Source organism: Callithrix jacchus, chromosome 22 (assembly GCF_049354715.1).
Source record: "Callithrix jacchus isolate 240 chromosome 22, calJac240_pri, whole genome shotgun sequence".
NCBI lineage: Eukaryota > Metazoa > Chordata > Mammalia > Primates > Cebidae > Callithrix > Callithrix jacchus.
The window spans coordinates 6,514,728-6,657,109 of NC_133523.1; the positions used below are offsets into that span (position 1 = coordinate 6,514,728).

Genomic DNA, 142,382 nt, shown 5'->3' on the forward strand with positions numbered 1-142,382 from the left:
TGATAAATTAGTCTTCAATGCCTGGCTTCTCCAGAGTGCTCAATACAGAGGTGATAGTTCTGAGAGATATGGAAGCAAGAGATGGCACTGCTCCTACCCATGGCCATTGTCATAGGTCAATGGCATCAGTGGCCCCAGTAGTGGTCTCCATCTATCCACATCCCTTTCCTGTGACTTTGTAACTCTCTCCTTGTCTGACTCTGGGGCCGGACTTGAGAGTTGCTTGAGCCAATAGAATGTTAGGAAATGTGACTCGAATGTAAGTTTCAAAATTGTGTGTGTCAACCTTCTTGCCAGTTACATGATTAGACTTCCTCGCCTTGCTTCCGTACCCCCGCCATGAGAACATGCCCAAGCTTACCTGCTTGGGTAAGACACATGAGAAACACAGGATGAAGCTAAGTCACCGCAGTGACACCAGTGAAGGTTGTCCCCTGCAGGGTCCAGCCCCGCAGGGTCTAGTGGGTGTTCTTTTCTGTGTGGAGATGATAGATTGCAGGAAAGAAAGACACAAGACTCAGAGGTAAGAGAAGAATTTAGCTGGGCCTGGGGGACCACTACTACCAAGGTGCGGGAGTCCAGTAGCGGCCATGAATTCCTGGATGCGCGGATACTTATTGTATACAAGGCCGGGCGGGGGCGGGGAGCAGGGTAAGGAGAGTGACTCATCTGACATGATTGACAGGGTCAAGCAAATCACGTGCTTCCAGTACAGGGGGCCCCTCCCTTTCAGGTAGCCGCTGCAAGGAGGGGAGACACATCTGTCAGCATCTTTCTATGCACTTATCAGAAAGATCAAAGGCTTTTAGGATTCCTCTGTTTTTACTTCTCACAACTTCTAAGAACTTAAAAGAAGCTCCACCTGGGAAAGCAGCACATGAAAGTGGATAAGGATGGTGACCGTCGGGAGCACAGCACCACAGAGAGGCATTTAAGCCCCTGGATGTCTGCCAGCCGGCCCCGCTAATGTCAGGCCTTCCTCGAGAGCTGAGCAGAGCAGAGCAGAGTGTTCTCTGAACTCCCCCAGTGAAAGGGAAACCCCTTCACAGCCTGCTAAGTAACGGGTGCCTTCCCGGGCACTGGCGCTACTGCAAGGCTCTCTCTCACCTCCTGATCACTTCTCACAATGTCCCTTCAGTTCCTAACTGTACTTCACCCGATTATGTCTACACTGTAAGACTAAAGTGATTCTATGCTGTAATACTAAAGCAAAGATTAATAAAGAATAACGATTTAATAAGATTGATTATATAATTGATTATGTGATTGTTTCTAAATATACTTGGTATCATTGCTAAAACTAAATAATCAGTTATTTACTATACTGGGACAGATTGTGCCTTTAGTCTCTTGCCTTGGCACCCGGGCAACTTTCATCCTGCAGTCCCCAGTTGGCCACCATGCCAACTTGCTGCCTCTGTCACAGGAGAGAGCTCAGCCAACATCAGCAGACCTGGGCCATATAATAGTCACAATAAGCAGGAGTCCTATTAGAAGGAGGAGGAGAAAAATTACACCTAGACTACCTTTGGTTGTATAGAAGGAGTGGAAAGTGATTTTGTTGGGGTCTGATGAAACCCCTGAAGGGTGGTTAGATACTGTTTCCTGTGAGAATCAAAGGTGAGCAGTTGCTAGAGCTGTCATGATGAAGGGTAAGATGAAATGCATGGCCAAGAATCGTGTGACGGTGGCTTTGTCAACTGAGAATCCACCTCAGATTTATTCTACAAGGTCAGTTCCAATATATGGGATGGCTGATGGTAGATTTGTAATAACTGTAGCACCTCAGAATGATACTTGGCCTCATGAGAGTATGTGGCCTACGAATGCTGTTGCTATAGTCGTGAGTAGGAGGATAATGCCAATATTTCAGGTTTCTAGGAATATAAATGACCCCGTAGCACAAGCCTCGGCCAACGTGCAAGATAAGAGGCCGATGAAAAATAAAATAGCATAGTTTACATCTCGGCTGATAGAGGCGACTGAAGAGACTGCAGTTGAGGTTTCTGATGTGTAGCGTAGGCCAAAAGTAATCCTGTGATGATCAGGAGAATTAGGCAGCCACCAAGAAGTGAGCGGAAGTTTCATCGTAGAAATGTTAGATGGGACAACCCATAAACAGACTCAGGAGCAGCAAGAAAGTATCACTGTTTTCAGACACTGAGTTTCAGGAGGGGTTTGTTACGAAGCATTTATTTGTAGCCACTGCTGATGGACAAAACCACCAAAGTACCATCAACATCCTGCATTGAAGGCCGGGCGCGGTGGCTCACGCCTGTAATCCCAGCACTTTGGGAGGCCGAGGCGGGTGGATCACGAGGTCAAGAGATCGAGACCATCCTGGTCAACATGGTGAAACCCCGTCTCTACTAAAGATACAAAAAATTAGCTGGGCATGGTGGTGCGTGCCTGTAATCCCAGCTACTCAGGAGGCTGAGGCAGGAGAATTGCCTGAACCCAGGAGGCGGAGGTTGCGGTGAGCCGAGATCGCGCCATTGCACTCCAGCCTGGGTAACAACAGCGAAACTCTGTCTCAAAAACAAAACAAAACAAAAAAAACATCCTGCACTGGACTGCAACAATTTGGAATGCAAAAAGAAATTACTTTGGTTTCAATTTCTTCTGAGCTACCAGGATAATAAATTCTGTATCACTTGAATAAAGTTTTTTCCTGACAGAAGGCTTGCTCAACAAGGCTATGTCTGTACAACGGTGTTGCATGTCGGTCTGGAATAGTCGCCTTAAGAAGCTCTACATTTCTAAAGTAGGTGGATAAAGGTGTGACCTCCACACTTGGTTTTTTTTTTCTTGCTACCCAGAAGCTACACTTCGTACATTTTTCTTTTTACCCCTGTGGTCTCATACGTCTCCGCCAGAGGTAAAAAGGAGACGATAAAAATGTGGCCAGAGAAGGCGGTCCGTAACCTCGTGCAGGATCAAGCTCTCGCGCTCGAGTCTCGGCCTGGCGCGCAGGGCGGAAGCGGTGAGAAGGCGGATCCGGGAGGCGGGGCGACGTTACGCCGACGTGGGCGTGTCCCCTGGCGGAGAAGCTTTGGCGGGAATTCTGAAAGCCGCCGGGGGAGCGCGGGCAGCGGCCGGAGACCGTCTGACGTGAGCGCAGCGCCTGGCGAGGCGCGCAGCTGGCGGCTGAAACTCGCCTGGGTTGTGCGCAGAAGGCTGGGGCAGGCTAGTAGAGAAGTGGGGCGCAACCCAGGGGCGTTGGAGTCCGCGTGGGTCGCGCGCGCGTGCTAGTCCCACGGGCTGAAGTTGGAGCGCGCGGCCCGCGGGAGCCAGCAGCGCTGCAGCCGAGGTGAGTGTGTGTCCCCAGACTAGAATTATTAAAATTTTACTTTACTGGTTTTGATGGAAGTAAACTCATCAATAACAGTTTCAAATTGGACTGAAAGGAAGAATCATTAAAAAATAGGATTTGGTGTTACGAAAAGAGATTCCTGACATTTCCAACAACAAAAAGGAACCTAGAGGACATCATGCTAAATGAAATAAGCCAGGCGCAGAAGGACAAATACCGCATAATCTCATATATGAAATCTGAGAAAATCAAACACGCAGAAACGAAGAATAGAATAATGGAATACTAGGAATAAGGATGAGGTGAAGGAGAAACGGAGAGAAGTAGGTCAAAGGGCACATGGTTGCAGTTATGTAGGAAAAATAAGTTTAGAAATCTAATGTACAGCATACGAACTTTAGTTAATAATATTGTGTCGATTTCACTTATTTGGATATTTTCCCTATTTTCTTAGTCTAGCTAAAGGTTTGTCAATTTTATTTATCTTTTCAAAACACCAAGTCTTTATTGATCTTTTGAATTGCTTTTTAGTCTGTATTTTGTTTATTTATGCCCCGAGTCTTATCACTTCCTTCCTTTTACCAATTTCGGGTTAGCTGTGTGCTTCTAATTCCTTGGGGTGCATAGTTGGGTTGTTTGTTAGAAACCTTTTTTCTTTTTGAGGTAGGTGTTCATTGCTATGAGCTTTCCTTTTGCTGTGTATTACGGAAGTTTGTATGATGTATTTCCATTTTCATTTGTCTCAGGGTATTTTTAAGTTTCCCTTTTAATTTCTTCATTGAACCATTGGTTATTTAGGAGGATAAGGTCTAATTTCCACATAGCTATAAGTTTTCCAAGGTTTTTGTTGTCATTGATTTTTATTTTTATTCCATTGTGGTCATATCCATATTTATATGATCTCTATCTTCTTAAATATGTTAAGATTTGTTTCATGGCCTAACACGATCTAGCCTAGAAAACGTTCTATGTGTAGTGGAGAAGAAAGTCTATTCTTCAATGGTTGGTTGGAATGTTCTGTAAATGTGTGCTAGACCCTTTTGGTCTATGGAATAGTTTAAGTCAATGTTGATTTGTTCATTTCTCGTCTAGACGATCTGTCTATTTTTGAAATTGGAATGTTGAAGTCCCCTGTGAGAATTGAATTTTGGAGTCTATCTGTCCCTTAGAAATAATAACATTTGCTTTATATATTTGGATGCTTTGGCATTGGGTGTATATATGCTGATGATGGTTAAAGCCTCTTGTTGAACTGCCATATCATTATGTAATGGTCTTCTTTGATTCTTTTTGTTAGAGTTTTTGACTTGTCATCAATTTTATCTGGTATACATATGACTACCCCTGCTCACTTTTGGTTTCTCTTTGCATGATGTATCTTTATCCATTCCTTCACTTTCAGTCTGTTTAACAGTGAGGTGAGTCTCTTGTAGGTAGCATATAGTTTGGTCTTTTAAAAATTTCATCCTGCCACTTTACATCTTTCTTTTTCTTTCTTCTTCTTCTTCTTCTTCTTTTTTTTTTTTTTGAGACGAGTCTCACTCTGTCACCCAGGCTGGAGTGCAGTGGTGCAGTCTCTGCTCACCACAGCCTCTACTTCCTGGATTCAAGCAATTCTCCTACCTCAGCCTCCTGAGTAGTTGGGACTATAGGCATGCACCACCACACCCAGCTAATTTTTTTTATATTTTCAGTAGAGGCGGTGTTTCACTGTATTGGCCAGGCTGGTCTTGAACGCCTCATCTCAGGTGATCCACCCACCTCAGCCTCCCAAAGTGCTGGGATTACAGGCATGAACCACTGCACCTGGCCAATCATTAGTGACCGGTGTCACTCTTTCGCCCAGGTTGCAGTATAGTTGGCACAATCATAGCTCACTACAGCTTCAAACTCCTGCACTCAAGTGATCCTCCCACCTCAGCCTCCCAAGTAGCTAGAGCAACAAGTGCCCACTACTATGCTGGCTAATTATTATTATTTTTTAATTATAGAGCTGGGGTAGAGAACTAGTCTCACTATATTACCCTGGTTGGCCTTGAACTCCTGGGCTCAAGCAGTCCTCCTGCTTCAGCCTCTCAAAGTGTTAGAATTACAGGCATGAGCCACGACACCTAGCCCCAAATATTTAAAAACTTTTTTTCTGAAAGTCTGCATGATAATCTAGGGATTTATGTGTCATATTTAATCCAAGTTTGTATCATTTTGAAGTTTTCAGCGCTTTAAACAACACTCTAATGAACATTTTTGAGCTAAAATTTTAACACTCAACTATGTGCCTTTAAAATTAGATTACAAGTGGGAAGAAATTTATATGTTCCCCTTAATGTTTGATTAAAGACAAACATTTATCACTATACGAAGGCTGCCAAAACTTTCCCAAACTGTAAAAAATAAATCATTAGAGGCTGGGCATGGTGGTTCATGCCTGTAATCCTAGCACTTTGGGAGGCTGAGGTAGGTGAATGACTCAAGCCCGGGAGTCCAAGACTAGTCTGAGCAATGCAGCAAAACCCTATACCAAAAACACAAAAATTAGCCAGTCTCATAGCCCGGTTTTTAAATAAATAAATAGATAAAAATTTGAAATAATTTAAAAAGTAGCCATTAGAGATATAGTCATTTGAGGTTTCCTTAATTTTGCTCACAGAAAATCTTTCCACCATCAGTTCTAAGCCGTTTTCCACCATCATCAGTTCTAACCGGCAGAATATTGGGGTCACTGATTGGGTTAATAATATTTATTAAACAAATACATCCAGCAAAGAGAGTGCGTCTGTCTACTGCCCAGTAACAGAATACTATTCTGATATTCTGTCTCCTGAAGTGACCACTCTTGGTTTTATAAATAATGGCTTTTATAAATAATAGATTCTGATTTTCAGCATCTTCAAAACAGATCTCTTTTGTTTAAGTTTCCAGTAACAACAACTCTGTGCTCATTCTATTACTAATATTACAATTTATAAAATGACAATAAGTGATTGAGGTCAGATGTCCTAAAAGCAGAGCCTGAGACCAGGATTGCGGTGCCCATAATTTATTGAGGGACTGCTTGGAGCAGAAGAGTGAGGGAGTCAGGATGGGGTTGGGGAGTTGGAGGGCAAGGTCATGGTCTCAGCTGGAAGCGACTGCAGCCTGATCCCTGCGGAGCATTGGAGCATGAGTCCTACCTTAGAGTTGGTCTCACTTTGAGTCAGGGTCTCGCTCTGTCATCAAGGCTGGAGTGCGGTGGTGTGGTCTTGGCTCACAGTAACTTCTGCCTCCCAGGTTCAACCAATTCTCCTGCCTCAGCCTCTCAAGTAGCTGGGATTACATGCACCTGCTACCACACCCAGCTAATTTTTGAATTTTTGTAGAGGTGGGGTTTCACCATGTTGGCCAGGCAGGTCTCAAACTCCTGACCTCAAGTTATCTGCCCATCTCAACCTCCCAAAGTGCTTTGATTACAGGTGTGAGCCAGGAGCCACTGAGCCTGTTTTTTGTTTTTGTTTTTGTTTTTTTCAACAGAGTCTGGCTCTTTTGCCCAGGCTGGAGTGCAATGGTGCAATCATAGCTCACTGTAGCCTTGATTTCCTGGGCTCAAGCGATCCTCCCACCTCAGCCTCCCAAGTAGGTGAGTTTATAGTCTCCACATGCTGTCCAGGCTGATCTCAAACTCTTGGTCTCAAGTGATCCTCCCACTTTTACCTCCCAAAGTGCTGAGATTACAGGTGTGAGCCACCGAGCCCAGCCTGGTTTTATTATCTTAGTTTAGCCCATGCCTCATTTGGGCTTGAAAAAAAAATCCCACACCGTTCTTTAAATCTGGGTTTCCAGCGTCAGTATTAGTGACATTTTAGGCTGGATAATTCATTACTGAAAGGGACTGTCTTTCCCATTACAGGATGTCGAGTAGCATCTCTGACAATCTGCAGCAAATCCAGTAGGTGGCAGTAGCACCCAGGTCTCCCAATGCCAGACAACCAAAAATGCTCCAGACGTTGACCAACCTGGGAGGGGCAGGAGGTGGAAAGGTAGGGGGGTGGGGGGTGGGGGTGGGAGGTAGGAGGTGGGGTGGGGAAATGGGTGGGAGTGGGGGTGGGGAGGTAAAAATACCCCTCCTTGAGAACTCCTGCTTTAAGTTGCCTTTTTAATTGAAGGAAATTAAGCATTGTTATCTAGAAGCAAATCAGAATGATGACATTTTAAAGACACTTATTTCAACACACCTTTAAACATTCAGATCCATCTCCCTCAGGAGATAGACCACGCACCAGCCCTGAACCTGCTTCAATTGAATATGTTACACTACCACTTATCTAGAAGAAAAGAAAATAAAGGCTCATGCCTGTAATCCCAGTGCTTTGGGGTGGGCTGAGGTGGGTGGGTCACCTGAGGTCAGGAGTTCAAGACCAGCCTGACCAACAGGTGAAACCCTGTCTCTATTAGCCAGGCACGGCGGCATATTCCTGTAATCCCAGCTACTCGGGAGGCTGAGACAGGAGAATTGCTTGAACTCAGGAGGTGGAGGTTGCAGTGAGCTAAGATCACGCCATTGCACTCCAGCCTGGGCAACAAAGGCAAAACTGCATCTCAAAAAAGAAAAAAAGAAAAGAAAATGTTCCACACTCACCACCTACCAGAAAGGTTGTGCTCTTAGCCATAGCTTCCCCAACTTCTGATAACAGAGAGAGAGTTGTAGAGTATAATTTCCTACTTCTCAGCTGGGCTCAGTGGCTCATGCCTGTAATCCCAGATCCAAAGGCAAGTGGATCACTTGAGGTCAGGAGTTCGAAACCAGTCTGGCCAACATGATGAAACCCTGGCTCTACTAAAAATACAAAAATTAGCTGGGCATGGTGGCGGGCGCCTATAATTCCAGCTATTCTAGAGGCTGAGGCAGGAGAATTACTCGAACCTGGGAGGCAGAGGTTGCAGTGAGCTGAGATCGTGCCACTACACTCCAGCCTGGGTGACGGAGTGAGACTCCATATCAAAAAATATATATATAAAATAAAAAATAATTTCCTGTTTCTCAAAGACTCTCAAGGGTTTCAAGAGAGCCACTCTTTGTTGCTGTAATTTCCGTTGTTCAACCCAATGTCAAATTAAGGGCAGCGTCATGAATACAAAATTCTCAGCCTGGACAATATGGTGAAATCCCGTTTCTACAAAGAGTACACATTAGCCAGGCATAGTGGCACTTGACTGTATGAGTCCCAGCTACTTGGGAGACTAAGGTGGGAGGATTGCTTGAGACTAGGAGATGGAGGCTGCAGGGAGCTATGACTGCACCCATGTGCTCCAGCCATGGTGACAGAGTGAGACCCTATCTCAAAAAATATTTATATTCTGCAGGACAGAATTCTCTGGTCATGCAATTGCACATGGTGACCATCAATAAAAAAGAGGCAACAGCCGGGCGCAGTGGCTCATGCCTGTAATCCCAGCGTTTTGGGAGGCCAGGGTGAGCAGATCACTTGAGGCCAGGAGTTCAAGGATAGCCTGGTCTGCATGGCAAAACCCTCTGTCTACTAAAAATACAAAAAACTCTTTGGGAAGCCAACATGGGTGCATCACGAGGTCAAGAGATCGAAACCATCCTGGGCAACATGGTGAAACCCTGTCTCTACTAAAAGTCCAAAATATTAGCCGGGCATGGTGGTGCGTACCTGTAGTCCCAGCTACTCAGGAGGCTGAGGCAGAAGAATTGCTTAAAACCTGAAAACAGAAGTTGCAGTGAGTTGGGATCGAACCACTCTGTCTCAAAAAAAAAAAAAAAAATAAGTAAATAAATAAAGTTAGCTGGGTGTGGTGGCACACGCCTGTAGTCCCAGCTACTCAGGAGGCTGAGGCAGGAGAATCGCTTGAACCCAGGAGGTAGAGGTTGCAGTGAGTTGAGATCGCGCCATTGTACTCCAGCCTGGGTGACAGAGCAAGACTGTGTCTCAAAAACAAACAAACAAAAAACAGGTAATGAGATGGAACATTGCTGATCTTGAGGCATTCATAACCTGAGCCAGAAACCATAGGCAACACAGCATGTTTGACAAAATGTTTAAAAATATATTAATAAAATCAGAACCATAGACGTTAAATTTTAACACGTGCTGCCCCGTGGTAGGTAAATGACAGGATGGGCTAATAATATAGTAAAACAGGAAAATTTCAGTTCCAGACTGTTAAGTCTTGATCTGCTAAGTGAAGTTGCTTTTCTTCCCCTTTTCACCATCTTTGCATCATTCAGAAATGATATTGAAATGGGTTTTCTAACCCTAGACCTAACCTTGCCTGTCGCAAGCTGACGTGCGAATATTGGACTTTTGCATCTCTAAGGGCTTGCTTTTTCCTAGAACTGCAAGCAACGTGTTGCCAGGCTGATCTCACCCCCAGCAGAGATGCCCAGCCCTCCACCTCTGTCTCTCACAGGTGAATGCACAGCTTTCCTGATATGGCACACTGACCTAATGTCATACTTTGGCATAGAGATGAACTATCTCATCTATTTCCTAAGTGTTAAATTTGAGGTTGGCACCAACGTTAGGGAAACGCTATGGTCTTTCCAAAGAAATGATCGGATTTGAGAAATTTCAGACATGATGGCATGAGGAGGAGACTGGAGGAAGGGGCTAAGTAACTTCTCCTAGGTCTAGTAGAAGTCCTGACTTACTTGAGTCCCTGGGACTCCTAAGTTCCAGAAGTAACCACAGTGCTTATAGAACCACATATCTATGGCTCCTTGGCTCTGTCCTCTTCTCTCTGAAAACTGACCAATCCTAGCCAATGAGCAGGGCACAGACACCCTGAATGAATCTCCCAGATCTACTCTCCAAGTCTCTTCGTTCCAAGGCTTAAGAGAAAATCTGGTTGGTTGTGGGGAAAGTTGATGGATGGACCCCTTTTGGGTTAGGTGTCCACACTGGAACAGTAGGCTATGGCCAGTGCCTATAGTCATGTGGCACCTTTTAGGTGGAAGACAAAGTTGTCATGGGAGTATCCTGACATACTAGTGATGCTGTCTCCTAACGGTAGACATAGGTGGCTTTCTGTCTTTTCTATAAGAAGTATATATTTTCGTATAAGGATAAACATGAAAATGATGGATATTAGAGACAGTGACCAAACCAGACAGCGGTCATGGAAAGTCTAAGAACTAAATCAGGAACAGGAAGGACTAATTAGTAAGTTTACCACATGCCATCATGTTTATTGAGCATCTGCTATTTGCTAGGCATTGTTCTAAGGACTGGGAATGCAGCAGTGAATAAAACAGACAAAAATCCCTGCCCTTGTGGAGTTCACATTACCAGGGAATAAAACAAAAAGTAAAGAAAATAATAAATAAAATACATGCTATGTCAGATAATGATAAATGCTGTGAATAATAATAAAGAAAAGGTGATAGGAAATGCTTGGAGTATTACATTTCAAACTTGAGATGGCAAGGTTTTTTCTCCCCTCCCTCTCTCCCTCCCTCCCTTCCTTCCTTCCTTCTTCTGTTGGAAAGAGTGAATTCCTTTTCGAAGGTTCCACTTGTCCTCTATTTTCAAAGCCTAACTTCCTTGTCTCCTTGTCCCTGGTTACTGTAGACAACCTTCCAGCCATTCCCAATCTGTAACCCACATCTGTTCCTTATTTGGCGCCCTTAGTTCTGAAACTGCTCTGTCCTCCCCTGTTGCTCCCACCCTTGCTCCATTTGAAGTAGCCAATCGGGATCAGCTTAGCTTGCGCGGTCCAACCCCAGCCAATGGGGGCTGGACACAGTAGCAGGGACTGGCTGCATTAGGGATAAAAACCCCTTCCCTCCTTTGTTCAGTATACTCTCACAGTGACCAGAAGAATGAGCAGCACCCTTCTGCAGAGGTAAATTTGCCTTGCTGAGAAATTCTTTATTTGAGGGCTCATTTTCTTTGTGACTCCAAGCTCTTATTTCCAACACTTCTTTTCTTTCTTCCTTCCTGTGTGCCTGCCGTTTTTCTGTCAAATATTTTGTTGAATGCTGTCTGGGCTTTCTTTTTAATTTTGATAAAAGATCATATGATTAGATCACTTCCTCATCTTTTCTTTCTCCTTTTCTCAATTTTCACTACCTCCGTCTTCTCAGTTCTCTGCAGCAAAATCCACTGGTAGTTCCTTTTGTGGGCTTAGGCCATGACATGTTTTTTCCCTATTGGATACTCTTTGCTTACATTTTAGGATACCTGATCCCAGAGAAGTTCAAAGATAACACAAGGTAGAATTCAGTTATTCCCTAGTTTCTTGTAATTGAATAGAATAATTTTATCAACTTATGTTAATATTATACAATTTTAATCCCTGAATATTGGAACTGAGTCTGTCTCACTGACAGAAACATTTTACATTTTGTGCTATTCACAACAGCACATTTCAGTGCTATTGCTTTTCCCATTTTTCCTGTTCTAAATCACCTCAGAAATCTATATTTATTCCTGTGCCTTTGTAGTGACCATGAACAGTTAATCCCTAAACCAGTGGTTTTTGCCTGGGTTGTTCCCAGGTGGCAATGTCTGGAGGCATTTTTTTTTGAGGCAGGGTCTCTCTGTCACCCAGACTGGTCACCCAGGTGATCTTGGCTCACTGCAGCCTCCACCTCTGGGTCCAAATGATCCTCCTACCTCAGCCTCCTGAATAGCTGGGATTACAGGCATGAGCCATTGCAACCAACTAATTTTTCCTTTTTGAGATAGAGCCTTGCTTTGTAACCCAGGCTGGAGTGCAATGACGTGATCTCGGCTCACTGCAACCTCCGCCTACTGGGTTCAAGTGATTCTCCTGCCTCAGCCTCCTGAGTAGCTGGGACTACAGATATGTGCCACCATGCCTGGCTAATTTTTATATTTTTAGTAGAGACAGGGGTTCCCTATGTTGGCCAGGATGGTCTTGAACTCCTGACCTCATGATCCACCCACCTCAGCCTCCCAAAGTGCTGGGATTACAGGTGTGAGCCACCATGCCCAGGCTTTTTTGTGTTTTTAGTAGAGATGGGGTTTTGCCATGTTGGCCAGGCTGGCCTGGAACTCCTGGCCTCAAGTGATCCACCCACCTCAGCCTCCCAAAGTGCCAGGATTACAGGTGTGAGGCACCGCGCCCACCCTCTAGAGGCATTTTTGATTGTCATGACTGGTGGGGAAGTGTCACTGGCACCTGCTGAATACAGGCCAAGCTGCTTCTAAACACCCTGCAATGCAAAGAACGACCCCTTACAAATAAGAAATTATCCAGCCCGAATATATCAATAGTGTGGAGTTTCAGATGTAATGGTTAGATGGAGGCCAGGAATATTTAACGTATCATCTCTGTCGTTTTTGCCTTCACGAATTTCATAATTCAGGGAGGCATGATTTACAAACACACATGACATCGTTTGTGAAACAGCACACCACGTGGAGGGGTAAGTCATGTTGTACACACCTGAATAAATTGAATTTAAAAGGGTGGATTTATTTGAAAGCCTGAATAAGAAATTGGTTTTGAAGGAAGTAGAAGCCAGACTGGCTCCTAAGAAGAATGCAAAAAAGACTGGGCGTGGTGGCTCACGCCTGTAATCCCAGCACTTTGGGAGACTGAGGGGGACGTATCACAGGGTCAGGAGTTCGAGACTTGCCTGCAATATAGTGAAACACCATCTCTCCTAAAAGTACGAAAATTAGCAGGGTGTGATGGAAAGCAAAGTCCTCTTTCTTTCCCTTCCTTCCTTCCCTCTCTCCCTCTCCCCCTCCCTCCCTTCCTTTCCTTCTCTCCTCTCCCCTCCCTCCCTCTCCCCCTCTCTCCTCTCTTTCTCTCCTCTCCCCTCTCCCCTCTCTCACCTCTCCTCTCTCTGACCTCTCCCCGTCTCTCCTCTCCTTCTGTCCTCTCCCCCTCCCCTCTCCCCTCTCTCACCTCTCCTCTCTCTGACCTCTCCCCTCTCTCGCCTCTCCCCTCTCCCCTCTTTCCCCTCTCCCTTCTCTGGCCTCTCCCCTCTCTCTCCTCTCCTCTCTCTCCTCTTTTTCCTCTCCTCTCTCCTGTAGTCCCAGTTAGGAGGCCACTCCCTCCCTCCCTCCCTCTCCCCCTTTCTGCCTCCTTCTCCTTTTCTCCCCCTCCCTCCCTCCCTCCCTCCCTCCCTCCCTCTCCCTCCTTCTCTCCTCCTCCCTCCCTCCTTCTCCTTCTCTCCTCTCCCCTCTCCCCCTCCCCCTCCCCTTTCCCCCTCCCCCTCCCCTCTCTCTCTCTCTTCCCTCCCTCCCTCTCCTCTCTCCCCTCTCCTGTCTCCCCCTCCCCCCTCTCCCCTCACCCCTCTCTCTCCTTTCTCCTCTCTCCTGTAGCCCCAGTTAGGAGGCCGAGGTGGAAGAATCGCTTGAACCTGGGAGGCAGAGGTTGCAGTGAGCTGAGATCACGCCACTGCACTCCAGCCTGGGTGACAGAGTGAGACTCTGTCTCAAAAAAAAAAAAAAAAAATGCCAAAGAATGGAAGAGGCAGGAAAGAAAAAAAGCAGCCTTCAAGTTGGAAGGGAGGAAAAAGGGTCAGTAGCAGAGCCAGAATTCAAACCTGCAGCACCTAGATTACGTGGCTTATTTATTCTGTCTTTCTGCAACCATCATTGACCAGAGAGCAACAGCAATGTGAGTAGGAATTCGGCACAAGGATTTGTCCGCTGCCCAGGAAGACTGCTTTTATTGCAGCTTTTATTCACATACATTTGAAATTATGCAAAATACAAAGTTGTGTGGCATACACACATTTTGTAACCATGTGAATATCCCTACATTTTCCCTTTTCCAAAAGAATCACAAACTTCAAAGCCAGCAGATGCAGTGGATGTGCACTACTCTGTTTACATTATATGGAGGAGACTTTTGCGCTGACTAAGCAGAAAAGTCCTCTCTTTCCCTTCCTTCCCTCCCTCCCTCCCTCCCTCCCTCCCTCTCCCCCTCCCTCCCTCCCTCTCCTCTCTCTTCTCTCCTCTCTGTCTTTCTGTCTTTCATTTTTTTGAGACAGAGTATCACTGCCTCCCAGGCTGGAGTGCAGTCATACAATCATAGCTCACTACAGCCTCGAATTCCTGGGCTCAAGCAAGCAATCCTTCTGCCTTTGCCTCCTGTGTAGAGGGGATTGCAGGAATGCACCACCATGCCTAGCTAATTGAGTAAATTTTTTTGTAGATATGGAGTCTCACTACATTGTCCAGGGTGTCTCAAACTCCTGGCTTCAAGCAATCCTCCTACCTCAGCCTCCCAAAGTTCTGAGATTACAGGCATGAGCCATGGCGCCTGGCTTGAAATTTTTTCTAATAAATGATGGTGACCCTTGCCTATTTAACACTGACAATTATTAGCATTTAAAACCTTTTTTGGGGCTATTGTCTCATAACAGTCATCCACACATTTATTAGTGTGATGAAAAATATACCTCAAAACCAGTAACTTTGTAAAAGTAATTAGAAATGGTAAAACGAAACAATGAGGCCAAATGACCAATGGTTTTGTTTCTGGACATTTGTACTGGGACACGTTCAAGAGGACGCTAAGAAAACAGAATGTTCTTTAACTCATGTGTACATGGAGGTTCGAAAAGTCTCAGGAAGGCTCGGTTCGGTGTCTCACATCTGTAATCCCAGCACTTTGGGAGGCCGAGGCAGGTGGATCACCTGAGGTCAGGAGTTCGAGACCAGCCTGGCCAACATGGTGAAACCCTGTCTATACTAAAAATACAAAGCATTAGCTGGGTGTGGTGGGGAGTGCCTGTAATCCCACCTACTTGGGAGGCTGAGGCAGGAGAATCCTTGAACCAGGAGGCGGAGGTTGCAGTGAGCTGAGATTGCACCACTGCACTCCAGCTTGGATAACAAGAGCAAAACTCTGTCTCAAGAAATAAAAAGTCTCAGGCAAAGAAAATCAGGGAAAATGTCAGTGTCTTGGACAAAAGAGCCTGTGCAGGGACGATGCACCCCTAAGCTGGGATGATAATGTGCTTTTGTATTGTGAAATGCAGCGCCCTCTTTAATATTGATCCATATGGAAGTTGTTGAATTATGTGAATGTGGAGTGATGATGTAAGGTCTTTGGGAGCATAAAATACAGCAGAGAGGCCATAAAGGGAACTATGAGCTGAATCCAGATGCCAGTTAGAGTTTCTGGCAAGGTGGTAATAGCTGCAGGAAGAAAATCCACCTCTCCCACCTGCCATCTTTAAAATGTATCCTTTGGGCAGGCGCGGTGGCTCATGCCTGTAATCCCAGCACTTTGGGAGGCCGAGGTGGGCAGATCACGAGGTCAGGAGTTGGAGACAAGCCTGGCCAACATCGTGAAATCCTGTCTCTACTAAAAATACAAAAAATTAGCCAGCATGGTTGTGGGCACCTGTAATCACAGCTACTTGGGAGGCTGAGGCAGGAGGATCATTTGGGAGGGAAGGAGGGAGGGAGGAAGGGAGGAGGCGGTAGAGAGGGAAGGGAGGAAAGAAGGATGAAAGGAGGGAGGGAGGGAAGGAAGGAAAAAAGGAAGGAGAGAAGGAAGGAGGGAAAGAAAGTGGAGGTTGCAGTAAGCCAAGATAGCACCACTGCACTCCAGCCCAGGCAACAGTGCAAGACTCCTTCTCGAGAAAAAAATAAAAATAAAAACAATAAAATACATCCTTCAGACACTTTATTGCACAGCCACACTATTGGATTCTGGATCTAAGAATTCTCCCGGATGTCCTGTTCAATGAAGATAAAAAGCCAATATAGGTGAATGAGCCTGGACTTTTCACAGGAAAGCTAGAAATAGTGGCATTTGTCCGGTCTGCATGCGACCCAGGGGTGCTGTGGATAAACAGGTCAGTTTGTTTTCAGCCAAGTAGCAGAGACGAGATGAACCTGTGTCTGCAGTTGCTTGGCTGAATCTGCAGCTGATGATGGAGTGTCTCCTTTACGAAAGAATTCTGAGGACTTCTCCACTTCTTCCTACTTAGGGGGAAGAGAATATGGAGAAAAGGTGAACGAGATTGTAATACCTCAGAAATTAACTAAAACGTCTAACTCGCCCAGAGATGACAAGCTAGGATTTCTGTAAGGTCTGAAGCTCAGTATCTGACTTTACAACTTCCCACTCTTCTCCAGAAAAACTCCACAATCCTCACGCCTGTAATCCCAGCACTTTGGGAGGCCAAGGTGGGCGGATCACAAGGTCAAGAGACTGAGACCAGCCTGGCCAACATGGTGAAACCCCATCTCTACTAAAAATACAAAAATTAGCTGGGCATGGTGGCATGTGCCTATAGTCCCATTTACTCGGGAGGCTAAGGCAAAAGAATTGCTTGAACCCGGGAGGCGGGGGTTGCAGTGAGCCGAGATTTGTGCTACTGCACTCCAGCCTGGCGAAAGAGTGAGACTCCGTCAAAACAAAAAAAAACCTCCACCATCTATAATGGTCATTTTATCTTTTCACAAACATTTACAGGGGCTTCCTGTGCTGCCAGGCAGCCTTTCAAGTGCTTAACTTATTTGACATCATTTACTCCTCACGATGAGAGGTGCTACCCTGGCTGAGAAGCTCTCTATCCCCAAATAAAGCTCATATCTATTGATACAGCTCTGTGGGCTCATCATTCAGGCTGCCGCAGGGACAAACCCAGTTTCACGAGTCACAGCACACAGGAATCTGCGGTTTCTGACCAAAGTACTTAGACTCCCTTCCTAGTCCTCCAAATCTAGACAATTTCACAAACCAGAGCGGTTCTTTTTGTTGTTTGTTTGAGACCTTACTCTCTCTCCCAGGTTGGCATGTAATAGCACCATTTCAGCTCACTAAAACCTCCGCCTCCTGGGTTCAAGCAATTTTCCTGCCTCAGCCTCCACAGTAGCTGGGACTATAGGTGCATGCCACCACACCAGGCTAATTTTTGTATTTTTAGTAGAGACTAGTAGAGATGAGGTTTTACCATGTTGGCCAGGCTGGTCTTGAACTCCTGACCTCGTGATCTGCCTGCCTCAGCCTCCCAAAGTGCTGGGATTACAGGCGTGAGCCGCTGCGCCTGGCCAAAGTCATTTTTATCATACATAGCCTTCAATTTTCATTCAAGTGCCAGCTTCTTGTAGTCACTTTATTTAAAACTGGAATTCTTCCACCCTTTCACTCCTGGCTGCTCTCCATTGCTCTATTTTTTCTTTCTAACATTTATGACTTTCTAACAAACAATAAAATTCACTTTTGGTTGTCATTCCCTGCACCCAACTAGAATGTTAGCTCTGTGAAGTCAAGGATGACTGTCAGTGTTTCCACTAATGGTTCTCTAGCAGCTGAACAGTGCCTGGCCCAGAGCAGACAATAAATATTTGTTAAATGAATGTTGTTAATAAATTTTAAAAATTATTTTTTGTTAAATATCCTTTGGATGTTTGTTGAAGGAAGAAATGAAAAGAGAGGAAGAGGAGAGAGGGATAGAAAGAATGAAACAGAGAAGGAGGAAGGGAGAGAAAAAGAGTGAAAAAGACAGTGAGAAAGAAAATGTAAGGCAGGAGGGGGAAACTAGGAATGAGGGAGAGAAAGATACTGAGAGAGACAAGAAGAAAGGGAGAAAAAGGAAGGAAGAAAAAAGGGAGGAAAAGAGGGAAGGGAAGGAGGGAGGGAGGGAGGGAGAGAGAGGGAAGGAAGGAAGGAAAGAAAGAAAGGTTCTGGTTTTAGTCTCAAAACCCAGAAACTTCAGCTGCGTAATACAGGAATCTAATGGAATTTCTCTCTCTCCTTTTTTTTATCCAGATCAAGGAACCAGGAAGCTTCAAGAGGCATGAGATGTTGGGTTCCAGTAAGGCACTCAGAAGGAGGTAATCTTACCATCTTGGTTTGGGTAGTAGAGCGAGACATCTCAGTGCTTTCAGTTTCTACCCCTTTCTGCATCCCACTAAACCATTTTTTGTATTCCATTCGCACCTGGAAATTTGAGTAGAGAGGTCCGTGTTACATCCAGAGCTTGGTTTAGGAGAAAGGATCCTAACATGCAAGGCTAAAGAAAGATACCAAGCCCTACCTTCTTTCTAGTTTTCCATATAATCTTGGCCATGCTCTTGTTGATTCATTTTATTTAAACGTTGTAAAAAGGTGTATATTAAATGTCAGAGACTAGGACTCAATAGATGATAATTGATGATGGTGATGACGGCGACTGTTGATGATACTGGTGGTGATAAGGAAGCTAAGATGATGGCGATGAGGAGGAAGATAATGGTAATGGTGATGATGGTGATGCTGAAGGTGATAATGCTGAAGGTGATGAAATTGATGGGGAAGGTGATAACGAAGCTATGGTAGTGACGATGATGATGTTGATAAAGATAATAAAACTAACAGTGGTGAAAGGGACGGTAATGATGATGATAAAGATGATCATGATGATGGTGATGTTGATGAAGGTGAAGGTGATGATGGGTCATGGTGATGGTGATGATAGTGATGATGAAAGTAATGTGAAGATAATGAAGGTGGTGATGATGGTGAAGGTGATGATGCTGAAGGTAGTGATGATAAAGGTTGTGATGACAGTGATAAGGGTGACAATGAAGGTGTTGGTAATGGTGATAAGGGGACTGTTGATGGTGGTGGTAATGAAGGTAATTAGGGTGATGATGCTGATGGTAATGGTGACGATGAAGGTGATAATGATGAAGGTGATGATAAAGGTAATGAAATTGATGGTAATGGTGATGATGATGATAACGAAGGTGATGGTAGTGATGATTATGTTGTAGGTGATGATGATGGAGGTGATGGTGATGATGGTGAAAGTGGTGATGATCATAATGAAGGTTATGGTAATGGTGATGATGGTGATGATGATGACGAAGGTGATTATTATAAAGATGATAATGGTGGTAATGATAAAAGTGATAGTGATGATGCTTAGATGATAATGCTGTGGTGTTGGTGATTGTATGATAGTGAAAGTCACCATTTATTGAACTCTAGCCATATTCAAGACCTTGTATATGCAAGACCATTTATGTAATTCTTACATAAATGGAGTGAGGAAGATATTTCTCCTACCCACAACTAAAGGTGAAGAAGTTGAGACACTTGCAGGTAAATTGACATGGCCAAGGTCACACAGCCAGCACTGGAAGCCTTGCCATTCTTACTCAGAGCCCTGACGCTAACCATTACACTCACCCATCCTTGCGATTCCAAGAATTGCCTGTGATTTCAAGAATTGCCTTACTCTAACTCCTTAATGTGCTAAAATGACATTTAAAGATTTAATGCCCAACATCGTTTTACAAAGACATTATATTTTACTTCTGTGAGTAAGAAGTACCAAGCATGAAGGCACTAAAAGATTGCAGAGAAATCAATGACATGTTAAGATAGCCTTTTTTTGCCACTAGCATCTTAACTGCTGGTAGTTTTATTCAACAGCAAAGAGAAAACACCGGGAAAACTGGTCCTAATTTTCTATGGAGAGTAAAATTGAAATAACAACCCTCACTGAGATCTTAATATGTGCCAAGGACTATGCTAGGAGATTGCACTGATTCATTTTAATCTTCAAGCCTCTACTGAAGGCATCACCACATTTGCAGATGAGAAAACTACAGATGATGCTCAGAAAGGATATGCAGTTTACCCAGAGTCACACAGCCACCTACTCAGCGGAAGAACTGGGATTAAACTTGAAGTCTCTTTGAGTTTGTGGGAAGATTATTCATCCCTGAAGTATGGTCATGTGACTTTCTTTGACCAATTAAATGAGCAGAACAGAGGTGCCTCACTACAAGGTAGAATCTTTAAGAGAGCTAAGCTGTGCTTTCCCACAGTCTCCCTTTCCCGTGCCATGAAACCTTCAGTGTTCTAAAGAGGGGGCCACACCTTCAGCCTGCATCCCAGAGGAAAGATGATGTAGGTTAAGTCACAGTTATGTAGCACAAGCAAGAAATAAACATTTATTGTTGTGAGTTGCTAAGATTGAGTGTGGGAGGCAAGGGGCTATTTGTTATTGCCGCATAATCCACCTTATCCTGACTGATCCATGCTCTTTAGAGATATGTTACAACACTAAACAGATTAAACCCACAGCATACCCCAGCAGCACATAAACCCTCATCCCCAAATCAAGGCAACCCCAAAATACAATTATAAAAGGTCAGGGAAGAGTGAGAATGTGAACAACCATTCAATTAGACTTTGGGACTAGGCTGATGACAGGCAAAATAATTACCCTTACCTGGCGATTCAGGAGACAGTGTACCACAAAGAGCAACACTCCTTGAAGGACGTTGGTGATGGTGAATGAGTATGCAATGATTGATCCAATCATCTTCCCTACTTCTTCAACCATAAAAAAGCCAAGGCCCCAAGAACAGCCCAGGATAAATAGCTGAGCAATGGCTTTAAATGTCATGACTCTGCAGGGAATCAAAGCAATAACAACTACAGATTACTAGGTATTCACTACAAGTGTAGTTAATATTAGCAGTAACTAAATGCTTTGTGTGCATTCCCTTATTTAAACCTCACAACAGCTTCATGCAGTTAAGCAACATATACGACAAGGTCACACAACGTGAGGATGAAGCGGAACCAATGGTTTCAATCATGGCAAATCCCTGAGAATAATGCTCCCCCAACCCCCCGCCCCGCCGTTGAAAATAATTTGATTTCTCTGCATGTCTTCTGCCTAGACTTCTTGGAAGATTTATGGGAAATGCCTTCTAGAAATTTGTATTAAAAAATTGAATAATGGTGAATTCCTGACTTTAGAACATAACATAATGTTTTGTTTCTTCACACAAGCATATATTGTGTTTCATATAATGGAGTGGGATTGTTGATGGCAGCTGGCTGGGAGTGCTAATGAGTGTGTGCGTGTGTGTGTGTGTGTGTGTGTGTGTGAGAGAGAGAGAGAGAGAGAGAGAGAGAGAGAGAGAGAGAGAGAGACTTTTTCTGTTACCCCCATGGAAATATAAACTCTGCAAGGGCATATTCATGACAGGCTTTGTCTGTTTTACTCACTGCTGTATTTCCAGTCTCTAGAACAATGCCTAACATATAGTGGATACTTAATAAATATATATTTTTTTGAGGTGGAGTTTCACTCCTGTTACCCAGGCTGGAGTGCAATGGCGCGATCTCGGCTCACCACAACCTCCGCCTCCTGGGTTCAAGCAATTCTGCCTCAGCCTCCCTAGTAGCTGGGACTACAGGCACGTGCCACCATGCCCAGCTAATTTTTGTATTTTTAGTAGAGACGGGGTTTCACCTTGTTGACCAGGATGGTCTTGATCTTTTGACCTTGTGATCTACCTGCCTCAGCCTCCCAAAGTCCTGGGATTATAGGCGTGAGCCACCGCGCCCAGCCAGTACTCAATAAATATTATGGTTTGTGATAAGCTTGCTAATTAGTCCTTCCTGTTCCTCATTTAGTTCCTAGGTTTTCCACAGCTGCTATCTAGCTTGGTAGTTTTTCTTATATCCAGCCCTTCTTTCATTTACACTTACAGAAAAGACAGACAACCTACCTTTGTCTACCTTTAGGAGATGGCATCACTGGCATATCAGGATTCTCCCATGACAGCTTTCTGTTTGGCCTAAATGGTGCCATATGGCTTCATCTCACTGACTATAGCCAGTTGCCCCAGTGAAGACCCCCGACCTATAAGGAGTCAGTCAACCAATTTTACTTCCCCAGCCAACCAGATTTTCTTTCTTAAGCATTTGAAGTAAGAGGCTTGGAGAATGGACCCGTGAGACCCCTTTGGGGTGGCTCTGCCCTGCCCATCAACTGTGGGAAGTCAGTCTGCAGGGAGAGAGGATGGAAGCAAGGTGCAGGAAAAGGGAGCCACAGATATGCAATTCTGTAGCACAGTGGTTTCTGAAGCTTAAAAGGCAAAAGAACTCAAGCGGATGGGGGCTTCTAACATCTGGAACAACTCTGGACTCCTCTTTCCCTACCTCGCTTTCCTGCCATGATGTCTGAAATTTCTAGAATCTAACTCCTTCCTATTGAAAGAGCACAATGTTTCCATGATGTCAGTGTTAATTTCAGATTTATTACTTAGAAAACAGACAAGATAGTTAACCTCTACCCCAAAGGATGACATTAACTTAGCTAGCACAACAGGAAAACAGTCTATTCACCAGCAAGAGGAAGAAGTTAGCAGCAGGGCATCGCTGCTGGAGATTAGATCAGACATAGGGCATGCTGTTTGCAGTTCTGAGGAAGAAGTGAGGCATTTGAGGGTAAGGAATTGAGAAATAAGGGGATGGAGAAATACTAAAAAGGGTGACACTTTGATCCACGCGGATTGAGGAAACCAAGGTTAAGAAATGCCAAATTGGTCTGATAAGTAGAGGAGACTAGACACAGGGTCTGAAATTAGACAGTCCTTTAATTTTCATGCACATGACTCACCAATGCAAGATCCTTACCCACTCTTGGGTAAGGTGAGCTGCTGGCTCATATTATCAATGAGGGTATTACCGGCATTCACCAAGAGTTGAAATTATTAGCATTCTGTGAAATAATATTGATAAATGCCCAGCATCTATCAAGATCCTATTTAATACTTGTTTTTGTTAATTATTTCTAATAGCTTAGATTGCTACCCATGAGAACTGAGTTTCTACAATGAAAGAAAGTGGAGTCCAAAGGTGTATGGACTCTTGGTGGAGTGGGAGGAGGATGTTGATACTCTTGGAATTAATTTCATATGAAGAGTACATAATACAAAGGAGGTACTTGATGAATGTTTTTTTGTTTTGTTTTGTTTTCGGGGTTTTTTTTTGAGACAGGATCTCACTCTATTGCCCAGGCTGGAGTACAGTGACATGATCCTAGTTCACTGCAGCCTCGACCTCCCAGGCTCAAGTGATTCACCCTCCACAGTTCCCCAAATAGCTGGGATTGCAGGTGCACACCACTATGCCCATTCAATTCTGTAAATTTGTTGTAGGGACAGGGATCTCAAATATGTTGCTCAGGATGGTCTTGAGCACCTAGACTCAAACAATCCTGTCTCCTCAGCCTCCCCAGGTGCTAGGATTATAAGTGTGAGCCACTGCACCCAGCATGAATATTTATTGAATAAGGAAATAAAGTTACCTGAAAATGAGAGTTCCTATTTATTCTATAAGTTGTCCTTCATATAGTCCTTATCATGTGCCAGAATAATTTATATCATATTCCTGCATAGGTTATTTCTTTCCCCAAAATGTGATCATGTAGGAATAACATATGGGTACCACTGCTTCTGATGCCTCCTTACCTGGTGTCCTGAATGGTGGAAACGTCTTTATTGAGGGAGGAAAGTTTGCTCCTCAAAATCCACAGAATTTGGAAGTAGAACACCAGGTTTATCTGTGGAAACCACATGAAAACAATGACCTGGAATTTTCATTTGGGGCCATTTTATATAATCTAATTTGAGGATGACCTAAGAGTCTTTTCCCAACAGGCACAGGTTTTATAAAGATGGTATGCACACATGTTCTGCTCTATTATGTGCAGCACACAGCAAATACCCTGTAGTTGCATTTGGTGCTTGATTAGGGTGACTATACAACTTATCATTCAAACTAGGCCACTTTGAAAGTGGAAGGGTGCCGTTAATGTCTCTACCAGGGAATAGGTGTCATCAGAAAGTCCTGGCAAACAGGAAACTATGTCGCCCTGTGTAGAGACACCAACAGTTAAATAAATGTTGAATGAATGAATACAGCATTTTGAAAAGAAGTCCCAGGAGAAGTGATATTATTACATCAAAGCAACAAGTGAGCCAGGAGGAATCCGAGGAAAGAAAAGTGAAGACAGTACTTTCAGGAAGAGGGGTTGATCACATTAGGCTGTATTTCCTTATCTTCTTATATCCCCTTTAACAGATAACAACCCCATTTTGTATGCTTGGTCAACCCAAGGTGGGCACACCCATAAATAAGTATTACCTACCAAAATAATGACTGCCACTGGCCCCATGAAGCTCCAGATGAATCCTTTATCAAGCTTGAGCCAGCAGCTGTTGAGAGAGAGAGATGCATTAGCTGCCTCTTCCTTGGGAGAAGGCAGAGAGCTTGAATGCCAGCTCCTGGTGCAAGATCTGAACAGGGCCAGGAGTTGCTTGACTCAGAATTCTGAATTTTAGATGGAGTCAGATGTGGGCCCTCATCTGACACAGATATATGCTCTGATGCTGAGTTTTCTCAAGGCTACAGTAGGAATGATCAAAGTACTGGAAAGATTAAATGATTACTGTAGCTGTATACAGAGGCTGGAAGCTCAGTAATGCCAGTTCTGTGGCTTCGTTGTTCTCTTAAATAGTGTTGGCCATTCTAGGTCTTTTGCCTCCTTTATCTAAACTTCAGAATCAGTTTGTCAATAGCCACAAAATAATTTTCTGGGATTTTGATTTGGAAGGTGTTGGATCTGTAGATCAAGTTGGGAAGAGCTGATATCTTGACAACATTGAGTTGTCTTATCCATGAACATAGACTATCTCTTTATTTGGATATCCTTTGATTTGTTTTTTCATCAGAGGATTTTGTCATTGCTTTCATATAGAATTTGTAGGAAAGATTAAATAAGATAATGTGCTTGAAGTTTTTGAATAGAGTTCCTAGCAATGAATTAACAATAATAAATGTAGTTAGCAGGTCAATAATGATTGCTATAATGAGCAAGAGAGTAAAAACAATAATTTAACTACAGCTACAAAAACCAACTCTAATTAAGCATATTCCATGCACCAAGTACTTTGTTGTCCAAATAATTTGTATTTTTTTTCGGCTTATGATAGCAAAGGTAGTATAACTTACTTTATTTATTTTATTTTTTTGAGCTGGAGTCTCACTCTGTCACCCAGGCTGCGGTGCAGTGGCATGGTCTCAGCTCACTGCAACCTCTGCCTCCTGTGTTCAAGCAAGTCTACTGCCTCACTCAGCCTCCTGAGTAGCTGGGATCACAGGTGTGTACCACCACACCCAGCTAATTTTTGTATTTTTAGTAAAAACAGGGTTTCACCATGTCGGTCAGGCTGATATCGGACTCCTGACCCTGTGATCTGCCCACCTCGGCCTCTGAAAGTGCTAAGATCACAGGTGTGAGCCACCATGCTGGGCCCAGATAACTTTTTTTTAAAGGGAACCTGAGAGCCTGACTCCAACTTTGGGTGGGCAGAAAAGCTTCCAAACTTAAGTTCTATTCCAAGGGTTGCCAACTATGGCCCATGGGTCAGATCCAGCCCACCACTTGCTTTCATAAGTTTTATTGAAAGACAATCATACTCATTCATTTATGAATCAACAATGCTGCTTTCACACTACATGGGCAACCTTGACTAGTCAACTCAGCGACCCCGTGGCCTGCAAAGCCAAACATATTTACTTATCTGGCCCTTTATCAAAAATGTTGGTGAACTCCTCTACTGTTTTATCTCCAGCATTCTGGCGGGATGTAGAGTTGAAGCTGGAAACAAAGCATCTCTTTGACTTTAAGAGGGATAACGTTGGGAGGCCAAGGCAGGAGGATCACCTGAGGTCAGGAGTTCAAGACCAGCCTGGCCAACATGGCAAAACCCTGTCTCTACTAAAAAATACAAAAATTAGCTGGGCATGATGGTGGGTGCTTGTAATTTCAGCTACTCTGGAGGCTGAGAGGCGAGAATCGCTTGAACCCAGGAGACATGGTTGCAGTGAGCCGAGATCATACCACTGCACTCCAGCCTGGGCGGCTGAGCCAGACTCCGTCTCAGGAAAAAAAAAAAAAAAAAAAAAAAAAAAAAGAGGGAAAACAGCATCAGACATTATGTTTTAGTGTAGGTACAACCTACTTCCAAACCCAAGCAACATTAACAAAATATTAATTTCTTCAAAATATCAATTTCTTCACACAACTAACTGTTGTGTGTTGAGTTCTGCAAGCTTCTTTAGTGAAGCAATAAAACATGGCTATTCAGAGTATGGCCTTGACAATTCTGACTTACTCGCCTTCCAGCTCTGACCTTGGGAAAGTTTATGAAATGCACTCAGACCCAGGTGTTCTATGCATAAGAAAATAAACTGCTGGCAGGGTGCAGTGGCTACCACCTGTAATCCCAGCACTTTGAGAGGCCAAGGCAGTCATATCACAAGGTTAGTAGATCAAGACCATCCTGGCTAACACGGTGAAACCCCCATCTCTACTAAAATTACAAAAAAATTAGGTGGGCACGGTGGCACATGCTTGTATTCCCAGCTACTCAGGAGGCTAAGGCAGGAAAATCACTTGAACTTGGGAGGCAAAGGGTACAGCGAGCCAAGATCACGCCATTGTACTCCAGCCTGGTGACAGAGCAAGACTCCGTCTCAAAAAAAGAAAAAGAAAAGAAACTGCTGACTTCATAGGGTCGTGGTGAGAATGGCATGAGCTACTTACTGCACAGAGGAAGCACTATTTCTCATGCCTCATAGGCCTTTGATACTTTTAATAATGGTGTTTTTCTTTACATCTTGGATACTCTCAGCCCATTACACCTACTCTTTCAGAATCCAGCAGAACACGTAGTCCATGAGTTCTTAATGTGGGGTTCTGGATTTTCTTTTCTTTATTTTTTTTTTTTTTTGAGATGGTGTTTCATTCTTGTTGCTCAGGCTGAAGTGCAATGGTGCGATCTTAGCTCGCCATAACCTCCACCTCCTGGGCTCAAGCGATTCTCCTGTGTCAGCCTCCCGAGTAGCTGGGAGTGCAAGCATGCAACACCATGCCCAGCTAATTATTTGTATTTTTAGTAGAGAAGGTGTTTCACCATGTTGGCCAGGCTGGTCTAGAACTCCTGACCTTGGGTGATCTGCTCACCTCGGCCTCTCAATGTTGTCCCTCTTAAAGAGATGCTTTGTTTCTGGCTTGAACCTCCACCTCCCAGGTGGAGGCACCACAACCTCTGCCTCCTGGGTTCAAGTGATTCTCCTGCCTCAGCCTTCCAAAGTGCTGGGTTTACAGGTGTGAGCCACCGCGCCTGGCCTGAATTTGCTTTTCCTGTCTCTGAATTAACTGCAGTTTTATTCAAAATTTCTTGTATATGTACATATGTCTGAGGAAAGGTGCTTTGACTTTCAACAAGATTCTCAAAGGGATCCAACCTCAAAAATGCTGAGAACCATAGTTCTAGGGATTTCAAGAGAAAATAGAATTCAGGCTTAAGGAAGGACTGGTTTGAAGTATAATTGGCAATTAAAAGATGGACTAAGGGCTGGGTGAGGTGGCTCATGCCTGTAACCTCAGCACTTTGGGAGGTTGAGGTGAGTGGATCACCTGAGGTCAGGAGTTCGAGACCAGCCTGACCAACATGATGAAACTCTGTCTCTACTAAAAATACAAAAATTAGCCGGTGTGGTGATAGGTGCCTGTAGTCCTGGCTACTTGGGAGGCTGAGGGAGGAGAACCGCTTGAACCCAGGAGGTGGAGGTTGTGGTGAGCTGAGACCTCATCATTGCACTCCAGCCTGGGCAACAAGAGCAAAACTCTGTTTAAAAAAAAAAAAACAGAAAAGACGGACTAAGAAAATATTTTGATTTTAAGTCACACAGGAGCTGTGGGCATCACTACCACCTTCATAAAGACACATCCTGTGCTTACTGAGTAAATGTTCCATAATTCTTGGGTCCGACTATTGCAGACACAGCAATAATCACAGCTGGGATCCCGTAGCCTACAGGGTACATGAACCTCTTCTTGAATCTGCCCGTGCTGGTGTAGTTGGCTACCCTGAGGTTCCTGACGGTGAGGAAGAGGTGCAGCCCTTCCAGGAGCATCCAGGTGAAGGAAGCCAGGTAGAGGAAGTGCAGCAGCCCTGCAATCATGGAGCACAGCACCTGGAAGAGACAGAAGAGTTAGGGGTGTGCAGCAGGTGTGGTCTGTACCTGATTATATGCTCAGCACTTAGCATGTCATGGATGCTGCCTGGAATTTCAATTTGAGCACCTGTGACATTTTGCCTGGGGGCATGATCTCAGCTCACTGCAACCTCTGCTTCCTGTGTTCAAGCGATTCTCCTGCCTCAGCCTCCTATGTAGCTGAAATCACAGGCGTGCATTAGCATGTCCAGCTAATTTTTGTATTTTTAGTAGAGACAAGGTTTCACTATGTTGGCCAGGCTGGTCTCAAACTCCTGACCTCAAGTGATCCACCTGCCTCAGCCTCCCAAAGTGTGGGATTAAAGATGTGAACCACCACACCCAGCTTCTGTGGCTGTTTTCATGCTACAAGGGCAGAGTGGAGCAGCTGTATCAGCCTGCTAAAAATACTTACTGTCTGGCCTTTTATGGAAGACATTTGTCAACCCAGAAAAATCTAATCTTAGCTTTTCATATTCTGACTCCAGCACCTATTCATCCATTCTCCAACATTCTCCCTTGCTTCCAGGAATGGATTTCATTTGAATTCCAATTCAAACTGGAGTGGTAGTAGCTTCCTGGAGCATCGTGTTGAGAAAGATTGTAAAACTTAGTGAGAAAGGGCCACAGTTGATTAGTGATGTCTGCACAGGCCTGAGAATGGAGTTAGGGCATTTTCACAATGTATTTACCATTCCTCCACAATGCCATGCTCATCCATGCTTCAGATCCTTCAGATTCACGATTCTCCTGCCTGGAATGAATGCCTTTCCTTCTGTTCTTTGACCAGTAAACTCTAATTTATCCTTTGAGAGCCATCACAAATCTCTCCCCTATAAAGTTCACCCCCAAATCCCCAGTTACTTGTATAAGTGCATGAAGCTTCATGAATATGATACCCGAGCTAGAAGGAAATTATTTAGGCAGATAGTGAGGGCAATGGAGTCCCCCACGGAATTTCCTTTTTAACACAAAGCAGCCCCCAAATCATCTCTTTTCTAACAAGGAACAGCCTGAAAAATCGAACTGCAGACATAGATAAGCAAGCTGGAAGCTTGCACGAGTGAATGCCAGCAGCTGTCCCTATGTAGAAAAGGGCTACCTGGAAGCTAGGCATGTTTAACATGGGGGCTCCATCTTTCTTTTTTTCTGTTACCACGTGTACAGTAAACAGGCATCAGGTGATCTGAATAATAAAAGACTAGAGTGGAGGTGACCACATTTGTGCAGGCTATACAAACAGCACACCCATTCCAACCAATCTTTCCTACCCTAGTCCATCAATCATCACTACCTCAAGCTTATCTATAAAACTTCCTGCACTTCACTGCAGAAGCAGCAACTGATTTTCTCCAGAACTCCTCTCTACACAGAAAGCTTGTCTCTCTCTCTCTCCTCTCTCTCTCTCTTTTTTTTTTTTTTTTTTTGAGACAGAGTTTCACTCTTCTTGCCCAGGCTGGAGTGCAGTGGTGCATTCTTGGCTCACTGCAACCTCCACCTCCTGGGTTCCAGGTGATTCTCCTGCCTCAGCCTCCCAAGTAGCTGGGATTACAGGCATGCAGCACCACGCCTGGCTAATTTTGTATTTTTAGTGGATGTGCAGTTTCTCCATGTTGGTCAGGCTGGTCTTGAACTCCCAACTTCAGGTGACCTGCTTGTCTTGGCCTCCCAAAGTGCTGGGATTACAGGCGTGAGCCACTGCAAAATTATCCTCTTGTTCTTTTCTGTTGGATGTTTTGATTGTTCAAGTCTAAGATTTGGCAGTGCCGACCCTTTGTTAACAAGAGTCAACAGGACATATAGGATCCCTTCCCTCCCCTGCCTGCCTCCGCTGAAGCCACCACCAGCACCTCCTTGGCTGGATGCTAGGAGTCCTCCCTGTGTAAAGACTCAGGATGACAGGGCAGCCTCCTTCTGTGGTTGATGGACTTGTGAATGTTGCAGTATCTTTTGGCTTTCTGCGTACATCTCTAAAATGTTGAAAACCAGTCTGTCTTCTTCAATGTTCAACAATATCTCAGCCAAAAAGCAACAGAAGTTGGTGAGGACATGAGGATGCAGAGAAATGGGAATAGTTACACTCTGTTGGGAATGTAAGTTAGTTCAGCCACTGTGGAAAGAAGTCTGGAGATTTCTCAAAGCACTAAAGACGGAATCACCCTTCAGTCCAGGCACTCACACCTGTAATCCCAGCACTTTGGGAGGCCGAGGCAGGCAGATCAAGAGGTCAGGGGTTCAAGACCAGCCTGGTCAACATGGTGAAACCCCATCTCTACTAAAAAAATACAAAAAATTTAGCTGGGCATGTGGCAGATGCCTGTAATCTCAGCTACTATGGAGGCTGAGGCAGGAGAATTGCTTAAACCCAGGAGGCAGGGGTTGCAGTGAGCCAAGACCATGCCATTGCACTCCAGCCTGGGTGACAGAGTGATATTCTGTCTCAAAAAATATAATTAAAAAGGGCACAGAAGAACACAAGTGGCATCGCTCCTTTACTGTAATTCTGCATATTAATGATCTTTTTCTGTAATTTATCACATGTTCTTAAGCTGTGAACTCTGTGGGGACAGTAACTGAGGTAGTTCACCTATTACTGTATTCTGAGCACAATGCCTGACACACAGTAGGCATTTTAAGAATATCCATCAAATGAATAAATAAGAGGTAGGAATTTAGAGCGTTATATAAGAGCATGTATTTACAAGATGACTAAGTCAGCTCCATCTTAACCACAGTAATTTTTAGTTTTTAAAAACATTATTTGAAAATGTTATTAGAGCAGTAATTAGTGCCTTCTTAACTAGGGTGAACACTGATCAAATTGCTTTGTAAGTATTAACTCATACTATTATCTCAATACTCTGAGACAAATTTTAAGGGTCAGATTTTAAGCTTTGCAGTCGAATCTCTATTGCAACTACACCATTCTGCCACTGTAGCATAAAAGCAGCCACAGACAATATGTAAAGGAATAGATGTGGCTGTGTTTTAATACAACTTTATTTACAAAACCAGAAGGCAGGCCAGACTTGGCCTGAGGACTGTCTTTCCAACCTCTGCCTGTTTTCAAATGAAGCACAAAGATGTTAAAATCTGGCCCCAAAATCACACAGCTAGTAAAAAATATAATTGAATTTGAACCTAAACTAGCTCCAGAAAATGTACTTACTCTTAACCATAAATCTATACTGTGTCTCTCAGGGAAAAACAAACAAACAAAACAACAAAGAGTACTTTTGTAACTTTCTAGCTGTGTGATCATAGTGTTTTAGGGTTAACAGGAGACTTACAGAACCATCTAGCTTTAAATCTTCCTGGGTAAAATGATGGCCATGATCATGATAAAGATAAAACTGAACATTGTTCTCTGAGTGATTAATCCAAAATCTTTTATATGTTTTATCTTGCTAAGTTCTAACTAAATTCTATGACTAGGCCCCTGTTTTGGAGAGGAAGTTTAGAAAGGGGAAGTCACAAGAGATCTATTATAAAAAAATGGTGATCATAGTTACATGATAACAGTGTATGTATTCTTAAAAACTACTAAAAGAGTATAGGTTGTTAGTGTTCTCACCACATACACAAAAATAATAAGACTGAGTATGTGAGATAATGCAAATGTTAATTAGATCAATTGAGCCAGTGTACAACATATACATATTTCAAAACATGCTATACAGAGAATATATATATATATAATTTGTATTTTTCAGCTTAAAAAATAAATTTAAATAAAACAGAATTCACTTCAACAAGGTCTTAGAGCAACTAAGGTGAAGAGTCGAGATTCAAGTGAAGATCAGTGCAGCAAACTCACTGCCTGTCAAAAATTCAAGCTTCTTGCACAACCTCAAATCCAGAGTATAGATTTGTCAGTAGGAAGTGGCGTCACTAGGAAGTGGCTTCCCAGCCAGAGACTACATTTCCCAACTGCCCTGGTACTTATGTATGATCATGTGACCGAGTCCTAGCCAATAGAGTGTCAGCGGAAGTGATATGCACCACTTCCTGGTGTGGCCCATATTAACCTCCCCTCCTGAGACTCAGCAATGCACCTTTCCCCCTCCCAGTTGGCTGAAATGTGGATACCAGGATGACCTTGGAAGCTGTGTATGGAAAATGAAAGAACTTCCTTCAGCCTGAGGGTACAGGATGACACTCTTGAGACCTGTTTGCTCACCCGCTACTGATACTTAAGGAAAAAAGTAACTCCTACTGTAGCAAGCCTGTGGCACTCTGGAGTTGATCCTAACAACCCTATTGTTACTATATATATATATATATATATTTTTTTTTTTTTTTTTTTGAGATGGAGTCTGGCTCTGTCGCCAGGCTAGAGTGCAGTGGTGCGATCTTGGCTCACTACAACCTCCGCCTCCTAGGTTCAAGCAATTCTCCTGCCTCAGCCTCCCAAGTAGCTGGGACTACAGGTATGCAACACCATGCCCACCTAATTTTTGTATTTTTTGTAGAGACAGGGTTTCACCATGTTGGCCAGGATGGTCTCGATCTCTTGACCTCGTGATCTGCATACCTCAGCCTCCCAAAGTGCTGGGATTATAGGCGTGAGCCACCACACCCGATCCATATTACCGTATTTAATACCATCAGCCTGATGCCCAATCACTTTGCTATATGCCCCCTCAGAATGTGAGGGTTTTATTCCAACTTATATAGGAGAACAAGTGAAATGGAGCTCATACTTTTTTCCTCTCTACATGGCTGGATTCATTATGACAATGAGGTAATTTGGGTAAATTCCCTACCTCAGGCTCAGTTCTGTTGATGCCTGTCAGGAACAGGAGGTGAGCCAGGAAGAGGCAGAGGGAGAGCTGTAGGTGGAGGGAGGTGCTGGTGTTCTGGATGGGCTGGCAGAGGAGGAAGGTGAGGATGGCCAGGAAGAGGCACAGCAGAGAGATGGCCAGCCCCACCTGGGTGATCACAGTCAGCACCGCATCCTCCTGCAAGACACCAAAGAAGGAATCCATTATAGTGTCCAATGGTGTTAGGTTCCCAAGATAGTGTCAGATGGGTTTCCTAGTTCAGTCCCTGAAACAATTGACTTTACCTCTCTGAGACTTAGTGTTCTCATCTTCAAAATGCGGGCAGTGATAACACTCACCACACAGGAATGTTAAAAACCAAAACAACTAGACCAGTGATGAACACAGCTTTCAACAAATGACTGTCGGGAGTTGGTGTATAAATACCCCAGCTCCCTTGCTGCTCAGCTAGAATGACCCAGAGGTGTGAGCTCTACACTGACCTGTAGTGTTAACTGGCTTGATAATGCTCTCTGCACTGAGATGCATCTGTCTTACTCCCATCTCATTGTCCCAGTCCCCTACTAGTGTTTCCTGCAATCCCCTCTCAAGTAAGCTACTACCACTTGACTCCTTGTCTTAGAATCTTTTTTTCTTTTTTAACATCGAGTCTCCAGCTGTCACCCAGGCTGGAGTACAGTGATGCAATCTTGGCTCACTGCCACCTCTGCCTTCTGGGCTCACCCAATTCTCCTCCCTCAGCCTCCTGAGTGGCTGGGATTACAGGTACATGCCACCATGCCTAGCTAATTTTTGTGTTTTTTTTAGTAGAGATGGGGTTTCATCATGTTGGCCAGGCTAGTCTCAAAATCCTGACCTTAAATGATCCCCCTGCCTCAAGCCCTCCAAAGTGCTGGGATGACAGGCATGAGGTACCATGCCCGGCCTTTAGAATCTGTTTGTAAGAAACGCACTCCCAGCTTCCTGGACATACACAGGTTCACAGGAATGAATCTTGGTACCTTGGGGGCAAGGGCCAGGAGAACAGCAAAGCTGGACAGGTGGAAGCACTTGCATTTGGTGTAAGAATCGTTGCTGTGCACATGAGAGCAGCCCTCTCTCGACCAGCTGCCTCCCTCCGATCCCTCCCAGTAGACGCAGATATGTTTTGTTCTCTCGTCACCAGGCTGGAAAGAGAATTGCATGAAAATAGGACTCTTGCTGTTTTGATTTTTAATTGTCTTTTATTTTGAGATGGAGTCTTGCTCTGTCTCCCAGGCTGGAGTGCGGTGGTGTGATCTCAACTCACTGCAACCTCCGGCTCCCAGGTTCAAGTGATTCTCGTGCCTCAGCCTCCCAAGTAGCTGGGATTACAGGCACCGACCACCACGCCCAGCTACTTTTTTTTTTTTTAGTTGGAGTTTTGCTCTTGTTGCCCAGGCTGGAGTACAATGGCACAATCTTGGCTCACCGCAACCTCCGCCTCCCAGGTTCAAGCGATTCTCCTGCCTCAGCCTCCCCGAGTAGCTGGGATTACAGTCATGCACCACCATGCCTGGATAATTTTTTGTATTTTTAGTAGAGATGGGGGTTTCTCCATGTTTATGAGGCTGGTCTCAAACTCTTTACCTCAGGTGATCCATCCGTCTCAGCCTCCCAAAGTGCTGGGATTACAGGTGTGAGCCACGGCACCTGGCCTCCTGGTTTTATTTTATTTTAAGACAGAGCCTTGCTCTGCCACCCAGGCTAGAGTTCAGTGGTGTGATCTCAGCTCACTGCAACCTCCACCTCCCAGGTTCAAGCAATTCTCCTGCCTCAGCCTCCCAAGTAGCTGGGACTACAGGCGTGTACCACCACGCCCGGCTAATTTTTGTATTTTTAGTAGAGATGGGGTATCACCATGTTGGCCAGGCTGGTCTTAAACTTCTGACCTCAGGTGACCCACCCACCTCAGCCTCCCAAAGTGCTGGGATTACAGGTGTAAGCCAATGTGCTCAGCCTATTATTTCAACTTTATAGGTTAATCACAATGCACAGTGTTGGAAACCGGATTGGAAATACACTTGTAGGGGAAGAGTTTCACATCACACCCGCAGTGGGTACATTCTGCATCTATTCTGCCCTTCTCTGGTCAGCTTTATGCCCTGGGATTGACCCTCTGAATGGCTTCAGCAGCTTCCTTGCTATTTATAGAACCAAAGAGAGACACTGGTGAGACTCATTGGGTGAGAGAAGAGAGAGAAATCAAGTGTTTCTTCCCTGTGCCCTTTCTGCTTGAAGCTGTCTCTGTCTCCTGCAGAGCCATCCCTCATTCCTGCCTCCAGCTTCCACTGAGCTCGATGAAGCGTTTCCTACATTGCCTTTTGGCTTTAACATGAGAATGGCATCTCACCCTGGCAATCTCTGGATGCTGCAACATTTCATTTCTTCCCAAGATTTATTGAAGTGTGACTGACAAAAAAAATTAAAAGTTTTGATAGATGTATAAATTATAAAACGGTTACCACAATTAAGCTAACATATTCAGCACCTCACATAGTTTGTGTGTGTGGTGAATTTACCTGAGATGCACTCTGTCAGCAGATCTCAAGTATACCATACATTATTATCAGGAAGTGTAGATACATTAAGTGTGGTATAATAGGCTGGGCGCTGTGGCCCACACCTGTAATCCTAGCACTTTAGGAGGCCGAGGCAGGGAGGTCAGGAGTTTGAGACCAGCCTGGCCAACATGGTATAGCCCCATCTCTACTAAAAATACAAAAATTATCCGGGGTTGATGGCAGGTGCTAGTAATCATAGCTACTTGTGAGGTGAGGCAGGAGAATTGCTTGAACCTAGGAGGTAGAGGTTGCAGTGAGCTGAGATCGTGCCATTGCACTTAAGCCTGGGCAACAAGTGTGAAACTTCATTTCAAATAATTTTTTTTAAGTGTGGGGCATTAGGTCACCAGAACTTATCCATCTTATAACTTAAACCTTATACCCTTTACCAAATATGTCCACATTCTCCCAGTGCCACAGTTCCTGGTAAACCGTTCTACTCTCTATTACTATGAGTTCAAGTTTGTATATTTCTTAGATTCCAGATATAAATAAGATGATGAAGGATTTCCTTTTCATGTCTGGCTAAGTTCAATTAGCAAAATAGTTCTCCAGGTTTACCCATGTTGTCAAAAGGGGCAGGATTTTCTTCTTTTTTGAGGCTGAACAATATTCCAGTATATATATAACATTTTCTTGGCCAGGTGCAGTGGGTCATGCCTGTAATCCCAGCACTTTGGGAGGCTGAGGCGAGCAGATCACCTGAGGTCAGGAGTTCAAGACCAGCCTGGCCAACATGGTGAAACCCTGCTCTGCAAAAATTAGCTGGGCATGATGGCAGGTGCCTATAATACCAGCTACTCAGGAGGCTGAGGTGGGAGGATCGCTTGAACCCAGGAGGCAGAAATTGCAGTGAGCTGAGACTGCACCGTTGCACTCCAGCCTGAGCAACACAGCAAGACTCTGTCTCTTAAAAAGAAAAAAAATTGGTCAGGTGTGGTGGCTCATGCCTGTAATCCCAGCACTTTGGGAGTTTGAGGCAGATGGATTACCTGAGGTCAGGAGTTCAAGACCAGCATGGCCAACATGGTGAAACCCTGTCTCTACTAAAAATACAAAAATTAGCCGGGTGTGGTGGCACACGCCTGTAATCCCAGCTGAGGCAGGAGAATCGCTTGAGCCCAGGAGACAGAGGTTGAAGTGAGCCGAGATTGTGCCACTGCATTCCAGCCTGACTGACAGAGCGAGACTCTGTCTCAAAAAAACCCAAAAAATCTTTATCTGTTGATTTAAGGGATTTAATCAACAGATACTTAGCTGTTTGCATATCTCAACGATTGTTACCAATGTCGCAATAAACAAGGGAATGGGAAGGCAGTTGTCTCTTTGAGGTCCTGATTTCAGTTATTTTGGCCATATACCCAGAAGTGAGATTTCTGGAGCATGTGATAATACCCAGAAGTGGGTAAAACACTGTGCCATGAGGGTAAAACCCAGCCTGCCACCTGCTTTTGTAAATAAAGTTTTATTGACACACAGCCACACTCCTTCACTGACACATCATCAATGGCTGCTTTCACACTCTGATGGCAGAGTTCAGTGGTTATGATGAAGATCATCAAGAGCAAAAAATCTAACATATTTACTCTCTGGACCTTGAGGAGAACAAGTTTGCCAATCTGTGGGAGCGAACAAGCCTGGGTGACTCCTTTAAAAAGGGTGTTCATAAGCGCTTCTCAAGGGAGTGTTCAAGGTAATCTGACGCCGTTGAGTGTCACGTTTTCAGACCGTCACATGAAACCGTTTTCATGTGCATGCATCAGATAATTCTGCTGGAACATATAACTCTTTTTTGAGAAGCCTCTGTACTGTTCCATAATGGCTGTGCCAGATTACATTTTCACCAGCAGATCTGTAAGGGTTTTTTTTACTGCCACATACTGATATTTTAAGTTTTCGAAAATAGCCATCCTCACCATGGTGAAGCAAAATCTCATTGAAGGCACCTCAACATTTCTCGTCTGCTCTCTTACTTCTGAATCCCGTTTCCTGTTTGGGAAACTGATCATACCTGCTCACGCTTTAGGGTACTGCATAGAGAACCAGCTTTGGGTTTTCTCACCTGATGATGCTGAAAAGTCAGGAACACAGGTTCAGACAGGTAAACTTTTTCCTTCAAACCGATGGTGCCACTCACAACATGAGAGTTCAGTTTTACTTCCTCCATCCCTTTTCTTTTGCTAAAAAAGGATGCATTCAGAATATTCCCAAGAGACTGATACGTGATAAGGGCAACTGCCATGCTCTCTGAGAAAATGGAAAAGAAATACTGTTAGTGGCCATCCGTAGTTTGGGGAGAAGGTACAGTAGCGTCTAATGTGAAGGTCATAAGGCAGGCAATGAATGGTTAAAACTGCCCTTGGAAATCCCTTAAATGCCATTCGATACACCATATATGGCTTGGGGTGCTGCATTTTCATCTACGTAATACGTATTATAATGCCCCACACATTATAAGAGGCATATGTGCAAAATATGCTCATCAGTGAGTCCTAAAAATACATACTAGCCCTTGAGTATTACAACCAGAGCCGTGAGGCAAGATGCTTGTCCTCAGAAGGGCAGGTAGAACTCAGGCAGGCTAAGAAATCCACACTCTCAGCCAGGCATGGTGGCTCACGCCTGTAATCCCAGCACTTTGGGAGGCCGAGGCGGGTGCATCACCTGAGGTCAGGAGTTCGAGACTAGCCTGGCCAGCATGGTGAAGCCCTGTCTCTACTAAAAATACAAAAATTAGCCAGGCATGGTGGTAGGCACCAAGTAATCTTAGCTACTTGGGAGGTTGAGGCTGGAAAATCACTTGAACCCAGGAGGCAGAGGTTGCAGCGAGCCAAGGTCACACCACTGCACTCCAGCCTTGGCAACAGAGTGAGACTCTGTCTCAACAGACAACAAAAAAAGAAAACCACACTCTCTCAGCCTCTGCCCTAGTGGAAAGGTATACAGAATGACCCACTCTATTTAATTAATTCACTCATTTTCTCTCTCTCTCTTTCATCTTATCACCCTTCCTCTCCCTTTCTTTTCCCTCTTCCCTTTTCATGAAGGCACAGTTTAATTTATAGAGGTTCAGGCCAGGCATGGTGGCTCATGCCTATAATCCCAGCACTTTGGGAGGCTGAAGCAGGTGGATTATCCAAGGTCAGGATTTTGAGACCAGCCTGGCCAACGTAGTAGAAACCCTGTCTTTACTAAAATTACAAAAATTAACTGGGGTGGTGGTGGACATTTGTAATCCCAGCTACTTGGGAGGCTGAGGCAGGAGAATTGCTGGAACCCAGGAGGTGGAGGTTGCAGTGAGTTGAGATGGCACTACTGCACTTCAGCCTGGGAGACAGAGTGAGAATCCGACTCAAAAAAAAAAAATTCATAGAGGCTCAGTGTACACAGGATGCCCTGTAGGGTCATGGGAGTGTTTCCCAAATTGCAGTTATCCACATGCTACCATCCCATTTTTGGCCAAAGCCACTTCTCATCTGTATTTCTATTTGCTCAATCTAAAAAATTAACTCATTTTTAGATCCCTTCCCTCCCTTTCCTTACTCTACAGCTCATAGTAAGGAGTGAGGATTAATGAATAGCCAGGAATTTTTTGAAAGAAATGCAGCAGATACTTCATTTTCAAAATAACCAGGTTTTTCTCTTTGAAATAGTTTATATGCATTCCTTCATTCATCATTCATAAATATTTATCCTCTACTGTGAGCCAGACATTCTAGGAATTATTATACAGCATTGAACAAAATAGACAAAACCCCTGCTGTCAGAGAGTTGACGTAGTGAGAGAGACAGGCAACCAGTAAATAAATACATTAGAAAAACTACGTAGAGCAGGAGATTTGCTGAGACTTCGGATGATGAGATAAAGCAGGAGTGAAACACTGTGCCATGAGGGTAAACCCAGCCTGCCACCTGCTTTTGTCAATAAAGTTTTATTGACACACAGCCACACTCCTTCACTGACACATCATCAATGGCTGCTTTCATACTCTGATGACAGAGTTCAGTAGTCATGACAAAGATCATCAGGAATAAAAAGCCTAACATATTTACTCTCTGGAGGTTGTAGAGAACAAGTCTGCCAGTCTGTGGGAAAGAACAAGACTGGGTGACTCCTTTAAAGAGGGTGTTCATAAACACCTCTCAAGGGAGTGTTCAAGGCAAGCTGACACCATTGCGCGTCACATGGAAACAGGGCATGCATCAGCCAGTCCCTTTCTTTTTGTTTTGTTTTGAAAGACAGTCTCACTCCGTCACCCAAGCTGGAGTGTAGTGGTGCAATCTCAACTTACTGCAACCCCCGCCTTCTGGGTTCAAGTACTTCTCCTGCTTCAGCCTCCCAAGTAGCTGGGATTACAGGCATGCACCCCCACCCAGCTAATTTTTGTATTTTTAGTAGAGACGGGGCTTCACCATGTCAGCCAGGCTGGTCTCAAACTCCTGACCTCGTGATCCACCTGCCTCACCCTCCCAAAGTACTGGGATTACAGGCATGAGCCACCATGCCTGGCACAGCCAGTCCCTTTTAAGGAGGCATTTCAAGGAATCCCTATGCAACCTCTGTGTATGCCACAAAGTACACACCCCATATGACAGCCTGACTTCTCCCTGCAAAATGCCTGGTTAGTGGCCAACGAAGAGCTTTTTATTCTATCATGTAGAATCTCCCTACCTTGAAAGCTTTGTGAATTCCCACTCCAGGGTTTAATCACTTAGAAATAAAACAATGATGCATAGAATTTGGAGTCAAGAGAGTTCATCAGAGGCACAGTACCTCTTAGGGTTCCTTTGAAAGCATCAGCACAGTTGATATCCATGGTGTTATTTCCAGCTTCCAGAAAAGTGTTCTCTCTTGTCTCGTTGCACCTCTTGATTTCATAGACTAGAAGCATTAAGAAAGTCAGTCTTGTTCTCAATTCTCATGCCTAAATAATTTGCTGAAGAACCCCCTTCTCTGAAAGACCCCCTATTGGTGATTCTATCTCCCCTCTGCAAGGTTGGCCACATGGCGCTTTTTTCCCATGTTTTGCTGGTAGAAACAAAGTGGCCAAAATGGCCCTAGCAACACACTGGCCACAACCCAAGAGAATAGAAGAGAACTTCCCAGAACTGGTACTCCAGATGGGCAAGCTAAGCAGTTTTCACAGGACACTTAATGGTACTGGAGTGTCTAGTTATGGGGGAATGCAGTCTTTATAAGCAAGAGTAGCTAAGCATTTAAAAGCTTTCAAAAAAAAAAAAAATAGCCACTAGGAACAGAACTTCTGTATTTGGGAAGAATCCCTTGAGTAAACTAAGTTCATCAAACCTGTAAACACAAGATCTGATCATTTTGTGAGGTCAACCTCAACATTTTGGGATATACTGAGTTTGTCTCTGGACAAATGAGAAAACTGTCTTGGGGCTGTGGCAGACTGCTTATTACCTGTGATCGCCGTTTACCTATTCTTTCTTTGGGTATAGAACTACCAAATTTAAGCTGAAGACAAGCCATTTTTCATTTTCCCTAGCAGCTAGGTGGAGCCATGCAACTCTTTTCAGGCCAGTGGATCAAAGAACAAAAAGGCATGTGCTAAAGGAAACAGGCATCCTTTCAACTTCTCTTTTCCCCTTTTCATTGGCTGGTAAAAGGATTTGATAGCAGAACAACTCTCTTGTAACACAAGGTGAAGGTGAATGTTGAAGACAGCAGAGCATAGAGCTGCCTTGGAACTGCTACATCAGCCCTGACTCACTTAGGCTCAAACTATTCAAGAAATAGTGGTTAAGCCACTGTTTGCCACGGTTATACCACCAGATTTGGTATGTTAATTCAGACACTAAGTTCACAGGGAACATTTGCCATAACAGACTATCAATCAAGTCTCAATGAATTAAAAGGATTGAAATCCTACGTAGTATGTGCTCAGTCAACTCATCAAAGAGAGTACGTATCACAACTATTTTTACCTGGTAAGCAAGTCTGGTTTAACACATGCAAATCAATCAGTGGGATTCATCACATTAACAGAATGAAAAATAAAAACCATCTCAATTGATGATAAAATGACCATCTCAATTGAGGTAGAAAAGCATTTGACAAAGTTCAGCATCCTTTCTTGATTAAAACTCACAATAAATTAAAGGAGGCCATTAGCACAGGAAACCTTAAAAAGCCACAAATATTTTGATAATTAAGTAGCACACTTCTAAATAATCCATGAGTTAAATGATAATTATGTAGAAAATGTTTTAATATTTTGATCTAAATGATAATGGAAGCCCAATATATAAAAACTTGCAGGATGTAGCTAAAGCAGTGCTTAGAGGGAAATACATAACTCTAATTTGTAGGTAAGTTTTAAGCTTTAAATGCATATGTTGGGAAAGGAGAATGGTTTAAAATTAGTAATCTATATTACCAAGTCAACAAGTTAGAAAATGCAAAGCAAGCTCGACCCAAAGAAAGCAAATGGAAAGAAGTAATAAAGAGCAAGAATCTGAGAAAAAGGAAATGGCATAATAATATAAATAATCAACAAAGCCAAATGTTGTTTGTTTTAGAATGCTTAACAGTTAAAAAGGTCAGGAAGAAATCACAGTTCCTGATACAGAGTTCCTAAAACCCTTACAGTTTCCCGAACAATAGGAACACTAGGAAAATCTCTTGTTCTGATATTCGGTCTTGGACTCAAATTGCTGTGACATATAGCCCTTGAGATGGTTGTAATTTCCTGAGTGACAAGAGCATGTGATTTAACTCTTATTTCCTTTGTACTTTCTTGGTTATAGAAACATCTTTTATTCTAATGTGGTAACTCTTAGCCAGCTCCTGGATAGCCTCAGGTTGGGGGTGGTTGACAAAGAAAGCAATGGTGAGGTTAAAGGGTTGAAACTTTCAGTTTCGCCCCATTCCAGATACAGGAAGAGGAGGGGGGCTGAATATTGAGTTGATATCAGTGGCCAATAATGTAACCAATCCTGCCTAATTAATAAAGCCTCCATGCACATCCAAAAGATTTGTTAAACTATCCAGGAGATTCTAGATAGCTTAACATGCATTGGTCCCCAGAGTGGCAACCCTAAAGAGAGCTTGGAAGCTCTGCACCTCTTCTCCCATACTTTGCCCTGTGCATCTCTGTCATCTGGCTGTTCATTTGTTTTTTATATATATATATATATATATATATATATATATATATATATATATATAATTTTTTTTGAAATGAAGTCTCACTCTGTTGCCCAGGCTGGAATGCAGTAATGCCATCTGGGCTCACTGCAACCTCTGCCTCCTGGGTTCAAGCAATTCTTCTGCCTCAGCCCCCTGGGTAGCTGGAGATACAGGCACTTGCCACCATGTCCAGCTAATTTTTGTATTTTTTTTAAGGAGAGATGAGGTTTCACCATGTTGGCCACGCTGGTCTTGAACTCCTGACCCCAGGTGGTCCACTTGCTTCAGCCTCCCAAAGTGCTGGGATTACAGGCGTGACCCACCATACCCAGCCCATTTATAACATATTTTTAATAAATGGATAAATGTAACTAAAGTACTTCCTGAGTTAAGTGAGTCACTCTAGCAAGTTACTCAAACCCAAGGAAGGGGTTGTGGGACTAATGTGTAGCCTATCAGTTGTAGCGGTTACAACCCGGAACTTGAGATTGGCATTTGAGGTGAAGAACACTTTTGTGGGACTAAGCTCGCAGCCTATGGGATCTGATACTATCTTTGGTAGATAATGTCATAATTGAATTATAGGATACCCAGCTGGCATCCACTAGAGAACTGTGTGGTCAGCACAGAGGAGAAAGCCACACGTTTTTAGTAACCAGAGATGAAGTATGCTGTGTTCTTGTTACTATATGAGAGCAGAGTAGAAAAATAACCATGGTTTTTTCTTTTCTTTTCTCATCCTTTTTTTTTTTTTCTAGATAAAGTCTCACTCTGTGGCCCAGGCTAGAGTGCAGTGAGTGGTGTGATCTCGGTTCACTGCAACCTCCGCCTCCTGGGTTCAAGTGATTCTGCTGCCTCTGCCTCCTGATTAGCTGGGATTATAGGCACCCATCACCACACCCAGCTCATTTTTGTATTTTTAGTAGAGACAGGGTTTCACCATGTTGCCCAAGCTGGTCTCAAACTCCTGACGTAAGGTGATCCACCTGCCTCAGACTCTCCCAAAGTCCTAGGATTACAGGCATGAGCCACCACGCCCAGCCAACTGAGAGTTTTTCTATCCTCTAGCTGTGGTGGCAAGGCAAATGCTCTTAAATACTTTTCATCATACCAAGGGAAGTTGAAAAGAAGAAGAGAGCTGGTTTATTCTCTTGTCCCCTGAATTTTTGACAAGAGTTCTTCTTATGTAGAATGTTGGCATATAGGGTCTGTGATTCTGGGAGTCCACAGATTTCATCATTCATAAACCGTAACAATGTCAAGACCCAGACCTCTTTATGGTCTCAATGGAGGTCATAAAGACTCTACTCAGCCTCTCTTACCTAGATCAAATTCAGAAATTTGATCCCTCTTTGGAGAAGCAAAAGTCGCATTCCAGATGCTCAGCTCTATATTCTGAATTAGTTGAGTAGCTTTTCTTGCAAATTCCTTTCTGCTTGCATTTCTTCTCAGATTTTCCTTCAAAAAAAAAAAAAAAAAAAACTAATTACACTGAATTGTCAGAAATCAGGAATATGCACACATGTTGGAGCAGGAAGCCCAGAAGGCAGCAGCCATATTTGTTAAGTTGCCACAAGGTGTGTGTGGCATTGAGAATCTAGGTGCTTGATGTAGATTTTTGAATGACAGCTGAGGCACTTTCCCCCTACTGCTGTATTTCTCTATCTCCTTTTTTTTTTTTTTTTTTGGACAGAGTCTCACTCTGTCACTTAGGCTGGAGTGCAGTGGTGTGATCTTGGCTCACTGTAGTCTCCGCCTCCCTGGTTCAAGCAATTCCCGTACCTCAGCCTCCCAAATAGCTGGGATTATAGGTGTGCACCACCATGCCTGGCTAATTTTTTTGTATTTTTAGTAGACCATGTTGGTCTGGCTGGTCTCAAACTCTTGACCTGTGATCCTCCCACCTTTGCCTCCCAAAGTGCTGGGATTACAGCTGTGAGCCATTTCTGCACCCAGCCTGTATTTCTTTATCTCTATGGACATGTGGCACCGGGTGCTTCTTGATTGTGGGAGGCTGCACTGGGCAATGTAGGATGTTGAGATGTATCCCTGGTCTCTATCAGATGCCAGTCACTTGTATCACCCTCAAGGCATGACAATCAAGAGTGTCCCCACACATTGACATGTCCTCTGTGGGACAGAGGACAGAATTAACTCTGGATAGAACTACCCTACCCTGAAAATCACAGGAAGCCACGGAGAATGACATAGTTATACATACCAGCTGTTTCTGAAATCCAGGCTTCTCCCCACTCACCCAAATATCCACATTTGACTGTGTTCCTTGACTGTTGTTGTTCTCTGTGAAAGAAAGGTGTCATTGAAAGGGATATGGGAGGAAACACACCTGCTTACATCCCTTTTTCCAGTCACCCTCAAATTGAGTCTTCCCCTGATACTTCCGCAGCCCATCCTAATTCCCCTCTAAGAGGCCTATAAAGTATTGCACAGTAGAATTATCAAAGAGAATTGGAATGGGGCTTCCAGTTTAATACTGAGTTGGTGCAAACGTAATGGCAATCTTTGCCATTGAAAGTAATGGCAAAAACCACCATTATATTTGTACCAACCTGTTACTTTAGTGAACACTATTGAACACCACTTAAAACCAGGCACAATGCTGAAATGTATGGATATGAGCTAGGAAAAGACACCAGGCCAGGCGTGGTGGCTCCTGCCTGTAATCTCAGCACTTTGGGAGGCAGAGGCAGGTGGACCATCTGACGTCAGGAGTTCGAGACCAGGCAGGCCAACATGGTGAAACCCCATATGTACTAAAAATACAAAAATTAGCCAGGCACGGTGGCGGGTACCTATAATTCCAGCTACTCAGGAGGCTGAGGTGGGAGGATCGCTTGAGCCTGGGAGGCAGAGATTACAGTGAGCCAAGATTGCACCACTGCACTCCAGCCTGGGAAACAGAGTGAGACCCCATCTCAATAATAATAATAATAATAATAAAATAATGAATAGGTAATGTATATTAATTTGCAAGGGTTGCCATAATATAGTGACACAAATTGGGTGGCTTAAAGCAACAGAAATGTATTGTCTTATAGTGCTGGAGACCAGAAGTCCCAATCAAGGTGCCGGCAAGATCATGCTCCCTAGGAAGGCTCCAGGGAAGTACCCTGCCCTGCCTCTTCCAGCTTCTGGTGGTTGCCATCAATCTCTGGCACTCCTTGCCCCTTGGGAACATAACTCCAATCCTCACCTCCGTCTTCACATGGCCATCTTCCCTCAGTTTGTATCTCAGTGTCCAGATATCCTTCATCTTATAAGTACACTACCACAGAGGAATCAGGGTCCACTCTGATCGAGTATGACTGCGTCTTGACTTATTACATCTACACATACCCTATTTCCAGATAAGATGACATTCACAGATTCCAGGTGGACATGAATTTGGGGAGAACACTATTCAGCCCAGTAAGCAGGATTCAGAAATGGCTGCCAATAATCCCTCCCTCTTGGTATTCACATCCTTGGGTAATCTTCCCTTGACTGTGGCCTGGACCCACTGACTCATTTCTAATGAACAGAATACAGTGATAGGATGTCATTTGTGAGAGTGGAACAAAAAAAGACTGTGACCCCTGTCTTATTTTTGCTCTCTTTCTGGCTATGCTAATGTGTTTGCTATAACAAAGCAACCTGTAGAGACCCGCAGATCTAGGAACTGAAGGCTGCCTCCCACCAACCACCAGAAATGAACTGAGGGCTTCAGTCTAATAGCTCTGAAGGAACTGAATTCTCCCAGAAACTTTGTGAGTAGCTTGGAAGCAGGATCTGCCCCAGTTGAGCCTCCAGATGAAACCACATCCTGGATAAACTCAACTGCAACTGTGATAGACCCAGAAGAAAAAGACCCAGCTAAGCCATACTTAGTTCCTTGACCCCAGGAAACTATGGAACAATACATATGTGTTGTTTTAGGCCACTAAATGTGGGGGTAACTTGTTATGCAGCAAAAGTAGATACTTTTTTTTTAGACAGAGTCTCTCTCATTGCTAGGTGGGAGTGCAATGGGGTGATCTCAGCTCACTGCAATCTCTGCCTCCTTGGTTCAAGCAATTCTCCTGCCTCAGCCTCCTAAGTAGCTGGGACTACAGATGCATGCTACCATGCCTGGCTAATTTTTTTTTGTATTTTTAGTAGAGATAGTGTTTCATCCTGCTGGCCAGGATGGTCTCAAACTCCTGACCTTGTGATCCACCTGCCTCAGCCTCCCAAAGTGCTGGGATTACAGGCATGAGCCACCACACCTGGTAATAGATACTATTAATATTACCATTCCCATTTAAAGAGGAAGTATATAGAAATTATGTCATTAACTGAAAGCCAGAGGGTAAGTGGAAGATTTAGCACTTAAATCCAATCTCTTTTACTCAAAACATGAAATAATACTGGAATTAAACAAATTAGCAATAGTGAGAGACAAGTTTCTCATTTTTAGAGAAGGAAGTTACAAATAAGAACAGAAGGAGGGTTCAGACAAGCCTTGGTGTTGAGCTGGAATGAGAGCTATTAGTGTAAATTCATCGGATTTAGTAGATAGGTAGATAGACAAAAATTGAATTTAATGCGAGTGAGATATGAATACATAGAGAAATTCAGAGGTAATTTAGAGGTGTCCTTTTGGAAGCTCAGGAAAGAGACCTGTATTATACACAAACATTTGGAAGCGTCTATACAGAGATGGTTATTGCCAAGGCTTGGATGACATCATCTTGGAAAATATCAAGGAAAAGAAAGGAATGAGGGATGAGGGTTAGGATGGAGTTTTGCTCTCTTACCCTGGCCTGAAATTAGAAAATCTCTGAGTCTCCCCCCAGTCCCCATCATTTTTCATACTGGAAATAGTATTTGGAGGTTCTTACCGTAACAGTCTGGATTATCATTAATTAAAATGCCAGCCGCCCAGTTGATCAAAATACTTGACCAACAGCTACAGATGTAACTTCCAATTTTATTTTTACAATATGCATGATACTTGCACTTTGCCAGTCCGGTGTTGCATTCATTAATATCTGTGAATCAAGACAAAGTGTTGCTTTCGTTTTTATAGAATTATATCATTTCTCATACCCATGAAGTCTCTATCACCCAACACTGTTCATCAGTGTTCTCCCTAAGTTAATTTATAAATTCAATGCATCCCCAATTTTAAAAACATCTACAGGTATTTTATGGGGTGAGATAAGTTGCTACTATCGTGCAGGTACAGCCAGAAAAAAAAACTACAAGGTGGGACCATATATTAAAACAAAAGCAATCCTATTACTGGGTATATATCCAAAGGAGTATAAAACATTTAGTTATAAAGTCACATGCACACATATGTTTATTGTGGTACTGTTCATAATAGCAAAGACTTGGAACCAACTCAAATGTCCCCAATTTTTTTATTTTTAGTAGAGAGGGGGTTTCACTATGTTGGCCAGGATGGTATCCATCTCTTGACCTCATGATCTGCCCGCCTCTGCCTCCGAAAGTGCTGGGATTACAGGCGTGAGCCACTGCACCCGGCCTATTTATTTATTTATTTATTTATGAGATGGAGTCTCTGTCGCCCAGGCTGGAATGCAGTGGCACAATCTCAGCTCACTGGAATTGATAAAAGAAGCTACTTATGAGAGGAGAGGCGTTGCTTACCGGCCATGTGGTGAACTAAGAAAATCAGTGATAGACTGGATAAAGAAAATGTGGCATATATACACCATGGAATACCGTGCAGCCTTAAAAAAGGATGAGTTCATGTCCTTTGCAAGGACATGGAAGAAGCTGGAAGCCATCATTCTCAGCAAACTGACACGAAAACAGAAAACCAAACACTGTATGTTCTCACTCATAAGTGGGTGTTGAACAATGAGAACACATGGACACAGGGAAGGGGACATCACAAAGGGGCTAGGGGAGGGATAGCAGGGGGTGGGGGATAGGGAAGGGATAGCATTAGGAGAAATACCTAATGTAGATAATGGGGGAATGGAGGAAGCAAACCACCATGGCATGTGTATACCTATGTAACAAAGCTGCATATTCTGCACATGTACCCCAGAACTTAAAGTATAATAAAAAAATTTTAATGAAAAAAAATATAAAGCTGCAACTAAGCAGAGCTGTACCGATGCATGCATAAATAAAAATAGACTAATGGAATAGAGCAGAAGTGCAGACGTAGACCAAGTGCCTGTGGAGCTTTAGAACGTGGTGAAGGTGACATGTCAGATCACTAGGATAAGGATGGAATATTGTTGTTTTTAATGGTGAGTCACACCATTTGGTAAATCAATTTAACACAACTAGTGCTTAGCAGGGGAATATATAATACAGTCTTAGAAAAGCTTGAGAGAAATGACGAAGAACCACATTACTAAAATCCTGGCTTGGCTGGGCACGCCTGTAATCCCAGCACTTTGGGAGGCCAAGGTGGGTGGATCACCTGAGGTCTGCAGTTCGAGACCAGCCTGGCCAACATGGTGAAATCCCACCTTTACTAAAAATGCAAAAATTTGCTGGGTGTGGTGGTGCACACCTGTCATCCCAGCTACTTGAGAGGCTGAGACAGGAGAATCGCTGGAACCCTGGAGGCAGAAGTTGCAGTGAGCCAAGGTCATGCCATTGCACTCCAGCCTGGGTGACAGAGCAAGTCTCTGACTCAAAAAAAAAAAAAAAAGCTGGCTTATGCAATGTTTATGTGTCTTGCCTCTCCCAACAACATCAGCCTTCCCTGCTGACGGACCAGAACTGAGGTTCAACCAAGGGACCCACAGACAGAAGGTGCTCTTGACCAAGGAATTACACTTGTGTGCTCCATCTGAAGAACTCAGGGACAAGTATCCCTGGCCAATGACTGTACTTTGTCACATAGTCTGCTAAAGAGATATGAGTTTTCTTTGGGCTATGGGTTTATATGTTTGAAGCAGAGGACACATGGACCAGAATAGTTATAACTAATGAGAGATTCAATGAAAACCCCATAAATAATTTTACCTTCACATTTCTCATTGTCCTCATGAAAGTACATCCTGCCAGACCTGGACTGAAGGCCATGTTCACAAGTGCAGTGGGTGCTGTTGTGGCAGTAGGCATGTTCAGGGCATGAAGGACAGGGAGCTGCAGAGAAACAAAATCCATTCATTCATCTAAGAAATATTCATCATGCATCTACCATGTACTGATGCTGTGGTCAGAAGAACATCCTCTTGGGAAGAGCTCTGTTGGCAGCCCACTGCTGAACACGGTGGCACCCAGTGCCTAACAAGGTCCCACTTCTGCCACCAACACCACCTTTGCCAGATAGGTGAACCTCCAAATGCCAGCACCTATGTTTCTTTCCTTGATGGCTCACTCTGGCTACCAGAATTCTCTTTTTTTTTTTTTGAGACAGAGTCTTGCTCTGTCACCAGGCTGGAGTGCAGTGGTGCGATCTCAGCTCACTGCAACCTCCGCCTCCCAGGTTCAAGCAATTCTCCTTCCTCAGCCTCCTGAGTAGCTGGGACTACAGGCACGAGCCACCACTCCCAGCTAATTTTTTAATTTTTAGTAGAGAGGGGGTTTCACCATGTTGGCCAGGATGGTCTCGATTTCTTGACCTCGTGATCTGCCTGCCTCCGCCTCCAAAAGTGCTGGGATTACAAACGTGAGCCACTGCACCCGGCCTTTTATTTATTTATTTATTTATTTTTTTGAGATGGAGTCTCTGTCATCCAGGCTGGAGTGCAGTGGCACAATCTCAACTCACTGGAATTGATAAAAGAAGCTACTATGAGAGGAGAGGCGTTGCTAACCGGTCATGTGGTGAACTAAGAAAATTCTGGGAGGCCAGGCATGGTGGCTCATGCCTGTAATCCCAGCACCTGGGTTTGAGCCATCAGGATTCAAGCGATTCTCCTGCCTCAGCCTCCTGAGTAGCTGGGATTAAGGCACCTGCCACTGCACCCAGCTAATTTTTGTAGTTTCAGTAGAGTCGGGGCTTCACCATCTTGGCCAGGCTGGTCTTGAACTCCTGACCTCATGATCACCCACCTCAGCCTCCCCAAGTGCTGGGATTACAGGCATGAGCCACAGCGCCCAGCCTCCCAGAATTCTCTGGTTCACCACATGGCAGTTTAGCAATACCTCTTCTCATAAGTACCTCCTTTTATCCGTGATTGACAGAAGATAGTACATATTTTTAAAACCCCAATTTCATTATTAAAAAAAAGAACAAAATAAACAAGTGTTGGTGAGAATGTAGAGAAAATGGAACCCTTGTGCACTGCTGGTAGAAATGCAAAATGATGCAGTCTCTATGGGGGACAGTATGGCAGTTCCTCAAAATATTAAAGGTTGGAATTATATGATTTTACCATCTGAACCAGCAAGCACACTTGTGGGAAGTACTCAAAGGAGTCAAAAGCAGGGCATAGAAGAGATACTTGCCCACTCATGTTCATGTCAGCATTATTCATCATAGCCAAACGTATGTAACCCAGGTGCCTATGAATGAATAGATGAATAAATGAACAAAATGTGGTCCATGCACACAATAGTAGATTACTCAGTCTTTAGAAAGAAGGAAATTTTGGCCAGACACGGTGGCTCATGCCTGTAATCCCAGCACTTTGGGAGGCCATGGTGGGCCAATCACCTGAGGTCAAGAGTTCGAGGCTAGCCTGGCCAGCATCGTGAAATCCCATCTTTTTAATGCCAAAAAGAAAAAAATTAGTCAGCATAGTGGTGCATGCCTGTAATCCCAGTGACTTGGGAGGCTGAGGCAGGAAAATCACTTGAACCTGGGAGGTGAAGGTTGCAGTGAGTGAGACTGCACAATTGCACTCCAGCCTGGGCAACAAGAGTGAAACTCAGTTTCAAACAAAAAAATAAAAGGAAGGAAATTCTGACACACGCTACCCCATAAATGAACCTTGAGGACATCAAGCCCAGTGAAATAAGCCAGGACACGACTGCAAATCATGCATGACTCCACTCCTATGAGATGCCCAGAGTCGTTAGATTCATAGAGACAGAAGGTAGAATGGTGGGTTACAGGGACTTGGGGAGGAGGCATGGGGGTTAGTGTGTAATAGAGACAGAGTTTCAGTTCTGTACCTAGAAAGATCTCTGTGGGTGGGTGGTGGTGATGGTTCCACAACAGTGTGAGTGTTTAGTGGCATTGACCTGCACCCTTGCCAATGGTTAAGAAGCTAAATTTTATACTGTGTACCTTTCACCATAATTTAGAACATAATCGTGATCAGTAGCTTCCTTACCCATTGAGGGGTTTAACTCAGGTGGCTGCTCCATGCCATGACCAACAGCTCCCCCCAGGGATTAAACGCCAGCTGCCCACCTATAACTTGCTTGATAAAGACCCTGTATGAGCTCCTCCACTTCCTCTGCCACAGCCCACTCCCAGCCAGTGCCTCCCAGGATTACTTCCCAGACCAATGAGTTGCTCTCGGTGTTTACTTCTGGGGGAACCCAGCCAATGACTTATGGTGACAACAAAGTATTTCCTGGAATGACTCAAGAAGACACAGGTTTTGGGAAAGAAAGAGGAAAGTCTGGTATCCACTAGCCATGTGACCCTGAGCCAGCCACTTCTCTAGAAGCAGCTCTTGGGAGCTCCCAGGAGCCAGAAGAAAGTGCCAGAGACTCTGTGCTCTGTCTCTTGAAAAGGGCTGCTTCCCTTCCCTGAAGGAAGCTTCCAGATCCCAATTTTCTTTCCCCTGGTCTTTGGCTATGAGTAGACTCACCTCTATAACTCTTGGCTTCTGATCTTGGCAGAGCCAGCAAGACAATGAGACCTGGAAAAGAGACAGGAGGGGATCATTCAGATGGGAGTCCCCTGGACTCTGCTTGGCTGAAGGCTAGGTGAGTGTGGGGTGACCAACCCTAACTCTTTGCCCAGTCTTATGTACAAGCTTCATAGAATCTTCTAGGCAGGCTATAAATAAAAGAGTCACAGGATTGGATGTCATATCCTTATGAAGTATGAGAGAAGTGCATCTGATTGCAGCTGTGTTTCCCAATTTCAGAAAACCCAGCAGTGAATTCAACATTTTCCCATGTCCTAGCGCCAAAAGACCAAGTTTGCAATCTCCTTTCTATATTCAACAGTTTATTTTAGTATCACTCCAGACCTCAAAACACACACCATCCAAGAGTCTCGCACTGTCGCCCACGGCTGGAGTGCAGTGGCGCGAACTCGGCTCACCGCAAGCTCTGCCTTCCGGGTTCAAGCAGTTCTGCCGCAGCCTCCCGAGTAGATGGGCTTACAGGTGCCTGCCACACCATCTCTGGCTACTTTTTTTTTTTTGTAGTTTTAGTAGAGATGGGGTTTTACCATGTTGGCTGGTTTTGAACTCCTGACCTTAAGTGATCCACCGCCTCAGCCTCCTAAAGTGCTAGGATTACAGGTGTGACCTACCACGCCCGGCCACAGATGACTTTCTGTTTCTCTCGGCAAGAGTGCATTTTTCTGCACCCAGTTGGGAAGTAGGCCAGAAATGTGTGGGAATTACGCTGTCTCTTGGAGGTCCCTAGCAGGACTGCACTCGGGCTAACTGCAGTGGTAATGCCCTCACCAACACACCCTTCAGCATTTCTTCATTCTTCCTTATGTGACCTCCCCACACCCTTCTTTCCTGGGATTCCCCTCCCAAATAAACTACTTACACGCGTCAATCTTTGTTTCAGTTCTGCTTTCGGGCAGCCCAGTCTAACTGACTCAAGATGAGAGTTTCTTTTATTTTTTTAATTGTACTTTAGGTTCTGGGGTACATGTGCAGATCAGGCAGGATTGTTGCATAGGTACATTCATGGCAATGTGGTTTGCTGCCTCCATTCCCTGTCACCTTTATCTGGCATTTCTCCCCATGTTATGCCTCCCTAACCTCCCCACCCCTGCTGCCCCTCCCTTAGCCTCCCCCAACAGACCCCAGTGTGTGATGCTCTCCTCCCTGTGTCCATGTGTTCTCATTATTCAACACCTGCCTATGAGCAAGAACATGCAGTATTTGGTTTTCTGTTCCTGTGTCAGTTTGCTGAGAATTATGGTCCCTACAAAGAACCTGAACTCATCCTTTTTTATGGCTGCCTAATAGGACAGAAAATGCCAAATTGGAGGGAACAAACCAAGCTAGGACACCAGGGGCAGGAGGAGAAGGGAGGGGAGTTCTCTGTTCCACTTACCTGAGAGCAGGAGCACAAGGAACCTGCTCCCCATGGCGCTGAGATGCTGGGAACAAGCTCTCTCAAGCAGGATTCGGTCAGAGTGCCTGGAATGAATAAGCTCCATGAAATCTAATTCCTGAGGGTCACAAGTTCAGAAGCCACGTGGCCAATGCTTATCAAAGTGGGAGACTGAGGCAGGAGAATTGTTTGAAACCAGGAGGTAGAGGTAGCAGTGAGCCGAGATCGTGCCACTGCACTCCAGCCTGGGCGGCAGAGCAAGATTCCATCTCAAAACACACAAACAAAAGAAAACCCTACCATCTCTGCCTCTCACTTGACCCAATAATTCTGCTTCTGGGTAACTAACTCTCTTAAGGAAAAGACCCCGCAAGGATGATCATAGCATATTTGGTTATAATGAACAGGTTTACCACCCAACAGATGCTAAAATAATCGATGCATCTGATGAAATGTCCTGCTGGAATTTACAATCCCGATCTATTGCAATCAGCAAGATCAAGACTGCGGAAAATGCCACAGGACAAACTACTCACTTTCTATTTCTTTTTGTTTACATTGCTGTCATTGATTTGTTTATTTTTAATTCATAATAATTATATATGTTTATGGGCTATAATGTGATGTTTTGACACATTGACATTGTGGAATGATTAAATCAAGACAATTAGCATATATATGCATCACCTCACATACCTATCGTTTCTTGGTCCGGGAACTTTCAAAATCTACTCTTTTCGCCATTTTGAAATATACAATTTAGGCCGGGCGCGGTGGCTCATGCCTGTAATCCCACTTTGGGAGAATGAGGCAAGTGGATCACCTGAGATCAGGAGTTCAAGACCAGCCTGGCCAACATGGTGAAACCCCATCTCTACTAAAAATACAAAAATTAGTTGGGCATGGTGGCAGATGCCTGTAATCCCAGCTTCTTGGGAGGCTTAGGCGGGAAAATCACTTGAACCTTGAAGGTAGAGGTTGCAGTGAGCTGAGACCGCACCACTGCACTCCAGCCTGGGTGACAGAGCAAGATTCCATCTCAAAAAATTAAAAGATAAAAATAAAATAAATATGTATACATATATTTATAATATATTTATGTATAAGGCTACTATCTCCTATGTTTTAGGAAAATGTTAGCATTCTGTATGCAATTATCTATAATGCATGTGTGTATGTCTGTGGCTCACGCCTGTAATCCCAGCACTTTAGGAAACCGAGGCAGGTGGATCACCAGGTCAAGAGATTGAGACCATCCTAGCCAACATGGTGAAACCTCGTCTCTACTAAAAATATAAAAATGCAAAAATTAGCTGGGTGTGGTGGTGGACACCTGTAATCCCAGATACTGAGGAGGCTGAGGCAGGAGAATCACTTGAACCTGGGAGTCAGAGTTTGCAGTGAGCAGAGATTGCACCACTGCACTCCAGCCTGGGTGGCAGAGCGACACTCCCATCTCAGAAAAAAAAAGGCATGTGAAGCCATGGCAGCAAACCACGATGGCACATGTTTACCCATGTAACAAACCTGCGCCGTATATCCTGGAACTTAAAATAAAATGTATTTATTCATTCATTTTTAGACAGAGTTTCACTCTTGTTGCCCAGGCTGGAATACAATGGCACGCACGATCTCAGCTCAGTGCAACCTGCACCTCCCGGGTTCAAGCAATTTTCCTGCTTCAGCCTGCTGAGTAGCTGGGATTACAGGCGCCCGCCACCAAGGCTGGCTAATTTTTGGTACTTTTAGTAGAGACAGGGTTTTTCCATGTTGGCCAGGATGGCCTGCCTCAGCCTCCCAAAATGCTGGATTGCAGGCGTGAGCCACTGCACCCAGCCAAAAATAAAAGAAAAAAGAAAAAGCAAGTGTCTGAGAAGCTGAGGCAAGGAGACTTTTCAGTTTATTCTCTTCTATGTTTTGAATTTTGAGACAAGTGAACATCTTTTCTATTCAAAACATGAATCCTTTCTAACAGAGAAAGTAGTGAAAGCACTAGACATCACTATCAATGAGACTTTTAAAGAAGACTTTAAGGAGCATTGATTGTAGTGTTTGCCTAAGGATGTCAATTTAAAATGCAGAAAGCACTCTCCTAAGGTAATGTCCGTGGCCAACTGGGGTTTAAGATAAAACCTCCAGCGCACATTAGCAAAGATAATGTACTCTGCCGATCTGTTAAGCCTTTCAAAGGTGCTGCCAATGTTGATGGAGGCGCTGATGGAGAAGATGAATTAACAGTTTGCAGAAACTTACACAAAATGTAAGCAGGTAGGAAAACAATTATGTGCAATGCAAAGAACCTGATATCATATGCAAAAATAATGTTGTAGGAGGCTATTAAAACAACATAGGGCCCGGCGGAGTGGCTCATACCGCTAATCTCAGCACTTTGGGAGGCCAAAGTGGGTGGATCACTTGTGGTTGGGAGTTCGAGACCAGCCTGACCAACATGGTGAAACCCCGTCTCTACTAAAAATACAAAAATTAGCCGGGTGTGGTGGCGGGTGACTGTAATCCCAGCTACTTGGGAGGCTGAGACAGGAAAATAACTTGAACCTGGGAGGCGGAGGTTGCAGTGAGCTGAGTTTGAGCCACTGCACTCCGGCCTGGGTGACTCCATCTCAAAAAAGAAAAAAGTAGAACGTGATGATGATGTAGCATTAGGAGCAAAAGCAGGTGATATGATTCTATCATTACACATTGTATGCATGTATCAAAATATACATACCTCATAAATATGTACCATTACTGTGTATCAATACAAAATGTAAGTTATAAAGAAAGTACATAAGATCATATGTGAGAAAATCTTAAATGTTAATAGAAGAATGACAGTATGAGTGATTTTAAATTTCTCTTTATTCAGCTATAATTCTAAATTGTGCCCATTGCTTTAGCAATAAAAATAATAATATAATGAAGTGTTTTAAGAAAAGAGGAAACAAAATTACCTTTTTTTTTTTTTTTTTGAGGCAGATTCTCACTCTGTCTCCCAGGCTGGAGTGCAGTGGCTCCATCTTGGCTCACCACAACCTGCCTCCAAGGTTCAAGCGATTCTCCTACCTTAGTCTGCTGAGTAGCTGGGATTACAGGCATCCACCACCACACCCAACTAATTTTTGTATTTTCAGTAGAGACGGGTTTCACCATATTGGCAAGACTGGTCTTGAACTCCTGACCTCAGGTGATCTGCCAGCCTCATTCTCCCACAGCGCTGGGATTACAGGCATGAGCCACCATGCAGAGCCACAAAATTACTTTGAAAATTGTTCTTAGAAGGTCTGTACTCCTGCTTTGATGTATTCATGCTGCTTTGATCTCTGAGTTTGGAATCTGTTGAGGCAGTTCTCTCAGTGCTTCATGCACAGTTACGTTCTGGCCATACACAGTTAGATGGCTTTACAATTTGGTGCACAGGTAAACCTGGGTTTGAATCCCAAATCTACAACTACTAGTTAAGTGGCCCTGAGGCTGTGACTCTACCTCCAAGCCTCAGTTTTCTTATCTGCAAAATGTAGCTAGGAAAGAGCACATATTTTACAGTTTCATGTTGATTTAGTGAGATGACCCTTCTTACTTGCCCAGTAGTACATGGTAGGTAATGAATAAGGCTCCCTGTGAAGAGAAGAAGGAGCGATGATGATGATGGTAGTGGTGATCATAGTGGATGTGATAGCAATGGTCATGATGGTAATGGTGGGGATGGCAGTGGATGTCATAATGATGGTGGAGGTAGTGATGAAGGCAGCCATGGTACTGATGGTACTGACAGCAGTTATGATGGTGGACATGATAGGAATGGTGATAGTGATGGTAAAAGTGGTGTTGGCGGTGATGGTGTTGATGGTGATGGTGGTAATGGGTGGTGGTGATGGTGTTGGTGGTAATGTGATGGTGGTGATGGTGATAGGCATGATGGGGATGGTGGTGGTGGTAATAATGGTGATGGTGGTGATGGGGGTGGTGGTGATGGTGATGGTGGTGGTGGTAATAATGGTGATGGTGGTGATGGGGGTGGTGGTGATGGTGGTGGTGGTAATAATGGTGATGGGGGTGATGGTGATGGTGGTGGTGGTAATGGTGGTGATGGTGGTGATAAGGGTGATGGGGATGGGGATGGTGGTGGTGGTAATAATGGTGATGTTGGTGATGGGGGTGGTAATAATGGTGATGGTGGTGATGGTAGAGATGATAGCGATGGTGGTGCTGATAGTGATGGTGATGATGGTGATAGTGATGGTGATGGCAGTGATGGTAATAGTGAAGTGGGACAGAATGGTTGTACTGATGGTGGCAAGGATGGTGGAAGCAACAGTAATGTGATGATGATGATGGTGATGACAGAGGTCATGGAGATCTCTGAGATCTCCTTCCCTGACCCCAGTTGTAATCACAACTTTGCATGCTAAGGACTGACCTTTTATCCAGTGGTAATGAGAATTCCTAAGAGTCCTGTGAAGTCCCCACAGGAACACAGTAGTGGGCTAAGAAGACCCATCCCATGGAACCCCTTATTCCTAAGCAGGCTAGCTGCACATTGTGCATTGGAATCCTACTTGCAAATTGAATTTTGCTGCAGGTGCTGCTCTCATCCCTTCCATTACTGTTTTTCACTTTTCTTTTCTTTTTTTTTTGAGTCCGAGTCTTGCCCTGTCACCTAGGCTGGCGTGCAATGGCGCAATCTTTGCTCACTGCAACTTCCACCTCCCAGGTTCAAGAGATTCTCCTACCTCAGCCTCTGCAGTAGCTGGGATTATAGGCGCCTGCCACCATGCCTGGCTAACTTTTGTATTTTTAGTAGAGACAGGGTTTCACCATGTTGGCCAGGAGTTGGTCTCAAACTCCTGACCTTGTGATCTACCTGCCTCGGCCTTCCAAAGTGCTGGGATTATAGGCGTGAGCCATCACACCCGGCCCATTACTGCTTTCTAAAATCAATTCTGTAACTTCCACTATGGGCCAAGTGCCTTAAGAACTTTGTGGCTATTTTCTTTTTTTTTGCAATGTTTAGAACATTTTATTAAAGTACAAAATTGTTGGAATTTAACTAATAGAAAAACATAGTAAATATTTACAAAAATGCTGATAATATCACTTAAGCCACGCACATGTAATAATGTAGACAGGTCTTTAACAAGTTTACAAATTGGAATCTAATAGCTCATTGCTGAGCATGGTGATCAATGTAACATTTAAGATCTTGGAGCGAATGTTGTCCCCTAGTCTTCTGCAATCCAGTGCCCTTTAGAAATTGGTTTATCTTTGGGAGATTCAGACTCAGAGGCAGAACTTTGTATTATCTTATTGAAAGCTACAACCATCTTATGATGTAGGTCTTGTTTTTTTTTTTGAGACAGAGTCCCACTTTGTCACCCAAGCTGGAGTGCAGTGGTGTGATCTCAGCTCACTGCAACCTCTACCTCCCAGTTCAAGCAATTCTCCTGCTTCACCTTCCTGAGTAGCTGGGACTACAGGCATCCGCCACCACACCCGGCTAATTTTCGCATTTTTAATAGAGACAGGGATTTGCCATGTTGGCCGGGCTGGTCTCAAACTCCTGACCTCAGGTGATCCACCCTCCTCAGCCACCCAAAGTGCTGGGATTACAGCATAGGATTACACCATGCCCAGCAATGACGTAGGTCTTATAATTGTCTCCTCAGTCTTCAGATGAAGAAATTGAGGTTCAAAACAATGATATCATTTGCTCAAGATCATGCTGCTAGGAAAATACAAAGCTAAGACTTGGACAGCATCAGCTTGGGTTCAACGCTCGTGTACAACCACCTCACCAAGGTCATAAACTCCAGTGTCTCCTGGGATCTAGACATGCAACATCAATACGTAAGGCCACTGGTGGGAAGTAATAAGGACTGCAGGAAACTGGAGACCAAAGACTATCTAGAGACATCCACACTCATTTCTTCCTTAAGCACAGAACCAGGAGGAGACCACCCACTTGCAATCTCTGCGGTAGACAATATTACTTCACTGAAATCAAATTCTGTAGTGGGAGTCTTGTGTCCCATTGGTGGTTATACTTGATTACTTTGTGTATACCTCTCCTCTTTCAATGTTTGTCTTCTTTTTAGGTTTGTGTTGCTCTATCCTTCAACAAGTCTTCTCTAAAATATAACTGGAACATTCTCAATGAAAAGGACCACTGTCCCGATAAGGACATTTCTTTGCTGAGGCCTCATTGGAAACAAGTTTAACTAAAGCAAGTATTTTGAAATGAAAAGGGTGGTAAGATTTTTCACAACCGCCAAGGCCTCGAGGGATGCTGATTTGGAGGGGATTTTTGGCCATAACCAACAGTAAGAAAAGAAGTTCACATCAGAGAGAAAGAAGGACAGACACAGAGAATTGAACCAAGGATCACACGCAAAGAAACTCACTACAGGTAGCAACTGATGTTGTATAATTACAGTTGTTTTCGTTTCTGTGTGTTGCCTGGGTGGATGTTACCCACTAAGGAGGACCAGCCGCCTCCAGTGGGTCGTAACCAGCTGGTTGAAAAAGTTGACCTGTTAATCTCTTTGCTTTGGTCATGAATAAAGCACGAAACCCTTCCACCATGATGCTGGTGATGACTGTGAGCCTGGCATTTAAACCCATGTGCTGATGTGTATAGTATGGGTGTGAGATGTATGAATAGTTGTGAATTCCTTGCCAAATTAGGGCATATTTGCCATATTCATGCAGGATCTTACCAAGATTCTTCTAATACAAATGAGACAAAAATTTCAGTATACCACACTAATGAAACCAGTTGAAAATCTTATCAGCCAAGTCTGTCAGTGTGATTCTGTTAAAAGGAATTTTTACCTCGCCCTACAACCTTAGGAAACTCACTCATCTTTTTAGATCTTGTTTTCCTGGTTTTCTATAACACGTTGGTTGTAAGCTATGTTCATCTTAGACTCTTCTTGAACCTTGATCATTTTAGTTCACCTTAAGCCCCTTTACACACCATCCTCGCCTCCTTTTTGGTGTGTGATAAGGCATCCCAGCAGGTTCCACACCATCACATAACAACACACATACTCCTTGCCCAAGCAGAAGTGGAAAAATGAATGTGAGATAGAAGCCTGCATGGCAGCTTTCAAGAAATAACATAAGAGGACATGTAATGAGGTCTCCTCAAAAATGTTTCCAGAACCAGAATGTTTTTCTTAGACTCATGGTCACAAGTCAAAAACATTTCCTACTTTCTATAGGAAGATATTACTTACCCTAAAGATGAAAAGTCCTTTCCTCTCACTGAGTCTGGTTGCTTCTCAGAGCTGACAGAAGAGGAAGTACGTCGCTCCTTATCTTAAACTCCAGTTTCTCAAGGAGTCTTGTGGGTGGACAAGGAGGTTGCGTTGTTGTTTGTGAAGTTTGCAGAATGCAGAGTCCATTACTTCTCTTTTCATTGGCATAATTTAAGTGGTGCATTATCATGGCGGACCATATCAAAGTGCCTCAGAAAATGAACTGGGAAATGGTGATGGTGTCCAGTGGGAAGCCCAGATAATGGAGAGTGAAGCCAATCACAAGGATACGGGTTCAGCGTCAAAGAGGTCCTTTTAATTTAATTTTCGCTACCAGAGTTGAAGGCAAGAGTGTGGAGTCAGCATATCTTTGTATTGCTGAATTTCCTATTCCAGTTGACGAATTTAGGGAAATGATTCGTCCATACTCTCGGTCTTTGGGATGGTACCATTTAACAGAATCACACTGATAGACTTGGCTAGTAAGATTTTCAACTGGTTTCGTTAGTGTGGCATTCTGAAATGTTTGTCTCATTTGTATTAGAAGAATCTTGGTAAGACCCAGCGTGAATATGGCAAAGATGCCATAATTTGGCAAGTCCAAATACATGTCTAGCAATTCTCTCCTAGTCTTGATTTTATTACATGTATGAAACATGGTCTTACTATGCCTAATGTTAACACCTTCCTTTTTCTGTTTCCTACTTATTTATTATCATACTTTAGATTGTGGGGCACATGTGCAGATCATGCAAGATTGTTGCATAGGTACATTCATGGCAAGGTTGGTTTGCTGCCTTCTGACACTTACACCTGACATTTCTCCCAAGGTTATTCCTCCCCACCCTCCCTCCCCTAGCCAGCCCCAACAGACCCCAGTGTGTGATGCTCCCCTCTCTGTGTACACGTGTTCTCAATTTTCAACACCTAAGAATGAGAACATGTGGTGTTTGCTTTTCTATTCTTGTGTCAGTTTGCTGAGAATGATGGTTTCCAGGTTCATCCATGTCCCTACAAAGGACACGAACTCATCATTTTTTATGGCTGCATAGTATTCCATGGTGTATATGTGCCACATTTTCTTTGTCCAGTCTGTCATTGATGGACATTTGCGTTTGTTCCAGGTCTTCGCTAGTAAATGCAATAAATTATTCAAATAGTCACATAGATATGACTGTAGAGCTGAGCAGGTAATCAGCTCCTCCATGTACTCAAAGTGTTTGTTGCACATCTTTTAAATGACAACTGAAAGAGGGGTTAAGCTTGCCATTGTCAGCTGTACTGAAGTGAAAACTGGCTGAATGTGAAATTGAAATGCCTAAACCAAAAGGACGTCTCTGAAATTCTATGTGCTCATAGCCCAATTCTGTGTGCGATAGATTGCACCATGGGGTGTAAGAGTTCCCCATCTTTATGCATAGTCTCTCCCATGCTGGCCCTAATCTTGGCCATGTGACTGGCTTTGGCCAATGAAACAACAGCTAACAGGATGCAAAAAAAAAAAAAAACTAGCCTGCTGGAGTGTAAGAGGCTGTGTGGAAGAAACCAAGGCTTGATAGCCAATCATTCATCACTTTGGTTGTCAATCTGCCAGTCACCACATGTGTGAGTAAGGCATGTCAGATCATCCATTCAACCAGCATACCCACCACAACACATGAATGAAACCAGCCCAGATCTGAAGAAATGTCCACAGAATCATGAACTAAATGAAATACTTTTTAAGCAAAAAAAAAAAAAATTTCAGTGGGTAGGGGATGGTTTGTTATACACCCAAGGCCAACTGATAAACTTCCCGAGGTGTGCTGGAAGGAATTATTTGCACTCATGTTGTCAGATATCATGGTTTTTCTTTTTTAGAGCCCAGGCTGGAGTGCAGTGCCATGATCCTGGCTCACTGCAACCTCTGCCTCCCAGGTTCAAGCAATTCTTCTCCCTCAGCCTCCCGAGTAGCTGGGACTACAGGCACACACCGCCACACCCAGCTAATTTTTGTATTATTAGTAGAGACAGTTTCACCCTATTGGCCAGGCTGGTCTCGAACTCCTGACCTCATGATGTGCCCCCCTCAGCCTTCAAAGTGCTGGGATTACAGGTGTGAGCCACCGTGCACAGCTGGATTCATCTTTAAAGAGCAAGAACAGCCTTTTACCTCGTTGCCTTTCTGAGAGCAAGATGGGTCACCAGCAGCTCTACTGGAGCCACCTGCAAAAATTCAGCCAGGGTTCTTGCTCTTGTTGAGTCTGTTCAAACTGGCACTGTTTGATCCGGAAATTTGGTCTCAATATGTGCCGCCAGTGTTTCCGTCAGTATGCGAAGGATATAGGTTTCATTAAGTTGGACTAAATGATCTTCAAAGGATTATCCAAGGCATCTACCATGAAAAACCATGATAGTTCTTTGTACATAAAATAAACATTTTTAAAAACCAAAAAAAAAAAAAAAAAAAAAAAAAAGAGCAAGAACACCACACTCAACCAGACATGGTATTATTTAACTTTACCTCCCAGCCACAGCTAATCGAAACATGGATTGGTCCATGTGGCAAACAACAACTTATGAGATGGCCAAGAAGATAAGTCTACCTTAGAACAGTTATGTATATTGAACATTGACTGACGAATCTATTCAGTCTGAGTCTCTCTTGGGGAATCTGAGTAAGTCCCAGATAGGGACACAGACAGCAGCATGACTCATGAGTCAATAAATAAATTAAGAAGCAACAAAAGCAGAAGCCATCGGATAGGAGACTCCATTGGCAACCTTCCTCTCCAGTCTCTACGTTGAATATCTCACCTTGCCTTGGTAAAGCAGTGTGGTACACCGTCACCATTATCTGTCGCCATCACAGAAACCAGCCCATTTCAAAAACCAACGGAGTAAATGTTCAGCCTAGGAACAGGTTGATACGGTATAGTCACTTCTCAAACTTCAACAAGCATTTGGCAGAGCACTTTGGGCAATTGTGAAAAACACCTGCTCTCCATCCTTCTGCAACTGGCTCTGTGCATTGAGAGGTTTCCCTGTACGTTCTGCATCACGAGGCATTTGTGTGCTCTCCTGTGAAACTGGATTTGACCAGTGTTAGCCCTGGAAGAAGAAAAGAGAGCTGGAGCAGCAAGAGATGACAGTGTTTATTTCTCCAGCTTCCTCTTCCCTGCAGGCATTGCACCTGTGGGCAGTGGTTGAGTTTTTCTGCTGAATTCTAAAGCTTTTTCCAGTTCTTATAAATGCTCCCTCCCTTCATGCCTTCAAGCCAGTGAGTGGTAAGAGGTCACCCACATGGCTAATCCCAGATGCCCCACCATCCTCTGTTGATTTCCCTTAGTCCTTCCCCCATCAAAATAAATAGTCCTTTCATTGAATTCTGATTTAACTCATCTCAGTGGGTAGCTGCTTCTTCCTACGTCACCAATGAATACACACTTTGGTCCTGATTCTGCTTATTCTAACTTTCCTATCAACTGTCATAGAAGAGAAAACTCTTATTTCAAGAAAAGAAGAAAATATCATTCTTTGACCAACATGTGGAACTGCAGCACAAAACACAAATAACAGTTCCTCCTTTGCCAGTCATTTAAAAGGAATTGTTTCTCCACAAACTTCCCATGCCTTGAAATAGTGGTACTCAGTATGTGAATTGACTGGAAACATGGCACAGGTGGTCCACCTGGAAAAAATGGGATATAGGAATCAGTTAGAGCTTAGAGTCTGTGCTCTATCAGAATGGCAGCCCACCACCATGTCTGGCTAATTTTTGTATTTTTAGTAGAGATGGGGTTTCTCCATGTTGGTCAGACTGGTCTCGAACTCCTGACCTCAGGTGATCCTCTCACCTCAGCCTCCCAAAGTGCTGGGATTACAGGCATGAGCCGCTATGCCCAGCCAATATATCCATTTTTGCTCTCCAAAGATATTGGTATTATAGGCAGATAAGTGGCTAGGCTTGGAGGAGTCAATGGGAGACATCCACCCTACTTAGGTATTCATTATTGTTTATTCGGTCTCCCCACCCCACCCATTAGAATCTAAGTCTTTTGAAAAGAAGGACAATGTATATCTTCTTTAGTATCATAGCCAAAAGTCATAGAGAGTAGACGCTTGTGAAATATACATGGGATGAATGAATGATTGTGTACAAAAATCTCTCTAAGCCTATTTGGTTTGCTCACCTATGTTTCATGGTAACTGGGCTAGGCCAGAGGTAGTACTTAGGCACTTTTGTTAATCAATTGGGATACACCCTTACAACACTTATGAAACTCCTACCTGCATACATGGTTGATATACTTGCAGGATTTGAGACGTTTTCACTGCAAGGAAGAGAGAAGACAGAATAGTAGAAAGGATTTGTGGCTTCAGCCGGCTTAAGTTACAGGGCACTCTTAAAAGAAGGGTTGGTCCCAGCACTTTGGGAGACTGAGGCAGGTGGATCATGAGGTCAGGAGTTTGACACTAGCCTGACCAACATGGCGAAACCCCCGTCTCTACTAAAAATACAAAAATTAGCTGGGTGTGGTGGTGCATGCCTGTAACCCCAGCTACTCAAAAGGCGGAGGCAGGAAAATTGCTTGAACCTGGGAGGCAGAGGTTGCAGTGAGCCAAGATCATACCACTGCATTCCAGCCTGGGCCACAGAGTAAGAAGACTCCATCTCAAAAAAAAAAAAAAAGAAAAGAAAAAGAAGGGATGGGAGGAAAGGTGTTGCAGCTGTGCTCCAGCTCTGTGGCCTTGGGCCCCAGGAGACAATGGCAGCATTCTTGGGACTTCACCTGGCCATGGATGAAGAATCATCTGCCCTGTGATTTTTAATGGGGCAGACAACAGAGGAAGGCATTTGGGGGACTTTGATGAGGACATCAAAGTAAAGGAAGATGGAAGATGTGCATCTTGAGCAGGTACCAGATACTACTTCAGCAACACCCACACATGGTTACAGAGGAATTTTTCTGAAAGATGGGGAAGAAGAAGAATGACAACCTGAGATCTTATGGTCAAAAAGCAAAACACATGAATTCAGACAATTGTCTTGGGAAGCCTGGTTCTGTAGTGTAGGCAGGTGAAGCTTGAAGGTTCCATATTTTATATAAAATGGATAATATTATCAAAGCTGAGAATTATTAATGAAATAATGCAACAAAAACAATGATACAACAACAATTGAATATTGATTATAAAAATTTGGGCGGTAAATATGGCAAGCACTATGATAGAATTTCAAAACAGAAGACATGCCCTTTCCCAAGGTAAGCATTAAATATGTCACTGTTTGACACTTCTCATATTACATTTTTTTAGAGACAGAATGCTTGTTCCCAGGTGCCACAAGGAAAAATTAGCATTCAGACAAAAAGATTTCTCAGCAAGGCAATTTTACTTTCTGCACAAAGGAGGCTCCCATTAGCCATCTTGCCATAAGAGTACAATGAATAAAGGAAAGGCAGGCATATTTATTCCTTATGCATTGGGTCTTTACTGCTGTGTCTGATCTCCATTGGTTGGAGACAGACCTCACAATCTAAACCAAACCCGATTGGCTAACAACTTAAAACTTTTCTAAATAGGTAAAGACAATGGGGAACAAAGGAAAAGTGGAGGCCGGGTGCAGTGGCTCATGCCTGTAATCCTAGCACTTTGGGAAGCCAAGGTGGGTGGATCACCTGAGGTCAGAAGTTCAAGACCAGCCTGGCCATCCTGGTGAAACCCCATCTTTTAAAAAAAAAAAAGACCGGGCGCGGTGGCTCATGCATATAATTCCAGCACTTTGGGAGGCCGAGGCGGGTGGATCACGAGGTCAGGAGATTGAGACCATCCTGGTCAACAAGGTGAAACCCCATCTCTACTAAAAATACAAAAATTAGCTGGGCATGGTGGCACACGTCTGTAGTCCCAGCTACTCAGGAGGCTGAGGCAGGAGAATTGCTTGAACCCAGGAGGCGGAGGTTGCAGTGAGCCAAGATCGCGCCATTGCACTCCAGCCTGGGTAACAAGAGCGAAACTCCACCTCAAAAAAAAAAAAGAAAAGAAAAAAGGAAATATAGGCTGCAAGCTGGGACATGCCTGTGAGCACGTCCAGCACAGATATCTTGGTTAAAGTACAAGGACATAGAATGCACTTATACCCTTATATCTAACAGCTACGTAGGATAGGGCTTAACAGTTACTAGCAAAAAGCAAGAAGGCTTTGAAGAAAGTCTTTAAAAGAAGCTATTATTTCTAACATTTATTATTATTCTTCTTTAACAGGAAGGGAAACTTTGAAGAGGAACTTTTTACTTTATGCAAATTTAAAAACACTTTATTTAAGTTATATTTGGAAGTATAAAAACTATTGCATTCCAGACTCAAAAAGTAGAGTGGTCATGGAAAACTATCTTAACTCTTTTAGGAAGAGGAAGGCTTACTGGATTGTCTACAAAGCTTGAAGCATCATTTGAAACAAGAATCTTTTTAATGCAGTTCAAAGTCTCATTATAATGAGCCTTAATCAAGTATGTACGTGATTCATACAACTTTCTTTTCTGTATTTAATGGTCATGGAGAGAGGAGTCCACTCTGTGGTGGTCTGCACTCCAACCCCCCATTAGTCCCCATTTTCCTCTCCAGAAGCTGGTGACACACCACCCCTCCATTGTGGGGGCAACACATAGGCAATTATTGCCTAATGCAGGCATGAGAAAGGCTGGGTCCCTTAACTCAAAGTGGGACCAACCCTGAGGTGGGACCACACTTTAGCTCTTCCCTGGGCTCTGGCTGCTGTTGCTTCCAGCTGAGACCACGGCCTTGCTCTCCACCTTCCCAAACCCTGATTCTCTCAATACACCGTGGGCCCCACAATCCCCATCTCAGGCTCTGCTTTTAGGGCACCTGGCCTACATCACATATTGCCATTTTAGAAACAGTAACATCAGTAATAGAATCAGCACGGTTATTGTTACTAGAAACTTAAACCACAGGATTTGATATGGGTGATTCTGCAAAAAGATGACATTATTTATAAAACCAAGAGTGGTCACTTTGGGAGACAGAATGTCGGAATAATGTTCTGTTGCTGTGCAGTAACTTGTCACACTCTCTTTTCCAGATGTATTTGTTCAACAAGCATCATCAACCCAATCAGTGACCCCAGTCTCCTGCTGGGTAATACGCTTACCGAGATAAAGCAGACAAGAAACTCATCTGATTATGACCCAACATGCTGAGTGTTACAGATAAAAGATCAGTAATAACTTTGGCACAACGAAACAGAAATGTTAAGTCAGGAGGTAACTGGATGACTTAAAACTGATGATGGAAAGCTTTGCTGTGAGTGAAAATTAAATAAACTTCAAATTACCTGGGTACAGTGGCTCACACCTGTAATCCCAACACTCTGGGAGGCTGAGGTGGGTGGATCACTTGAGGTCAGGAGTTTGAGACCAGCCTGGCCAACATGGTGAAACTCCATCTCTACTTGTAATACAAAAAAATAGCCGGGCACGGTGGCAGGCGCCTGTAATCCCAGCAACTCGGGAGGCTGAGGCCTGAGAATTGCTTGAACCTGGGAGGTAGAGGTTGCTATGAGCTGACATTGCACCGTTGCACTCCAGCCTGGCGACAGAATGAAACTGTGTCTCAATAAATAAATAAACAAACTTTAAATTACTATCTTTTCTCTTAGAGATAGAGACGGTCTTGCTCTGTTGCCCAGGCTAGAATGAAATGGCATGATCATGGCTCATGCAGCCTTGACATCCTGGGCTCAAGCAATTCTCCCACCTCAGCCTCCCAAGTAGCTGGGATCATAGGTGTCCACCACCATACCTGACTACTTTTTTTTTTTTGGTAGAGACAGAGTTTTGTCATGTTCCCTGGGCTGGTTGTGAACTCCTGGCTCAAACGATCCTCCCTCCCAATCATTCATCACTTTGGTTGCCAGTCACCACAAGTGTGAGTAAAGCATGTCAGATCATCCATTTAGCCAGCACACTTGGACTCCCAGAGTGCTGGAATTATAGGTGTGAGCCACTGTGCCTGGCCAAAGTACTATATTTCTAAGGATGTAGTTTTTACAGTTTGGGAATGTTTGGGCAGCTTCTGTATAGTCATAAATGTTTTTCTTCAATCAGACAATAAGAGAGACATAGAAGCTTCTTTCCAGTGATAATGCACTACTGATTTTAAAAGCACTCCTATAGTAAGTGTTTAAGTTATAGCTTGAAGATGTTTGTCGCAGTGTTGTATACAGTAGTGAAAAGTCGGAAATGACACAAGCTCATGTTCAATACGCTATGACACAGGTACACCAGAGATCACCAGACAGCCATCCACAAACAAGTTCTAAAAGGGTTAATGAGTTGAAAAGATATTCATATTTTGACAAACAGAAAAAAGAAATACAAATATTTCAATATATATAATACATATATAGTTAGTTAATGGTTCTTTTTTTCCCCCAGAAGTTGATTTTGAAGATATTATTGATGAATTTACTTCCATTAAAACCAGGAAAGCGCTGGGCATGGTGGTGTGCACCTGTAATCCCACATACTCGGAAGGCTGAAGTGGGAGAATGGCTTGATCCCAGGAGGTCAAGGCTGCAGTGAGCCAAGATGGCGCCACTACATTCCAGCCTGGGAAACAGTAAGAATCTGACTCCAAAAATAATTAAAAAGTTATTTTAAAATCTTACAAAAATTTAAACACAAACAGGAAATTAAAATTTTAATAATTTTGATTTGGGGATACATAAAACACTTAAACAATGTTTTAAATTCTAATATACTTTCCAGTTTTTCAATATTTTTTCAGCTAATGTTTTGGGATGCAAAGCATGTTGTACATGGTCAGTAAATCTTTCATGAGTGAATGGATCTGTGTTTTCTTGCACAACATAAATTATTCAGATTATAAGAAGGCAAACTTATTTCATGTTGTATTTATGGGATTAGAGAACCATGCAGTTTATACTGTGTCTCCTCCCTCCCTCTAGTGGAGATGAATGAGAGACCACAGGGGTAAAAGAATGGCAAGTGTAGTTTGATGATAGTAAGAAATCTAACTCCCTGGCCAGGCGCGGTGGCTCACGCCTGTAATCCCAGCACTTTGGGAAGCCAAGGTAGTCAGACCACTTGAGGTCAGGAGTTCGAGACCAGCCTGGCTAACATGGTGAAACCCCCGTCTCTACCAAAAATAATGATTTTTAATCCGTAACAATTGTGCAAATTTATGACGTACAGGTGGAATTTTGATACATGCATACAATATGTAATAATTGAATTGTTGATGGTCATAATGTGACCTCTGTTTGTCTCCTTAGTTTAAACGAATTTAAACAAGAGACACATAGCAAAGGAGATGCAGCAGTGGGTAGCCTATTGCAAAGGAAAAGGAATATTTTGAAAGTTAACAGACAGGGCCCAGTGGCTCACACCTGTAATTCCAGCACTTTGGGAGGCTGAGGAGGGCGGATCACCTGAGGTCAGAAGTTTGAGACCAGCCTGGCCAACATAGTGAAATCCTGTCTCTACTAAAAAATACAAAAATTAGTTTGGCACCTGTAATCCCAGCTACTCAGGTGGTTGAGGCAGGAGAATCACTTGAACCCAGGAGGTGCGGGTTGCAGTGAGCTGAGATCGTGCCATTTCTCTCCAGCCTGGGAGACAGAGCAAGACTCCAACTCAAAAACCAACAAATAATAATAATTAATTCTTCACCAGACAGTCAAATGACCTATGCTTAATGCTTTCCAGTGACAGGAAGTCATCCCCAAAGCAGCCTGTTTGATATAGACAGATAATAGATAGTTAGGGCCAGACGCAGCAGCTCACACCTATAATCCCAGCACTTTGGGAGGCTGAGGGGGGCAGACCACCTGAGGTCAGGGGTTCCAGACCAGCCTGGCCAACATGGTGAAACCCCCATCTCTGCTAAAAATACAAAAATTAGTCGTGTGTGGTGGTGCATGCCTATAATCCCAGCTACTTGGGAGGCTGAGTCAGGAGAATAGCTTGAACCCAAGAGACAGAGGTTGAAGTGAGCTGAGTCGTGCCACTGCACTCCAGCCTGGGCAGCAAAGCTAAATTCCATCTCAAAAAAAAAAAAAAAAAAAGATGGATAGATAGATCTATTTATTTACCTAATTGTATTTTTTTAGAACCAGTTTAGATTTATAGAAATATTGAGGTGATAGTACAAAGGATTTTCATATATTTGGCACACAGGGTCTGCTTTTTTTTTTTTTTTTTGAGACAGAGTCTCGCTGTGTCACCCAGCTGGAGCGCAGTGGTGCAACCTTAGCTCACTGCAACCTCCACCCTCCGAGTTCAAGTGATTCTCCTTCCTCAGCCTCCCGAGTAGCTGGAGAGGCATGCACCACCAAACCCAGCTAATTTTGTATTTTTAGTAGAGAAAGGGTTTTGCTATGTTGACCAGGCTAGTCCTGAACTCCTGACCTCAGGTGATCCATCCCCCGTCAGCCTCGCCAGTTTTCTTTTCCTTTAGTGCTGTTTGTTTTTGAGATAGGGTCTCACTCTGTCACCCAGGCTGGAGTGCAGAGGCACAATTACAGCTCACTGCAGCCTTAAACTCTTGGGCTCAAGTGATCCTTCCCGCTCAGCCTCCTCAGTAGCTGGGACTACAGGCACGTACCACCACACCTAGCTAATTTTTTTTTTTTTTGGTAGAGATGATCTTGCCATGTTACCCAGGCTAGTCTTGAACTCTTGCCTCAAGCAGTCCTCCTAACTTAGCCTCCCAAAGTGCTAGGATTACAGGCATTAGCCACAGCACCCACCACCTTGTTCTGTTCTTTGAGAGCGACACAGAATGATGTACTCATCCTTCAGATATTTGAAAACATCTAACAACCTATCATTTCAGCATTTTCTTTCCTGGATCCGCTACATGGTTTCTTCAATTCCTCTAAGTGTGGTAGATTTTTAAGTTTTTGTGTCTCCTGGATCCAACACAGTTGTCACTATTTCCATGAAGTGCTGTAGAAATTGACCAGCTCATTCCCTTCTTCTCTCTATCCTGTGACCGTTTTAGGAACAAGGATACTGTTCCTAAGGCAGATGAACAGATTCTTACAGGAGCTCAATACAGTAATGACGAAAGAAGGAAGACAAAAAGGAGAAAAAGAAAAGGAAGGAACCACTTAAATAATATTTATGAAATCTTGATCCTTTTTATCCTGCTATGCCATGGACAAATGCTGATTCTTTCTTTAAAAAGTCTATATGGGCCGAATGCAGGGGCTTATGCCTGTAATCCCAGCATTTGGGGAGGCCAAGGTGGGAGGATCGCTTGAGCCCAGCAATTTGAGACCAGCCTGGGCAACATAGCGAGATCCCATCTCTAAAAAAAAATAATAATAATACAAAAATTAGCTGGGCCTGGTGGTGAGTGCCTGTAGTCCCAGCCACTCCAGAGGCTAAGATGGGAAGATGGCTTGAGCCCAGGAGAGGGAGGCTGCAGAGAGCTGTGATCATGCCACTACATTCCAGCCTGGGCGACAGAGCAACATCCTGTCTTGAAAAAAATAAATTATAATACAAATGAAAATTCTCTGTGTTTTAATGACTAAATATAAATGTCTCAAAGTGGGACACACACTAAAATATGGGACATGAAATATTTCATATATACCGCTAATAAAAATTATTTACTGTTTATGAGAAATTCATATTTAACTGGCCATCTGGGATTTTTCTTTGCTCCACATCTGGCAGCTGCAGGGGGTGGAACACAAGGAGATGCCGGCTAGTCTGCATCTTGAACCTGAGCCACCACATCGTCCACTTCATACATCATGGAAAAAACAATGATACAAACAGGATTCGAAATATAGAGTCACTTAAAATGGACGGTCACGTCTAATACATATGCCAGAACCATGATTTTGGGTATGAAGAAGTATATAGTTTTCATGCATGGGAAATGAGTATTCTATTTGCTCCCGTTAACAAAGATTAAACAAAATATTTCAATAATATGAATTTGGGCTGGGCGCGGTGGCTCACGCCTGTAAGCCTAGCACTTTGGGAGGCCGAGGTGGGTGGATCACGAGGTCAAGAGATTGAGACCATCCTGGTCAATATGGTGAAACCCTGTCTCGACTAAAAATACAAAAAATTAGCTGGGCACGGTGGCGCGTGCCTGTAGTCCCAGCTACTCAGGAGGCTGAGGGAGGAGAATTGCCTGAACCCAGGAGGCGGAGGTTGCGGTGAGCCGAGATTGCGCCATTGCACTCCAGCCTGGGCAACAAGAGCGAAACTCCGTCTCAAATAATAATAATAATTATATGAATTTGGAGGGAAGCCTGCCCCAAGTCTTTCATTTATAGGTTCACATATGCCTTCAATAAACACTACCTGGGGAAAAAAAGTCTATTTTTTACATTTTATTTTTATTTATTTATTGAGAGAGTCTTGCTCTGTCACCCGGACTGGAGTGCAGTGGGTGATCTCAGCTCACTGCAACCTCCGCCTCCTGGGTTCAAGTGATTCTCCTTCCTCAGCCTCCCGAATAGCTGCGATTACAGGAGCCCACCACCATGCCTGGCTAATTTTTGTATTTTTAGTAGAGATGGGGTTTTGCCGTGTTGGCCAGTCTGGTCTCGAACTCCTGACCTCAGGTGATCCACTCACCTCGACCTCCCAAAGTGTTGGGATTACAGGCATGAGCCACCACACCTGGCCTATTTTTTACATGTTAAATCAGGCAATTATAAAATATCAAACATCTATATTCCAATCACCCAGAATGGACAATTACTGACATTTTGTTATATTCACTTTGAGTCTTTTTTTTTTTTTTCTGATACAGGCTTGCTCTGTTACCCAGGCTAGAGTGCAGTGGCACAATCTCAGCTCACTGCAACCTCTGCCTCTCAGGTTCAAGCAATTTTCCTGCCTCAGCCTCCCAAGTAACTGGGATTACAGGCGTGCACCACCACTCCCAGCTAATTTTTGTATTTTTAGTAGGCTGGGTTTCACCATATTGGCTAGGCTGGTCTCCACCTCCTGACCTTGTGGATCCACAAGCCTCAATCTCCCAAAGTGCTCACTTTGAGTCTTTTAAAAATAACAGTTTACAAACAAGTAGTCTCGTTGGCTCCCCAGACAGTCCAGTTTCTCTCCTCCATGTTTCCCAGAGCAGGCAAGGATCATTATTTATTTGGTGTCTATACTTCTACTCTGAATTTCATACATGTACATTATATACATCCAAACACATATTAATAACATCTAAGCATATATTCATGTGCAAAGCACATTGCCTAGCACTGTTTAGTGAGTTTACATTTTTACATATATACAAAACACATGTGCTTATTATGTTTGATCCTAATTTTTGGTTAAATTGTTCTTTAAAGATGAGTGCAGCTGGGTGTGGTGGCTCACGCCTGAAATCCCAGCACTTTGGGAGACTGAGGCGGGCAGATCACCTGGAGTCAGGAGTTTGAGACCAGCCTGGCCAAGAGGGTGAAGCCCTATCTCTACTAAAAATACAAAATTAGCCGAGCATGGTGGCGGGTGCCTGTAATCCTGGCTACTTGGGAGGCTGAGGCAGAAGAATCGCTTGAACCCAGGAGGCAGAGGTTGCAGTGAGCCTAGATTACACCACTGCACTCCAGCCTGGGTGACAGATCCACAATCCATCTCAAAAAAAAAAAAGATGAATCCTCTGCTGCTGGGTACCAAGTACCAGCTTGGCTGGAGAGACCCCCACCCAGGCAACACTGAAGGAACTGAGAGGCAGACACCCAGATGGAATGGCAAAGTGGGACTATCCGAGGGGCCAGCAGCCTTCCAAGCTGAGAACTTCAGGGACTAACAGCATTCCAGGCTGAAGACCCTGAGCAAATTCGGATCCACGTATTTACTCTCTTCTGAACAGGTGATTATTATTAACAAACGGATTCTGTATTTTCTCATAACTCAAAAATTTACCAAGTAGGCAGCTGTTACCCACTTACCACTAATCACAGACAAACTAAAAGGTGTTCTCCACGAGGGAGCCACGGGGGCAGGGGCAGATATCGCAAAGAATTGTTGTAACCAGTGTGTGATATTTATACATTGTCCTGCCACTTTGGAATGCCTGAAGTGGTTTTCCACTTGGGGTGGGGGGGGCAGCTGGGTTTTTCTTGCCATAGTTCTTCCCAGGAAACAATATATTCTATCACACACTTAGCGTTCATCAATATTCATCTCAACAGCTGGGAATCTAATTCCCTATATTATAATTCATAGCCAAACACATAGCGATTACTTGTTTGCACCCAGCGTTCTAACTACAGGAAGGGAATGGGGGAAGTGGGTTTTTGTAAAAGCATGCGCTGAGGCGCACACCCCCCCACAGAGCTAAGCAATCTAGTCTGAGAGATAATACCCATCCTTGTCCAAGTAATGAGGAACAACCGGATAGCACATAATTGAAGCACCACATTTGATGATGTAGATCATTTAAGAAACATGGGAGGCCGGGTGCGGTGGCTCACACCTGTAATCGCAGCACTTTGGGAGGCTGAGGCGGGCAGATCACTAGGTCAGGAGTTCAAGACCAGCCTGATCAACATGGTCTCTACTAAAAATACAAAAATTAGCCAGGCGTGGTGGTACATGCCTGTAATCCCAGCTACTCAGGAGGCTGAGGTAGGAGAATAGTTTGAACCTGGGATGCCGAGGTTGCAGTGAGCTGAGATCATGCCATTGTAATTCAGCCTGGGTGATAGAGCAAGACTTTGTCTCAGAAAAAAAAGAAAATCCACATAAAACTTCTGACTTCCCTAAAACTTAACTAATAGTTGCCTATTGACCAGAAGTTTTCCCAAATATATGCTTGATTAGCACATATTTTGTATGCCATGTGTGTTATATACTATATTTGTAAAATAAAGCAAGCTAGAAAAAAGAAAATCATAAGGGCTAGTTGCGGTGGCTCACGACTGTAATCCCAACACTTTGGGAGGCCAAGGAGGGAGGATCACCTTAGGTCAGAAGTTTGAGACCAGCCTGGCCAACATGGTGAAATCCCATCTCTACTAAAGATACAAAAATTAGCCAAGCATGGTGGCAGGTGCCTGTAACCCAGCTACTTGGGAGGCTGAGGCAGGAGAATTGCTTGACCCCAGAAGGTGGAGGTTGCAGTGAACTGAGAGCAAGCCATTGCACAGCAGCCTGGGTAACAAGAGTGAAACTCTGTCTCAAAAAAATGAAAGAAAGAGAAACGGAAGGAAGCAAGGGAGAGAGAAAGGAGAAAGGAAGGAAGAGAAGGAAGAAAGAAAAAGGAAATAAAGAGAAAACATTTATAAGGAAGAAAAAGGATGAAGCAGATCATCATAAAAGCCTCCATCCTCGTCGTCTTTAGGTTGAGTAGACTGTGGAGGAGGAGGAAGGGGAGGAGCTGGTCTTGCTGTGTGAGGGGTGGCAGACATGGAAGAAAAATCCATGTATAAATAGATGGATGCAGTTCAAACTCTTGTTCAAGCATGAGCTGTAATGACCTTGTTGGTTTCTTGAGTAACCATTTTTGGCTTAAAATCTATTATATCTAATATTGGCAAAGCCATCCCAGCTCTTCCAAGTGTATTCTATATAGTTTTCAGCTACATTTAGTTCCTACCTTGGGGATTGAGCTAATATCTAAAATGTAAAAGAATCCGGTTTGACTGGATACTAACTTATCCAGTGCTTTTCCCTGTGGCCAAACCTACTGCTAGAGATGCCCAAAGGTGGCATCAGGGGAAATCCCTCAAGGGGCTATCCCAGACCATCTTGAGATGGCATCAGTTGGGAATTCAAAGATAGAAGCACCTGAAGGATGCCTCTAGGATAATTCATTCCAAGTATTTATTAGGGGGAACTTACGTCCAGAGTCCTCATGATGGACAGCGAGAAAGGAGATGTGACACCAGGCCTGTCTTTAACAAGAGGGTCGGATTTTGGGGTTGGTGTGAGTATTCAGGGAAACTGACTGAAGGAGGAGCTAGTTTCCACGTGTTCAGGTATTCAGGGAAACTGACTGAGGGAGGAGCTAGTTTCCACGTGTTCAGCAGCATGTTGATACTCCACCTCCTGTGTTCAAGCGATCCTCCTGCCTCAGCCTCCATAGTAGCTGGGGTTACAGGCATGCGCCACCATGCCCAGTTAATTTTGTATTTTTAGTAGAGACGTGGTTTCTCCATGTTGATCAGGCTGGTCTCGAACTCCCGACCTCAGATGATTCACCCGCCTTGGTCTCCCAAAGTGCCGGGATTACAGTTGTAATAAACGTCTCCCTCTTTGTCCCACGAAACCCAATTTCTCACCACAATTCTGTAGGGCAACATCCTATACAGCTTGGTCCATGCCTTGGAATGCTCCCTGGCACCTTCTAGAGCCCAGAGTACCTCTAATCTACAGTGGAGAATAGACAGCTGGACGGGTCACAGAGCAGTCAAGAACCACTGTGTTTTCTCAGTCAGGAAAAAGGAAAGTAGCGGGAGGCCCAGTGCTGTGGCTCACGCCTGTAATTCCAGCATTCTGGGAAGCCCAAGGCAGGCAGATCACCTGAGGTCAGGAGTTCAAGACCAGCCTGGCCAACTTGGCAAAACCCCGTCTCTACTAAAAATACAAAACTTAGCTATGCATGGTGACAGGCACCTGTAATCCTAGATGTTTGAGAGGCTGAGGCAGGAGACTCACTTGAACCCAGGAGGCAGAGATTGCAGTGAGCCAAGATCACGCCATTGCACTCTCCAGCCTGGATGACAGAATGAGACTGTTTCAAAAAAAAAAAAAGGCTGGGAGCCAGGCTCTCCTGGCTCGGTGGCTCACACCTGTAATCCCAGCACTTTGGGGGGCCAAGGCAGGAGGCTGACAAGGTCAGGAGTTCAAGACCAGCCTGGGTGGCAAAGTAAATATATATATATGACTACAAAACACTAAATGATCCTTCAGCATAGTTTAATTACTTCTTGGTTAAAAAGTTATATTTTGTAAAAACAACAACAAATTATCTTTGGTGTTCTATGTTCACCATTTGGGTGACAAGTACACTAGGAACCGAATCCACACCAGTAAGCAATATATTAATAAAACGGACAAATACAGGTACCCCTGAATCTAAAAAATAAAAATGTAGTTTTGAAATAAAAATTTGTTGCATTAGCACTGTTTTATAAAAAAAATTTTTTTAAGTAAAAAAAATAAAAATTTGTATCAAGGTATTTTGTGTAAAAAAAAATGTAATGTTAAATTATGTAACATAACCATTTCACTTAAAACTTCTGCAATAGGCCGGGCGCGGTGGCTCACGCCTGTAATCCCAGCACTTTGGGAGGCCGAGGCGGGTGAATCACGAGGTCAAGAGATTGAGACCATCCTGGTCAACATGGTGAAACCCTGTCTCTACTAAAAATACAAAAAATTAGCTGGGCATGGTGGTGCGTGCCTGTAATCCCAGCTGCTCAGGAGGCTGAGGCAGGAGAATTGCCTGATCCCAGGAGGCGGAGGTTGCAGTGAGCCGAGATCGCACAACAAAAGCGAAACTCTGTCTCAAAAACAAAACAAAACAAAAAAACTTCTGCAATATAATTTCATTTTGTAGACTTATTTAAAATTAAATTAGAATTTAATAGAAAAACTAATTAAAATCAAGCTGATCACAGTGGCTCACACCTGTAATCCCCGTACTTTAGGAGTCTGAGGAGGGTATATCATCTGAGGTTGGGAGTTCGAGACCAGCCTGACCAACATGGAGAAACCATGTCTCCACTAAAAATACAAAATTAGCTGGGCGTGGTGGCACATGCCTGTCATCCTAGCTATTCGGGAGGCTGAGGCAGGAGGATCACTTGAACCTGGGAGGCAAAGGTTGTGGAGAACCAAGATCATGCCATTGCACTCCAGGGCAACAAGAGAAAAACTCCATCTCAAAAAAAGAAAGAAAGAAAGAAAACCTAACTAAAATCCTGATAAGCAGAAATTGAGGTGTACAATGATGTGTAAAGGTCTCCCTCTCTGTCCCAGGAAACCGAATTTCTCACCACAAAACCATCCACTCCTTACACCTGTGGCCTTTAAATGCTTTTAATAAAGAACAGGCGGGGAAGGAGAAAGTATGACAATTCATGGTAGCAAAGAGGATGGGCATTAAAAGATAGGGACCTAAAACCCAGGACTGTCACCGCTGACTCCCCTCACCCGAGACCACACCCCACAGCTTCTCAGCGCCCCCTCCTCCACTTCATCTACTCCTCAGCATTTCTGTCTGCCTCCCGGGCCAGCCTGTCTGTCTGCAAGGCCTTGGCCAGTCTCTCCCTGGCTTTCTTCACCTTCCTGGCCTATCTCCGGATATCTGCATGAGTCACCAATTGGCCAGAGAGGGGCGGTGGGAGCTGACAACCCACTCCTTGGGGAGCCCCTGCCCCAGCTGGAAGCTGCCCAGGGGTGGGCTCAGGCTGGCTGTGTGTGAGCTCAGCACCAGCTCTGTCCAGAGATTCCCCAGCCATGCCTGGAGCAAGAACACTTAAGATGCTGTCCAAATCCGGTGGACTTGAAGGACCTTCTCCTTGGCTGCTGCAGGAGGGCAGGGCCTGCATTCTCTGGTAGGCACAGAGTTCCAGGTGCTCCTCGCCTTTTTTGTGTCTGACCTGGTTGTCAGGATGAGACCTGATCCTTGTCACTGGCTTCTGGAAGATACAGCTAGAGAGTCTCATGGGGAGGGCAGCCCTGGCAGCTCGTCTCCAACGGGCCTTGGCCACATGGATATCTCGTTTCTTCTGTAAGGCCCAGGGTATCATGCTTCTTTTGAGCTTCCCCTTTCAAAAGAAAAGAAAATGTGAAATTTCATCCAAATGGAAGCTGGAGAAGATGAGCTCTGGGAGCTTCTCTCAGCTCAGTGCAGTCTCCCCACCAGCCTCTCTTTCTGGGGAAATGGGCCTCAAATGGCACCATCCAACCTCAGCACCTGCCGTGTTTCTTTCTTTTTTTCTTTTTTTTTTTTTTTGACACGGAGTTTCGCTCTTGTTACCCAGGCTGGAGTGCAATGGCTCGGCTCACCACAACCTCTGCCTCCTGGGTTCAGGCAGTTCTCCTGCCTCAGCCTCCCGAGTAGCTGGGATTACAAGCACGTGCCACCATGCCCAGCTAATTTTTTGTATTTTGAGTAGAGACGGGGTTTCACCATGTTGACCAGGATGGTCTCGATCTCTTTACCTCGTGATCCACCTGCCTCGGCCTCCCAAAGTGCTGGGATTACAGGCTTGAGCCACCGCGCCCGGCTTTGCAGTTTCTTAAACTCAGATCTCTGGACCTGAACCCAGGGAAGTCTAGGGTGGACCCAAGAGTCTGCATTTCTCCGTGTGATGCTGATGCTGCTGGCAGAGGTGCCAGGCATCGACACTGAGTCCTGGGACCTCACTGGGCTTATGTGAGCCCAAGTGGCTGAGCTGATGTGGCTCAAGATTATGACCCAGGGCCAATTCCAGACTGTATTCCTGCTCACCCTCCTCAGAGGACACCCCTCTCTTCTCTTCCCTGCCACTGTCAGCTACACACATGCTGGTGCCTCCTGACCCATCCCCAACAGGACACTGGCATCCCAGAGTCCCCTGTTACCCAAGACCTCAGATTTCTCTGTATCCCTTTTTGCTGTGCTTTGGGACACATCATTTTCATAGCTCCTTGACTCCCTGGTCTCCAAAGAAATCATGCACTTGCCAATCCTTAAATACTCACTGCCACACCCAGATCCCATCTTCACCTGAACTCCTCCTGCTCATGAAGAAAAGCCTCAGAACGCCATGTTTACTTTCTGTTTCTAATAAGCTCAAGTAACTAGAATTATACAATGAGAGACTCTGATCTCATGAAGCTGTTTCAACTGCAAACCTCATCAGTGCACTTTTCATTCTAAAGCCTTCATTTCTGTCCTCATTTCATTTCTGTTGTCCTGGCATAAAGGTTAATACTACCCCTTACACTACCCAAGATGTTCCAGTTTGGAGGGAAAATTATTTAGTCCCCTTAGTTACAGGGCACCTATGATGTGCCATCCTGTGCAGAAAGACCCCTGCTCCGGAAATAAACTTCACCAAGTCACCACTCCGTTGATTTTCATCTTGGTGAGAGGAAGACATAATAAGCACACTAAAAACAAATTTCTGATTGTTGGAAACATATGCTTGATGCCAAAAAACAAAGTCAGCACTGAGACAAAGGATCTCTCAGTGAGGCAATCTTTACTTTCTGCAGAAAGGGTACGCTCGTGGCAAGATGGCTAACAGGAGTACCCATTCTGTAGAAAGTAAAAATTGCCTTGCTGAGAGATCCACTGTCTCAGTGCTGACTTTGCTTTGTAGCACTGAGCATCTGTTTCCAATGGGATAGAATATCAGACATATTTAAGTTCCATAATGAACAAGAAGAGAGAGACGGGGATCGCGGGAGGAGAAAGGGAGAAACAGAAAAGAAAGAAATTCACTACAGTGAATCGTGACAGTGAGTTTAGGGAAGGACTAACTAATCATGAAATTTTACCAGAGAACTATTTTTTTTAAAGGGACCAAGCAATTTCTGGTTCAAGAACTTTCCAGAGAGGGAGACAATTTGAAGAATGCAAGGCTAAATAATACTTCTTCCCCTTCCTAGTGATGTTGGATTTTTTTTTTTAAAAAAAATCAGAGCTATTATCCCCATATAGCATCATGGGGAAAGATGAGAATACCTTAAATATTATTCAACAAATATTAACACCTAGGGTATAACTTTCCACCACGTAGCGTCTAGTTTTAAGAACAACTCCCTGCTAACTGTAAAGATGTTTTACAGCAAGAAAAAGGACACAAATGGACTTTCTTGTGGTCAGTAAGGATCCCGTACTCACCAGAACAGGTGGGCTTGGAAAAGATCTGGACCCAGGCTCTCCCATGGCTGTAGAGTTTCTCCTGCTGACCCCTCTCCTGAGATGCAGACAGCTCCTGGCTTGCTGGAAAATGCGGTGACTTCTGCCTCTGGCTCCCCTTTTATATAGGGAAGGAGTGATAATGCAATTAGCGGCTAATCCACAGGGAACACCCTGTCTCCACCCATTGGATTTGAGGCATTTCTAAATCCTTATATGGAATCCATTGTGGTATTACCAACATAGAGTGTTAGTAGAAAATAATAGGTTTTTGTGGAGGGAGTGTGGTACTTGCAGTTAATATTGGCATTTTGGATATGTTTCCCTTTTCTCCCATTCTTTCAAACATCTTTGAAAGCATTCTATAGAAATAGGAATGGAATTGTCTATGAACATAAATTTTCATGTCGCATTTGATTTAGTAACAAAAATTAAAGACAATTTAAATGTTCATCCAGGCTGGGTGTGGTGGCTCACATGTTTAATCCCATCACTTTGAGAGGCCAAGGTGGGTGGATCACCTGAGGTCAGGAGTTTGAGACGAACTTGGCCAACATGGTGAAACGCTGTCTCTACTAAAAATACAAAAATTAGCCAGGTGTGGACGCAGCTGACCTGTAATCCCAGCTGCTTGGAAGGCTGAGACAGGAGAATTGCTTGAACCTGGGAGGCAAAGGTTACAGTGAGCCAAGATTCCACCATTGTACACCAGCTTGGGGGACAAGAGTAAAACTCCATCTAAAAAAATATATTCATACAGCAAATAATGCCCAATGGTCTTCCAGTGTTGCTCACTGCGTGCTTTGGTTGGGGTATCTGCTTTTGAACTTTCACTTTAGTAATCTAGCCTTTTGTGAGGTTCAATCTCACCTTATTCTCTCCCTTTTGTTGTTGTTGTTTGTTTTCTGAGATAGGGTCTTTGAGACAGTATGTTGTCCAGACTAAAGTGCAGTGGCTCAGTCACCGCTCACTGCAGCCTGCACATTCTGGGCTCAAGTGATCTCCCACCTCAGCTTCTGAGTAGCTGGGACCACAGGCACATCCCACTCCACCCAGCTAATTTTTTTTTTTTTTTTTTTTGCACACAGGGTTTGCCATGTTGCCCAGGCTGGTCTCACTACCAGGCTCAAGTGATCCTCCTTCCTCCGTTTCTCAAAGTGCTGTGATTACAGGTGTGAGCCACCTCATCCAGCCAATTTCTTACATTCTTAATTGCAGTTCTAACTACAAGACAGAATAGCTTTAATTAAATAATAGGTTGAAAAGCAGCTACACACTGAGTGAGAGACAATCTTTCTTTTCAGTACCGTAAAATGCAAAATGGTAAGGAGAAAATTATAACCTGGATCACATTAGATTATATTAAGATGAAAAAGAGCTCCTATTAATCAAGGTGGACATGGTGGCTCACACCTGTAATCCCAGCACTTTGGGAGGCTGAGGTGGGCAGATCACCTGAGGTCAGGAGTTTCAGATCAGCCTGGCCAACATGGTGAAACCCTCTCTCTACTAAAAACACAAAAATTAGTTGGGTATGGTGGTGGGTGCCTGTAATCCGAGCTACTCGGGAGGTTGAGGCAGGAGAATCGTGAACCTGGGAGGCGGAGGTTGCAGTGAGCTGAGATTGCACCACTGTACTCCAGCCTGGATGACCAAATGAGACTCCATCTCAAAAAAAAGAAAAAAGAAAAGAAAAGAAAAATACCTAATAAATAAACAGGCAAAAAAGAAATACAATCTCAACAGCCTTGGTCTTTGTGGTGACTACTCAGTTTTTTCTTATTATTTTTCGTGACCTTTGCCTTGTATAAATCTTCCTGGTTTCATCCTTGGGGATGCAGACAGATGCTAGCTATTTTCCCAATTTGGACCTGGGGCTAGGAAGTTTAAGACACAATTAGCTTACATATTTAATTACATCATGGCAATTTCAATGTATGGTGCCCCCCACCCCCCACCCCAGCAAACTGCAATATACAGATACGATATACTGCACTCCAGCCTGGGTGACAGAGTGAGACTCCATCTAAAAAAGAAAAAGATCTCCTATTAATCAAAATGCAGCTAGAAACTGGTGTTGGAAAATCATAGTTGGAGAAGATATTTGCATGACATGCATCCACAATACAGAACAGAAGCATGTCTGTCAAATGAGAAAAATAATACTGAAAATTTGCATACAAGATGCATGAAAAACTTCAGTAGGCACTACTGAAAAAAAAATAAATGGTCAGGACAATTCTGAACACATCTCTAAATGCTGTTTAGCTTCCAAGAAACACTCATAAAAATCACAGTGAGATACTCATGCACACTTCTGTTGGTCTAAAATGAAAAAACAGCAATGCCAAGTGCAGACAAGGCTGTGGAGACATCGCACCATTCATGTATAGCCAGAGAGAGTTTAAATGGAAAGAAATGTACTTTGTTTCCCAACCTGGAAGTACATTGGAATCTCCCGGAGACTTTGAAAACCTAATGGCAGCACCTGTCCCTATACATTTTTATTCCACTGATGTTGGATGTACCCTGGGCTATAGGAATTTTAAAATCCCTAAAGACCCAAAGAACAGCTCTAGATGACACACTACTTCCTGGGTTGGTTTGGAGTCTGTGGTTCTGAACCTTGGTTTACATAAAACACACCTGGGTACCTTCCAGACCAGTGTCTCGGGATGCCTATGAGAGGGACCAGAAAATCAGATTTACTTATTTATTTATTTTTTGAGACAGAATCTTGCTCTGTTGCCCAGGCTGGAGAGCAGTGGCGTCACCTCAGGTCACTGCAAGCTCCGCCTCCTGGGTTAAGAGATTCTCCTGCCTCAGCCTCCCAAGTAGCTAAGTTTTCAGGCATGCGTCTCCACACCTGGCTAATTTTTGTATTCTTAGGAGAGACGGGTTTCACCATGTTGGCCAGGCTGGTCTTGAATTCCTGACCTCAAGAGATCTGCCTGCCTCAGCCGCCCAAACACAATTTATTATTATAATAATTATTATTATTTGATAAGAACTCCAAGTCCTGGCTGGTTGGGGTGGCTCACGCCTGTAATCCCAGCACTTTGGGAGTCAGAGGCGGGTGGATCATTTGAGGTCAGGAGTTTGCAGCCAGCCTCTCCAACTAAGGGAAACCCCATCTCTCCTAAAAATACAAAAATTAGGCTGGGCATGGTGGCTCACACCTATAATTCCAGCACTTTGGGAGGCCAAGGGGGGCAGATCACTTGAGGTCAGGAGTTCAAGATCAGCCTGGGCAACAGGGTGAAATCCCATCTTTACTAAAAATACAAAAATTAGCCCAGTGTGGTGGTGCATGCCTGTAATCTCAGCTATGATGGAGGCTGAGACAGGAGAATCGCTTGAACCCAGGAGGCAGAAGTTGTGGTGATCTCAGATTGCACCGCTGCACTCCGGGGGTGACAGAGTGAGACTCTGTCTCAAAAAAGAAAAAAACATACTTGGGCATGGTGGCAGGCACCTATAATGACAGTGACTTGTTAGACTGAGGCAGGAGAATCACTTAAACCCAGGAGGTAGAATTTGTGGTGACCTGAGATCACGCCACTGCACTCCAGCCTGGATGACAGAGCGAGACTCCATCTCAAGAAAAAAACACTCCAAATCCTTCAACTGTAAGTCAAGAAGAGGGACATTTCTGTCATTTCAGGGGGTCTCAGGCTTGTGGCACATTTGAATTTCCTTTTAAAATTTAAAAGGATTGGTGTCTGGACCCCGGCAGGGTCATTTGTATGTGTATAATAGAGTTTGCTGAGATGCCGAGGAAGGCATCAGTACATTGAAATTACCCTACGTCATCAAATATGTAAGCTAACTGTGTCTTAAAGTTCCTAGCCCTGGGTCCAAATTGGCAAAATAGCCAGCATTGGACTGCATCCCAGAAGACCAAACCAGGAAGATTTATACAAGGAAAGGATCATGAAAAATAATAATAAAAAAATGGAGTGTCACTGCAGAGACCAAAGCTATTGAGATTGTATTTTTTGTCTGTTTATTGATTAGTGTTGGGTTTTTTAAAATTTGTTTGTTGTGAGAAGGACTCTCTCTCTGTTGCCCAGGCTGAAGTGCAATGGCATGATCTCAGATCACCACAACCTCTGCCTCCCAGGTTCACGGGATTCTTGTACTTCAGCCTCCTGAGCAGCTGGGATTACAGGTGCCCACCACCATGCCAGGCTAATTTTTGTATTTTAGTAGAGATGGGGTTTCACCATGTCGGCCAGGCTGGTCTTGAACTCCTGGCCTCAAGTGATCCACCTGCCTCAGCCTCCCAAACTGCTGCGATTAGAGACACAAGCCACCACACCCGTCTGTGTTTGGTTTTTAATTGTATATATTTAAGGCATTCATGATGTTTTGATACACATATGTCATGAAATGATTACTACAATGAAGCAAAGGAACATATCCATCTCCTGATGTATTACGTTTGTGTATGTGTGTGTGGAAAGAGTGGCTGAAATCTACTCTTTAGGCAGATTCGCAGTATACAAGGCAATAGTCCTCAGGTTGCTTGTATGAGGTAGAAGCTTGCTACAGATTGTCCATAAGCAGGAGTTTATTCTCATTCTCTTTTCCTCAATGGTTATTGCCATAGAACTTACACAGAGCAAGGTGCAAAAAATCAGACACATACGTCTTCACGAACTTTCACTAACTGAACACACCCAGGTACCCAGCGCTGAAATCAATGAACAGAATAGTGGCTTCATCCACAGGTGCCTTTTCCTGCCACCCTGTGCTGCCCCCACAAGGGCACCCTGTATTGTAACAGCACCTAGGATTTATTTTGCTGGTTTTCTTTTCACGTGTAGGGAACACATGGTATGCACTGTCTTGGGTGTGGATCAACCTCAGCTTTGGTGATCAGTGCTTAAGGTCATGACGGTTGTCATCTGTGAGTTCTGATTGCTGTGAGGAGATCCAATAGGTGCAGGTGCCCCAGTATTTATTCATTCACCTGCTTCATTGATTGGTTTCCAGCAAGAACTATTGTGACTGCAGGTTCTGTGACCCTGAGAACATGAAATTGGTGGGCATGTGTGCACAGTGTTGAGATGAATGCTGTGTGCAAGGGAAGAGGATAGACATATATACGGCTTTTGGGGTTTGTTTGAGACAGAGTCTCGCTCTGTCTCCCAGGCTGGAGTGCAGTGGTGTAATCTTGGCTCACCGCAACCTCCACCTCAAGAGATTCTCCTGCCTCAGTCTCCCAAATAGCTGGGACTACAGGCATTCGCTACCATGCCCTGCTAATGTTTTGTATTTTTAGTAGAGATGAGGTTTCATCACGTTGGTTATGCTGATCTCGAACTCCTGACCTCAAGTAATCCACGTGCCTCAGCCTCCTAAAGTGCTGGTATTACAGGTGTGAGCCACTGTGCCCAGCCTACAGCTGTTGTTTTTGAGACAGGGTCTTGCTCTGTTACCCAGGCTGGAATGCAGTGGCTCAAAACATAACTCACTACAGCCTTGATCTCCTGGGCTCAAGTGATCCTCCCACTTCAGCGTCCTGAGAAGATGGACTACAGGCACGAATCACCATGCCTGGCGATTTTTTTAGTTTTTGCATAGATAGGGTCTTCCTATGTTGTCCAAGTTGATGTCAGACTACTGAGCTCAAGCCATCCTCCCACCTCTGCCTCCCAAAGTGCTGGGATTACAGGTATAAGCCACAGTGCCTGGCCCTATACAGCCTTCATAGATGTTTGCATATAGTTTTCCAAAGTAGTTATTCCAGTTTCAACTCCCACTATCTCTACAGGTAAGACTGGTCTCCCCAGGGTCTTGTCAGCACTCGGTGTTTCTGTGTTTTTCCCTTTAGCTAAGCTGATTATCTGTATAATACCATCTCATTGTAATTTTAATGTTTTTAGCATTTCCCTGAAGCTAGAGGGATTAAACATTTGCTCAAATTTTGCTGGTCATTTAGGCCGGGGGCAGTGGCTCATGCCTGTAATCTCAGCATTTTGGGAGGCCAAGGTGGGTGGATCACTTGAGGTCAGAAGTTCAAGACCAGCCTGGGCAACAAGTGAAACCCTGTTTTTACTCAAAATACAAAAATTAGCTGGGTGTGGTGGCAGGAGTATGTAATCCTACATACTCAAGAGGCTGAGGCAGGAGAGTCTTTTGAACCCGGAAGACGGAGGTTGTGGTGAGCCAAGATCATGCCACTACACTCCACACTGGGTGACAGAGCACGACTCCATCTCCAAAAAAATTTTTTTTTTACTTGTCATTTGTTTAGTTAGATCCTACACCTTCTTTTGTGTAGGATCCATTCAACGTTTTCACCCAGTTTGAAGTGTGTTTTCATTATTTTTCTCTGTTTGTTTGACATTATTCTTTACATACTCTGGCTTGATGTACTTTTCTGGGGATATAGAATCAAAACCTCTTTTCCCACTCTGATTTTCCACCTTTTCTCTCTTACTGATACATTTTAATGAATAGTTGCTCTTAATGTCTTAATATGGTTAAAATTTTAATTTTCTTCTTTCTATATTGAGTTTTATTGTATCAGGGAGAAACATTGTCTCCTCATTGACTGTGAAGCTGTTGTTCTAAGTCGGTTTTTTTTTTTGGTGTGTGTGTGGTGGGGGGACAGAGTTTCACTCTTGTTGCCCAGGCTGGAGGGCAATGGCGTGATCTCGGTTCACCACAACATCTGCCTCCCGGGTTCAAGCAATTGTACTGCTTCAGCCTCCCAAGTAGCTGGGATTACAGGCATGTGCCACCACACCCAGCTAATTTTGTATTTTTAGTACAGATGGGTTTCTCCATGTTGGCCAGGCTGGTCTTGAGCTCCTAACCTCAGGTGATCCACCTACCTCGGTCTCCCAAAGTGCTGGGATTACAGGTATGAGCCACCTCTCCTGGCCAAAGTAATAATTTCTTTGTAATGACTGTGTGGAATATTCAATAGGATTGTGAATAAGTTTTGGGCTTTCTTTTCTTTTTTTTTTTAGATGGAGTCACACTCTGTCACCCAGGCTGGATGGAGTTCGATGGTGTGATCTCAGCTCACTGCAACCTCCGCCTCCTGGGTTCAAGTGATTCTCCTGCCTCAGCCTCCTGAGTAGCTGGGATTACAGCTGCATGCCACCATGCCTGGCTAATTTTTGTATTTTTAGTAGAGACAGAGTTTCACCATCATGGCCAGGCTGGTCTCGAACTCCTGACCTCGTGATCCACCCACCTCAGCTTCCCAAAGTGCTGAGATTATAGATATGAGCCACCGTGCCTGGCTGGGCTTTCTTTTCTTGAAGAACATTTAAACAGTCTTTAATTTTTGTTACTAAATCAAATATGACATGAAAATTTATGTACATAGATAATTCCATCCCTATTTCTATAGAATGCTTTCAAAGATGTTTGAAAGAATGGGAGAAAAGGGAAACATATCTAAAATGCCAATATTAACTGCAAGTACCACACTCCCTCCACAAAAACCTATTATTTTCTACTAACACTCTTTGTTGGTAACACCACAATGGATTCCATATAAGGATTTAGAAATGCCTCAAATCCAATGGGTGGAGACAGGGTGTTCCCTGTGGATTAGCCACTAATTGCATTATCACTCCTTCCCTATATAAAAGGGGAGCCAGAGGCAGAAGTCACCACAGTTTCCAGCAAGCCAGGAGCTGTCTGCATCTCAGGAGAGGGGTCAGCAGGAGAAACTCTACAGCCATGGGAGAGCCTGGGTCCAGATCTTTTCCAAGCCCACCTGTTTTGGTGAGTATGGGATCCTTACTGACCACAAGAATGTCCATTTGCGCCTTTTTTTCCCTGTAGAACACCTTTACAGTTAGCAGGGAGTTGTTCTTAAAACTAGACGCTACGTGGTGGAAAGTTATACCCTAGGTGTTAATATTTGTTGAATAATATTTAAGGTATTCTCATCTTTCCCCATGACGCTATGGGGATAGTAGCTCTGATTATGGGATAATGGCTCTGATTTTTTTTTAAAAAAAAATCCAACATCACTAGGAAGGGGAAGAAGTATTATTTAGCCTTGCATTCTTCAAATTGTCTCCCTCTCTGGAAAGTTCTTGAACCAGAAATTGCTTGGTCCCTTTAAAAAAAATAGTTCTCTGGTAAAATTTCATGATTAGTTAGTCCTTCCCTAAACTCACTGTCACGATTCACTGTAGTGAATTTCTTTCTTTTCTGTTTCTCCCTTTCTCCTTCCTCCATCCTTCTCTGTCTCTCCCTTCTTGTTCATTATGGAACTTAAATATATCTGATATTCTATCCCATTGGAAACAGATGCTCAGTGCTACAAAGCAAAGTCAGCACTGAGACAGTGGATCTCTCAGCAAGGCAATCTTTACTTTCTGCAGAAAGGGTACCCTTTCTGGGCACCAAGCATCTGTTTCCAACAATCAGAAATTTGTTTTTAGTGTGCTTATTATGTCTTCCTTCCAACCAAGATGAAAATCAACAGAACAGTGACTTGATGAAGTTTATTTCTGTATCAGGGGTTCTACTGCACAGCTTGGCACATCATAGTTGCCCTGTACCTAAAGGGACTAAATAATTTTCCCTCCAAACTGGAACCTTTTGGGTAGTGTAAAGGGTATCAATCTTTATGCCAGGACAACAGAAATGAAATGAGAAGGACAGAAATGAAGGCTTTAGAATGAAAAGTGCACTGATGAGGTTTGCGGTTGAAACAGCTTCATGAGACCAGAGTCTTCCAATTTGAGATAGAGCAAGAAAGGACTTCAAATCTTAAGGAGCACTTCATCATCTTTTGAAGCATGTCATCAAAACACGCTCTCATTGTATAATTCTAGTTAATTGAGCTTATTAGAAACAGAAAGTAAACATGGTGTTCTGAGGTTTTTCTTCATGAGCAGGAGGAGTTCAGGTGAAGATGGGACCTGGGTGTAGCAGTAAGTATTTAAGGGTTGGTACATGTACGATTTATTTCTTTGGAGACCAGGGAGTCAAGGAGCTATGAAAATGATGTGTCCTGAAGCACAGCAGAAAGAGAGACAGAGAAATCTGAGGTCTTGGGTAACAGGGAACTCTGGGATCCTGGTGTCCTGTTGGGGATGGGTCAGGAGGCACCAGCATGTGTGTAGCTGACAGTGGCAGGGAATAGAAGAGAGGGGTGTCCTCTGAGGAGGGTGAGCGGGGATATGGTCTGGAATTGGCCCTGGGTCATGATCTTGAGCTTTCAATCCTTGGCTCACATCAGCCCAGTGAGGTCCCAGGACTCAGTGTCGATGCCTGGCACCTCTGCCAGCAGCATCAGCATCACACGGAGAAATGCAGACTCTTGGGTCCACCCTAGACTTCCCTGGGTTCAGGTCCGGAGATCTGGGTTTAAGAAACCTTGCAGGTGCTGAGGATGGATGGTGCCATTTGAGACACATTGAGAGGCTGGTGGGGAGATTGCACTAAGCTGAGAGAAGCCCCAAGAGCTGATCTTCTCCAGCTTCCATTTGGATGAAATTTCACATTCTTTTCTTTTGAAAGGGGAAGCTCAAAAGAAGCATGATACCCTGGGCCTTACAGAAGAAACGAGATATCCACGTGGCCAAGGCCCGTCGGAGACGAGCTGCCAGGGCTGCCCTCCCCGAGAGACTCACTAGCTGTATCTTCCAGAAGCCAGTGACAAGGATCAGGTCTCATCCTGACAACCAGGTCAGACACAAAAAAGGCGAGGAGCACCTGGAGAAGCCACGGCAGCTCTGTGCCTACCAGAGAATGCAGGCCCTGCCCTCCTGCAGCAGCCAAGGAGAAGGTTCTTCAAGTCCACTGGATTTGGACAGCATCTTAAGTGTTCTTGCTCCAGGCATGGCTGGGGAATCTCTGGACAGAGCCGGTGCTGAGCTCACACATAGCCAGCCTGAGCCCACCCCTGGGCAGCTTCCAGCTGGGGCAGGGGCTCCCCCAGGAGTGGGTTGTCAGCTCCCACCGCCCTTCTCTGGCCAATTGGTGACTCATGCAGATATCCGGAGACAGGCCCGGAAGGTGAAGAAAGCCAGGGAGAGACTGGCCAAGGCCTTGCAGACAGACAGGCTGGCCCGGGAGGCAGACAGAAATGCTGACAAGTAGATAAAGTGAAGGAGGAGGGGGTGGTCAGAAGCTGTGGGAATTGGCCCCGGGCGTGGGGGGGTTGTCAGTGGAGACAGTCCTGGGTTTTAGGTCCCTATCTTTTAATTCCCATCCTCTTTGCTAGTATGAATTGTCCCACTTTCTCCTTCCCCACCTGTTCTTTATTAAAAGTATTTAAAAGCAACAGGTATAAGGAGTGGAAGGTTCTGTGGTGAGAACTCGGGTTTCCTGGGACAGAGAGGGAGACCTTCACACATCATTGTACACCTCAATTTCTGTTTACCACGATTTTAATTAGTTTTTATATTCTAATTTAATTTTTGGCTGGGTGCTGTGGCTTATGCCTGTAGTCCCAGCACTTTGGGAGGCTGAGGTGGGCAGATCATGTGTGGCAGGCGTTTGGGACCAGCCTGGCCAATATGGCAAAACCCCATCTCTACTAAAAATACAAAAATTAGCCAGGAGTGGTGGCATGGCCCTATAGTCTCAGTTACTCAAGGGGCTGGGCAGGAGACTCACTTAAACCTGGGAGGTGGAGGTTGCAGTGAGCTGAGATTGCACCATTGCACTCCAACCTAGAGACAGAGCAAGACTCTTTCAAAAAAAAAAAAGCAAAAACAAAAACAAATGAACAAACAAAAACACCTCCAATTTAATTTCAGATGAAATCCTTAAAAAATGAAATTATGTAATTTTAAATGAAACAAATACAATACATAATTTAATAAAAATTGATTACATTTTAATTTTTCTTTTTTTTTTTGAAATTTTCAATCCATGGGTACATGAATATGTTATGTGGATATATTGGTTAAAGGTGGGGGTTGGGTTTGTAGTTTACGGTTACCCAAATATTGAACATTGAACCCAGTATCTAAGTTTTCAACCAATGGGTAATTAAATTCAATTAACCTAGCCTGAAGGATTATTCAGTGTTTTGTCGTTACATTTTCTCCTTGTAATATACGTTCTCAAGGAGGAATTGATAGGTATCCCAAGAGATTATTCTTTAATTAAACATTTTTACCCCATTTACTCTGATGTGCTTATCAGACATTTTGTACCTGTATCAAAATATCTCATGTACTACATAAATATAGACACATACTGTGTCCCTTCCAGCTGTTTCACTTTGAGTTTCCTTACCTCTTTCTCTTTCCCTATCATTGACCAAAACATGGAATGAAATACTTCACAGCAATTATTTTGTGCATGTTCTGGTTAGGTAGAAGCTACTGGTTGTGTTCACTCTTGTTATAACCAAGGGATGGAAAGGGCCACACTCTGAGTTGGAATCACGAGTCCTTTATTGCTGGCAATGGAGAGACAGCTCACACTCAAAATCTCTCGGCCCCAATGAAGGGGTATGATTTCCTTTTATATGCTGCTCAGGGTAAGGGGAGCAAAGCAGAATTTTACAGAAGCAGAATAAGCAAGTTACAGGAGGAGGCTGGTAACTAGGAGGCAGGAGGCTCCCATTATCGTGGATTAACTAAGGAGGGTACACACAAGCGGTTCCCACGATTGCTGGTTACCAAGGAGGGACATTCAATACTTTCCATACAATTAATCAAGGCGTTATTCACAATAGCAAGTGGGCTTGTCAAACAAGATATGGTTACAATGGTTACATGTTTCTGTGGTTCTAAGTACAACATGACCCAGCACTGTGTGACCCGGGTATGCACTGAAGGGAGAAATGGTGGGAGGGGTGAGGCAGAGGTGAAGATGGAGTCTGTCAGGCTAACACAGGGTAGGTTAGCACACTCTAGCAGAGTTAGGGTGGTAGGAAGTGCCTATCGGGAAGCTACTGCTCACCAGGCTGGGAGACACAGCAAGACTCTGTCTCTAAATATATGTGTAATTTATATATAAATCATACATAGAACACATCTGATATTATACAATTATATATTTATAATATATATTATAAAGAAAAATATATATACCATATATTTTTATATATAATGTACACTCCCAAAGTGCTTAAGTGAAGTACTTAAGTGAAAAATTAAATAATTAAATTATATATAATACACTCCCAAAGTGCTGAGATTACACATGTGAGCCACCTTGCCCAGTCAAGATTATTAACAATAGCCAGGATGGGGAGAAAAGAGAAGGAGCAGTGGATGCTGTGAGCCTCAACCCGGAGTCCTGTCCGTGGCCAGTGCTTCCACCCCCCAGCTGCTGAGAATATCGCCTGCTGACAGTTCACAGCTGTGTGCCTCATAGGAACTATCAGAATTACAGGAAGCCAGGATTTCCACAATGCAGTGAACTGCACCATTCCAGAATACGACACTCTCAGGGGCATCCAGAGATCAGTTGTTACGCCTGTAATCCTAGAACTTTGGGAGGCTGAGGCGGCCAGATCACCTGAGGTCGACAGTTCGAGACCAGCCTGACCAACATGGAGAAACCCCATCTCTACTAAAAATACAAAATTAGGCAGGGCGCAGTGGCTCACGCCTGTAATACTAGCACTTTGGGAGGCCGAGGTGGGTGGATCACCTGAGGTCAGAAATTTGAGACGAGCCTGACAAACATGGTGAAACCCCATTTCTACTAAAAACACAAAATTTAGCCGGGCGTTTTGGTGGGGGCCTGTAATCCTAGCTACTCGGCGGGCTGAGGCAGGAGAACCACTTAAACCCAAGAGGTGCAGCATTTTAGGGCGGGACCACCTGGGGCCGGAAGAGGAGGTGCAACTCTGCCAGCCCGAGACCGGAAGCGGAAGCACGGGAGTGTGTTGTGAGAAGAATCTCAGTCGCCGCGCGTGGGAGTCTTGATCTCCGCGAGTCGGTGTTTTTGGCCCGCCTGGAGGTGCTGGGCTCGGGTGATCGGCAGGTGAGGGTTTGGGTCCGGGTCCAGAGAGAGGGCCCAGCCGCGGCCCCCGCGTCCCTCCCGGGAGCCGGGTTTCCGCCCCTGAGACCTCGGGCTGTGTGCCCAGGTCAGCCCAAAGCTGCTGTTTCTTCCGGGGTCGTGGCCCCCACGCCCCTGTCGCCCGCACCCAGGGCGATTCTGCGTTCCATGGGACTTTTGGCTCTAGCTGGAGACATTTCTGGAGGTCACAGAATGCAGGGTAGGAGGCACTGTGCTGCTGTGATCTAGAGGGGGGAGGCCAGGAGTGCTAGCAGCGCAGCACCCTGCAGCGCGTAAAGGCAGCTGCCGCCTGCAAAGACTCTCCAGCCCCAAACGTCGGTAGAGCCCAGGCTGGGAAACCCTGCTGGAGGGCATTCAGGTCTCTGCAGTCCTGAATACATTGTAGAAATTATTTACAATTCAGCTGAGTCGCTTATAAGACTATAGTGACGAATTTAAAGCATCTGGAGTCACCATAAAATCTCCAGCCACGTGAGTTAAGCAAGTCAAATGGAAACAGCTTTAAGCTCCTTGTTTCATTTTAGGGAGCAGATGGCTGGAGAGGAATCAGGTGAATTCAGGCACAGCTGATAGCCTGGGTTCTTATTATTCTTTAAATCAGTTTTTTAAGTGAATGGGGTGGCCTTTCTATGCAACAGCTGTATTACCCTCAATAAATACATTTTACTATATGTACATACTCCCTACAAAAGGCCTCGTAAGCGATTTTTGTGCCCCCCTCCCCCGCTTTTTCAGACAAGAAAAGTATCATTCAAGCTCAGATTTGTGTTGAAACCAGCCTCAGGATTCACCTGTCCTCACTGATGTTTCTGTAAGATCAGGTGAGTACCGTGTAGAACCTGCAGCTTACAAGACTCCACTGTGTAGAAAAACTGCAAATGAGTTTTTCCTGTGCTCAGGTTGCAAACAAGGAATTACTAAGAGTGAGCATATCTTTTTTTTTTTTTTACTTCAGATGTCATTATTGTCCAGTGCAGTGGTGCTATCTCAGCTCATTTCAACCTCCGCCTCTCAGGTTCAAGCAAGTCTCCTGCCTCAGCCTCCCAAGTAGCTGGGATTACAGGTGCGCACCACCACACCCAGTTAACTTTTGTATTTTTAGTAGAGACGGGGTTTTGTCATGCTGGCCAGGCTGGTCTCGAACTCCTGACCTCAGGTGATCCGCCTACCTCGGCCTCCCAAAGTGTTGGGATTACAGGCATGAGCCACCAAGCCTGGCCATAATGCAGATTTTCTTGAATGTCATAATACTAAAAATTTTAGACATTTACAGATGAGTACAAATATATCAGCTTTTCACATGTATATGTGAATTTTGGGGGTGCCGTTGTTCTGCCAGCCACAGGGACCAGATAGCAGAGACACTTGGCAGCTGTGTTCATTGGAGGCTGGAGGCTGAGAGGCTGCAGGGGAGGAATGGGGAAAGAGCCACGGATCTCTGCTTGGTTCCAGGTACCACTGAACACCTGGCCTGTGGGGAATGGCTGTCTATTCCATTCTCTCCCAGTCCTTTCCTCCCTGGAGATAGGGCGTATGGGGATCATCCAGCATAAATTCCCTGGGCAAGAGATCTAGAAGGAAGCCAGAGCCTGAATTCTGCATCTCAGTACAAATTTGGAGAGAGACTGAGTGGCCCTGCCTTCCATGAGCAGCCACCACCACCCACCCCTCCAACTCTGTTTTGTCTACCTGGCCCACATTCACTCTCACAAATCCCTAAATCCAGATGCCAAACCCCCACCCCCACCCCACCCTTGGCTGCTTTCATCTTTGTGTGTATACACACACACACACACACACACACACACAGCCCTTTTCTCATAAAAAAGAAAACATTCCATATATACTGTTGGGTGTCTTATTTTTTTCCCCTTTAATTTACTGGGAATAATAACCTCTATTGATACCTAGAGATCTTCTCTATTTGTTTGAGATGGAATTTCACTCTTGTTGCCCAGGCTGGATAATGCTATCTCAGCTCACTGCAACCTCTGCCTCCCAGGTTCAAGCAATTCTGCCTCAGCCTCCCGAGTAGCTGGGATTACAGGCATGCGCCACCACGCTCAGCTAATTTTTTGTATTTTTAGTGGACACAGAGTTTCACCGTGTTGGTCAGGTTGGTTTTTGAACTCCTGACCTCAAGTGGGCCACCTGCCTCAGCTTCCCAAAGTAGTAGGATTACAGGCGTGAGCCACTACTCCCAGGCCTCTCTTTTAGTTTCTTTTTTTTTAAATCAGATCTCATGAGATCTCTTTTTTTTTTTTTAATGGCTGCATTGTAAGTAATGTCACAGTGAGTAATCTTACATGTCTTTTACTATTTGTGTATCTTTCAGATCGATTCTTAAAAGTTTTAGGAATCTAGACAGTCTCTGATAGAAAATGGCTGGAGTTCTGCTGGGCTGGCATGACAGTGGAGGTTGGGGAGGAGGAGGAAATCAACTGAAATGAGGGGCAGCCACATCCAAGCTCTGTGAGCAGGAAATCAGGACAGGGGTGACTGAGGCAGGGCATGGGTAGGAGGTGGGGTGGCCGAGGCAGGGCACAGGCAGGGGAGGGGGTGACGGAGGCAGGGTACAGGCAGGGGAGGGGGTGACGGAGGCAGGGTACAGGCAGGAGAGGGGGTGATGGAGGCGGGGCACAGGCAGGAGAGGGTGTGACATGTAGGGCATGTTGGGCCCCAGAGGGTTGTGGGGTGAGCCTTATGCTGTGCTGAGGCGCAGGATCCGAGAAATAAAGAGACAGGACAGAGAAGTACAAGGAAAACATAGCTGGGCTCAGGGGGCCACGCCACCTATAAGTGGAGTCAGGCGAGGCCCCGAATGTCCAGAAGCATGAGTATTTATTGTGTATAGGTTAGGGGGCAGGGCAGTGAGTGAAATCATCTTTAAGGATAGTGATAGGGTCGTGAGCAATGAAACATGGGGTCCACCCCATTAGGTCACCTAGGCTAGGAGGTGGACAGTGCACAGCAAGGGGCCCGTTCCCATGAAGGCAAGGGCCGTGTGCAGTAAGGGGTCCACCCCTATTAGGTCACCGAGGCTTGAAGGTAGGCCGTGCGCAGTGAAGAGGGTGCAGTGTGCAATACTTCTGTCTATGGGAAACTACTACTAAGATTTATAGGAGGATGCTTTAAGTCACATTGCAGTGACAGAGCTGTCAAGGTTACCGCTACCTTCTGGCAGCTTCCAATGGGTTCTATGGGAAGATGCTTTTCAAGCAGCACAGTAGCAAGAGCTGATAAAGTTCACAGTCACAAGGTGGATTGCCGGTCTGAGGGCAGCCTTCCACAAGAACTGGAGCAAGGTCCTAGCTCCTTTATCAGGAGGAGTGGCTCTCGCCCCAAGCCTGCCATACAGCGGGTATCTTTATGATACTGAATGCTGCCGCCTGGGCCATGGGTTCTTGTCCTGGTATAACGGTTTGTCCCTTAAATCATGCTCTGCACTGTCTCTGCTCTAGGCATTCCTCTGATTATAAGCTGCTTATTCCTTAATTCATGCTCTGTACTGTGTCCACTCTAGGCATTCCTCTGATTATGAACTAAGATATAATTATAGGTATATATGTAGGGAAATATCCTTAGGCACTCATACTGTCCAACTATTATATGATTATATATAGAGGATTGTATAAAGGGATTCGTCAAGCCCTATTTCTATAAACTAATATATGATGATGTAAAGGATTATATAAAAGGAAGTAGCTGAGTAGTAACACTATAAAGTGAGATATTCCTCAAGCCCTAAGTGTGCCAGGGTTCTGCTTAGATCTCATTCCTCGGTGCCTATATGGGGGGGGTACCCACAGTGACAGAGGCGGGACACAGGCAGGAGAGGGGGTGATGAAGGCAGGGTATGGTCTGGAGAGGGGGTGACGGAGTCAGGGGATGGGCAGGAGAGGGGGTGACTGAGGCAGTGGATGGGCAGGAGAGGGGGTGACTGAGGCAGTGGATGGGCAGGAGAGGGGGTGACTGAGGCAGTGGATGGGCAGGAGAGGAGGCCTGCTTGTGGTCACAGGACACACCATGAGAGAAAAATCAGTGAACTCAGTGGAAGTTGAGGAGGGAGGTTGGGTTCAGAGAGGGGAGTTTGTGAGCATTGTTCTTGAGTGCTGTGATGATGGAGGCTGAGCGTACCTGTGGAAATGTGTGGCCAAGGGGTGTGAAGGCAGAGAGCTGTAGAGCTGAGGAACCCCTGAGACTCTGGGGGGTCTCTGACATCATGCGGGACTTGGGATTGGAGATGGGAGGAGTGATGGAGGCAGGCGCTGGAGTCCCCAGGGAAGGAGGGCGTGGCAGGGAACACATTACTGACCGCACTTGGACAAGCAGAATGTGCTATGAGACTCCACAAAGCCTAGGTTCTCAAGGGGTACGGAGCCAGGGACAGATTGGTCATTGTGTCGAGGACCGAGGAAGGCAAGTTTTGCCATCAGGTGGCCCTAAATTCATCTGCTCAGCAAAGTAAAGGCTCAATGTGGAAGCCAGAACTTGCATTTGAAGAAGGACAGGACGGGTGGGCTGAGGAGGGCCTGTCCCCAGCATCTCGAGAGGGAGGAGGCTGTGGGGACTTGAAGTGTTTTATTTCTTCCAGAACACCGTCGTGAGAGTGCTTTGGGAAGAAGGGAGGCTCATCCTGCCTCCCGGCTGCCCTTTGGCTGTCAGAGTCACAGGATGGCGGCCCTTGTCCTACACGCCGCCGGTGGTGAGTCACGGGGTCTTAGCATTTCTCATAGTCCAGGATCGAAAGGCTCTGACCCTCAGCCTGAGACGGGAGGGGGCTGGGCAGAGCAGGTGAGGCAGGAGTGGAGCCCCAGGGGCCCAGAGGTCCTCCGTGTTTGATCGGGCGGCTCTTGGGATTTGGGACTTAGGTGTTTGGGTGTCTGTGGATGTTATTGTGTAGTGAATGTGCTGGAGCTTTTGAATTCTCCCTTTCTTTCTTTCTGTGAACCTGATAAAAACATAGTGATGTCCTTGGAACCTGTTTCCTCATCTGCGAAATGGTAATAATCTCTTCCCCAAGTGCAGTCAGACCTTGAGCCCTGTTACCTTTAGTTGGTGAGACAGGGCTGTGTTTGGGTGTCTTAGGAGAGCCGTGGGTAGGTGTTTGCATGGGGTGTAGGTGGGCGCTGCGTGGGTATAGGAGGGCGATATGGTCAATCACAGGCAGATACGTGGGTGTTAGACTAGCCTGAATCCCCGGGACTCATTTCTCCTCCTCCAGCTGCATCTTCCCCATTCCCAGCCTCTCAGCAAAAAGGACACACTGAAGGCGGAGGCCTGGTTAATGAGCTCCTGAGAAGCTGGCTGCAGGTGAGTTGGATGCTCCTTTTCCCAAATCATTATTCCTTTAGCCAGAAGTTTGGACTTCATACCTTCCAGCAGCCTGAAGCCTTGCAGCCAGACTGGCTCCTGAGGCATCCCAGGATTTCTAGGCATCTGATGGAGGGTGAGGGCTGCCCAGAAAATCGGTGTGTGTGGACGGTTACTGCAGGTTCAGAACTTTCTCCAGGTCCCTAAGTACATCATGTGCTCCTGAGAGTTTTAAGGGAAAGCCACGTAAAGGTGTGATGGTGTTCTAAGCCCAAGCAGTTTATAAAAGCCATACGGAATCGTTCATTCACTCGCCAAGTGTTCCTCTGCTTTCTGCCATGTCCCGGGCCCGTGCTCCCCTGGAGATTGAGAGAATAAGATCACAGGAGCCCCCAGTCTGAGAGAGAGAAGACAGTTGCTCTGGGGTACTGTGCATTAAACCTGAGGAGTGGCCTAAGGAGTCAAGCATTGAGGGCTGAGCCTGGAAGCCAGGGAGAGGAGCTCAGAAGCCCGCCCATCTCCTGCTCAGGTTTCCCCAGCCCTGGCTCTGTTCTCCTGGGCCCTCTTCCTGTGCAGTTGGTGAGGGTGGTCCTAGGCTAAACTGTGATGTTTGCGATGCTTTAGGGGTAGGTGACCTTCAAGGATGTGGCTGTGGAGTTCACCCAGGAAGATTGGGTGTTGCTGGACCCTGCCCAAAAGACACTATATAGGAACGTGATGCTGGAGGATTCCTGGAACCTGTCCTCCTCACTGGGTAAGCCTGATGCCATTCCTGCATTTATTTAATGACTAAGGAAATACTCTTTTTCTGTTTTTTAAATTGAGGTAACATTCACAGGACAGAAAAGTCACCGTTTAAACTGGTTTTTTTTAAGTGTCCAATTCAGTGGCTTTTCATATGTTCACAGTGTAGTACAACCACCACCACTAATTCCAGAGCGTAGTTGTCACGCCAGAAATAAGCCCATTCCTCCCTCCTGAAAACCTTGGCAGCCACTAATCCTTCTGTCTCTATGGGTGTGTCTCCTCTTTTTGTGGGGGTGATTTTTAGATAGTGTCTCCCTCCATCACCCAGGCTATAGTGCAGTGGCGTGACCCTGAGTAGCTGGGACCACAGGTGTGTACCACGCCCGGCTAATTTGTGTATTTTTTTGTAGAGACAGGGTCTTGCTATGTTGCCCAGGCTGGTCTTGAACTTCTGGGCTCAGGCAGTCCTCCTGCCTTAGCTTTCCAAAGTGCTGGTATTACAGCTGTGAGCCACCATTCCTGGCTCTATTCTTGACATTTTATATAAATTGGATCATACAAAATGTGGTCTTTTGTGTGTCACTTTTTACTTAGCATAATGTTTTCTTTTCTTTTCTTTTTTGAGACGAGGTTTTACTCTGTTGCCCCAGGCTGGAGTGCAGTGGTGGGATCTCGGCTCACTGCAGCCTCCACCTCCCAGTTTCAGTCTGTTCTCCTGCCTCAGCCTACTGAATAGCTGGGACTACAGGCATGTGCCACCAGGCAAATTTTTGTATTTTTCACCATGTTGGCCAGGCCGATGGGCTTCAACTCCTGGCCACTCACCTTGGCCTCCCAAAGTGCTGGGATTACAGGTGTGAGCCACCATGCCTGGCCGATGTTCTCAAAGTATAACCATGTTGTAGCAGGTATCTAAACTTCATTCTTTTTGCGGTTGAATATTTCATTATGTGAATATACCACGTTTTATGTATCAGTTCATCAGCTGATGGAAATTTGGCCTGTTCTCACCTTTTGGCTCTTGTGGGTAGTGTGCAGTGAACATTCATGTACAAGATGCTGCTTGCACACCGGTTTTCTCTTGGGTATATACCGAGGAGTGGAATATTCTGTGGTATCTATGTTTGATGTGTTGAGGAGCCTCCACACCTACTGGACCATTTTACTTTGTACCGGCCATGTATGAGACCAGCAACGTATTACAGTTTCTCTGCATCCTTACCAACATTTCTCTCTTCCATTAAAAAAAAATTACTGTACCCATTCTTGTGGGTGTCATCTCATTGTGGTTTTTATTTCCCTTTTTTTTTTTTTTTTTTTGAGATGGAGTCTGACTCTTTTGTCCAGACTGGAAAGCAGTGGCGCAGTCTCAGCTCACTGCAACCTCCGCCTTCCTAGTTCAAGAGATTCTCCTGTCTCAGCCTCCCAAGTAGCTAGGATTACAGGCATGCACCACTACACCAGGCTAATTTTTGTATTTTTAGTAGAGACAGGTTTCACCATGTTGGCCAGGCAGGTCTCAAACTCCTGACCTCAGTTGATCCTCCCACCTCGGCCTTCCAGAATGCTGAGGTTACAGGTGTGAGCCACCACACCTGGCTGTGGTTTTTAATTTCTGTTTCCCTAAAAAAATGATGAGACTGGCCATCTTTCCTTGTGCCTTTTGGCCATTTACACATCTATTTTGGAGAAATGTTCATTCAAGTCCTTTTACCATTTGGGGGGCATTATTTGCCTTTTTTTTTTTTTTTTTTGAGACAGAGTTTCGCTCTTGTTACCCAGGCTGGAGTGCAATGGCACGATCTCGGCTCACTGCAACCTCTGCCTCCTGGGTTCAGGCAATTCTTCTGCCTCAGCCTCCCGAGTAGCTGGGATTACAGGCACGCGCCACCATGCCCAGCTAATTTTTTGTATTTTTAGTAGCGACGGAGTTTCACCATGTTGACCAGGATGGTCTCGATCTCTTGACCTTGTGATCCACCCGCCTCGGCCTCCCAAAGTGCTGGGACTACAGATGTGAGCCACTGTGCCCAGCCCTTGTTTGCCTTTTTGTTATTGAGTTGTAAGAGTTCTTTATATGTTCTCAACACTGGAACCTTATCAAATATTATTTATCATTTTCAAATACCTCCTCCCATTCAATGGATTGCCTTTTTTACTGTCTTGAATGATAGCTTTGCAAGAGATAGAATTCTTGGTTCATCTTTCAGTACTTGGAGTATGTCATGCCACTGGCTTGTGGCCTCCATGGTTTTTGATGAGAAATCAGCTGTTAATCTTGTACATGATGACTTATTTTGCCCTTGCTATTTTTCAGGATAATCTCTTTGTCTTTGGTTTTTAACAGTTTAATTTTAAGGTATCACAGCATGAGTTTTTTGAGCGTATCCTATTTGGAGATCATTGAGCTGCTTGGGTGTATAGACTTGTAATTTTCATCAAATTTGGGAATGTTTGGCTGTTATTTTTCCATATATTCTTTTTTCTTTCCTTTTTTTTTTTTCCCAGAGACTTGCTCTGTCACCCAGGCTAGAGTGCACTGGCATGATCTCAGCTCACTACAACCTCCACCTCCTGGGTTCAAGCAGTTCTCCCTGCCTCAGCCTCCTGAATAGTTGGGATTACAAACGCACACCACCACATCTGGCTAATTTTTATATTTTCAGTAGAGACAGGGTTTCACTATGTTGGCTAGGCTGGTCTCAAACTCATGACCTCAGGTGATTCTCCCACCTCAGCTTTCCAAATTGCTATAACACAGGCGTGAGCCACCATTATTGACCTATTTTTCCTATATTCCTTCTGCTCCTTTTTCTGCCTCCTCTCCAGTAGCAACTCCCGTTATGTGTATTCAGATGTTTGATGATGTCTTCTGGGTCTCCTAGTCTCTGTTCATTTTTTTCCCTTTTTAATTTCTGCGTTACAGATCAAGCAATCTTTACTGACCTTTCTTCAAGTTCACACTGATTGTGTCTTCCTCCTGATCAAGTCTTCTGATGAACCCCTTCTAGTAAATTTTTCATTTCAGATAATATATTTTTCAATTTTAAAATTCCTGTTTGGCTCCTTTTTTTTTTTCTTTTAATTGCATTTTAAGTTTTCGGGTACATGTGAAGAACATGCAAGATTGTTGCATGGGTACACACGTGGCAGTGTGATTTGCTGCCTTCCTCCCCTTCACCTATATTTGGCATTTCTCCCCATGCTATCTCTCCCCAACTCCCCACCCCCTGCTGTCCCTCCCCTATTTCCCCCCAACACACTCCAGTGTGTAGTGCTCCCCTCCCTGTGTCCATGTGTCCTCATTATGAGTGAGACCATGCGGTGTTTGATTTTCTGTTCTTGTGTCAGTTTGCTGAGAATGATGGTTTCCAAGTTCATCGATGTCCCTACAAAGGACACAAACTCGTTTTTGATGGCTGCATAATCCATGGTGTATATGTGCCACATTTTCCCTGTCCAGTCTATCATCGATGGGCATTTGGGTTGGTTCCAGGTCTTTGCTATTGTAAACTGTGCTGCAGTGAACATTCGTGTGCATGTGTCCTTGTAGTAGAATGACTTATAGTTCTCTGGATATATACCCAGTAACAGCATTGCTGGGTCAAATGGAATTTCTATTTCTAGGTCCTTGAGGAATCGCCACACTGTCTTCCACAATGGTTGAACTAATTTACACTCCCACCAACAGTGTAAAAGTGTTCCTGTTTCTTCACATCCTCTCCAGCATCTGTTGTCTCCAGATTTTTTTTTTTTTTTTTTTTTTCTCTCCAGATTTTTTAGTGATCACCATTCTAACTGGCATGAGATAGTATCTCAATGTAGTTTTGATTTGCATTTCTCTAATGACCAGTGATGATGAGCATTTTTTCATGTTTTTTGGCCTCATGTATGTCTTCTTTTGTAAAGTGTCTGTTCATATCCTTTGCCCACTTTTGAATGGGCTTTTTTCTTATAAATCTGTTTTAGTTCTTTGTAAATTCTGGATATCAGCCCTTTGTTAGATGGGTAAACTGCAAAAATATTTTCCCATTCTGTTGGTTGCTGATTCACTCTAATGACTGTTTCTTTTGCTGTGCAGAAGCTGTGGAGTTTGATTAGGTCCCATTTGTCTATTTTGGCTTTTGTTGCCAATGCTTTTGGTATTTTGGTCATGAAGTCCTTGCCTATGCCTATGTCCTGAATGGTTTTGCCTAGATTTTCTTCTAGGGTTTTTATGGTGTTAGGTTTTATGTTTAAGTCTTTAATCCATCTGGAGTTAATTTTAGTGTAAGGTGTCAGGAAGGGGTCCAGTTTCTGCTTTCTGCACATAGCTAGCCAGTTTTCCCAACACCATTTATTAAACAGGGAATCCTTTCCCCATTATTTGTTTTTGTCAGGTTTGTCAAAGATGGGATGCTTGTAGATATGTTGTGTTGCCTCCGAGGCCTCTGTTCTGTTCCATTGGTCTTTATCTTGTTTTGGTATCAGTACCATGCTGTTTTGATTACTGTACCCTTGTAGTATAGTTTGAAGTCTGGTAGTGTGATGCCTCCCGCTTTGTTCTTTTTGCTTAGAATTGACTTGGCTATGTGGGCTCTCTTTTGGTTCCATATGAAGTTTAAGGTGGTTTTTTCCAGTTCTGTGAAGAAGGTCATTGGTTGCTTGATGGGGATAGTGTTGAATCTGTAAATTACTTTGGGCAGTATGGCCATTTTCACGATATTGAGTCATACCAACCATGAACATGGAATGTTTCTCCATCTGTTTGTGTCCTCTCTATTTCGTTGAGCAGTGGTTTGTAGTTCTTGAAGAGGTCCTTTATGTTCCTGGTTAGTTGTATTCCTAGGTATTTTATTCTCTTTATAGCAATTGTGAATGGCAGTTTTTCTATATTTGGCTCTCTTTAAGTCTGTTACTGGTGTATAGGAATGCTTGTGATTTTTGCACATTGATTTTGTATCCTGAGACTTGGCTGAAGTTGTTTATCAGTTTCAGGAGATTTTGGGCTGAGACGATGGGGTCTTCTAGATATACAGTCATGTCATCTGCAGATAGAGACAATTTGACTTCCTCCTTTCCTATTTGAATACCCTTTATTTCTTTTTCTTGCCTGATTGCTCTGGCTAGAACTTCTAGTACTATATTGAATAGGAGTGGTGAGAGAGGGCATCCTTGTCTAGTGCCAGATTTCAAAGGGAATGCTTCCAGTTTTTGCCCATTCAGTATGATATTGGCTGTCGGTTTGTCGTAAATAGCTTTTATTATATTGAGGTACGTTCCATCAATACCTAGTTTATTGAGGGTTTTTAGCATAAAGGGCTGTTGAATTTTGTCAAAGGCCTTCTCTGCATCAATTGAGATAATCATGTGGCTTTTGTCTGGTTCTGTTTATGTGGTGAATTACATTTATAGATTTGCGTATGTTGAACCAGCCTTGCATTCCTGGAATGAATCCTACTTGATCATGGTGGATAAGCTTTTTGATGTGCTGTTTCAATCGGCTTGCCAGTATTTTATTGAAGATTTTTGCATCTATGTTCATCATGGATATTGGCCTGAAGTTTTCTTTTCTTGTTGAGTCTCTGCCAGGTTTTGGTATCAGGATGATGTTGGTCTCATAAAATGATTTGGGAAGGATTCCCTCTTTTTGGATTATTTGGAATAGTTTCAGGAGGAATGGTATCAGCTCCTCTTTGTATGTCTGGTAGAATTCAGCTGTGAACCCATCTGGACTTGGGCTTTTTTTGGGTGGTAGGCTCTTAATTGCTGCCTCAGCTTCAGACCTTGTTATTGGTCTATTCAGAATTTTGACTTCTTTCTGGTTTAGGCTTGGGAGGAGGCAAGTGTCCAGGAATTTATCCATTTCTTCCAGGTTTACTAGTTTATGTACATAGAGTTGTTTGTAATAATCTCTGATGATGGTTTGAATTTCTGTGGAATCTGAGGTGATATCCCCTTTATCATTTTTTATTGCAGCTATTTGGTTATTCTCTCTTTTCTTTTTTATTAATCTGGCTAGTGGTCTATCTATTTTGTTGATCTTTTAAAAAAACCATCTCCTGGATTTATTGAATGTTTTGAAGGGTTTTTTGTGTCTCTATCTCCTTCAGTTCTGCTCTGATCTTAGTTATTTTTTGTCTTCTGCTAGGCTTTGAGCTTTTTTTTATCTTGCTCCTCTAGCTCTTTCAATTTTGATAATAGGGTGTCAATTTTAGATCTCTCCTTGTTTCTCATATGGGCACTTACACTGGTATATATTTTCCCGTAGAGACTGCTTTAAATGTGTCCCAGAGATTCTGGTATGTTGTGTCTTCTTTCTCATTGGTTTCTAAGAACATCTTTATTTCTGCCTTCATTTCATTGTTTATCCAGTCAACATTCAAGAGCCAGTTGTTCAGTTTCCATGAAGCTGTGCAGTTCTGAGTTTCTGAATTCTGAGTTTTAACTTAATTGCACTGTTGTCTGAGAGACTATTTGTCATGATTTCCATTCTTTTGCATTTGCTGAGGAGTGATTTACTTCCAATTATGTGGTCAATTTTAGAGTAGGTGTGATATGGTGCTGAGAAGAATGTATATTCTGTGGCTTTGGGGTGGAGACTTCTGTAAATGTCTATTAGGTTTGCTTCTTCCAGGTCTGAGTTCAAGTCCTGGATATCCTTGTTAATTTTCTGTCTGGTTGATATGTCTAATATTGACAATGGGGTGTTAAAGTCTCCCACTATTATTGTGTGGGAGTCTAAGTCTCTTTGTAAGTCATTAAGAACTTGTTGTATGTATCTGGGTGCTCCTGTATTGGGTGCATATATATTTAGGATTGTTAGCTCTTCTTGTTGCATTGATCCTTTTACCATTATGTAATGTCCTTCTTTGTCTCTTTTGATCTTTGTTGCTTTAAAGTCTATTTTATCAGAGATGAGAATTGCAACTCCTGCTTTTTTTTTGCTTTCCATTTGCTTGGTAAATCTTCCTCCATCCCTTTATTTTGAGCCTTTGTGTATCCTTTCATGTGAGATGGGTTTCCTGGATACAGCACACTGATGGGTTTTGGCTTTTTATCCAATTTGCTAGTCTGTGTCTTTTGATTGGGGCATTTAGTCCATTTACATTTAGGGTTAATATTATTATGTATGAATTTGATACTGCCATTTTGATGCTAGCTGGCTGTTTTGCCAGTTAGTTGATGTGGATTCTTCATTGTATTGATGCTTTTTACCATTTGGTATGTTTTTGGAGTGGCTGGTACTGGTTTTTCCTTTCTATGTGTAGTGCCTGTTTCAGGAGCTCTTGTAAAGCAGGCCCTGTGGTGATGAAATCTATGAGTACTTGCTTGTTTGCAAAGGATTTTATTTTTCCTTCATTTATGAAGCTTAGTTTGGCTGGATATGAAATTCTGGGTTGAAAGTTCTTTTCTTTAAGGATGTTGAATATTGGCCCCCACTCTCTTCTGGCCTGTAGGGTTTCTGCTGAGAGATCTGCTGTGAGTCTCTGATGGGCTTCCCTTTGTGGGTAACCCAACCTTTCTCTCTGGCTGCCCTTAGTATTTTCTCCTTCATTTCAACCCTGGTGAATCTGATGATTATGTGCCTTGGGGTTGCTCTTCTTGAGGAATATCTTTGTGGTGGTCTCTGTATTTCCTGGACTTGAATATTGGCCTGCCTTGCTAGGTTGGGGAAGTTTTCCTGGATGATATCCTGAAGAGTATATTCCAGCTTTGATTCATTCTCTGCGTCACATTTAGGTACACCTATCAAATGTAGATTAGGTCTTTCACATAGTCCCATATTTCTTGGAGACTTTGTTCATTCCTTTTTACTCTTTTTTCTCTAATCTTGCCTTCTCGTTTTATTTCATTGACTTGATCTTCGACCTCTGATATCCTTTCTTCTGCTTGGTCAGTTCAGCTGTTGAAACTTGTGCATGCTTCGTGACATTCTTGTGTTGTGTTTTTCAGCTTCATCAATTCACTTATATTCCTCTCTAAGTTGTCCATTCTCGTTAGCATTTCGTCAAATCTTTTTTCAAGGTTCTTAGTTTCTTTGCATCGGGTTAGAACAGGTTGTTTTAGCTCAAGGAAGTTTCTTATTACCCACCTTCTGAAGCCTGATTCTGTCATTTCATCACACTCATTCTCCATCCAGCCTTGTTCAGTTGCTGGTGAGGAGTTGTGATCCCTTGTAGGAGGAGAGGTGTTTTGGTTTTGGGTGTTTTCATCCTTTTTGTGCTGGTTTCTTTCCATCTTTGTGGATTTATCCAACTGTCATCTTTGTAGTTGCTGACTTTCAGATTGGGTCTCTGAGTGGATGTCCAGTTTGTTGATGATGAAGTTATTTATGTTTCTTAGTTTTCCTTTTAACAGTCTGGCCCCTCTGCTGTAGGACTGCTGAGGTCCACTCTAGGCCCTGCTTGCCTAGGGATCACCTGCAGCAGCTGCAGAACAGTAAGGGCTGCTACCAGTTTCTTCTTCTGCTATCTTTGTCCCAGAAGGATACCCGCCAAATGTCAGTCTGATCTCTCCTTTATGAGGTGACTCTGGATATATGGGGGTCAGGGAGCTACTTGAGGAGACAGTCTGTCCTTTATGGGAGCTCAAGTGCTGAACTGTGAGCTCTGTTGTTCATTCAGAGCTGCTGGGCAGGTACGTTTAAGTCTGCTGAAGCAGAACTCATAAACCCCCTTTTTTTTTTACCAGGTGTTCTGTCCCAGGGAGTTAGGGCTTTATTTATGAGTTTCCGTTGTGCTGCTGCGTTTTTTTCAGGGCTGCTCTACTCAGCAATGAGGTAGCCTAGTCACTATCTGCCTGCAGAGGCTTTGCTGAGCCACTGTGGGCTCTGCCCAGCTGTTGTGTGAACTTCCCTGCAGTCCTGTTTATATGGGTATAGTTAGAACTGCCTGGGCAATGGTGGCCCACTTCTGTAATGGCAGGTTGCCTCGGCAATGGCAGGCTGCCTCATCAATGGCGGACTACCTCCTTAGTGGTGGAGTACCTTGGTAATGGCGGACACCCCTCCCTGCAGAGCTGGACCTTCCCGGGTTCAGCTGTGCTTGCCGTGAAACTCTCAACCCAGAGCATTTCCAATTGCTGTTTTTTTGTGGGGGTGGGACCAGCCGAGCCTGATGACCTGGCTCCCTGCCTCAGAGCCTTTTTTTTTTTTTTTTTTTCAGTTGAACAGTTGACTCTCTCCCAGGTGTTCCAGTCGCCTGTTGAAAAGGTGCCGGGATCTGTGTGATTTCCCGTGCAGCAACCCACTACGCCTCCTGAAACAGCGGCGCTGAGATTCGTGGTCCTTTTTTGCCCAGGAATCTCCTGGCCTGGCTCCCTGTTTCAGTCCCCTTTTTAATCGGATGAATGGGCAACACTGCCTTCCTGGAGCACCAATTGCCAGCTAAAAAAGCACCCAGATCAGTGTATTTTGTATGGAGAACCACCACGCCCAGGCGCCGGCAAAACAGCCGCGCTGGCCAAAACAGCTGCACTGGCGACCCATGGGGCTCCTCCGCCTGGGTGTTTCCTGGTCTGTGGGCAATAAAAATCCGTCTGGAAATGTGGCATCCATTCACCCTCTGCACTTTCACTGGGAGCTGCAATCCTGAGCTGCTCCTAATCAGCCATCTTGGATCTTCAATCTGGCTCCTTTTTATAATTTCCATCTCTTTAGGATTTTCTCTGTTTGGTGAGAATCATTCTTGTGGTTCCATTCTTTGTACACAATTTCCATTAACTCTTTCAGCATATTTGAAATGGTTGATTTGAAGTTATTGCCTAATAAGTCCAATGACTAGGTTTCCTTAGGGACAATTTCTGTTCATTTTTTTCCTATGATGCAGTTTCATTTTTGTTTTCTATGTGCCTCATAATTTATTTGCTGAAAACTACTTTCAGAATATGACAATATGGCAGTTCTGTAAATTTGATTTTCCCCAAGGTTTGTTGTAGTTGGTATTATTTGTTTAGTGACATTTCTGCACTAATTTTGTCATGTCCATATTTGTCATGTGTGGCCACTGAAGTCTCTGTTCTGTTAGCATGATGTTCAGCTTGTGACTAATCTGTCAGAGATTTTCTTAATACCTGGAACCCTAAAGGTTACTAGTCTTTGCCGATGGATCTGAATTATATGTTGGAGCATGCCTTCAACACTCAGCTAAAACACTTTACAATTCTGCCTTAGCCTTCAATTCCTGCTTATGCAGAGCGTGAAGGTCAGTCAAAGGTGAGGGCTTGGTGCCTTCTCAGATTTTTTCTGAGCATGTGTTCATCCCTGGGTATGTGCATGGCCTTCTAGGAATGTGTGGAGGCCGGGCGCGGTGGCTCGCGCCTGTAATCCCAGCACTTTGGGAGGCCAAGGGGGACGAATCATCTGAGCTCAGGAGTTTGAGACCAACCTAGCCAAGGTGGTGAAACCCTGTCTTTACTAAAAGTATGGCAAGCATGGTGGCACATGGCTGTAATCCTAGCTACTCAGGAGGCTGAGTTAGGAGGAATGCTTGAACCCAGGAGGTGGAGGTTGCAGTCAGCCAAGATCACATGACTGCACTCCAGCCTGGGCAATAGAGCAAGACTCCGTCTTGTTGGTGTGGGTGAGGAATGTGTGGAAAGATTCTCTGCTCCCCAGCGCATCTTGTTCCCACTTCTCCCAGGTTTTTTGGTTTAGTCTTTCGTTTGCTTCACAGTTTTCCCTTGCCCCATTCAGCAGTGTCTAAATGTATTTGCCTTTAGATGTGTTGGGACACACTTCCCTCTCTACCCTCCAGCTTCCACAGGTATAGCCTCTCCAGACCTGTGAGTTCAAAGTTACACAAATAAAGGGAAGCCCTTTGACCCAGCACATCAGGAAGCCACCAGATAGTCAAAGCAACCAACCACAGATTTTTGGAAGAAGGTGCATTCTGTTACCTTTAATACTAGAAATACAGTTGTTGTCTCCAACACAAAATGGGCAATAGAGTATGCGGCTAGAGTCAGTTAAAATGTCACAAATCCCTCTTACCCAGATTCAGCTGTCTTGATTAGGCATTCTCCTGTGATTGGAATGTTATCAAAAGTTTACAGAGTTCCAGTGAAGTTGATTCTGGTTTTGCCCCATTTACTTACTGTTTCTGTGAAGGGATGGAGTTTTGGAGTTCCCTAGTTCACTACTTTCCCTGACATCACTTCTTTTAAGTCCTTCTTAAGCACGAGTGTTCCCAGGTCTGTACTAGGATGTGGGAGTGCAGTGAAGAATGCAACAGACGCGGCCCCCACCCTCATGGAGCTGTCTGTCTCAGGCTGTTCCCATGAAATGCAGATTTACTTCTTGCCCTGACTGTTGGAAATAGATGGTCGGTGCCGCAAAGAAAAATTAACACTGAGACAAAGGACTCTTCAGCAACACACTTTTTACTTCCTGGACTGCAGGAGAGGGCACCCATGCTAGCCATCATGCCACAAGAGTAAAATGAACAAAGGAGAACACACAGATTTATTTTTTACACATTTGGGGTTGTCCTTACTGCTATGTCTGATCTCCTTTGGCTGTAGCCAGACCTCACAGTCCAAACTGAAACCCAATTGGCTAACAACTTAAAACTTAGGTAAAAGCAGCGGAGAGCTGGGACATGCTTGTGAGCACGTCCAGCGCAGATATCTTGGTTAAAGTACAAGGACATAGAATGTACTATGTGCCTGTGAGCATGACATGTCTGACACCTACCTAGGGTAGGGCTTCAGAAAGTTATTAGCACACTTATTCTTTAACAAGAAAGGGAACTTTTCTACTTCCCACACTGACGGTATATTCTCTGTAGTTAAATCTTGGGCTTTCAAATTCTGTATTGAAACCTGGACTGGGGCTCCTGGGACCAGTTATCCTGCAACCGCCTTAGCTATTGACTGAAGAGGCTTGTGATTTTTTTTTTTCTTTTAATTTTTGTGAAAGAGGGTTACTTTATATATTCAATTTTGGCATAATGATTCCTCTGCTCCTGAAGTCACACCTCTTCACCTTCATAAGTACTGATTTCAGCTTCATGGGGGAGCTTATCTGCTGCACAGACCCCTACATCATGTGCCTTTTCTCCATGTACAGGGAACCAAGTTGATAGACGTCTGATCTCCCAGTTGGAGCAAGAAGATAAGTTGATGACAGGAGAGAGGAATTGTCCCAGGTACCCAACCAGGTGAGCACCAGGTGGATATAAATCATTGTGAGGGACAGGTCTGGCCAGGGAGTGAGAAGTTGGGAGCATTATAATACGTTGGGAAATACCAGGGAGAGAACTGCATAAATGCCCCTTTTCCCAACAAGGCCAAGAATGCTTGGTCTGAGGCTCACGTGCCTTCATTACTTCAAATTCCAGTTTGTCATCTCATACTTTACTTTGGCCTCAGGAGAGTAAAAAAAAAGAGACACGCTGGGCAGCCACTGTGGCTCCCGCCTGTAATCCCAGCACTTTAGGAAGCTGAGCTGGGTGGATCACAAGGTCAGAAGATCAAGGCCATCCTGGCTAACACAGTGAAACCCTGTCTGTACTAAAAGTACAAAAACGTAGCCGGGCATGGTGGCGCATGCCTGTGATCCCAGCTACTTGGGAGGCTGTGCTGTACCCAAAGCGAGTGTAAAACAGAAGCGCCACACTGAGTCTGTTGGGAGTCCGTTTAATGCTGATGTCCTAAAGTCAGCTATTGCTCAAACCTCTCCGCCCCAAACAGAAGGCAGTCAACATTTTTATACCTTTGCGGGGTTAGGGGATGGAAAGCAAGTTGTTAGAGAAGCAGAAAGAGCAGGTTAGGGGAGGGGGGACCTAACAACAAAGATTCTATTTAAAGTTGTCCAGCAGGATGTGGGGAAGGCAGTGACACAGCTGCAGGTACAGAATGTATGGGCCAGTGGGCCGTGTTTCTCAGAGAAACAGGTTACAAAATACCAGATGCCTCAGGCTACAAAGTTTCAGGAACAAAGTGCTCTCATAGCTCATGGTGGTTAGAATGGAGTTAATAGGATTGCTTAAAATGGAGTCACCATAGCCAGGCTAGATTATGTCATTCCCCACTGATGTTTTGGCAGAATCAAATCATGGATTCCTCAGTGGCATCTACAGGATGGTAGTGGGTTCTGAGGTACATGAGGCTGACAGGCTGTGGGCTGCCTAATCAATTTTAGGAGCCAGTTTAGTATGCGTGGTCCAGAAGTTAGGCCTAAAAGAAGAAGAAGTAGGGGGCCTGCCAGCCTGGTGATCAGGGTTGTGAGCCAGGGCTTCCAGTTAAACAGTTCCTGGTACCAGGGAGTATTATTCTTCTGCTCTCGCAGCGTTTGTCTAAGTTATCCCTGACTCTTTGGAGAGTATCTCCGATGACTCCAGACTTGTTGGCATAGAAACAACAGCTTTCCCCTGATCTAGCACTGAGTCTTCTTGGGACAGAAACAACAAATCTAAACCCCAGTGGTTTTGAAGGACCAACTTGCCTAGGGAATCTGATTGGGCATCCAGCATGTTTATGGCTGAGTGAATTTCTTCTAGATCAGTATCAGTGTGTTGGGATATTGACACCAGTGCAGTTTCTCCTTGGATTAAAGCAGCAGACCCCAGGGCAGTGCAGCCTGCTATACCAAGTCCTACCAAGAGAGGCACTAGAATCAGGGCCCCATGGCTGAACCTGGAGTATAGTCCTGGCGGGGTGAAGAGGAGGTGTCCTTCTGGTCCACTGTATGCATACACTTGGGGAAGTATATGGACCAAGACACACAGTTTGGGTTCTCCAGAGTTATCCATTTATGCAACGGGTGAGACTGGAGGTGCAGGCCAACCAGATGCCATTGGGAGCTCGACAGGACAATGAGGAGTTCCTAACAGTGAGTAAAGACTGACTGCAAGTAGTCTGAAAGGGAGAAGCAGACAGGTTATATCCAGAGATGATTAAGCAGGATGCGTTTCCCACAGTATAACTTAGAGTGAGCAAGCGGGTAGGCTTTGTGCAGGGAGGAGATTCAAGTGGGATAGGTTTTTCTGCTCCTACTCCCATATACTATGGAGGTTTTGTTTTTAGGCACAGCCAACTGTCTTGAGTCAGTTTGGGTTGGGTGGTATTTAGAAGCTTATGCATGTTAGCAAGGATATACATTAGAATTGGGGCTAGATGAGGTTTAGGCCCGAGCCCGGAGACCACCCAGGGTGGGCCGGCTGAAATTTTTACTGGGGATGGGGCTGGAACATAGGTCCTCCTAAGTCTGATATGGCCCAGTAGGTTTCGGCAGTCTCCAGTAGGTAAGGACCTTTTTTTGGATTACGAACAGAGTGCCCGAATCCCATCCAGTTACATATAGCCTGAGTCCCCAGATCATCCCCATGGTCAAGAGAAGGCAGAGGGATTGTGGATGGTAGGTTTAGGGGATTAGAGGATCCCATAGAGCATGTTTTTGGATGGGCAGCAAGGGCTAAAGGGAGGGTTGAAGATTTTGTTGGTCCCCCGTGATAGGCGGCTAGGGTTACACGGGACCAATATGGGCAGAAATACTCATCTGCTTGCTGATAGTTTACATCTGAGGGGTTTCCTGGACACATGTAAAAGTCAATTTACTAAAGTTCCTTTTCCTCATTGTCGGATCTCCCACATCCCAGCCAAGGCATCCCAGGGTCACCCTGGGAGCCCCAACTGAAAAGAGGGCTGACTTCCTAGATTAGGGCAGACTGGTAGGAGTAGTTGTGCTCTCTCTCATTTCTCCCCCCATCACCACACACCAGTGTTGGGTCTCAGAGAGGCACACCTACTCCTTCCAGCAGGACAAGTGGTCAGTAATACTACCTGGAAGGGGATGCTGTCCCACACAGAGTTAATCCTCCAAGTTGACCTGCCTGCCCTAATCTCGTAGGCTTAAGAGAGGAGGTCCAGGCTCAGGGACCCATGTTGCTTGTTGAGTCTCGGTAGCGGACTTCGCGCAGGAGCAGTGGATCCAGGTTGGAAAACTGTTAACCTTCAGGTAGTGGGGCTTGCTAGGATCATGGTGTAGGGTTCCTTCCATGATGGGGTAAGTCCTTCCTTCTGGAACTTTGATATACATGAGGTCTCCTGGGTGGAAGGGATGACCGGATGTAGGCGGGTCAGATGGTCAGAAGTGGGGGTCCAGTATGTTTCTCAAACAAGCGGCTGGATAAAGTCCTGTACCTGTTGAAAAGACTGTAAATACTGTAACAGGTTAGCACGAGAGATTTCTGCCAAATGGACATCCTTCAGCCTTGGTAGAATGGGTGGTGCTCCACCGAACATTATTTTCGTATGGGGTGAATTGCCCGATAAGGGGAGCATCTAGTTCTCTAAGGAGTGTGAGGGGAAGGAGGTTTGTCCGTCTCTCACCGGTGTCCAGAATGAGTTTTGTAAGGGTGTCCTTTAAAGTTCGGTTCATGCGTTCAACCTGTCCAGAGCTCTGGGACTGGTAGGCACAGTGTAGTTTCCATTGGACATTTAGTGCCTTACTGACCACTTGAGTAATGGACATGGTGAAGGCTGGACTGTTGCCTGACCCAATGGCAATTGGCAGCCTGTACCGGGGAGTGATTTCATTTATGTTTATTACTGTGGATGCAGTTTAATTTCGAGTGGCAAACGCCTCAGTCCATCTGGAAAAAGTATCGACCATCACCAGGAGATACTTGGATCCTGCCTAGTGTGGTTTTATTTCTGTAAAGTCTATTTCCCACCTTTCTCCTGGGCTGCATCCTCGGAGGCAGTGGCCCAGTTCAGGTTTGGGACCTTGCCTGGTGTTTACTTGTGCCCAGGCCATGCGGTTGTAAGCTGCCAGTACAGTTAAGTCCTGAAGGTGGGGGATTTTGAAGTACCCTGTAAAAGCTGAGCCAACTTGGTTCCTCCTAGGTGAGTGGTGGAATGAAGTTGGCCAACTAGGGCCCACCCAAGGGACTCAGGCAGGAAGATTCTCGAGTCCAAGGCGATCCACCATCCATTTTGGTTTTTGTTGGCCTGAAGATCTGATGCTTGCTTCTCTTTCTCTGGAGAATATGTTGGATGGATGGGCAGCTCTGGCTGTGGGTAGGATACGACTGGCAACAGTGTCAGTGGAGTGACAGGAAGCATAGCTGCTTCATAGGCTGCAGAGTCTGCCTTCTGGTTTCCCCAGGCAATGGTCATGTTTCTCTCCGGTGTCCTTTGCAGTGGATTACAGCAACCTGACAGGGACGCCATATGGCATCGAGCAGGGCCAGGATTTCCTCTTTGTTTTTGATAGTTTATCCTGTAGAGGTAAGTAAACCCCTCTCCCAGTATATGGCCCCATGTACATGTACAGTAGCAAAGGCATATCGACTGTCAGTGTAGATGTTTACTTGCTTGTCTTTGGCCCTGGGTGAGGACTACTAGTTCAGGCTTTTGTGCGGAGGTGCCATTGGGTAGTGCTTGGGCCCAGATAATATTGGTCTCTGTTGTGATAGCTGCACTGACCCTGCATACCTCCTGGTTGATGAAACTGCTTCCATCGGTGAACAGAGTTGCATCCGCCTGTTCCAGAGGGGTATCTTGCAAGTCTGGCCTACTGGTCTTAGTGACCTCAAGTATTTCTTGGCAGTCATGAATGGGAGCAGAGAAGTCTGGGTCTGGGAGCAAAGTTGCCAGATCCAAGCATCATGCAGGATGGAAAGTCAGCCTGGGCTGCTCCAGTAGCAGGCTTCAGTACTGTAAGATCCGCGAGTTTGACATCCATTTTCCCGAGGCACTCTTGAGCAGAGTTTCCACTGCACGGGGTGCTGAAAGGGTTAGTTCTTGGCCCAAGGTTAACTTACCGGCTTCCTGGACCAAACTTGCAGTAGCTACCACTGCCCACAGGCAGCTTGGCCAACCTGAAGCCACTGGATCCAATTTTTTTGATAAGTAGGCATCTGGCTGCCACCATGGTCCCAGGGACTGGGTGAGGACTCCCTTGGCCATGCCCTTGTTTTCATGAACAAAGAGGTGGAAAGGTTTTGACACATCGGGGAGTGCCAAAGCCAGTGCTTCAGTGAGAGCCCTTTTTAGGTTCTGGAAGGCCTGTTCCTCTGTCTCAGTCCAGACCAACTCCCTGCTTCCACTGGTCATGGTGTAGAGGGGTTTTGCAATTTCTGTGAACCCCAGAATCCAGAGGCGGCAGTACCCTGCTGCCCCCAGGAATTCCCACACCTGTTTTTTGGAATTTGCAAGATAGCCTGTTTTTGAGCATTGGAAAGTGCTCACTTTCCCTTGGTGAGTTCATATCCTAAGTAAAGTACCTTTTGGAGGCAGACTTGGGCCTCTTTTGCTGAGACTTGGTATCCAAGTCCCAGGAGGAGACACAGCAAGTCTTTTGTATGTTGTAGACAGCTGTTGGCCATTTCCGTGGCCAGCAGTGAGTCACCTACATACTGGAGAAGGGTGCAGTCTAGATGACTGGCTCGGAAAGGCACTAGGTTTTGTTGGAGAACATCTCCAAAAAGGGTAGGAGAATTCTTGAACCCCTGGGATAAGCAGGTCCAAGCAAGTTGGGTGGTGTCTCCCGAGTTTGGATCTGTCCATTTGAAAGCAAAGATTGGCTGGCTGCTGTTGGCCAAGGGGATGACAAAGAAGGCATCCTTTAAGTCCAAAACAGTGTATACTGTATGGTTTGGCAGGAGCAGGCTGAGGAGGATGTATGGGTTTGGGACAGTTGGGTGAATAGTGACTAGACTGCTTGTTAACGTCCCGAAAATCCTGGACCAGCTGATAGTCATTGGTACCAGGCTTCTTTACTGGCAGGAATGGCCTTAAAATATCTGCCTGCAGTAGCCGCTGTATATGGGGACTTACGCCTTCCCTGGCTTTTTGACTCATGGGATACTGTTTTACTTGTACTGGTAGAGCTGCAGCCAACAACTCCACTGTCCCAGGAGGGTGGTGTTTTGCCAGTCCCAGGGGGTTGATTCCACCCAAAAGGGGTGAAACTAGGCCTCTAATTCCAGCATAAGTGAGCTGTTTTCTGAGGCTATGGTGGGGCATTTAAAACCAGGAGGTATTCATCTGACATGGCGGGGTGGGGTGGGGTGGGGGGTGGTCAGTAAGAGGTGGGTAGTTGATGAGTCCTGGTTCTCTAAGGTGAGATGAGTTCCTCGGGTTGAGAAGGAGATAGAGGCTTGCAGTTTATGGAGTAGATAACTTCCCATTAGGGGATATGGGTGGAACTACCAAGAAGGAATGAGATAGGTTTACTTCTCATAGTTGCAGATAGTCCCTGTGGCCCCTTGAACTGCTCCTTTTGTGATCAGTTCACCTGGCCCAAAGGTGTTTTTAATACTGAGCGTTTCACTCCAGCGTCAATTAAAAATTTTACAGGGTGACCCTGTACTGTGGCGCTGACCATGGGCTTCTGGGGACCAAGCAAGAATGAGCCCCAGCCCTGTCAATCTTCTAGCTCCTCCAAGGCTAGCAGTTTCTTTTTTTTCAGTTCCTTGTCTTTTGGGGCATTTTTCCAGTTTTTTACAGTAGGCGCACTGATTTCACTGGAGCGGAGCTCAGGCCCCCAACTGACGGCCCTTGTTGATTTGTTGGGGAGGGGGGTCTTCCCCGTGCCTCCTGGAGGGCAGCCACCAAAATTTTTGCCTGTCTTTTGGAAGCCTTGTCACAAGCAGCTTGGGCCGCCTGGTTTTGTTTCTCATTCTCCCTGTTATCACCTTTTGGGCTATTTCTAAAAGTTATGTGATACTCATTCCAGCAAATTCCTCCAGCTTTTGTAATTTTCTCTGGATGTCTGGGGCCGCCTGAGTTACAGAAGCCAAATTTAAAGCATGGCTATTTTGGGGTGCAAATACGATAGGCCTCCTGGAGATGCCCCTGGAGACTCATTGTCCCCTGGACCACTTCCGTGGTTTTAGATAAATTCATGGGCTTCTGTGCAGCTCCCTTAATACCCGAGAGAAGATACCAGTGGAAGCTGTCCAAAGCCCTTCTCCCCACTGAGGAGTTAGGGTCCAGTCTGGTCTGGTTGAGGGGAAAACCTCCTCCAACCGGTTCCTGCCCTCCTCAGGTTGGCCAGTGGAGGTGAGGAAGTGTTTCCCTGCTTCCCTTCAGATATAGTAGCTCTCCTCTGTGGTAAAAAGAGTGGAGGATTTGCTGACAGTCATCCCAAGTAGAATGATGATTCTGCAGTATGGATTCCACCAGGAGGTCAGAACCTGGGTTTTTTCAGAAAACAGCAGGTTCTGAGTTCTCCTATTATGTAAATCAGAGGTGGAAAATGGGACATAAACCAAAAATGGGGTTGATCACTCACCACCAGCCGGATGCGATGCCTCCCTCAAAGGGAGGGAGGGGAGCAGCCTCTAGCTCCTGTTGTGGCCAAAGCCTTGGGGCCACAGGTGGGGATGCAGTGGGGGTACAGGAAAGTAACAGTGGGCAACAACAGGGTCGTAGGGCAGAGGGAGGATGAGGGGGAAACCTTTGTTCTCCCCAGATGGGGGCAGGACTAGAGGGGCCGAGCTGAAGAGGGTGGCGACCGACTGGTATGGTTGAGTACCTTAGAGGCAGGGTTTTGAGCTGCACAGGACTTCAGCCATAGTGGTGGTTCAGGACCAACCTTAGCTACTGATCAATATACGGGAACTGGTTGGGGTGACCTGGGTTTCTTGTGACTACCCTCCAAACTGCCTGGACCACTTAGGGCCTGTGTTTGGCCATCCCACGTCAAAGGTTGGCCATTGTAGTTCATATAGGGTTCAGAGCTGGCCCTTGGAGAGGCGAACTCCAGTGAGATAATCTAGCCTGGCTATGGTGACTCCGTTTTAAGCAATCCTGTTAACTCCCATTCTAACCACCCTGAGCTATGTAGAGCACTTTGTTCCTGAAACTTTGTAACCTGAGGCACCTAGTATTTTGTAACCTGTTTCTCTGAGAAACAAGGCCCACTGGCCCATACATCCTGTACCTGCAGCTGTGTCATTGCCTTCCCCACATCCTGCTTGACAAACAACTTTAAATAGAATCTTTGTTGTTAGGTCCCCCCTCCCCTAACCTGCTCTTTCTGCTTCTGTAACAATTTGCTTCCCTCTCCTAACCCCGCAAAGGTATAAAAATGTTGACTGCCTTTTGTTCAGGGCTGAGAGGTTTGAGCAATAGCTGACTCTTGGACACCGGCATTAAATGGACTCAACAAACTCAGTGTGGAGCTTCTGTTTTAAACTTGCTTTGGGTACAACAGCTGAGGCAGGAGAATCTCGACCTGGGAGGCAGAGGTTGGAGTGAGCCGAGATTGCGCTATTGCACTCCAGCCCAGGCAATAGACTCCATCTCAAAAAAAAAAAAAAAAAAAGACGTCTCTTTTTCTTAAATGTAAGTCTCCTATGAGTTCTTTGAGCAGTTTCAGTCCACCTTGCCTTCCTGACAATTCCTTCGTTTTGTCATCATCAATCTCTATCTCGCTAGAATCTTTATTAAACATTGCCTAAATTTTTTTTTTTTTTTTTGGAGACGGAGTTTCGCTCTTGTTACCCAGGCTGGAGTGCAATGGCACAATCTCAGCTCACTGCAACCTCCGCCCCCTGGGTTCAGGCAATTCTCCTGCCTCAGCCTCCAGAGTAGCTGGGATTACAGGCAAGCACCACCGACCGTGCCCAGCTAATTTTTTGTAATTTTAGTAGAGACGGGGTTTCACCATGTTGACCAGGATGGTCTCAATCTGTTGACCTCATGATCCACCTGCCTCGGCCTCCCAAAGTGCTGAGATTACAGGCTTGAGCCACCACGCCCGGCCTGCCTAAAATTTTCACGTCCGTATCCCATTTGTTGCATGCCTTCTCAAAAAGCCCACATCTCAGATTCTGCCTTCACTCATATATGCATTTTACCATTTCACCATCAACTTAAAATTGCTACTTTTCTATCAACTTAAATTTCTTTTTAACTTGTTTCAGATGTGGAGACTCCACTTAAAGCTAGCGGGCTAACTTCAAAGCTACGTGTTTTTCGAAAAGAACAATCTAGAAATATGAAAATGGTAAGACTAACATGAGTGGTCAACGGCTTTTCATGGTAGGAGGATGCCCCACATTAGAAAAGCCACCAAGAGTGGCTTTATTAAATAGTTATTAAAGGAAAGTGTCATTTTTCCAAGAGAAAATAGTGTCTCTGGAGAGATACTGTGAAATTATTTAGAATTTGGAGAAAAGCATTAGCCCCAAACTTCTTTTTCCTGAGAAGTCCCACAAGTAAATACATCCAGTAGTCTGAGTCAGATAATGGGGTATTTGGAAAACAAAGTAGCTGGGCGCAGTGGCTCACACCTGGAATCCCAGCACTTTGGGAGGCCAAGGTGGGTGGAGCACCTGAGGTCAGGAGTTTGAGACCAGTCTGGCCAACAGAGTTATACCCCATCTCTGCTAAAAATACAAAAAAATTAGCTGGGCATGGTGGCACAAGCCTGTACTCCCAGCTACTTGGGAGGCTGAGACAGGAGAATAGCTTGAACCCAGGAGATGGAGGTTGCAATGAGCCAAGATCATGCCATTGCACTCCAGACTGGGTGACAAGAACGAAACTTCATCTCAAAAAAAAAAAAAAAAATTAGCCTTAAACTTATCAGAAAAACGCTCTATGAATATGATAAAGATGTTTAGAAAGAATCCATCTTTTTTAAATTCTAAGAATCAAACTGACAGAAGCCATGTACCAGCACACTTATAGTGGCAAAACGATTAATTCTAATACCATGATACACAACAGAATTCCTGGGAGAGGGACCCATGACAGTATTCAGTGCTAAAAATATTATAAATTGTACTTACTAGTCATCTCTTAATCAACAGGAGACAAATCATCTTGGAGCAAAACTCAGCAAATGTAATCAGTGTTTTAAAGTCCTCAGCTCAAAATCTTCCCTTACGTGGCACAAGAGGATTCATACTGGAGAAAAACCCTATGACTGCAGTGAGTGTGGGAAATCCTACAGGATTAGATGTTACCTTACTGTTCATAAGAGAATCCACAATGGGGAGAAGCCCTATGAATGCAGTGACTGTGGGAAAGCCTTCATTAATTCCTCATCCCTTAGTGTGCCCTGGAGAATTCACAATGGAGAAAAACCCTACAAATGTAACCATTGTCTTCATGAGTTCCGCACTCTGTCTTCACAAGCCACAAGAGAGCTCATACGGGGGAGAATCATTATGTATATAATCAGTGTGGAAAGGCTTTCTGCACGAGGTCGTCTCTTACTTTGCACAATAGAATTCACACAGGGGAGAAACCTTATGAATGCCACGATTGTGGGAAGACCTTCACGAGGAGCACAAATCTGACAACACTTAAGAACTCATACTGGAGAAAAACCCTACAAATGTAATGTGTGTGGAACATCTTTCACCCGTAGATTTTCTCTTACAGTACGCAGGAGAGAAACCCTATAAATGCAATTACTGTGGAAAAGCCGTTAACGTTCTCTCATTGGTTAAGAAACACACGAGAACGCATGCTGGAGAAAAGCCCCATGAATGTAATCACTGTGGGAAATTCTTTGCTACTAACTATAACCTTTCTTTGCGTAAGAGAATACATAATAGACAATTGTGAATTCAAAAACTGTGGGGAAAGCATTTGTTGATCTTTCATCCTCAGATAACATGAGAGAAGTCACACCAGATGTAGGAATTACCCCCCAAAATTTTGTGGCTTCCAACAACAAAACTTATAAAAATTGTGACAAATCATTCAGGAATTCAGAAACAACACAGCTCTGTAGTTCCTCTTCAGGATCTCTCATGAGGTTTCAGTCCAGATGTCAGCAGACCACAATCATCCAGAATTTGTCCTGATGGAAGGTCCACTTCCGAAATGGCTCACACATGCCTGACGAGTTCATGCTAGCTGTTTTCAAGGGACCTACACTTCCAAATCATGTAGGCCTCTCAGCAGGGCTGAATTTCTTTATGGCAGCAAGTTCTCCCCAAAGCCAGTTATCTAAAGGAGCCAACAGATCATAATGTCTTTTATGACCTAGCTTCAGAAAGATAGGTTTTCATGTCCCTATTATATTGGTCACACACACCAATCCTGATACAGGGTGGAAGAAGACTCCAGGAAGTAGAAACAGCAGACATTGGGAACCATCTGGAAAGTTTGCCATGGAATCAATCAGTGGAGGAAAGCCTTCAGCAGACCCTCTGTCTCTTTTTTTTTTTTTTTGGAGACAATGCAATCTGTCACCCAGGCTGCAATGCAGTGGTGTGATCACAGCTCACTGCAACCTCCACTTCCTGGGCTCAAGTCATCCTGCCACAGCCTGCAATGTAGCAATGGGACTACAGGTGCATGCCACCACACCTGGCTAATTTTTTTTTTTTTTTTTTTTTTAACTAAAGAGAGGGTTTTGCCACGTTACCCAGGCAAGTCTCAAACTCCTAGGTTCAAGCAGTCCTTTCATCCTGGCCTCTGAAAGTACTGGGATTACAGGTGTGAGCCACCACACCCAGCCAACCCTTCACCTTCTAACCTGATCAATATAGAGTAGCATTCAATAACCCACAGGTTAACTCACTGTAGAGAGAAACCTTACAAGTGTAATCTGTATTGTAAAACCTTGAGGTCAAACTCTTTCCCCCTACTTAAAAAATTATCTACTGGGGAGCTGCCCAGGGAACGCAGTAGCTGTAGGAAAGCCTTTGGTGATGGCTCCAGGGAGTCACGTGACAACTCACAATAAGGTGAAGCCCTATGTGTGGCATCAAAATGGAAAGGCATTCAGAGCACATGCATTCCTTAAGTCACATTTCAGAAACCATACAACAGAGGAGTATGTTGCGTATACACAGTGTTGAAAAGCCAACGACACGAGCAGTCATATTACCAAGCACAAGATAGTGTGGATTGGTAAGATATAAAAGCCTTGAATATTCTCTCAGTTTTTAAGAAATAAGATTCATACCAGAAAGACCAATGAATTCCATCAGTTTTTTTTTTTTTTAACATTTTTTAGGAACCTAACTCAGTGTAAAGAAACTATCGTTTTTGGATACAGAGTCAGTCTATTGCCCAGGCTGGAGTACAGCAGCACAATCTCAGCACAATGCAAACCTTCACTTCCTGGGCTCAAGTGATTCTCCTGCCTCACTGCCTCAGCCTTCCAAGTAGTGGGGATTACTGGCGCCTGGTACCATGCCCAGCTAATTTTTTTTATTTTAGTAGAGATGGGGTTTTACCATGTTGCCCAGGCTGGTCTCGAACTCCTGACCTCGTGATCCCCCCACCTTGGCCTCCCAAAGTGCTCGGATTATAGGTGTGAGCCACCATGCCCAGCCACATTTTTTTTTTTTTTTTTTTTTGAGAGAGAGGATTTCATCTGAGCCCAGGCTGGATTGTGGTGGTGCCATCTTGGCTTATTGCAACCTCTACCTCCAGGGCTCAAGGGTCCTCCCACCTCAGTCTCCTAAGTAGCTGGGACTACAGGCATGCATGAGCATGCCTCATTTTTGTAAAGATGGGTTTTCACCATGTTGCTAGGGCTGCTCTCAAGTTGGCTCAAGTAATCTACCTCCCTCAGCCTCCCAAAGTGCTGGGAATACAGGAATGACCCACTGCACCCAACCAGAACTTCTTAAAAGATGAGAGAAAATTTTCAGTGATACTTCTTCCATTAGGAAAGATAGGAAATATTCCTTGGCTGCAATACCCATGAGTATTAATTTTGGAAAAATTTTCAGTGATTTCTCCCTTTATACATGAGAGAACTTACATAGAGGAAGCTGTAGGAATGTAGCAATGTTAGGAATCCTCGGCTCTTAACTGAGTGGCCACACAGTAATTTTTACTGAGAAGAAAAGGCATAAATGCTTCACCAGTATCTCATTTGTAGGTTGGGCCACTAGCTCGTTAACTTTTAGCTTTTTTGTTTTAATATAAGCATTTATGACTATAGCTGTCCTGAAAATCTTACTACACCATTTTATGTATAGTGCATTCTAAAACATCAATACACCAAATATTCAAAAAGGCATTTCCAGATAGCTCCTGAGTGATCTAGTTTGTTAAAATAGAAAATAGACAATATTTGGTATATTTTTTTCTAATTTAATAGCATTTTATCAGAGTACATGGACTTTCTTATTTTGATAGTTTTCTTTCTGTCCTAATCTAGCAAATACTATTTCCTTCTCAGTGTTCATTCTCCCTACTTATTTAAAGAACAATTTTATTCAAGTTGTCAGCAGTATTGAAAAGCTACATACAGTGGGGCTGGGCGCAGTGGCTCATGCCTGTAATCCCAGCACTATGGGGAGGTTGAAGGGGGCAGATCCCCTGAAGTCAGGAGTTCAAGACCAGCCTGACCAACATGGTCAAAACTAAAACAACAACAAAAAAACAAAACAAGGCGTGGTGACAGGTGCCTGTAATCCCAGCTACTCAGGAGGCTGAGGCAAAAGAATCACTTAAGCCTGGGGGAGGGGGGGAGGGGGAGAGGGAGGGGGGGAGGGGGAGGGGGAGAGGGAGGGGGAGGGGGGGAGAGAGAGAGAGAGGGAGAGGGAGAGAGAGAGGGAGGGGGGAGAGAGAGAGAGAGAGAGAGAAGCTTTTGAGAGGAGGGGGTTCTGTTAGCTTCCAGGGGGTTCTGTTAGCTTCCAGGTGAATTCAATATCTGTTTATTGATGTATTTTTGTAAGTGCTCCATGACTGAAAACAGTATATTATATATTCTTTAATTTTTGGATACAGATGGACATAGGTATTCAAACTAGTTTTGTTTTTCAATATGTACTTTAAATTTTTCTCTCGACCTTAGTTGTATATTAAAGTCTTCCATGAGGATGGTGGATTCACAAATGCTTTCTGTAATTCTGTCATTTTTGCCTTATATATGTTTATGTGTAATGTCACTAGGTGAACAGAGGTTTAGATATTTTCTTGTGAAACGTTTCTTTTCAGTAGGGGCCATACCTTTTTCACAGCAAATAATTTTAATATTAAAATGCATTAACAAAGACCAAACATTTAGCTAGCCCAAAAGTGCCTTATGAATATTAACTACATACTCAGTACAAGCTTGTAAAGTATGTGCTATTACTATCTCCAGCATGGAATGTTTAGGTTGCTTGCCTGAATTCACCAGTTAGTAAGTGGTAGAGCACAGATTGGAATCCAGACACTCCCTGCTCATAACCACTGTCCTATTTATTATTCATTCTCTGTAGCTAAGCACTGTTTGAGCAGTGACTGAAACTCAAGTTTTGCCCGTGACACAATTTCTCCCAACAGGGAGGGGTGGATTTTCAGAAAAATCAACAATATGGCGAGGCACAGTGGCTCACGCCTGTAATCCCAGCACTTTGGGAGGCCAGCAGGTGTATCACGAGGTCAGGGGATCAAGACCATCCTGGTTAACACAATGAAACCCCATCTCTACTAAAAATACCAAAAATTAGCTGGGCACAGTGGCAGCAACTTGTAGCCCCAGCTACTCAGGAGGGTGAGGCAGGAGAATCGCTTTAATCTGGAAGGCAGAGGTTGCAGTGAGCCGAGATAGTGCCACTGCACTCCAACCTGGCCACGATGCAAGACTGTCTCAAAAAAAACAAAAAACAAGCCTGTAGATTTTTAACACTTTATGTCTAATTTTTTTTCTTTTAAGACGAAGTCTCTGATGCACTGGCTGGTCTAATTTTTTCTTTTCTATTTTTTGAGAGGGAGTCTCACTTATTGCCCAGGTTTGGCTCACTGCAACCTCCTCCCAGGTTCAAGCAATTCTCCTGCCTCAGCCTCCAAGTAGCTGGGATTACAGGCATGCATCACCACACCAGGCTAAATTTTTATATTTTTAGTAGAGACCGGGTTTCGCCATGGTGGTCAGGTTGGTCTCAAACTCCTGACTTCAAGGGATCCACCTATCTCAGCCTCCCAAAGTATTGGGATTATAGGCATGAGCCAACATGCCCAGCCCTAATTTTTTTTCCAAATAAAAAGTTTTAAATCACGTTGAACTGGTCCCTTAAAACTAGAGATGACAGAAGGCATGGCAAGCCATTTCCCAATCCCCCTAAGACTTGAGATTGTGGAAGCCACAACAAATGATTCTCAAAATCTACATACAGCAGGAGAGCTGGCAGAAGCCCTAGCAGGTAAACCACCAGCTTCCCCCAAAACAAAAGGCAACAAGACGTCAGATCTCCATCCCTCAATCACTTACAAACACAAAAGGTGGATTCCAGGCTGGGTGTAGAGGCTCATGCCTGTAATCCCAGCATTTTAAGAGGCCGAGGCAGGTGGGTCACAAGGTCTAGAGATTGAGACCATCCTGGCCAACATGGTGAAACCCCATCTCTACTAAAATACAAAAAAATTAGCCAGGTGTGGTGATGTGCTCTTGTAGTCCCAGCTACAGGAGGCTGAGGCAGGAGAACTGCTTGAATCCAGGAGGCAGAGGTTGCAGCAAGCCAAGACGTGCCACTGCACTCCAGCCTGGCAACAGAGCAAGACTCCATCTCAAAAAAAAAAAAAAAAAAAAAAGTCCAGACATGAAGACCTCCATCATCCCAAAACTACTCCAGCAAACCCCTCAGTCACCTCTAAAACTATAAACAGAAACCCCTGAAATGACCCTTTCAGATGTCCCTCAACGCAAGAGAATGGGGAGCCCAAGCCCAATGGCCCACCCAGTCTATACCAACAGTACAGACAAGGGGAGATCCAGAACATGACCCTCCCCAACTAGGGATAAGGAGCTCCATCCAATAATCCCACCATCCTCTCCCCAAACAGTACACAATAAGGTCTCTTATCTGATAAATCCTCTTGATCTCCTCAACACTAGAAAAGAATGGAAGCCCCAGGCACTGACCTTCCAGTTACCTCCAACATCACAGACGATGAACACTTCACCGAGTGATTCCCCATATGCCTCCCACATGATGGAAACTCCAGAAACAACCCCCAATCCTCTACACACTCAAGAAAGGAAATCCAGCAAATGCCACCATTCTTACCCAACACAGCTCAAACATGCATCCCTTGTCTTTCCAAGACTATACATGAGTCTCCCCAGCAATGATACCCAAAACAAGGAATGGTCAGAAACTCAACAGGCAGCCCACCCAATTCGACAGCATCAGTGACAAACTTATACCCCAGAAAACAACCTCTCTTCCCATTACCCCAAAGTAAGAGTTGATAGAAGCATCAGCAAGCAATACCCTTAACATAAAGGAGGAGGGGAGCCCAGAATACAAATCCCCTGTCACCCCTAACATGACTTGCCTGCCCCTACAGTGACTCCTCCTTTATCCCAAACACAAGGAATAATCTTAACCCCAGCAGGCAACTCTCGCAGCCTCCCCTTGCATACGAGTATCTACCCCCACATTATAGGTTGATAGAGACCTATCAAATCAAGTGTCCCCTGCCAGGGGAATGTTGGGTACTCCAGTCTCAGAACATGGAAGGCAATGGTAGTCCTGACGAGTTGGCAAATACTCCAAGCTCCCATAATGCAGGAGGTGATACAGCCCAGCAAGCAAACCTTCCAACATCTTCTCCCAGAAGACCCTTAGCAGCCGAATTCCCAGTTGACTCTCAGAGCATCTTCTCCTACTCGGTCACTAGAAGCAAAGAAAGACTAGAGCTGGGGGTAAGGGTAAAAGAGAAGAGGGGAAAGGAGGCCTTCCAAGTTGTCTCAAACCCAGCCATGAATTCCAGATGCTCCAAAAAGCTACAATCAGATCAGGCACTCCAGCGCGTATGCACGCACACACACACACACACAAAATTCTGAGCTGATGAAAAGAGATGGTCTGAAGGAAAGGTGGATGTGTTGGCTAGCCTTCAGGATGTTCACCAAAGACCCTTGCCACCTGATATTCCAGTCCTGTGTACCCCACCTCCAGTGCTGAATCAGACATGAACCAATATGATCAGTACAGCACTGCTGCGTGTGACATCTGAGACTAGGTCATAAGACACACTGAAGTTTCCTCCTGGGTCTCTTCTATTGCTCCTTCTCTAGGGGAAGCCATCCGCCATGCTATGAGGAGATTCAAGCAGTCCCGCGACCAGGAACCAACTCACCAGCACCACATTGCTAGCCAGGGGATGAGCCATCTTAGAAGACCTCCAGACCCAAATTTTGAACTCGAATTAATGATATGTAAACTATCTGCAACCTACTTCAGAATGCACTAAAAAAGATGAATTGATGGCTGATACAGAGGTGCATATGACAAAGCAACTATAGCAAAATGTTACTGATGAATGTTCCTGTACATTTTTCCAAAAATTATTCCCATGCTTGAACACTGCTCATATTCGAACTCCTACCAAGCAATAAGAGAAAGACCAAAAGTTAACTAAAGTGCAAATGCTAACAACAGTTCACAGAAATACATACAAGTGGCTCTCCTAAGAAAAACTGAAAGTAAAACATTGAGATTTCCTTTATCATTGATCAGATCGGTAACTGTTTTCTTTTTACTTTAAAAAGATAACAGATTCAGATCCAAGATGGCCAATCGATAACAGCTCGGGATTATAGCTCTCAGTCAAAGCGCAGAGAACTAGAGGACGCCCCACTTTCAGACAAATTCTGGTCGCTCACGGAGCAGAAGATCCCCAGTGGAGGAACCACACAGGTCGCCAGCGCGACTCTTGTGGCCAGCGCAGCGATTTCGCTGGCACCTCGGCACGACAGCTCTCAGAGCAGAGTAAACAGGGCTGGCTCCCCTTCTGACCGAGGCTTGGAGGACCCACACGGGTCGCCAGCGTGATTCTTGTGGCTGGTGCAGCGGCTTCGCCAGCACCTCGGCACGGCAGCTCTCGAAGCAGAGTAAACAGGGCCGGCTCCCCTTTTGACCGAGGTTTGGAGGACCCACACGGGTCCCCAGCACGACTCCTGAGACTGGCGCAGCGGCTGTGATGGCACCTCAGCCCGGCAATTCTCAGCGTGGCAGCTCTTGGTGCAGAGTAAACGAGACTGGTTCCCCTTCTGACCGAGGTTTGGAGCCCGGGGAAGGCAGAGTCGCCCATTACGGACACAAGAAGGAAGCCCGACAGGAGAATCCTGGGCAGAAAAGCACCATCAGTCTTAACACCACCGTTCTGGCTCTGGGAACTAACAACGTGGATGTCCAATCAAGAGACCTAATCTGAAAGTTGGTAATTTCAAAGACAGCAGGAGGATAAATTTACAATGATGGGAAGAAACCAGTGTAAAAAGGCTGAGAATACTCAAAATCAGAACGCCTCTCCCTCTAAAGATGATCACAGTTCCACATCAACAATGGAACAAGGCTTGATGGAGAACGAGAGCATCTCAATGACAGAATCGCTCTTCAGGGAATGGATAATAAGAAACTTCTGTGAGTTAAAAGAACATGTTGTAGCCCAACGTAAAGAAACTAGGAACTTTGAAAAAAGGTTTGATGAAATTCTATTGAGAATAGACAACTTAGAGAGGAATATAAGTGAATTAATGGAACTGAAGAATACAATACAGGAACTCTGAGAAGTATGCACAGGTTTAAACACTCGAATTGTTCAAGCAGAAGAAAGGATAACAGAGGTCAAAGTCCAACTTAATGAAAGAAAACAAAACGACAAGATTAGAGATAAAAGGATAAAAAGGAATGAGCAAAGTCTCCAAGAAATGTGGGACTATGTGAAAAGACCAAATTTACGTTTGATAGGTGTACCTGAATGCGACGGAGAGAATGAATCCAAGCTGGAAAATACCCTTCAGGATATTATTCAGGAAAATTTTCCTGAACTAGCAAAGCAGGTCAGTATTCCACCCCAGGTAATACAGAGAACACCACAAAGATATTCCTCAAGAAGAGCAACCCCAAGGACATAATCGTTAGATTCACCAGGGTTGAAGTGAAGGAGAAAATACTAAGGGCAGCCAGAGAGAAAGGTCAGATTACCCACAAAGGCAAGCCTATCAGACTTACAGCAGATCTCTCAGCAGAAACTCTACAAGCCAGAAGAGAGTGGGGGCCAATATTTAACATCCTCAAAGAACAGAACCTTCAGCCCAGAATTTCATATCCAGCCAAACTAAGCTTCACAACTGAAGGAAAAATAAAATCTTTTATGAACAAGCAAGTACTCAGAGATTTTTATTACCACCAGGCCTGCTTTACAAGAGCTTCTGAAAGAGGCATTACACACAGAAAGAAACAACCAGTATTAGCCTTACTAAAAATATACCAAAAAGTAAAGAGCACCAACATAAAGAAGAATTTTCATCAACGAATGGATCAAACAGCCAGTTAACATCAAATGGCAGTAACCCTAAATTTAAATCGACTAAATCCCCCAATCAAAAGACACAGCCAAAACCCAATGGCATGTTACATCCAGACCTGTTTCACATGCAAGGATACACAAAGACTCAAAGGAATGGAGAAAGATTTACCAACCAAATGGAGAGCAAAAATAAATAAATAAATAAATAAATAAATAAATAAATAAATAAATAAATAAATAAAAAGCAGGAGTTGCAATTCTCGTAGTGGATAAAATAGATTTTAAAGCAACAAAGATATAGTGGTAAAAGGATCAATGCAACAACAAGAGCTAACGATCCTAACACCCAGATACATAGAGACTTAGATTCAATGAGACAGAAAATTAATAAGGATATCAAGGACTCGAACTCAGATCCGGAACAAGTAAACTTAATAAATATTTATAGAGCTCTCCACTTCAAATACATAAAATATACATTCTTGTCAATACCACATCATACCTACTCATAGGTTTAAATGAAACATTGATTGGCCATTATTAATACCCATTTTTTTTCAGAATAAAGCAATATTTCCGTTCACCCTCCCTCTTTCTCTTCCTTTCTTTCTCTCCTTTACTCATTTTTTCTTTCCTTCTCTCAAAAAATAAAAAATAAAAATAAAAACATAACAGATTGGCCAGGATCTGGAGACAGTGGTACCTCCATATTATAATGACGGGAACTCCATTAGTGCAACCTCCGCAGACTAAAAAGAGGATCCAACCTGACCCAGAGCCAAGCCGAGCCCAGGGTACCATCGGCGGAAAAAGCCGAACTGAAGCAGGGAAATCGGAGAAAACCGAGGCCAGGCGGAGAAAACCGAACTGAACAAACTGAGCCGAGGAGCGGTGGGAGCCGAGGTCGGCCGAGAGAAACAGGAAGAGCCATAGCCAGTGGCAGGAGCGAGCCAGGCCGAAAAGCAGCGGGAATCACGGCTAAGAAGCCGAGCCAGGGCCAGGCGCGGAGAGAAGGGAGGTCTCAGGTCCGAGACAGTGAGGAACAAATAGGTGGCTCCACGCTGGGGTGCGAGGCGAGGACTCGGGGCGGGGGCGGGTGGGCGGGGGGGTGGTGGTAAAGCCGAAGCTGGGCGGAAAGAGCAGAGGCCAGGCACGGAGGAATCGAACCCAGGCGGGGAAAGCCGATGTGTAACGGGGGTAGCCGAGGCTGGGCGGGAGGATCCGAACTGGGCCGAAAAGCGGCGCCACACTAGGGAGGTAGGTCGCGGGGTAGACAGGGCGAGCGGAGGATGGCACCTGTGGCGAGGGCTGGCGGGGGAGCCGAGCTGGGCAGAAAGAGCGGAAGCTGGGAGCCAGTGTGGGGGTTGGGGACGAACTAACCGAAGCAGGTCCTGGAAAGCCGAGGTCCAGCGGGTAGCAGAGGTGGTAGCCGAGGCTGGGTGAGAGGAGACGAGGCTGGTGAAAGGAGACGAGGCCAAATGGAAGGAGCCAAGACTGGGTGGGAGGAGCTGAGGCCAAGTGGGAGGAGCCGAGCGGGCGAAAAGCACGGGAAGTTGAGCCAGGATCCATCTAATTGGGATCAGGGTAATAGAGGTCAGGTGGCTGCGGTGGGGAAGAGGCGGTGGGTGGTTGAGCCCAAAGCTGTCAACATGGCCAGAGTCACCTGCAGGGCTTCAAACTGCTTTTGCAAAAATGGTAATAGAAAATTATGACTATGAGAAATCTGACCTAACCCACTCCATCTCTCTAACCTCCAAACTGCCCTTGGTCAGTGCTAGGTGTGGGCCAAACTGGCCCCGGGAAGTATTTACAGTAATAATAGACTCTCTCAAACCAAACCGCCTTATAAAACTGAGACCACCAAGTTAGGGTTGGGAAGAGGGCCTGAATTCTGCTCAAATGTAGACTTTGTTAACAATTGCCGGCCCTTGTTCAGCTGATCACAGTATTTGTGACTCCTCCAATCACTCCTGTAAAAAACATCACTAGTGGAGAAGCTAAGACTGGCCTTTTGAGATGTTATTTACGACCTTAGGCCAGGTGCAGTGGCTCAGGCTTGTAATCCCAGCACTTTGGGAAGCCTAGGCAGGTGGATCACCTGAGGTCAGGAGTTCGAGACCAGCCTGGCCAACGTGGTGAAACGCATCTCTACTAAAAATACAAAAATTAGCTAGATGTAGTGACACATGCCTGTAAACCCAGCTACATTGGAGGGTGAGGCACAATAATGGCTTGAACCCAGGAGGCGGAGGTTGCACTGAGCCGAGATTGTGCCACTGCACTCCAGCCTGGTCGACAGAGCAAGAGATTCTGTCTGAAAAAAAGAAAAGAACTTTTGCATTCTGACAACTGGATGATTCCTGTGGCCCCCACCCAGAAACAAACTGAGCACACAAGGACCCTTTATTTCCATGCGTCCAGGACCAATTGGCAGCACCCGTTTCCTGGTCCCCTGTCCACCAAACTGTCTTTGAAAAACTCTAGCCTCCAGATCTCCAAATTTTCAGGTTCCCCATTTAGACTGCTGTACGTTTTTTTTTTTTTTCAATTTTTTTAGAGGGAGTCTCACTCTGTTGCCCAGGCTGGAGTGCAACAGTGCCATCTCAGCTCACTGCAAGCTCTGCCTCCTGGGTTGAAGCTATTCTCCTGCCTCAGCCTTCTGAGTAGCTGGGACTACAGGCGTGCACCACCACACCCAGATAATTCTTGTATTTTTAGTATACATTGCCTGGGTTTCACTGTGTAGGTCAGGCTAGTATCGAACTCCTGACCTTGTGATCCACCTGTCTTGGCCTCCCAAAGTGCTGGGATTATAGGCATGAGCCATCATGCCCAGCTGGCTGCACGTGTTTTGAATTTTTTCTCTATTGCATTTCTCCTGCCTTGATAAATCAGCTGTATATTGATGAGCAAGATGAACTTCTCTGCTGGTTTCAGGTCCCCTGTGCTCCTGGTCCTGTTGCTCGGGCGCTGCCACCATCCCCTGCCAGGGCTGCTCCACAGCAACAGCTGCCCGTTCTCTGCCCCGTGAATGCTCATCGGATATACTGGTATAGGGACACCCCGTCGGCCTGGCAGACACTTTCTCTGAACTGCTCTGAGACCCTCTGGCCCCTCACCTGTTTATCTTCACATGGGAATTCTGTTCTGGTGTTTGCTTTTCTGAGGGCTTGAATTATGACACTGTTTTAGGAATGAGGAAACTGAGACGTGAAGGCACCGAGGGGTTAAGTAACTTACCCAAAGCTACACAGCTGGGAAGGTATTTAAATGGGAGTCTCATGCCAGAATCAGTACCCTTAACCGTTCTGCCATGAGGGAAAGAGAGAGACAATGAGAGAAGCAAATCAACCTCGAAAAGAACACTCCTTATCTTGATTTTGTGGTCTCCCTAGACTTTTTTTTTTTTTTTAAAAGAAAACAAACAAAGAAAAAGAAAAAACAGTTTCTCTCTTGTTGGCCAGGCTGAAGTGCAATGCCGTGATTTTGGCTCACTGCAACCTCCAACTCTTGGGTGCAAGTGATTCTCCTGCCTCAGCCTCCCAAGTAGCTGGGAATACAGGCACATGCCACCATGCCCGGCTAATCTTTATGTTTTTCAGTAGAGACGGTTTCACCATGTTGGCCAGGCTGGTCTCCACATCCCGACCTCAGGTGATCCACTGCCTTGGCCTCCCAAAGTGCTGGGATTGCAGGCGTGAGCCTTGGCACCTGGCCTTCCTGGCCTCTTTGAATGTGGAGTTTCTAATACTTTCATCTTTTTCCTAAGGCTGACACGTCTAGAATGCCTTTCTTTTTTATATCAAAATATGCCCTGATGATGGCAGTATTATACCACCCTAAATCCTCAAACCAGCATGGTTTCTTTTCCATTTGAACCCGGGCTAAGAATCACTAATGAATTACTTCGTGTTTTATAGCCAGTGTGAAAGGAAAATAAATCTCCCCCCATAATCACTAAGCCAAAGGGAAAAGTCAACGCCTTCCATTCTGTTCCCAAACCATTCAGGACATAGGCATAGGGAAGGACTTCATGACCAAAATACCAAAAGCATTGGCAACAAAAGCCAAAATAGACAAATGGGACCTAATCAAACTCCACAGCTTCTGCACAGCAAAAGAAACAGTCATTAGAGTGAATCGGCAACCAACAGAATGGGAAAAAATTTTTGCAGTCTACCCATCTGACAAAGGGCTGATATCCAGAATCTACAAAGAACTAAAACAGATTTACAAGAGATAAACATTCAAAAGTGGGCAAAGGATATAAACAGACACTTTACAAAAGAAGACTTAATATGAGGCCAACAAACGTGTGAAAAAATGCTCATCATCATTGGTCATTAGAGAGATGCAAATCAAAACTACATTGAGGTAACATCTCACGCCAGTTAGAATGACGATCATTAAAAAATCTGGAGACAACAGATGCTGGAGAGGATGTGGAGAAAAAGGAACACTTTTACACTGTTGGTGGGAGTGTAAATTAGTTCAACCATTGTGGAAGACAGTGTGGCAATTCCTCAAGGACCTAGAAATAGAAATTCCATTTGACCCAACAATCCCATTACTGGGTATATATCCAAAGGACTATAAATAATTCTATTATAAGGACACATGCACACGAATGTTCATTGTGGCACTGTTTACAATAGCAAAGACTTGGAACCAACCCAAATGCCCATCGATGATAGACTGGACAGGGAAAACGTGGCACATACACACCATGGAATACTATGCAGCCATAAAAAATGATGAGTTCGTGTTCTTTGCAGGGACTTGGATGAACTGGGAAACCATCATTCTTAGCAAACTGACACAAGAACAGAAAACCAAACACCGCATGTTCTCACTTATAGGTGGGTGTTGAACAATGAGAACACAGGGAGGGGAGCATCACACACTGGGGTCTGTCGGGGGGATATAGGGGAAGGACAGTTGGGGTGGGGAGTTGGGGAGAGATAGCATGGGGAGAAATGCCAGATATAGGTGATAGGGAGGAAGGCAGCAAATCACACTGCCATGTGTGTACCTGTGCAACAATCTTGCATGTTCTTCACATGTACCTCAAAACCTAAAATGCAATTAAAAAAAGAAAATAAAAATAAAAAGCTACATCCCTCCCTCACAACTTCCCTGCGAAGAAATTCCCTGTGGACAAAGGACAGGCAGAACCAAAGTCATCCCTCTGTTCACATGAGACAAATGTGTATCTGGTGGCTTCCTCTCTGCTATTGTTGCACAAAGCCATATTAAGGCATCAGTGATTATTCCTGTAAGTCGTGTGTTCAGTGAAAGGCAAAACTCAAAAGAGGTTGGGTGCAGTGGCTCACACTTGTAATCCCAGCACTTTGGGAGGCTGAGGTGGGAGGCGCACCTGAGGTTAGGATTCTGAGACCAGCCTAGCCAACATGATGAAACCCTGTCTCTACTAAAAATACAAAAATTAGCCGGGCATGGTGGTGGGCACCTGTAATCCCAGCTACTCAGGAGGCTGTGGTAGGAGACTCAGTTGAACCCGGGAGGCAGAGGTTGCAGTGAGCTGAGATCATGCCACTGCACTCCAGCCCGGGCAACAAAAGCAAAACTGTGTCTCAAAAATAAGTAAAAAATAAAGCTGGACCTGATGGCTCATGCCTTTAATCCCAGCACTTTCGGAGGCAGAGGTAAATGAATCACCTGAGGTCAGGAGTTCGAGAACAGCCTAGCCAACTTGGTGAAACCTGGTCTCTACTAAACATACAGAAAATTAGCCAGTCATCATGGCACACGCCTGTAATCCCAGCTCCTCAGGGGGCTGAGGCAGGAGAATTGCTTGAACCTTGGAGGTGGAGGTTGCAGTGAGCTGAGATCGCACTATTGTACTACAGCCTGGGTGACAGAGTGAGACTCTGTCTCAAAAAAAAAGAAAGAGAGAAAGAAACCATTTGTTTACCTATGACCTGGAAGTCCCCCTCCCCACTTTGAGTGGTCCCACCTTTTTGGATGGAACCAATGTTCATCTTACATATATTAATAGATGGCTCCTGTCTCCCTAAAATGTACAAAACCAAGCTGTGCCCGGCCACCTTGGGCACATGTCATCAGGACCTCCTGAGGCTGTGTCACAGGCACGTCCTTAGCCTTGGCAAAATAAACTTTCTAAATTGACGGAGACCTGTCTCAGATAATTGGGGTTCACACCAGCAGACCCTGATCCTTCTTAGGGCACAGAATGGCTTACAAGAGAGGACTTTCTCTTTCACCCACATGCCGTCTAACCAGAGGTCCCAAACCCAGAGCTATGAAATGCCAAAGAAAATTCTCATCCCCTGTATACCCTGTACTCCAAGATGGTACCGGAATATTCATGGAAACTTACAAAACAGCAATAAAACAAAAGCAAAAATAAATAAATAAATAAAGGAAACTCCATATAGCCATCAATATGAGGGCTGTGTATTTGCATTGCTTCTGACAACAGGAGATCCTGATAGACATGAGGCGCCTAACAGGAAACTGGGATCCTAGAGCGGCGTCAGCTCACCTTGAAAACTGGTTGCAGCGTGGACTTAAAGGGAAGCAGTTCCCTTCCAGGCTGGTTTGGTTGCTCACAGCACACACAACACAGTAAAACGTAGACACTGCAGTGCATCTCGGTGCTAAACAGCATCATCACCTCCTTTTCATGCCTCAGTGGGTTCAGGCTTTTTTCCAAATGATTGCCATGATGGCTAACACATGTCCATCTTCTGAAAACAATAATCACCAATTAGAAAGGTGAGCCAGTTAGCATCTACTCCTTCCATTAAGAACAATGCATTGGTTCCTTAGAAGGCAACTTACAACTATTCACTTGGAACAAGGGAAATCTCTTCAGCTCAACAGACTGGATAGCCACTCCCTTTGTGATGATGCATCACAGTGAGCAATGGAAGTTTCATAATAGAAAGTCTTCACTTCTCTGGAATGTAAAGCACATTTGACTCAGCTGGGAAGAAGCCCATTAAAAAAAAAGTTCACTGTGAGAAAAGGAGACTTGTTTATGGCAGACTATCTTGAAAAACACTCCTACTACAGAGCACATAAAAAGATGAATATACACCTGTAATCCCAGCACTATGGGAGGCCAGGATGGGCGGGTCACTTGAGGTCAGGAGTTGGAGACCAGCCTGGCCAACATGGCAAAACCCCGTCTCTACTGAAAACACAAAAAAACAAAACAAAAAAAATTTGGCTGAGCATGGTGGTGAGTGCCAGTAGTCCCAGCTACTCAGGAGGCTGAGGCAGGAGAATCTGTTGAACTGAGGAGGCAGAGGTTGCAATGAGCCAAGATCACACCACTGCACTCCAGCCTGTGCCATGGAGTGAGACTCCATCTCAAAAAAAAAAAAAATGAATAGTAAAAAAAAGTTTTTATAAGATGTCAATAAAGAAAGGGAAACTGAAAAACAAAAGCATAAGAATGCTAAGAAATAAGCTAGTGGTAAAGATTCCATCCTCCCTAAGAATTCCCACCAATATCCATCGATCTAGGATTTTATTGCAATAGGAGGCAATCAAGCCGGGATACTGGAAGAGCCAGGGGAAGGTTAAATTGGAAAACATCCATTCTTTTAAAAAGAACCCTTCATCAGAAGCAAAGACTATCCTTTTTGTTGTTGTTTTGTTTTGTTTTTGAGATGGAGTTTCACTCTTGTTGCCCAGGCTGGACTGCAATGACAAGATCTTGGCTCACCACAACCTCTGCCTGCAGGGTTCAAGCGATTCTCCTGCCTCCGCCTCCCGAGTAGCTGGGATTAAAGGCAGGCACCACCACACCTGGCTTAATTTTATATATTTAGTCGAGATGGAGTTTCTCATGTTGGTCATGCTGGTCTCAAAATCCCGACTTCAGGTGATCCACCCTCCTCGGTCTCCTGAAGTGCTGGGATTACAGGCGTAAGGCATCGGCCCTGGCCAGAATGTTAGTTCTTCAACTTCTGGCAGTGGGTGTAAAATCTCCCCTAGAATTCAAAACTACAAGCAAGCACTAATATGAGATTAAGGTCTAAATTAAATCTACTAGCAGACCCCAAAGATCACAAGCCAAGAATTCTGTTACAGGTGGCCCCAGATCAGCAGTGCCCACATGTGCCTAAACAAAAGCAAATACACTGTCACAAGGGGGCGCCACACAACTCCCAAGTTAATCATTTCAGACCAAACCCAGGGTCCAGTGCCTTCCTGGCCTCTAACACAGGGGGGGTGACACACAACTCCCAAATTCATCATTGCAGCCCAAACCCAAGGGTTCTGTGCCTTTCTGGCCTCCAACACAAAGGGGCCTTGCACAACTCCCAAATTCATCATTCCCGGCCAAACCCCAGGGTCCAGTGCCTTCCTGGCCTCCAACACAAGGTGACCTCACACAACACCCAAATTCATCATTGTAGTCAAAGGCTAGGGTCCAGTGGTTTTCTGCCTCTATCATGAGGGGGTGCCACACAACTCCAAATTTAATAATTCAAGTCCAAACCCTAGCATCCAGTGCCTTCCTGGCCTCTACCACAAACGGGTGCCACACCACTCCCAAATTAATCATTCCAGACAAAACCCAGGGTCCACTGCCTTCCTGGCCTCTAACACGGGGGGTGACACACAACTCCCAAATTCATCATTCCAGGCCAAACCCAAGAGTCCAGTGCCTTCTCGGCCTCTACCACAAGGGGGCGCCACAGAATTCCCAAATTCATCATTCTAGTCCAAAACAAGAATCCAGTGCCTTACCGGACTCTACCACAAGGGGGCGACACACAACTCCCAAATTCATTATTCCAGTCCAAACCCAAGGGTCCAGTGCCTTCCCGGACTCTACCACAAGAGGGCGCCAAACAACTCCCAAATTCATTATTCCTGTCCAAACCCAAGGGTCCAGTGCCTTCCCGGACTCTACCACAAGAGGGCGCCAAACAACTCCCAAATTCATCATTCCTGTCCAAACCCAAGGGTCCAGTGCCTTCCCGGCCTCTACCACAAGAGGGCGCCACACAACTCCCAAATTCATCATTCCAGTTTTAACACAAGGGTTAAGTGCCTGACCTCCTGCACTTGCCAGCTAGGTTCTGCCCCTTCCTGACCTCTGGGGATCAGTGCAGTTTTCCCCTCCCTGGTCTCTCTGTTTCCTGCAGGCTCCGTTCTCCCCACTGCAGCCAGAAACACCCTCTATCCATTTTTCTAATTTTGGAGACAGAATCTTCCTCTGTCACCCAGGCCGGAGTGCAGTGGCGCAGTCTCACTCGCTGCAACCTCTCCCTCCTGGGTTCAAGCGATTCTCCTGCCTCAACCTCCTGAATAGCTGGGACCACAGGCAACTGCCACCACACCCAGCTTTTTTTTGTATTTTTAGTAAAGGCGGGGTTTCACTGTGTTAGCCAGGATGGTCTTAACTCCTGACCTCGTGATCCACCTGCCTCAGCTTCCCAAAGTGCTGGGATTACAGGCTTGAACCACCACACCTGGCCCCCATTTTCTTTTGTTTTGTTGTGTTTTGAGACAGAGTTTCACTCTGTCACCCAGGCTGGAGTTGCAATGGTGTGATCTCGGTTCACTGCATCCTCCCCCTCCCAGGTTCAAGCAATTCTCCTGCCTCAGCCTCCTGAGTGGCTGGAATTACAGGCATGCACCACCATGCCTGGCTAATTTTGTATTTTTAGTAGAGACAGAGTTTCACCATGTTGGCCAGGCTGGTCTCGACCTCTCAAAATGCTGGGATCACAGGCATCAGCCACCGCACCCGGCCTTTTTCTCTTTTTCTTTCTTTTATTTTTTTTGAGACAAGATCTTGCTGTCACACAGGCTGGAGTGCAGTGGCGCAATCTCAGCTCACTGCAGCCTCTGCCTCCCAAATTCAAGTGACTTTTGTGCGTCAGCCTCCTGAGTAGCTGGGATTACAGGCATGTGCTACCACATTCAGCTAATTTTTTGTTTGAGACAGAGTTTCGCTCTTGTCACCAAGGCTAGAGTGCAACGGGGAGATCTCAGCTCACTGCAACCTCCATCTCCTTAGTTCAAGCAATTCTCCTGAATCAGCCTCCCAAGTATCTCAGATTACAGACACCTGTCGCCACACCTGCCTCATTTTTGTATTTTTAGTAGAGACGGGGTTTCACCATGTTGGCCAGGCTGGTCTCAAACTCCTGACCTCAGGTGTTCTGCCCATCTCAACCTCCCAAAGTGCTGGGATTACAGGCATGAACCAGTGCGCCCAGCCGCTAATTTTTATAT

The 142,382-nt window shown here is 44.7% G+C and overlaps 2 protein-coding genes, 3 long non-coding RNA genes and 2 pseudogenes across 6 annotated transcripts; 4 read left to right on the forward strand and 3 right to left on the reverse strand.

Annotated features, from left to right (window-relative positions):
• The first annotated feature begins 3,066 nt into the window (after nt 1-3,066).
• On the forward strand, nt 3,067-60,941 carry LOC103789736 (uncharacterized). The gene is made up of 3 exons (XR_004738084.3): nt 3,067-3,310; nt 18,026-18,090; nt 59,910-60,941. It is a non-coding gene; the product is annotated as an uncharacterized LOC103789736 (long non-coding RNA).
• On the reverse strand, nt 15,923-53,898 carry LOC100389406 (putative adhesion G protein-coupled receptor E4P). The gene is made up of 16 exons (XM_078360354.1): nt 53,818-53,898; nt 52,380-52,430; nt 49,633-49,755; nt 47,517-47,666; nt 44,894-44,937; nt 43,959-44,094; nt 40,258-40,365; nt 37,546-37,730; nt 33,903-34,067; nt 32,884-33,078; nt 27,861-28,096; nt 24,201-24,267; nt 23,521-23,612; nt 20,481-20,661; nt 18,101-18,196; nt 15,923-16,230 (listed from the first exon to the last, which is right to left on the reverse strand). Exons 1-16 carry the CDS (start codon nt 53,849-53,851, stop codon nt 16,105-16,107), a joined length of 1,989 nt encoding a protein of 662 aa, XP_078216480.1. The 5' UTR covers nt 53,852-53,898; the 3' UTR covers nt 15,923-16,104.
• A 2,275-nt stretch (nt 60,942-63,216) lies between the features above and the next one.
• Nucleotides 63,217-72,936, forward strand: LOC144580831 (small ribosomal subunit protein uS14 pseudogene; annotated as a pseudogene). Its single transcript, XR_013531023.1, has 2 exons — nt 63,217-67,564; nt 68,158-72,936. The product of XR_013531023.1 is annotated as a small ribosomal subunit protein uS14 pseudogene (transcript).
• A 6,354-nt stretch (nt 72,937-79,290) lies between these two features.
• Nucleotides 79,291-79,848, reverse strand: LOC100401223 (methyl-CpG-binding domain protein 3-like 3 pseudogene; annotated as a pseudogene).
• Nucleotides 79,849-89,512: 9,664 nt separating this feature from the next.
• LOC100401598 (methyl-CpG-binding domain protein 3-like 2B) lies at nt 89,513-92,211 on the forward strand. The gene is made up of 2 exons (XM_002761660.6): nt 89,513-89,696; nt 91,449-92,211. Exons 1-2 carry the CDS (start codon nt 89,652-89,654, stop codon nt 92,028-92,030), a joined length of 627 nt encoding a protein of 208 aa, XP_002761706.4. The 5' UTR covers nt 89,513-89,651; the 3' UTR covers nt 92,031-92,211.
• Nucleotides 92,212-94,753: 2,542 nt separating this feature from the next.
• On the forward strand, nt 94,754-123,497 carry LOC100401969 (uncharacterized). The gene is made up of 9 exons (XR_008478798.2): nt 94,754-94,880; nt 95,652-95,737; nt 95,872-95,979; nt 99,511-99,621; nt 100,141-100,229; nt 100,854-100,983; nt 113,026-113,116; nt 121,835-121,917; nt 122,726-123,497. It is a non-coding gene; the product is annotated as an uncharacterized LOC100401969 (long non-coding RNA).
• Nucleotides 112,320-133,633, reverse strand: LOC128930569 (uncharacterized). The gene is made up of 2 exons (XR_008478804.2): nt 133,518-133,633; nt 112,320-123,875 (listed from the first exon to the last, which is right to left on the reverse strand). It is a non-coding gene; the product is annotated as an uncharacterized LOC128930569 (long non-coding RNA).
• Between the last annotated feature and the right edge of the window lie 8,749 nt (nt 133,634-142,382).

What these genes read in the sequence shown, in the direction of transcription:
- LOC100389406 (XM_078360354.1), bottom strand. Translation starts at nt 53,851, where the DNA reads ATGGGGAGCAGGTTCCTTGTGCTCCTGCTCTCAG. An exon ending in GGACAATGAGAAATGTGAAG is followed by an intron (nt 47,667 to 49,632) that starts GTAAAATTATTT and finishes CTTGATTCACAG; the next exon opens with ATATTAATGAATGCAACACC. An exon ending in TCCACCATTCAGGACACCAG is followed by an intron (nt 20,662 to 23,520) that starts GTAAGGAGGCAT and finishes GATTCCCTGCAG; the next exon opens with AGTCATGACATTTAAAGCCA.
- LOC100401598 (XM_002761660.6), top strand. Translation starts at nt 89,652, where the DNA reads ATGGGAGAGCCTGGGTCCAGATCTTTTCCAAGCCCACCTGTTTTG. An exon ending in TTCCAAGCCCACCTGTTTTG is followed by an intron (nt 89,697 to 91,448) that starts GTGAGTATGGGA and finishes TTCTTTTGAAAG; the next exon opens with GGGAAGCTCAAAAGAAGCAT.